This window comes from Eucalyptus grandis, chromosome 6, assembly GCF_016545825.1.
Source record: "Eucalyptus grandis isolate ANBG69807.140 chromosome 6, ASM1654582v1, whole genome shotgun sequence".
NCBI lineage: Eukaryota > Viridiplantae > Streptophyta > Magnoliopsida > Myrtales > Myrtaceae > Eucalyptus > Eucalyptus grandis.
Genome location: NC_052617.1, coordinates 48,021,347 through 48,144,132, shown reverse-complemented (window position 1 = coordinate 48,144,132; position 122,786 = coordinate 48,021,347). Strand labels below are relative to the sequence as shown.

The 122,786-nt window shown below is 40.4% G+C and overlaps 12 protein-coding genes and 1 pseudogene across 13 annotated transcripts; 9 read left to right on the top strand and 4 right to left on the bottom strand.

Moving 5' to 3' along the window:
• The first annotated feature begins 10,929 nt into the window (after positions 1-10,929).
• On the top strand, positions 10,930-13,789 carry LOC104450375 (putative 4-hydroxy-4-methyl-2-oxoglutarate aldolase 3). Its single transcript, XM_018876152.2, has 3 exons — positions 10,930-11,044; positions 11,193-11,256; positions 13,043-13,789. The coding sequence occupies exons 1-3, from the start codon at positions 11,019-11,021 to the stop codon at positions 13,550-13,552; spliced, it is 600 nt and encodes a 199-aa protein (XP_018731697.1). The 5' UTR covers positions 10,930-11,018; the 3' UTR covers positions 13,553-13,789.
• A 114-nt stretch (positions 13,790-13,903) lies between these two features.
• Positions 13,904-18,039, bottom strand: LOC104450376 (COP9 signalosome complex subunit 6a). The gene is made up of 9 exons (XM_010064901.3): positions 17,639-18,039; positions 17,376-17,464; positions 16,782-16,875; positions 16,250-16,311; positions 16,084-16,162; positions 15,757-15,849; positions 15,321-15,421; positions 15,123-15,178; positions 13,904-14,495 (listed from the first exon to the last, which is right to left on the bottom strand). Exons 1-9 carry the CDS (start codon positions 17,943-17,945, stop codon positions 14,414-14,416), a joined length of 963 nt encoding a protein of 320 aa, XP_010063203.1. The 5' UTR covers positions 17,946-18,039; the 3' UTR covers positions 13,904-14,413.
• A 2,728-nt stretch (positions 18,040-20,767) lies between these two features.
• Positions 20,768-25,210, top strand: LOC104452155 (protein ACTIVITY OF BC1 COMPLEX KINASE 3, chloroplastic). Its single transcript, XM_039314286.1, has 7 exons — positions 20,768-21,186; positions 21,340-21,567; positions 22,051-22,386; positions 22,581-23,136; positions 23,579-23,765; positions 23,851-24,217; positions 24,868-25,210. The coding sequence occupies exons 1-7, from the start codon at positions 20,866-20,868 to the stop codon at positions 24,994-24,996; spliced, it is 2,124 nt and encodes a 707-aa protein (XP_039170220.1). The 5' UTR covers positions 20,768-20,865; the 3' UTR covers positions 24,997-25,210.
• Positions 25,211-28,651: 3,441 nt separating this feature from the next.
• On the top strand, positions 28,652-32,213 carry LOC104450374 (UDP-rhamnose/UDP-galactose transporter 2). The gene is made up of 6 exons (XM_010064897.3): positions 28,652-29,328; positions 29,798-29,982; positions 30,068-30,268; positions 31,104-31,265; positions 31,361-31,714; positions 32,032-32,213. Exons 1-6 carry the CDS (start codon positions 29,199-29,201, stop codon positions 32,092-32,094), a joined length of 1,095 nt encoding a protein of 364 aa, XP_010063199.1. The 5' UTR covers positions 28,652-29,198; the 3' UTR covers positions 32,095-32,213.
• A 1,909-nt stretch (positions 32,214-34,122) lies between these two features.
• LOC104452154 (auxin-responsive protein SAUR32) lies at positions 34,123-34,567 on the bottom strand. The gene has a single exon (XM_010066665.3). It carries the CDS (start codon positions 34,544-34,546, stop codon positions 34,202-34,204), a length of 345 nt encoding a protein of 114 aa, XP_010064967.2. The 5' UTR covers positions 34,547-34,567; the 3' UTR covers positions 34,123-34,201.
• Positions 34,568-35,396: 829 nt separating this feature from the next.
• LOC104450373 (nuclear mitotic apparatus protein 1) lies at positions 35,397-39,565 on the top strand. The gene is given in 4 exon segments (XM_010064896.3): positions 35,397-36,723; positions 37,497-37,995; positions 37,998-38,179; positions 38,947-39,565. Coding segments are annotated over 4 exon segments (2,457 nt in total). The 5' UTR covers positions 35,397-35,535; the 3' UTR covers positions 39,535-39,565.
• Positions 39,566-40,677: 1,112 nt separating this feature from the next.
• Positions 40,678-46,042, bottom strand: LOC104450372 (probable cellulose synthase A catalytic subunit 5 [UDP-forming]). The gene is given in 14 exon segments (NM_001302719.1): positions 40,678-41,703; positions 41,824-42,174; positions 42,261-42,451; positions 42,706-42,991; positions 43,096-43,308; positions 43,398-43,523; positions 43,608-43,745; positions 43,831-44,176; positions 44,262-44,528; positions 44,727-44,901; positions 45,041-45,161; positions 45,282-45,499; positions 45,593-45,788; positions 45,915-46,042. Coding segments are annotated over 14 exon segments (3,294 nt in total). The 5' UTR covers positions 45,996-46,042; the 3' UTR covers positions 40,678-41,118.
• A 12,945-nt stretch (positions 46,043-58,987) lies between these two features.
• On the top strand, positions 58,988-63,664 carry LOC104450371 (uncharacterized protein At1g76660). The gene is made up of 3 exons (XM_010064893.3): positions 58,988-59,433; positions 61,062-62,246; positions 63,115-63,664. Exons 1-2 carry the CDS (start codon positions 59,377-59,379, stop codon positions 62,151-62,153), a joined length of 1,149 nt encoding a protein of 382 aa, XP_010063195.2. The 5' UTR covers positions 58,988-59,376; the 3' UTR covers positions 62,154-62,246; positions 63,115-63,664.
• A 766-nt stretch (positions 63,665-64,430) lies between these two features.
• On the bottom strand, positions 64,431-79,091 carry LOC104452153 (stromal processing peptidase, chloroplastic). Its single transcript, XM_010066664.3, has 25 exons — positions 78,829-79,091; positions 77,771-78,011; positions 76,493-76,728; positions 76,077-76,275; positions 75,584-75,631; positions 75,194-75,301; positions 74,921-75,109; positions 74,361-74,657; positions 73,737-73,838; positions 73,163-73,297; positions 72,645-72,869; positions 71,793-71,996; positions 71,530-71,700; positions 71,021-71,170; positions 69,829-69,966; positions 69,416-69,643; positions 69,178-69,330; positions 68,902-69,028; positions 67,984-68,113; positions 67,204-67,324; positions 67,038-67,118; positions 66,765-66,866; positions 66,469-66,619; positions 65,556-65,701; positions 64,431-64,753 (listed from the first exon to the last, which is right to left on the bottom strand). The coding sequence occupies exons 1-24, from the start codon at positions 79,002-79,004 to the stop codon at positions 65,610-65,612; spliced, it is 3,804 nt and encodes a 1,267-aa protein (XP_010064966.2). The 5' UTR covers positions 79,005-79,091; the 3' UTR covers positions 64,431-64,753; positions 65,556-65,609.
• A 5,414-nt stretch (positions 79,092-84,505) lies between these two features.
• Positions 84,506-85,517, top strand: LOC104450370 (putative calcium-binding protein CML19). The gene has a single exon (XM_010064892.3). It carries the CDS (start codon positions 84,640-84,642, stop codon positions 85,243-85,245), a length of 606 nt encoding a protein of 201 aa, XP_010063194.2. The 5' UTR covers positions 84,506-84,639; the 3' UTR covers positions 85,246-85,517.
• A 1,387-nt stretch (positions 85,518-86,904) lies between these two features.
• Positions 86,905-91,806, top strand: LOC104450368. Of its 2 annotated transcripts, XR_726689.3 has the most exons (10): positions 86,905-87,438; positions 87,996-88,223; positions 88,352-88,473; positions 88,666-88,726; positions 89,028-89,168; positions 89,569-89,676; positions 89,777-90,005; positions 90,094-90,345; positions 91,208-91,472; positions 91,553-91,779. XR_726689.3 is itself a non-coding variant. In XM_010064891.3 (9 exons), exons 1-9 carry the CDS (start codon positions 87,289-87,291, stop codon positions 91,288-91,290), a joined length of 1,374 nt encoding a protein of 457 aa, XP_010063193.2. In that variant the 5' UTR covers positions 86,905-87,288; the 3' UTR covers positions 91,291-91,806. The 2 variants fall into 2 exon arrangements, 1 of the variants encoding a protein (XP_010063193.2); XM_010064891.3 differs by having other exon boundaries at positions 91,208-91,806.
• A 1,289-nt stretch (positions 91,807-93,095) lies between these two features.
• Positions 93,096-95,338, top strand: LOC104452152 (annotated as a pseudogene).
• Positions 95,339-101,063: 5,725 nt separating this feature from the next.
• On the top strand, positions 101,064-103,319 carry LOC104452150 (protein LYK5). Its single transcript, XM_039315216.1, has one exon. The coding sequence runs from the start codon at positions 101,165-101,167 to the stop codon at positions 103,148-103,150; it is 1,986 nt and encodes a 661-aa protein (XP_039171150.1). The 5' UTR covers positions 101,064-101,164; the 3' UTR covers positions 103,151-103,319.
• Positions 103,320-122,786: the final 19,467 nt, after the last annotated feature.

Below are 122,786 nucleotides of genomic sequence, written 5' to 3'. Positions count from 1 at the left end.
TTTGAGGAGCGGAGTGAATGTGGACAAATTGGTGCGGGTAAGAGTGGGGGCACATTTGTCAGGACGCACACCGCACGAGCGCATCCTATTCTCTCTCTCTCCCCTCCGTTAGATTCGCACCTTTGCCTCCTCCCTCAAGCCACACACTCCACCCCATATATATTTTGCCGGAAAATAATAATAATTTAAATATACAAAAAAATGAAGAAGAAGAATTGGCCCACGATGCTTGACATATAAAAAGGGGAAAATGCGACAATCGAAGGGTCTTCCAAACGTGTTTCGTACGGCTTTGAAATTGTACTCATTTTTTTAAATCTATTTGATAAACACTTCATGATTACGAAATCATCGAAACTACCTCTCGGTATGCAACGATTTCAAACTTTCACAAATTGTCGATAACAATTTGAGGGTCTTCCGAACGTGCTTGGTACGGCTTTGAAATTGCTTTCGTTTTTTCAAATCTATTTGATGAACACCCATAGATTCTGGACCGACGAAATTGCTTCCAATAATTTCAAGACACAACGACTTCAAACGTTCACAAATCGTTGATAACAACTCTACTGTGATGTCATGGGTTCCTTTTCGGCATCACGGGTTTTCTTTTTGTCATCACGACACACGCAGTAATCTTGAAGCAATTTTTACTCAGGCACATAGTATAATCTATAGCCGCGGTGTGAACCTTCTGAAAGATATGTGCACGGCCACGACACAATTCCATTCGCACCAAACAGGGTTGGATACTCCGCGGGGTTGGTGTGAAGCTCTTCGATCCCCCAAGTAATCCTTCTTTTTTGGGGTTGGCAGCCCCTCCCTCCCTCCCTCTGGTATAGGTGCAAATAGCGTAGGTGGTGGGAGTAATTCCGCCTAAGCTTTCGCTAGGCTTGATGCGTGCCCATCGATTTGCGGAGCGCATGGATACGTTGCCTCGCTAGTCACCCGTGAAAATACGCCTGTTACTTGAACCACTTTCGATCGTTAATTTTATAATGTTTATTCGATTTATATTTGTCTTATGTTTCCTGGAAAACAGTAAGTCGGAGGATTTTATATGACAAGAGGTTTACCTCTGGGGAACAAGCCGGAATCCTCGGAAGGAAAGCAGCCCGATTTCAGGACGGACCGTCCGTCCATTCAGAAAAAAATAAGCATAAGATAACACAAAATGTTTCGTTTCGTTTCGTTTTTTTTTTTTTTTTGGGGGGCATTTATATATATATATATATATATTGCTTCATTTAATGTTTTTGGGTTGCTTTGATTTGAAAAATGTCGAAAATTAATAATGAACAAAAAGGCGTGTTCCCGCGGTGAGCCCCGCACCCGCACCCAAAAATACATTAAACATCGTGAAGTGGGGCCCCCGCTCCTTTTGGGCGCACGAGCGTCTCAAACAGTGCGTCGTCGTCACGAGTCCTCTTTTACCCCCTTTCCTTCCCCCGAATTTTCTATTCTTTTTCTTCTTCTTTTTTTGCTTTTTTTTTTAAAAAAATATTTCCGAAAAAATCGTTTTCTTAGATTTTACTGCATACAGCGAAGCTCGTGACTCGTGCGCACAGCGTGTCGCCCCCGGAATAAAAAAAAATCGGATTTCGAATTTGGGATGAGAGCGTGCGGCTTCTCCTCTTGTTGCCAAGAATATTTTCAATTTTATTCTTTCCTTTTCTCTCTCTCTCTCTTTATGTTTCTTTCTTACTATTTTCGGTGAGTATTTCCCTTTCTCTGCTTTATTTCTTTTCCTCGATTGCAGTTTGTTTCCTTTTCGATTCGGGGAAGGAGGAGTGACTTTAGGTTGATCGAAGAGATGGTCCCCTCCCTTCCCCGGGGCAGAATTCTCACGGTATTCCTCGTTTGAAGTTAACTTCCGGAATGCGTTTTCACGGGTCAACTTGAGATTCGTGTTTCATCGATGGGTTTTTGAAAAACAAATTTCGAGATTCTCTGCCTTCTATCCAATATCAAGCGTTTCTGAATTTCTTTTCCGTGATTACTACGATAGAGATTCCAAATTATAACTTACTATTGAAAACGGGTTTTATGGGCTCGGGGTGAATTTGCGTGGGGTGCTGGAATTTGGAATCGAAAATCAGACCATATTATATATATTTTTTATCTAGAAAATTATTATTTTCCAGGAGAAAATATGTAATTGTGCACATCCAATTTGTATATCCATAAGAGACTAATCGGGGGAGGGGAGACTAAAGGGCATTCTTTTTCTCCGAAAAGTGCGGGAACGGCAAGTATGAAGAGTCTAACTAGAACAGTGACGTAAAGAAAAACTCGGATGGCATGGCAACAGTGACCCTTTACCGCTATATGCGATAAATCAAAACGACTTCCGTCCGCAGTCGATAGGATTCAACTAATCATCGTTCGATATAATAGAATAAGAATAAAAGGGATAACGAGGGACGAACGTAAGACAATATAAATATCGAAATCTTCTTGATATGGTGCTGATCTTCAAAGCTCGAGTAAATTGACCGATAAAAAAAGGGGGGCGGGGGACGATTTGACCGAAGACTTTTTCGGGCGGGCGAAAACGACGGAGGAGGAGGGACGCAAGGTGCGAAGAAGAAGCAAAACATGCAAAGGCGGGCGGGGCGGGCGGGGGGCAGCTGGCGAACGGGGCCCCCACCGCCCCTCCTTCCTCCCCCACCCCGTCTCGACTTTGACTTTTGGTGGCGTTTCTCGGGTTCGGGTGTCTTTCTCTTTCGTTAGGTCTTTTTTTTTAGGTGGTGTGGTTTGGTGAGTCGAGCGCCCCTCCGGCGCACTTTCTTTTTCGAATTTGCCACGCCCTTTTTCTGGACAGTTCACGGGAAATTAGCGCCAAATTTGCTGGACGCATCGAGACTAATGCATTGAATTAATGCGGCAACTCCGTAGACAGATACCCGTGCGAGGATGTCCCTTCAACATCCGGGACTGGGGGAGTTCCCACCGTGTACGGCGTAGGAATTAGGTTTTAAGATTGATATTACAAAAATTCTAACATAACATATTTATGATAAATTTTCTAAAAAATAATTTTTAACTATAAAAAAAGACTAAATTGATATACCTTTGATAAATTTTAATAAATTTATTTTCTATGAATTTCGGTTAAATTTTAATATTGAATTGCTGAATTAGATGACATGTTATAATTGATTGATGTATTGATTTGAGATTTTACTCTCCGTTTATTACAATTATCGGTTTTTTTGTTATTAAATTAATTATTTAACACAAATTTACTAATTTGGAGTTTTTAATGGTTAAAAAATTAATTTGGATTAAATTTATGGTAAGCATATCAATTTGTATTTTTCGTAGTATTAATCATAGATTTTATGAACAATTGATAGTATTGCACATGTGCGAGCCTACTTTCGTAAATTATTGTAAGGGGTGGGATTGATTTGGGTTTCGAGAAATTGCTTTAATGAGATTTTAATGCTGATTTATTTTTATTTACATCTTAACTGGTGATTATGACTAGTCCCTGACCCGACCCCCTCCCGGTCGGGCACTGAAGATATGGCGGGCACATAGGGGGATCATTCGCGCACTGCTCCCCTGGTAAGCCACACGTGTGGTGCTGTTTTTGATTCATTGGTTATTCCAAGGCTACCTTTTTTTTTATGTTGGATTTGGGGAATTTGGAGGGCCATAAACAAACTTTTTGTAAATATAGAAAATAAATTCTAGTGCTCTCTTCGTTCCTCGAGTAGGTGACCCATAAGCACAGCGAGACCAGCAATTTTTTCTTGCTGTTTTTCTTCTTTGACCGAAATCTCTTCAACAAATTGAGTGGCTGTTTAACTTACTCTCCTCCTTTTCAAAATAATTTTACTTTTTGCCAATATGAGACGCCTTATCTCTTCAAAATACATAGATATTTCTGACTGAGAGAGCCAAGTAGTGTGTTTTGTTCATATAGAAAATTCAAATATGCATTATCAATTACTCATGAACTGAAGTAATTGATATGATCGTTATAGTGGCATTAGCCGTAATAGAGACATAAATGAACTTTTTGATGTCAATCAATACAAATCATGAGGAAGCCAAACTTCCAAATTAAGCAATATGAATGAATGATAAGTCAAGTTAATCTAAACTCCATGTCAAAATCTTGTCAAAATCTTATGTGTCCGAAATGGTATTCAACAAATTTATTAAAAGAAAAATCAATGAAAAGGGAGTATGAAGCAACATATGATAAATTGAGGTGATTATTTTCTTGACCCACCACAAGAAAAAATCAAACAATTCGATCTCACATTCAAATATACTTTCAGTTTGAAAAGAGTTTGCCCCCAAGCTGGCAGCATTTTGTTTCCCCATTATTTAACTCGTCCTGCAATAATAGCACCAAAAGTAATATTATTTTTTTAACCATCCTCAAATCATGGGAAATCTCTTTTTGTTTTCAATTGGGTCCCTGAGCTTGACTCTTATCATTTTCTTTGCTCGATACCTACCCAGCCTATTTAATGACCTTTTCTTTTTGGGGACCGAAACTATTGTAATTTTGACTTTAAGGTTTCAATTCTTTGTTTCCCTTTGACATTGCGGGCCGTCCGGTTTATGATTGATAGCAATGGATAAGAACAGTTTATATATCCAGTTGGATAGCATAGCAAGTTAGCAACAAGACGTTAAAATTAAAAAATTAAAAATCTATCTATTTACCATCCGGGTATTTATACTTCATTTTTCTGACTTATCCTTTCTCTAAGCTTACTCCACAAGTCCATAAACTTATCGTATTTACAACTGCGTCCTTCAAGGATGGTAAATACAACATAGGTTAAGTCTCATATCCTAGGAAAAAAATGCGGTGATCATGACCACGACCCAACTAATAATGGAGCAAATCCGAGCAATGATCAGCCTCACTATCATTAGTGCAGTTCACTATTTTGGAGGGGGCAATCATTGCTAAATACTAAATAATTTATCAAATTGAAGTATTCGCATATGTTGTCAAGATGTTGATTTCGTTAAAATTGGATCGTGGTCCCTTTTATGTTTAATAACTTAGGTCTCGGAGGTGTTTCTTTTCGTAAAACATGTTATAATCTTGGCAAGAACATGGATTTACTTCGTGGAGGAACATTTTGCTAATTTGCGTGATGAGTGGAGACAAGAAAAGTAAAAATAGTTTAGGAATTAATTAAATGTTTATAGGATACGTGAAACGATGATCTACGAAACTACTAAATGATGATCTCAACTATTATGAGTTATCATTCTGGTCCATCTCGTGATGATATACTACTGTGATCATCTTAATTATAGTGTAGGCTAGTTATCATTAATCATTTGACCATAAAGATCTGTTTGTTTCCCAAAAAATTGACTATCCAAAAGTATAATCCTTATTATGCATCATTCAAATCACTTCCGAAATACGACCGAACTCCGATACTTAGGCTGGGATTCCGCCCTTGCTCGAGTCCTAGGCCACCGATCCTAGATCCGTATGGTTGGGCTTGCGACTCGAAACCTAACCCTAGGTCCTTAGGGGGTGCATGACAACCTCTGATTTCTGTTTTAGAAACAATTTTTCTATTCCAGACTTGTTTCTGGAATAGAAATCCGTTTGATAAACTAAATACATTTTTCTATTTCTAAACTTATTATGTTTTTCTATTTTTGGAACAAAAATCAGAAATAGAAATTTTTCTTATTATTCGTCAACCAATCCTTCATTTGTTGCCGTCGACCACCGTCCGTCCGTCGCCAGCCGCCTGCCGGCTCCCGTCGCTGCCGCCGCCACTGCCGTCGGTCGCCAACTACCATCGCTACTAGTCATCGGCTGCCGGTCGCTGCTGCCGCCGCCGCCGCCGTCCATCATCGTTATTCGCCAGTCCGTCGCCGTCTGAAATGAATAAATTTTGTGTCATTATCAAATGAATTTCTATTTTTAGAGTAGAAATTTTGTGTCGTTATCAAATGGTTATTTTTGCTTAAAAACTCTTCTAGAAATAGAAATAGAAAAATCTATTTCTGTTCCAAAAACTATTTCTAGAATAGAATGGTTGTCATGCGCGCCCTAAGCGACCGAATCCAAGATATGGGGCTGAACTCAAAACTCTCTAAAATGCGTGTTTTATAATTCTTTTTTAACAAACTAAAAATGATGAATTTCATATTATCTACAATATACAGCCAAACATATGAATCATTGTTCTTGAAAACAAGTTCTTTTAAAATATGTTCCAGCAATTTTTTTTTCCCGGAAAACAAACAAAACCTATGTATTAAAACAAAAGATGATATTTCATTTTGCTCTATGTAATAGAGTAAGTGACGTTTTCTATTGTTTGTTGCTTGTTTGTGAATAGAAATTTCACTAGAATGGTTGGATTGGAACCGGTTTGTGTTCTAGCCAAAAATTGATTTATAGAAGAGAAATCGATTTTTCTATTTCTATTTATAAATGAGTTTCTCAGCAAAAATACCCGTTTAATAACGACACAAAATTTCTACTATAGAAATAAAAATTTGTTTGATAACAACATAAAATTTATTCCTTTCGGACGTCAGCCGGCTAGTAGACGGCAACAAGCAACCGGCGGATGGCGGGCGGCGAGCGGTAGCCGACAGGCGGCGACCAGGCGAACAATGGGCGACCCGGTCGGCGGTGACAAATGGATGGCTGGTTCATAGCAAGGACGAATGATAAGATGAATTTTTATTTCTCATTATGTTTCAAAAATGGAAAAGTATAAAATTTTTACTTATGATTTTCATTACAAATCTATTTCTTGAATAAAAAACTATTTCAGAAATAGAAAAATGAAATAATTATATCAAATAGATTTTTATTCAAAAAACAAGATTGGAATAGAAAAATTGTTTTTTGAACATAAATTGTAATTTGTCATGCACCCCTAAGAATGCAGAGTACAAGTAATGATACATAGGTTGACATAACAGCTCAAATAACGGACCATGCGCGAATTTGAGATTAATCAAGACTTTTCCCAGAATTAGTGGATAAATCTGATTTTGACGTGGCGACTTGCCATTGATGTTGAGTAACTGGGATAAAATGATATAATTTTCTTTTATTGTAAAGGGATTGGGAACGGGCGAGACTAATTCCAACGTCATGGGGCAAAGTATACGTGACCCTAATTATTGATATTTCAAGACATATATAATGCTTTTTCTTTACAAATCGAAATGTGTGAACTAACCAAATGCACATTATGTTACATGCCCGGCTCCTCGATCTCGGTTCATATTCAGCTTTATTTTACGCAAATCATTTTAATTTAATGATTACTGCGTTCTATAAGAAAAAACCACTCACCCCAATATGCTTTTTCGAGATTCTTTACATGGCTTGTAGCCTTGCGCATTAGAAATGGTGTTCAATTCAGACTTGACAACTTTTGAATTCTGAAAGTAATTAATTATGTTGGGTGCAAAGTAGGCATCGTTTATTTCGTTAAAAAAATTATTTATAAAGATAATCTCGATTTTCCAATTTTAAGAAAAATCAAGTCTCAAAAGATAAAAAGTTCCACGGATCTCCGATTCTCCAATGGGCTCTAAGTCTACGGTACTATGCTTTGGAGACTCATCTATAAATTAACCTCAGGCCTACCGGATCACGTGCGCATTTCCACACTGCACAAACGACCCGAAAGTGCGGGAAAGTCCAAAAAGCTCGAAAACCCGAACCGGATCGCACTGAACCGGCTCGAATATTCGGCGCTTGACTCTTGAGTATGACCGGGCCGGTATTCTAACGTGTGACATAATTTTCACTCAGGCCGATCCGGGTCTTAATATGCTCGGCCCCGAATTGCCCCGGCCCCTTTTTTTCAAATAAATAAAAATATATCTAGTTTGGAAAATTTTAAAGGCTAGTCATTTGTCATTTCTTCACCTTAATAAAAGTTATACAAATAATAAATTAACTATTAGACTTTGAACGAGCCACAAATATTGTGTTATTTTAAAGGTGAGGAGTGCGAATTTTATTTATTTTTATGAAATTTATACATTTTTTAAAATTGTTTTTATGTTAGCTATTCGTCGGTCATATATTAGAGTTTTGAAGTTTAATTCGGGTTAAAGCCCAAACCAAGTAATTAAGGTTTGGATTTTTCGAGCTAGGGCAACAAATTGAGCCGAGAAAGTCGAGCCTAATTTGTTAGGCCTTAGCCTACATAGTCTTCACAACCTTTCAGAAAAGTGTTTAAAAAGTTTTAAATATATTGTATTGCTGTTAATTTAATCATAAATCTTTTGACCTAATATCATTCTGGCTAATTTTGGGAAAATATTGATGACATGGACGCCCATTGGCCTACATGGTACCGTTGGTGTTGACATTGACAAATTTAATAATATCCTAGCATTTTTTTGTTTTTCATTTTTTTTTGTTTTCTTATATATATATATATATATATATATTTTTTTTTTCCCTTTATTCTTTCTTTTGCTAGTGATTGCCACCGGCCATGGTAGGGTGAGTAGGCCTCATTGGGGCGAGGGTTTCCGTCGCTTGCTATAGGCGAGGCCTAGCTAGGCGAGGGTTGGCTTTGCCATTGTCTTGGGTAAGGCCAACCAACGGCAACTCTCGCCTGACCTAGGCTAGCTCAGACTGTCATGGCCGATGCTAGGTATCGCTTGTGGTTTGTCATTGACAAAAGGAATAAGAAATGAAATAATAATAATAATAAAAGTAGAAAACATTCAAATATTCTTAGAAATTGTCCACATTAGTGCGGTGGCACGTGTTCATGTTAAAAATATATGGCTAAAATTAACTAGAATGACTAAATTGACATTAGGTCAAAAGGTTTAGAATTAAATTGGTGTAATAAAAAAGTTTATGACTAAATTGGCACCGATGTAATAGATCTAAGACATTTTCAACACTTTTCTCATAACCTTATCTTATCTTCGGAAAAAATCTTGCTTGAACTTGAATCAATATGCGTAAATCGATCTCAGTTGTTAATCAGTCAAGTCTCACATATTCTCACATGTTCTAATGGTTTTGGTTACGCGTGGTTCATGGATCCAAGTCTAAACAAGAATTACTCGTCTTTAGCCCCTGAATCATTGAAAGATTATTTTATGTTACAAATTTATCATGTGGCAGTGACATGTACAAAAATGCTATCAAGAAAAGAAAAATCTCAAATTCAAACAGGATGCAATTTTTCACGCGACCAGTATTACAGGACAGTCGCATAACTCTGACCAGTATTGTAGTGTTTTAGAATACCTACGTTTAAAGTTAGTGTCGTGCTGTGAAACGACTATAGTAACCCTTCAATAAATCAAACATATTTTACGTATTGTCGTTGATTTTATAGTGAAAAGACACCGATCATCAGCACTTTTGACATTCCAAACTTATTTTTCTTTCCTCCTTTAACGTGCCCATCAGACAACAATTGCTCTCCTCCTCTACTTCTACATTCCATAATTGCATGTATTTGCTCTATGCATGGTTTTAATGAAGTTTTGCATATCTTAACATCTTACTCTTCTAAAAATCACATAACGGTAGTCATGCACGTGTCACGGGCTGACCGAGGGTCTTTAATGTGTCACGCCCGTGGTCGAGAAACCTCTTGTACATGCTTTCTTTCGAGCCGTGACACACGCATGGTGCTCAAAAACTAATTACTAATTTGGAAAACTTATTTTGAGGAAAATTTTAAAATTAAGGAAAACATCTTTCGATAAGTCATTTTTCAGGAAAATGCTTTCATTTTTCAGGATATTTCTAACTTTAAGAATGCATATTTTCTTTGATCATAAATGGTTTTTTTCTTTTTTTATTTATCAAAATCATAAATTGTTTTCCGTTGACTAGTTATTCATCAGTATACCAAACACATGAAAGTTTAGAAAATTAATTGGTAGAATTTTTTTGCACTAAAACCGATATATCTTACTTTAGAGGAAACTTCATGATAAAATAATATATATTATTTTCCGTTAACTAATCATTTTTAGCACATCAAATGCGTGAAGGTTTAAAAGAATAATCCATGAAAAATACTTCACTTAAACAAACACACCCCTTAGACAAAAAAAAAGAAAAAACATATGCACCCTTAATATGAATTTATATTCAAAAAGGGCTCGATTAACGACTGTTCTCCCAAGATTAGTTAAAATTATTGTTGTCATATTTTGAAAATAAAAAATTAACATGTTTTGAAAGAGTGAAATGCTTTGGATAAATAGAGAAAATTCTTATAAAGGGTATGAAGTGGACCTTATTTCAAATAAGGGCCCGAAGTGCCATTATTTTCTCAAAAAATGGCTTAAAGTGGTTATATCTATTTCGAATAATAGCCTAATTTTCCGACGGTCAATGGTATTTTCTTCATTTACCATTTTCTCTTTTCTATTTCCTTTTTTCTCACCCTTTTTTCTAGTTCTTCTTCTTCACCGGTGGCTGGCCAGCCACTAGCGATACTCACAGAGGGTTGGGCGAGGGCCACCCATGTTGGTCACACCCACATCAGTCACAAGCGAGGGTTGCCTTGCTCGACTCTTGCCCTGGGGCCGCCCCTCTTGGCCATCTGCAAGGTCGGTCCTCGCCAGCCCCAAAGAAGGCTAGCCCTTTCTAGCTCTAGCGAGGGTGGCCTCATGTCGGAAAAGAAAAAAGGAAAAAACAGAAAAAGAAAAGAAATTTTGGATGAAAATGCTTTTCACCGGTTAAAATCTCTAACCAATTGTGACTGGAAATGTCGGGTCATTATTTGAAAGAACCCAAACTTTTTAGGCTTTTATTTGAAATAAGGTTTATTTCGAATCTTTATTTAAAAAAAAATGATGATATTTTTTATTTTTTTGAAATTTTTCTAGATAAATATATATAACTTTTTTTGTTTCCAAACTGTGATAAATAAAGCTTGGCAAGTGTTGTGCGACGGCACACTTATCAAGACTGTTCTTCTGGGAAAGGACCCGGAAAGGCCACCCCCCCTTGCAGCAAAACTTCCCACTCGGCGCGGATTACGTTGCAGACCATGTCAGCGGCGGCACAGAAACCATGGTCGACTCTTCTCCTTCTCCGCTGCTTCCCGCCGCCAATTTTGATAACACGAACACTCCCCCTCGCTTTGTCATCGCCTTTTTCAGCCAACTTTTTCATCCATTAAATAAGTGAATCCCAAAGGCTTATCCGCGTTCCATACTGACAGCGCCATAGCAGTCCAGACGTGCTCCACCAATTCCCCTTCTGGGTTCTCTTCACTGGCTCACCGTGTAAGCCCCCCCGTTCTTTCTTTTCTCTTTTTCTATTCTTTCTTATTCTGTATTGTTATCTCCTTAGCTTCGCTCAGCATTCGAGTTCATTAATATTTTCCGTACTCCTTCGTGGATCCTTGCTGATTTTTCGCTTTGTTAGTAGCATCGGATTCTTTGTTAGAAAGGAAGAATTTCTTTAAAATTGCGTGTGCGAGAGTTCTGTTCGGTGGAGTTTAAAACAGAGTCAAATCTTGATGGTTTTGTTTAATCGGAACCTGAGGATGGGTTAGAAGCGTTAGTTGGCCTCTCTGATATGGTATTATAAAGAACAAAAAAAAAATGTGATCTTTTGACCAGATTAATATTGCGATGGAGAGTTCCATAGAGCAAATGCATGAATCTAGTCGTTCCTTGTCGCCTTTTATTAGTTTACGGGGATGGATCGTTAAGCCTCGAATTAAACAAGTGTCTGTACTTTGTCTGTTTCATTCCTGCGTTTTCTAGTCGGGTTCACGGGTGGTCTCTTGATTTGTTTTCGTCGTGGGGAAGCACTATTTTTATTTTTTTTTTTTTTTTGGTTTTTCCAGAAGTTTTCTGTGGCGTCATGATATGATTTCAGTCTACCTCGGCTTACTGCTCAACTCCCAACTTACGTGGGACGTTGACTCCGGATAATTAAAAAACAAGATTGATACTGTTACTCGTTATCTTGTCCCGGTTTAGCTCGAGCCACTCGCCCTAAAGAAAATTAGGAGGAATTTACCGGTTGAACATGCTCACGAGAGACCGAGCGACGGTGTCATCCATGGATAGATGCCTTAGGATATACTCCCGTGGTGATGAGTTTGCAACCGCATCTGATAACGCTCATCAAACAGATGGCAAGGGATTCCAGTGTCATTATCGTTGACTTTGTAGTTCATTTATTCTGTTCTATTGATGTTAGCTAACTGCCTGATTGCTGTCTTCCAAAACTTGAATTCGATAAATCTCATTAACAAATGTGAGTATTGCGAGTTGTGGCTGTGCAGAAACTCGTGTTACTGAAAAAGTGATTCTTGAAAATTCTGACAAATGCTTCAGAGATCATATGGCAATTAGCTGTCGCGTTCTCGAGGGGTCAACATATGAACCTTACCTATTACGTGGCAAATGATGTGGGATTTACAGAAAAGGATGCAATAATTAATGAGATAGGTTTGATGGTAGTACTGAACTAGTTCAATGGCCACGACCAATAAGAAATAAAAATAAAAGTTCAATGGCTTTTGGGGTGAAATCATCCTCTAAACACTTAAAGTTGAACGAATAATCCCTTCAATGGCTCTGAAATTTCTTGATTCGTGCGGTACAATACAGATATAATAATCAAAAACGTCATCACTAGCATAAATGTACTTAGTGTTTGTTGCAGCTGCAACTTCTATGCAGATCTCATGGCGTAAGCTTAGGTGTGCATTAGCTATTTTCCTCATCTCCTCCAGGAAACATAACGTCCAATGCATTAGTCTGCAGAATGTGCAAATGTACAAGTCGTTTGAGGTCATGAACGCATCACATAGGTATTCCTATAGATTGATGCATGATGTAGGCAGTCTGGTAATGGATATTCTACTGGTGCGATAAAGAGGAACGCGACTGTTCCACCATAGGTCCATATCTTTTTGGCTTTCTGCTGAGGGAATTCAGTGAAAGCTATAGTGGATTGTTGGTGTTTTTCTCGACTATCGGCTTTCTGTTCAGGGGATTCAGTGAAATATATTTGGATCGTCGATTTCCTAGAACTAACCAACCAATAGTGCAGGATAACACAATGGCTTCTCTGGCAACAGCCGAAGTCTGCGACTCAAACGCGTCAGTCGTAGCAAGCGGCGACCTGCGCGTGCTGCATCCTGTATTCCAGATATATGGTCAGAAGAAAACGTTCTCGGGTCCTGTTGTCACTGTCAAGGTATTTGAGGACAACGTCCTGGTTCGGGAGCTGCTCGAAACCAGAGGTGAAGGGAGAGTTTTGGTCATCGATGGCGGAGGAAGCTTGAGATGTGCACTGGTGGGTGGGAACATGGGACAGTTGGCTCAGAACATGGGATGGGCTGGGATTGTTGTGAATGGCTGCATTAGAGACGTGGACGAGATCAATGAGTGCGGGATTGGCGTTAGGGCCTTGGCTTCGAATCCCCTGAAATCGAGCAAGAAAAGGGTCGGGGAAAAGCATGTCCCTGTCTACGTCGCCGGCACGCTGATCCGCGATGGCGAATGGTTGTATGCAGATAGTGATGGGGTTATCGTCGCCAAAACCGAACTGTCTGTTTGAAGCTTAAAGAGACCATTTTCAAGGGAGCATGATTCGACAAGAAATTTAACTTTGCCAATTTGTTATCTTCTCTCATTGATTCCGCATTTGGGAGTGGTCAAAGCCGATGGGCAAGAACTTCAAGTTTGTTGTTACGTGCTGAATGTTGCGAAACACTCCCAATGAGAGCTGGAATAAAACGAAAATGAAGTTTGTCCACATTTGTTTATTTGTACGAATCACACTGCTTTTGTTTTATATACAAATATCAACCAGTTGACATTCTCCAAGGCCTACAAGAATTTGACCCTTTATCCAGCAAGTTAACAAAGTTACTAAATAAAAGAGATGGAACATAGAAGCGAACGCATGAGCCGTATACAGGATCCAAGTAGACAAGTTTGGCGCCAAAGCTCAAAATCCATTAAGTTAACATATAGAATCACTACTCTTACCAAAAAAAAAAACATATAGAATCACTACAAGACGCTAAAAGCTATACCAGAACATCATCTCAAGGCAACACCAAAGGTCAAAACATGCCTGTAAATTATGAAAATCTTTTAGCAAGGTTCCCCATTTCACTATCGTTAGCCCCAGGAACTACGAAAATGCCCAGGAGGACCGAACAACCCAAGCAAATAGTGAGAGAACCTTAGTAAAGTGCAAATGTATAAAGATTTCTATCAGATTTCGATTTCATCTCCCTGATCCCATCTTCTATGCGGTATGGGCCTTGGTTGAAACATACTCGATATGCGTTAGCCATGATTGCTTGCGTCATGCACAAGCCTAGACTTTGACAGTACGCCACAAATCAAGCACAATGCCGGGACAGATGGAGAACCATAATCAATCGGTCCAAGAGAAACAAGGAATATTTCAAACGAAAGGGGTCCTTCCTCCCCTCCTACTGTGTCTGTCATAAGCGGTGTTGAATTTGTCAATTAGTTCGTTCATTGTGCTGCAAAGAGAAGAAGAATTATCTGAGTTTCTGAAATGAATCCTCACAATGTTGGGAGCAAACACACACATTGACAAGTTAATATCAATCCAATCATTATCAATTTGTCTGTGCACCTTAGAAAGCACACAAACCAGAATTAAGTAAATTCACAAAAGAAAGCTCTTAATTTTGTTACTTTCCCAAAAGCTTAGCTGACCTGTACCCAAGGTTTATCATGTTCCTAGGCTTCCTACGGACAGACTAACTTGAAACCTTGTGAAAAATGCATTGTGTTGCTAAAGGCTAAACATTGGAGAAGGTTTTCCAACACCATATCTGCTAGGAGCAATTTCTAACAAGTAGATTGCACAAAAAGTCAAATATTAGGGAGATGTCATCCACGTCAAATTGTTCCTGATGAAAATTCCAACTTATAGAATCTTCCAGATTCAGCTAATAACTTGTATCACTACATAAGCTTTCAGGCATATGACATGTATGGTTTGATTTATATACACAATCCTCCTGTCCGAACAAAGCCTTATCACCCAGAAGATGGTCCAGCACAGTATTTCCTCTGAAATCGTGACTCCCAAACATACTCATTATGAGTCCAAAGTAAGTAATTCAAAAGTTTGTTCATACCTTGAGCAGTTGGTGAGCATGGCCAGGTAAGTAATCAGCAACGTATCATTGTACTCCTGGAAGATTAGCAAATTGGAGAAGATTTTAGGGAAGAAAGTGAAAATAAAACCACTCAGCAACTAACATATAAAAAGTAATTTAAAAAGGAAAATAGAAAACCTCAACTTCAGGGCATGTTAAACTAAGCAGAAAACTTACCATCAAAAAGTCGTCCTGAAATTTCCCTGATTCAATAGCTGGCAATCTTCTGAGAAGACTAGATACTTGTCTCAGCAGAGAATTTTCACAAGGAATCTCACCTGCAAGTGCAATCAGTACATACTCTAAGCTGTACTAGTCATACCCATAGACAGTAGATACACGTCTTCTATGCAGAAATCCACTTTACATTGAAGCAACAGAAGCCACATTTCAGAGGATACATAGGATATGGAGATGGTAGCAATTGGTTCGTCTGTTTTTCCATGTGTGCAAGAAATATTCTGGTAGGGCATAAACTTGGCTAATGAGAAAGTCATTAGAATACTCGTCATCTCTTTCAAATTACATTCATTCATTCTCTTGTCACATTCAATAGTAGGTGGGCTGCAACTTTGTGGAGGGGGGCCCCTCAAACTTCTTTAACACTACATACCTTTCTGCATTGCAAGAAGGTAGTGATGAAGCACTCTAACTCGGCTATTCAGCATCTTGATGGCACTGTGAATTCCCGTGAGGTGAGCAGCCACTGCAGAAGAACACATGCCAAAAAAGATGTGGGATTTAGTTCTTTTTTCCTTCAGTGAAATAAGAGAGAAAGCGTGAGTGCTATTATCATGCTTATTTGTACTCTTATCCACAGAGAAGCCCTCTCTTTCTCCTCCGCCTTATAACTTTTGCTCTCGGTTTTTGGGAGGGAGGGGAGTCGTGGTGTGTATCGTGCAGATGATGTTAGATAATGGACCGGGCGATGAGTCCTTACACTGAGTTGCCGCTGTACCTCCATCAGATGGCTTTAGATGAGCTACATGATCGACCGATATCCTTTCTGCTTCTACCGTCTTTAAACAAAGGAACAAACAATTCAATTATCCTCGGTCAGAACAAGTAGAAAAATATCTGATGCACAACAACATAAACAGACATACCTCAATGGTGTAGCTAGCTCGGACAAATATAAGTTGTGGAATCCCATCTATGACATGCAGCTCTATGGTTGTGTAGATAACCATCCAATATACAGGAAAAATCATCTAGTGTTGTTAGTTGTGAGAAATAAATCAACTAAAAAGTTTCGGTAAACATTAGAGTAGCAAGAAATGTTCTTAGATAGTCTGCCACGAAAACAGCAGAAGCAAATGTTCCGAAAAATGGTCCTTAAGGCATGGTATCAAAACTCTCCCAGAACAATTATTATTATTTTTTTTTAAAGAAATCTAAGAATATCCTAGACTCCTGACTGTGATAAAAACCTGCCTCTTTCATGTATAAAATGCTACTAAAACACTAAATACCGAGAAGGCAAAGAGGAAATATATCCTCTGGCCAATGCACCTGAACACTCACATGGTGAGAATGGGGAATGGCAGACATTACGTTGGTGAGAAATGAGAATAGATTTCCCCTACCGATAACAAGACAATCAATGAAATTTCAGAAAAGGACATAAAAGTCACTTACCACTTTCGTAGATAGTAACAGGTAGATCCTTCTGGGCATGATTAATTGAAGGATTGAGAAGAACATAGACAGGGCTTTCATTGATATCCATTAACTGCCATATATATCTTATCAGCCTTATGAATTGACACTTGCGAAACACTAGTGAAAGTGCATCCAACCATCATCATTTTGTAATCTAGACACCCAACACACGATAAACAGAGAAACTTGAATCTGTCTGTGGAGAACATTTCCTTGGACAGGGGTTGCAGCTCGCAAGCGAGCTTCGTCTACTGACTTGAAAAGGGGTCCCACCACAAAAAATAAATAAAAGATAAAAGATGGATAAGTATCACATGAAATATCCACCATTCAGGATACCACCAAAATGCACTACATACTACGACTGGAGAATTTGAAGTCTACAACTTCAGACTCGAACCATCACTAGAAATACTCCATGACAGCGACTTTCCAACCTTATTTCCTTAAAATGCTAGAGCGAACACTGAGAAAGACACTCTCTATGTCAAACTCAAAGGCTCAAACACAAGGATCAATACAAAACGCGAAGATCACTATCAACTAGAGGACTACAAAATCATTACTCACAGCTTTGTGAATGTGCATATCGGATTCCTCGGCATCGCTCCCCGTTGAATACCATCCGAGCACATAGAAATTCGGAAAGACCTTCTTATCTGTCGCCGATTAATATACAAAAAGAAAAAAAAAATCAGAAAATACTAAGCTCGAAACCCTAACCCTTCCGTCCGCACAACCGAAGCAAACAATCCCAAACATCATCCGTCGACAATCATAAACAGATGCGGGAAACGAAAGTTAGGGAGGGGATGAGGGAGGGTGGACTCAACAGAGCTCCTGCTTCTTGTCGAGGAAGGCGCGGTCGAGCGAGTGGGTGGCGGGGTCGTAGAGGAGCTCGAAGCTGTTGAAAATCTCGACGGTGCGGCCCCGCTGGACCCCGATCACGCACCCGTACACCCTCGGGGGATCGGCCGCCGCCGGGGCCGGCGGGGCGAACGGATCGGCGGCGGCGGGGGCGCAGTGGTGCGCGGAGGGTGGCGGGTGGAGCTGGGACTTGACGCGGGTGTAGTGGTCGGAGATGTTGAGGATCACCAGCGGGTGGAGCTTGAACGTGAGGCCGCTGCTGGACGACGCCATCGGAACGGCCCCCACTCTTGCCGGCGGGAGGATGCACAGTCTCTCGGGTCGGTGCTCTTTCGGGCTGAGTGCGACGGATGCGTCGTGCTTTGTCGATTCTCCGACTGATGTTCAATGTCACGGGTGGTGGAGGTCGCTTGAGCTGGGCCCGGTTGGAACTTGGGCCTTCCGAGCTAGGTGAGCCGCGGTTTTGTTTTTGGGCCGAAAAGCCCATTGCGCGATTGCCACGCTTTCGCGATGAACGGGAAGGGGGCGAAGAGAATGAGCGAATAAAAACTTGCCGACGTGGACGCCGAACAAATCTATCCTCGAAACCGTCCAAAAAATTCATGTCGGAATTTTCCAGTCACTCAAAATAGATGAAGCTGATAGAAATACTTGGTCGCATTTTCTTGAACGAATTTTAGGTTATAATTACCCCGTTCCGAATTTTCTAAGACACATTTCTTGTTGGATAATTATCATTCCATTGTATAATACTAATTTAATTTTAAACTTTTTAATTTGAACAATTTAGTTATAAACCTTTTAACAATTTCTCACTATAGTTTGTATGGGCAATTTTTTGATATAGTCGGCGCTAACTTAAGCAATTTTTTGTATTGTTGGAATTTTTTCTGATCTTTTTTCTTCTTTCTTCCTTTGTTGACTGACAAGCCGAATTAGCACACGTACAATAGATTTATGAAGTTTTTAGTAAACTTTGCCATTTCTTTTTAACAAGTTTTCAAAGTGTCAATATATTCGTTTGTTTTCTTTGTGTGTGTGTGTGTGTGTGTGTATAAATTTGTCTTTGTGGGTGAGATTTTTTCAAAGAAAAAGATCGGCTGAGCTTTGATTTCTCTCGACCCGAAAGCGACTCCACCTCCGAGTCCCCACCACGAGTGGTAAGCACTGAGCAGTTGCACCGGAGCACCGAACTTCTTGTTGATTTTCTTTCCATTTGTCCTCTTCAAAATGGATAATTACTTTTGTCTGTTTGTTCGTCTGCGCTTGTCCCGGACTGGATTATCCGCCTGTAGTTCAAGGAAAAGAAGGAAGATCTCCTGGAAGGTAGCTCGGCCATTCCTCGCTTGTGGTGGTTCCATCGCTAGTCAAATTGGGGCCGCCGAAAAAAGAATAAGCCAGAACGGCGTTTCGTGCCGCGTTTGATCTCTTCGGCAGACAATGGCGTGGTGCTTCACGTAAGAAAATAATGAAAGTTCAACGTGTCGAATACAAACGTTTTTCTCGAGTGCCCGCGCTCGTCGGAACGTGGATTCACGACAGCCAATCCCGCCCCGAACTCATATAATAAGAGCCTATCTTAAATTCGAGATTGAATTTTAATAAAGTATATGAAAAATTACTATTCACCTGCTAATTTTGATAATGAGTGGGAAAAGAACCATCCATATTGGTTTTAATACCTGTTTTGCGATTTTCATTAGGTGCACTGCTAGTGTGTGATAAAATATAATTTCTTCCTTCTTTTCTTTTTTTGTCAGTAAATATGATTTCTTTAAAATTATTTTTTTCCAGCAACTATGGATGATTCCACTGTTTGATGGGTGTCATCGGTCCGGGTTTCCACGATAACACCCAAACTTATTGGAACATGCTTGGTGCATATGTATTTGCAACGTCAATTGTATAGTACATGTTAAATATAAAGGAACTGAGTCTTCTCAATCAGCAGTTACTATAAATTCAGCAGAGAATATTGATAAAGGAAGAGGAAGAACATGTGTGGAAAAACAAAAGACAGAGAAGCAACAAAGAGATGGTGATCAACGGTGAAGAACTCGTGATGAAGACAAACATGGATTGACATCAATGAAGAAGAAGCCTGAAATAAAGATTGACATGGATTGCCGAGTTATAACAGATCTAAACCAACACATGTACGGTCATTCAGCTGAAAGTGAGAAAACAAATGTAGAAACAATTAGTTGTATTCTGTTTTCTTTGATGAGCTTTATTCAGTTTTTCTGTTCTGTTAAGAAGTCTTCTTCTTCCTCGACAAAGAAGAAGAATACTGAGAAGATCAAGCGGAGAAAGTAAGAGTGAGAGAAATCATCCATGGATGCTCTGCACCAAATAGCAGATACATGTTGAGATAGAGAGATAGAAACAGGGGAGGAAGAACAGAGGATTTGTATTCATAGTTGTTCAATAATACACAGAAAGCTTTGTAGTACAATCTTATTGAAGTAAAGTGATTCGAGTGTTTCATTCACTGATTCTTCTGTATCTAGAGTCATTTTCTTCACCTTCATCTTCATTTCCACAGTACAAATTCAAGATTACTGCTCATTTCATTTAAAGAAAATTGGTGAATTATAAAAGGCGATGAGAATGTTTTTGAGAAGCGTTATTGAAAGAAAGACAATATATAATCAAATTGAATGGAAGCTACTTTTATGCTTGTTTTTCTATCTATTGCCTGAATTAAAAGAACTTGATTCCAAAAACTCAAAAATTTAAATTCAGGTATTTTTTTTTTTTTTTTTACATCTTCTAGCTTCGATTCTAAAGTATCTATTCTTTATTTGGGAAAAGTACGATGAGATGTCCCACGTTCGAATGGCCGTGAAAATTTGCATCCCGGTTCGTTTTTGTCCCCCTCTCCTATTTGGTCTGAGAGCAGATTGGGTCCCTGGGAGCGTGACGGAACATAAATGGAAAAAATTGCACGAAACAAGAAAAATCCGAAAAAATTCAGAGCAGAAAAATTATGAAAAAAAGGGGAAAAATTACCACCAGCCACTTAAAAATGGACACGCGTACATGCAATACCAGCCAGAATAATAGAGAAGCCTGTGTCGCTCCCCTACCCCTCTAAAATCTTCTGAAAAACCGAGGGGAGGAAGCAGAAATCTCATGGTCCAATCCTGAAATCCCGTCGTGTCGCTTCCTTCGCCATTGGACCGAACCGCCCATGTCTGCCGGTGCTTTCACCGTGTCCTCGCCGTCGTGGCGTCCGATTCCGGTCCCGAGGTCCGTCCATGGAGGCAGAGCGGCGGCGAGAGTGGCGGCTCCCAGGGCGGCCCTGGTCGAGGCGAGGCCTCGGGGTCAGCCGGAGGCCAGGGACGGCGGCGGAGGAGGAGGAGGAGGCAGGGGCGGCGCGGTCGTGCCGGTGCTGAGCGTTGACCGAGCTGAGGACATCCAAGCCGAGGCTCGAGCCATGGCCCGCGCCGCCGATGCCACCGTTTACTCTTCCGAGCTCCTCTCTCGCCGATATGGCTCTCGCCCTATCAAGGTCTCTCTCTACCGATGACTAAGCTGTAATTTATGCTGGATGTTATGTGCTTATGAGCGTATTTTGTGAGCTTACGCGCGTAGCTTTTAAGTTTCGTGGGAGAGATTAAATCCTGGTTCGTTTGGTTGATTGAGTGGAATTGAATTTCGCTAGGCGGTGGGGAGAACGCTGGAGATATTGGTCTCGCTAGGTTCTTTCGGGATTAAGCTGTTGGTGGATCAAAGCAATGGACAGATTGATCAGAATAAGAGGAAGCGAGGTGCTGAATTGAGAAGGATTTTTACGAGATTGGGGCCGACCTTCGTTAAAATAGGACAGGGGCTGTCGACGAGGCCCGATCTCTGCCCTCCCGAGTACTTGGAGGAGCTCTCTGAACTTCAGGTACTGCTTCATCTCTGGACATGTGCATCTGTGTGCTCCGAGATTGCACTTAATGTCATACAGACGTGTTACTGTGGCACTGCTCGAGTCCTTATAAGAATCGATTGACCTGAATTCTATGCGTGCATGAGTAATGCATTAATATCAATTCAGATGTGAAGATTGCATTAGAATCGAGAGGTTATACAGACGTGTTACTGTGGCACTGCTCGAGTCCTTATAAGAATCGATTGACCTGAATTCTATGCGTGCATGAGTAATGCATTAATATCAATTCAGATGTGAAGATTGCATTAGAATCGAGAGGGCATTTTTGTTTACATTGTTAGCATATTATTTTGTTGAGTTCGTACATCTCAAATCATTAAAGTGGAGTTTCTACATCTCGTTTGTTTGTATGATAATATAGGATAATAGAGGAAGACTATGGAGAGATAGAGCAAGTTTGCTAATGATTTATTGCCTTTATTTTTACCACAACAGGATGCTCTGCCCACATTCCCAGATACCGAAGCATTTGCCTGCATTGAGAAAGAGTTGGGGCTGACCCTTGATTCGATTTTCTCGTCTATATCCCCTTCTCCAATAGCTGCAGCAAGTTTAGGGCAAGTTTACAAAGCGCGGCTGCGATATTCTAATCAGTTAGTTGCTGTAAAAGTGCAAAGACCAGGTATTGAAGAAGCTATAGGACTCGACTTCTACCTGATAAGAGGTCTTGGAATTCTCATCAATAAATACGTTGACATAATTACCAGTGATGTTGTTGCTCTTATTGATGAATTTGCTCGAAGAGTTTTTCAGGAGCTCAACTACGTGCAGGTTAGCTTCCTTATGAACCTAGGGTATAGATAGATGCTCGCACTACCATTCAAATTTAGCCTTTAACTCGAAGGTGTACTTGCTTCTTAAGATGTATAGTTAGTTCAAAAGATCTCTTTGCGATTGTGTGATTTGGTAAGCCCTTCTATAAGATTTTGTTGGGCTTGATTGTTAATTTTGACAGGTGTCTGCAGGAGGGGCAGAATGCAAGGAGGTTTAAGAAGTTGTACGCTGACAAGGCAGATGTCCTTGTCCCTGATATTTTTTGGGATTATACAAGTGGCAAAGTATTAACAATGGACTGGGTGGATGGAGTGAAACTAAATGAGCAGGAAGCAATTGAGAGACAAGGTTTAAAAGTTCTGGATTTGGTGAATGCAGGCATTCAGTGCAGTCTGAGACAGCTGCTTGAGTATGGATATTTTCATGCAGATCCTCATCCTGGTAATCTTTTGGCGACACCTGATGGTAAACTTGCTTTTCTTGATTTTGGGATGATGAGTGAGACCCCGGAGGACGCAAGGTTGGCTATAATCGGTCATGTGGTTCATCTTGTTAATCGGGATTATGAAGCTATGGCTCGTGACTACTATGCTCTAGATTTTCTCGCACCTGATGTGGATGTAGCCCCAATTGTGCCGGCTCTTCGGAACTTTTTTGATGATGCGCTTAATGCAACTGTCAGTGAATTGAACTTCAAAACCTTAGTTGATGGCTTGGGCGCTGTTTTGTATCAGTATCCTTTCAATGGTGAGTTGTGCCTCTATTGATTTTTCTGCATCTGCATTCTGCTTTTAATGGACCTTGAACTCAAGCTGTGCCTCTTTCAACTACCTCGGTTACTGGTTGCTACTGTTTGAAGATTTTTCCAATTGGGGACAAATAAATCAACAATAATTCATTTAATGGATTTTGTTAATGGTTGCATAGGCACTAGTTAAGGCACTATATGGAGAAAGTTTGCAGTTTTTCAATACAGCGTTTTACTTGTATTTTGTGTGATCAGTGCTTTGGAAAACGAAACATACTTATGCTTACCAAATGCCCTGGGGGCAATCACGTTAACATAGCCCTTATTTTATATATGTCCCTTTTTTTATATTTTATAACAGCCAACAGAGAATGTCTGCTTTTCTTCTCTTTGCATGGAAGTTTGCAAGTCTGACTTTTTGACATGACCATGTCTCTGCAGTGCCTGCATATTATGCTTTGATATTGAGATCCCTTACCGTGCTAGAAGGTTTAGCACTTTATGCTGATCCTAACTTCAAGGTGCTGGCTGCTTCGTATCCTTATTTTGCTAAGAGGCTTCTCACTGATCCAAATCCGTATCTGAGGGATGCTCTTATCGAGTTGCTGTTCAAGGATGGGAGGTTTAGGCATGTAACTGCTGCTATCTTTGTTTTATGTGACAAGCGTTATTATATTTTTTGGACATTGACAAGAAATGATACTCTTTTGCAGGTGGAATAGACTTGAAAACTTACTTGAACAAGGTAGAAAAGATAGAGACTTTTCGGCAAAAGATGCTTTGCAACCAGTTTTGAAGCTGTTATTGGGCCCTGATGGGGAAGAATTGCGGGTTTTGGTGGCAAAGGAGTCTGTTTGTGTAACAGAAGCTATTGTCCTTGGTTCAGTTATTGATGGATATAATTCTGCTCCTGCATTTATGCGGAGTCTATTATTCAACGGGAATGCTAATGGACCTCTCGTGATGAATGGTGAAGAACTGAAAAGCATGATAGATCTCAGGGATCAAGTCATGAGGATATGGGGACTTCTGAGAACCTCTCAAAGTTTTGATCCGAACCTTCTACAACCTATTCTGCAAGTAAGACTTTAAGTACTACTGGTGCTAGGAATTCATCTTATCTTGTGAAATTAAACTTTCATGACAAGTCCACTACTAATGCTTTGCGTGAACAAATTACCTTGCTGATTAAGTAGTGATGTTCCTGGCCTTTGGGATTGGGAGGGTGGGTTTCCTTTTATCCTTTGTCCCCATCTTTAGTATCTGCTATAAAAGAAAGAAGCTGGGAAGTGGCTTTCACATATGGCTTTTAGTTCACTAGAGCATTCTAATATGTATATATATATAGATAGAATGTTGAATACAAATATAAAATGCTGAGATGAATTACAAAATGAAAGCCAGAGATTTCCATATTCAAAGTGTATGGCTAGCGTCAAAAGCTTAAGCCACAGTCAAACCAAACCAAAATCACGGTTGTGATGCTGTCCTCTTGGTTTAACACTGGAATTTCCCCACTTGGCCCACTGTGAGTGTCTGAAGTCATTCTCATTTAGAAGAAAGTGCTGTGACATGCCTGATATTATTCTCAGTAGAAGTGGTTAATTGGGAGTCAAAGTCAGGTTGCTGAATCATGAGTTGTAACCCATGATTTGTTGGACAGAGCTGCTGAAATGTAACTTAGGTTAGGATGAGTACGTAAGCTAATTCGTAAAGCATGTTCTGACCAGGTCCTTCAAGAGCCTGAAGCCCGCAGCTTAGGAGGGCGTGTTGCTGGTGGAATTACACAGCGTCTTGCAGCTAGAATGCTCCAGCAAGTTCTCCGGCTGCCGCCCACTGCGTCCACTACTGCACTATAGCCGCTTTAGACATTCCTGTGTAGGCTAATTGGTGCATGTTGTAAATTTTCGCTCTGGATGTGGACGCTCTCTCCATTCTTGTCATCGTTACATTGTAATTTATTTGAAGGGTGGCGAAAGATTATTTGGCAGATGACTAAAACAAAGTCACAGAATTGGGATGAATGAGCTTTATGGCAGTTTTCAGCAGCTATGAAACTTTATATTGATAGCATGTTACCCACCAACAATGCAAGCCAATATCAAGTTACAAAGATCGGTATTCGAGCGGCCCTTTAGCTCAGCTTTCTTTGTCAAATTGTCAAAGCTCGCGGTGAATGTAACAGCTAATGGAACTCTTGCGTATGACATCTGCACTGGCCATGTTTTCTTTGCGGGACAGGACATGCTTAGACGGTGCAAATCTCATACTCAAAAAGCGTGGACACTGAACGAATCGCGCGCGCACAGCACATGCCAGTCTGGTATTGCATCTGCCATGTGCTATTCCGGGTTTGGCAGGCTTCCTGGACCCATATGCTCTTGATGGCCTTGTTACTCTTGGACGGCAAAACTTCCTATTTTGTCACTCTTTTCCTATTCCGGGTTTGAATGAAATGTTGCTTTGCTCCTTCACGCGGCATTGTCATTTTCCTTTTGGAAAATTACAAAAATCGTTTCCTGTGCTATTACAGAATTCAGTTTCGATCCCTGTAAAAAATTTCGTCTCATCAATTTATCTCCAACACAACTTAAGAACAAAATTTAATTTTTGGTCAAAACACGAAAGGAATATTTTCGTCAGGCCTTTATAAATAATGTAATGTGGAGTCATTAATGAGACTATAATTTGGTGGGTTCTTATAAACTTTCTAAAATATTTTAGCAATAAAATAACGACTTAAATTTGTGGTAAAAATTTATTTATAAATGTTCTTTTCTTTTTCCCAAAAAGTAGATGAATCTGTACTAAAAATGTGGATGTTAAGATTTTTGCATTTGATGGAATTAGTTCTTATGGGGCCATCAATCAAAATCACCACTTAATAATTGGTTTCGAATGGACAGTTTCATTACATTTCTGATAAAGACGCGACAAAAGAAATCAAGTTATTATTGGAAGAACGATTTAAGTACTAGTTTTATAACTAAAATAAGGTACATGGACTTAAATAAAATATTCTTAAGAGTATGATGACCGAAAGCGTAAACGATCCGGAAGTCATTTGTGAATTTGTCGGTGTTGACTCAACATATTCCATCCGCACTTAGATGAAAAGCTGAATTTCGGTCTTAAGTTGCCGACGCAAATAAGTAGAGGGACTTAATGTATTAGAAATGTAGTTCGTGGACCAAAACCGAGTTCCTATAATAGTGCGAGGACCTGTTTTATAATTTCCCTTTATGCTACTGCCGCTGTAGGTACCCTTGCATTTTCCAAAATCTCACGATCTTTCGCTGTTACAAGAACATTGATAACGAAAGAAACATGCGACAACATCCACCTCGCTCAAAGCGATGGCGCGCGGACGTGAAAACTACTTTAGATCCGGTTAGGATGTTTCCGTTTAACCTTCGCCGTGTCTGTAGGGAAGTCATGCATCGTTAATCAGGTCCGTCCTGTGATGCATCGAGAATACCTCAGATGCATCGAATCGAGCAGCGGACCCCCACGTCTTTCCTTTTCAATCTTTTCTATGGAACATCGCAACTAATTGAAAAAGACCAACTTCCCTTCTCGAAATAAAAATATTAGGAAAAAGCACTAGCTGACGAAAGATTCTATTTCAAGCGAATGGAGAATTTTTGCTATTCTCTATCTTTTAGTCGGACGCCTGTACGTGAAAAAACTAACATAGCTCATACCACATTCGCTGTATCGACGCGTTAAAGATCAACAAGCTCTTCCTCAGCCGCGACAAATTTTCTTATTTTACCAATGGAAAGAAAATTGCACTATCGACCCCTCGAATTCATTAATTTTGCAGTTCAGTACTTGCTCTTTCTTGGCAAGGTCTTTTCAGCCTAGTTTCACCCCCATTTCTCTTGAATTTGGATCGCATTTCTTCTGCGTAATCAAATTAAATAACTAGATAACCACATAATCGCATGTAGAAACTGCAAATCACATTCATCGGGCAACTCCTAATTGACCAACAATACATTATTCGCATTTATCATAAAAAATATGTATATTACTCTCTTTAGATCGATGTGTCACCATTAATTATGTATATGGATTTTCATTAATATCCTTGCATCTCTAATTTATTATAAAAAAATCCGCCAAATAAATCTCTAATTTTGCTGAATCGGGGGGGCATGTTGCAATCAAGGATGAAATTTGGTTTGGCGGTGGAAGAAGCAGCAGGCGTGAAGGCATCGAATGGTGCCGTTTACAGCAAGGAAGGTAGATTTTGCCTTTTGGCCCCTTTTTACCCTTTTTCTGTTTTTCCCCTTTGGTCCCACGCCACGAGTCTCCTCCCAACTCCATCATTTCCTAATGCCACGTGGCTTGCACGGAGGTCGGCACCGTCGCTGCCCTCGCTTTTTAGCTTCTTTTTTTTTTTCCCTCACCCACTTAAATTAAACATAAACATTAATTCCCAAGAGAGAGGAGAAATAAAATAGAAAGGGGAAAGGGGAAAATGATTAATAAAAAGGAAAAGAGGAAAAGGCCAGATTGCACCGTTGCCGCCCGCACAGTACTACTAGAGTAAGGCACTACCCTCTTTTGCGCATTTTCGTTTTCATTTTCATTTATTTATTATTTGATTTTTATTTTTTTTGTTGGGTTGCCATAATTAAGGTGGTTCGTGGATAATAACGTAGGACGGAGGAGGAGTCAATCTGGGAAATTACGAAATGACTCACTTTAACAAGAGATTTAAAAAAAAGGAAAAAGAAAATTGCAATGACGAAAATATTCCAACGAGGCACATGGAAATGTCCGACGGAGGAGGAGGAATATTCTTGGGTGTCCATCGAAGGCGGCTTCTCCTTGTATTTTAAATTAATTGGAAATTCAGGTTTGATGTTGAATCCCGTTTGACAAATCGGGCAACAACATGTGTTTATGTTGGATTGGATCCCTCTGTTTTCTTGGTGTCCATGATCTACGGCGACAATCCCCCTTCCCCCCAATAAAAAAGAAAAGAAATACAGAAATTAGCGGAATGAAAATGAATTTCCATTTGTCTAGTGTTAGGATTTAAAAATAACTAGACCATTCTCTAATCTGATCAAAGACCCATCATCCATGCTTTGGGTGAAGGGCTTTGCAAATGGTTTCTTTCTTAATAAATTTATATCGGAGTCATAACATGACCTCATGAGATAATAGAGTAGCAATAAGATAGACATTGCCAAGTTTTGACTTTTCGATCAAAATTCAAAGCTGAGAAAAGGTAGAAAAATTTATTAATTCGAGTTCTTTCGATTCCGTTTATTTATTGAAAAATGAACGATTCAAAAAACATTTGCTCATGAATGATAAATTCTAATCACTTAAAATGATTGGTTAATAAAAAGGTATTTTTCACTATTCATAATTGTTAATATCTAAATATTTCCATAAGCAGGCGTTACGAGCCATGTTTTAATGAAACACTGCCGCAACCCTAAATTCCGTTTTGATAAAACGGAGCGGACTTGGCGAAGGAGGGACAGGGCGCACGGTGGAACACGTGCGAACGCCATTGCTAACGCGTGGGGGGAGGAGAGAGAACATCTCGGAGTCCATAAAATTGAATTGAATCGAATCTCTCTCTACTCGTCTTGGAAGACGACGCAGCGTGGGCGGGTTGATTTTGGGGATAGAAATCGAGAGAGAAAGAGAGGGGCCATTACACGAGCCAAACCAAGCCAAGCCAAGCCTCGCCTCGCCTCGCCTCGCCTCCCCCTCATTTCTCATCTCCTCTCCCTCTCTCTCTCTCTGCTCTGCTCCGATCCCAGATCTTCGAGCTCCTCCCTCCGCGGCGGAGATTCGATTCGCACGCCGCCGCCGCCGGCCGCCGCCGCCTCCCACGCGGCTTCCTCCCCGAGGCCAGCTCAGATTCCCCCCGGAGCCTCCGTCGCGTCCTCCGTCTCCGCCATTGCTTCGGCCTGTCGTCTCCGGCGCCGAGATCCGGAGCTGATCTCCGCTCGCGATCGGTTTTCGGTTCTTCCGTTGGAGTTCCGCCGCTCGGGGGTTCGTGCTTCTTGGATAGATAGAGTCGGAGGAGATGGAGAGCGAGAAGAAATCGTCGGCGGTGTCCGATGTGGGGGCGTGGGCGATGAACGTGGTCAGCTCCGTCGGCATTATCATGGCCAACAAGCAGCTCATGTCCTCCAGTGGCTACGGCTTCAGTTTTGGTGAGTGTGTTCCCCCTCATCTCTGTAACTGCCGCGCGTTATGCCACCGCTTCAAACCGCGCGCGTCGCATTTAATCCGATCGGGAGGTTAAAGAAACTGATTTCCCAGTTCGTTCGCGGATCTGATTCGAAATTGCGACTCATCTCGATGCTTCGGTTTCCGATCTGTCGCCTTTCTTGGAATTCCTTGAATTATGTGTGTGGATCTCCTCCGGCACTGTTGCCGTCCGGGCGTTTAATTTTTCTTATACACTTTTCATGCGTTCACTTAATCATCACTCTCTCCATCCTAGAAGTTCATCTACAATTTTTTGAGGGAGGAAATGTTTCGGCTTGCATGGATTACGTAAAACCCGCTTTCGCTTTGGTTCGACACGATTTGTCTCGGCAATCGGCTAGTCTAGATATTGGCAATTCTCTTGCGACTATTAAATTCGTTACTGAATTTGATTGAATTTTTTTATTTCAGCTACGACGTTGACGGGGTTCCACTTTGCCGTGACTGCCTTGGTTGGTCTGGTGTCAAATGCTGCTGGTTATTCTGCATCTAAATACGTTCCCATGTGGGAGCTTCTGTGGTTCTCTATTGTTGCCAATATGTCCATCACGGGGATGAACTTAAGCTTGATGCTTAACTCTGTCGGATTTTACCAAGTATGAGTTAATTGACAGTAATTTTACACGTCCTTCCTTCAAAAGGGGTCTTTTATAGATCGAACTGTAATTGTCTCTGTTGCAGATTTCGAAACTGAGCATGATTCCTGTTGTTTGCGTCATGGAGTGGATCCTGCACAGTAAGCATTACTCAAGGGAAGTGAAAATGGCTGTTATGGTTGTGGTAATAGGAGTTGGTGTTTGCACTGTTACGGATGTTAAAGTCAATGCCAAAGGTTTTATATGTGCTTGTGTGGCTGTCCTCTCCACATCGTTGCAGCAAATTGTGAGTAAATCTTCCAAATCTCCCATTTGCATTTCCATAGAGTTGTCTATACTGAGAACTGATGTCAATGCGTCTATAAGGTAAATCCTATTGATAGCTCCACTTGGTCTGGGGATTTTTGCACATTAGAACTGCAGATCACCACCACTGGCCTCTCTAGGACTGCATTCATTGGCAGTTGATTTTGTCAGCCTCAAAAGATTTTGTACTGTCCCATACTCTTTCATAGCTTGTTGGGTTGAAAATATTAGCAGAAAAACATAGTTTTCTTATGAATGTGTGAAACCTGGATGGTTCCATATCCTATTTTCACACCTCGAGTAGTTCCAGTTGCTCACTGGGTGTCGAAGGGAATGCTGATTAGGTCAAGGCACTTTTTTGGGGGCATTTTAGGAATCTTAAGTGAATTTGATGTGAGCTTATTGAGGCACAATTTCACTTTCTTAGATTTTTTTGTATGATGTAATGCCAGCTATAATGGATGTCAGGTTTCATAGGTAGCACAATATCGTCTCGGAAGATTTGACTTGAATGTTTTCAGACCCAGTTTAAGTGAACCTTTTTTGTTTGGTGTGATGAACCGTAGTTTAACAGTATTTATGGTCATGTGACTTATGTCTAGTCTACAACCATTTAGTCGGGTTTTGTGTATTTTTTGCTTCTTTTCACATTTCTCGTGGGAGATCTTGGCTCTGTTGTTGTTTTTATCTAAATTACAGGATTAATTTTTTTTTCTGCACAAACTCAAACAAAGCCCTATATATTTTACAAGTTTCACTACTGTGGTGTACAGTGAACTTATGAATGCTTATGGCTTCTTGTCTTCACGTAACAGTCAATAGGCTCCTTGCAAAAGAAGTATTCGATTGGATCTTTTGAATTGCTGAGCAAGACAGCTCCAATTCAAGCCGTCTCTCTCCTTGTTTTTGGTCCATTTGTTGATTACTTCCTCAATGGCAATGCGATAACAGACTATAAGATGTCTTATGGTGCCCTGGTAAGGCTAAAGGCACTCTGCATTTGGTTCCTCCGAAGAATATGTACACTTGAAATTGTGCCAGTTTATCTGATTAATGGTGTGGTCATGTGCAGTTCTTTATACTTCTCTCTTGCTCGCTAGCGGTATTCTGCAACATGAGTCAGTACCTCTGCATAGGACGATTCTCGGCCACCTCCTTCCAGGTTCTGGGCCACATGAAGACAGTGTGCGTCCTCATACTCGGGTGGGTGCTCTTCGATTCTGCGCTGACTCTGAAGAACATAATGGGGATGATCATCGCCGTTCTTGGCATGGTAGTGTACAGTTGGGCCGTGGAACTAGAGAAGCAGTCAAATGCAAAGGCCGCGCTGAATGTGAAAAACAGTCTCACGGAAGAGGAAATTAGACTTTTGAAGGAAGGTGTTGAGAACCCTCCCGCGAAAGACGTCGAACTTGGTGAATCCAAGGTATAGGTCCGGTATCTATCTTCACGTGTTTTTTCGCCTAATTTATTGTCGCTGCAGCAGTTTGCGGTCATTTGCTGCTGTCGCCCCCCTGGCGTGCGTCCTTCTTAGAATCGCCCCCCCGTCTGTTTCGCTTAGAAAATTCTTTGTTTTATTTAATTTATCACCTTTCTAAGTTATTTTTTTCCCATTTGATATTTGTTGTGAATGTTATAGGGACTGATGATCATGGAAATATAATTCCATTTTTCAAATCTAATTTCTATATAGTTCGCGTGTATTCATCGGGTAATTGTACCCCTATCCTTCTCTCCATGCAGTCGAGGAGCCATTTCTTCAGGCCTCGTTTGCCTTATTGCGGAGTCAAAGACCTCGAGGAGTGAAATTCCAATTCTTATTTCCTAATCCTTTTATGTCTGGAAAGAAATGAATATTTTGACTAGGACATCTCGTGGTATCTAATTCCTTAAATAACGTGGAATTGACCCATTCAACAAATCAATCATCAGAATTCCACGAACATCTTCTTTTTTTTTTATATTCTGAATTCTAAATGTAAATTTAATTCGAAATTTAGATAAATTCAAAATATCTGAGAATATTTTAGCAAATAAAGAAAATTGAAAAGTAAAACAAAATAGATCTGTGGTGTTTGTTCCGTCGTCACCACTGCTTTGTCTTTTCGCGCGGCCGATCTCACTAGCATAAACGTATCTCTCTCTCTCTCTCTCTGTGGAGCTTCGAAACTCATCAGTATCGGTGGAATCTAGCCCCCATCCCTACGGTGCTTGGGCGGCCCGCCTTGCATTATCGTAGACTAACGGTCACCCGAGGAGGGCAACCATCATTTGGGGAATTGTGTCCTCCATTGCTGCATGTCCTCTCTCCCTCTCCCTCTACCGCTCAAATCGAATGAAAAGACAGCACTGACCCCATCATTGCGCCCACAAGTCCGCTGGCCTTGTAAGACCCGTAGATTTGGGGTCGCGTGTGGCGCTCGGCTCGCGACCTCGGCACATGGAGAGCTAGAGACTCCAGATGAGTTGTGGGAGGAAGGGAATGTCGGTGAAAATTATCCAAATAAGCTATACATCTATTGCAACTTCACTAACCTAATCCTAATTTTTTTATTTGACCAATTAAGTCATCTATCGTTTCGCGTTTTTATCAATTGAGTTTATCCAATTAATTTTGCTAAGAAATCACTGACATAAACATCTTATATGATTTAGTCGATTCTAACCTAAATAATTTTTATTAAAGTTTTATATTTTTCTAATTTATTTTTTCCTTATTTTTTCCTTTCCTTCTTCTTCATTTAACCGGTCATCAAGCCTAGATGATTGGCTAGAAGCAAGGATTGGCGAGGTCAATCTCACCGGCCTTTGATGAAGCTTACTTCTATATCCACAAGCTAGGGCTCTAGGGGTGAGCAAGGCATCTCGCCCTTGCCAATGGCCAATGAGGGCGAGTTTCACTAGAGGCTAACAAGGTTGACTTCGCTAGCCCTAATCTTTGGCCAATCATGCCCGACAATTGGCTAGAGGAGGAAGAAAGAAAAAAAAAATGAGGGAAAAAACATTAAAATATTAATAAAAATGTATAGGTCAAACGTCGATCGTACCACGTAAGACAATCAGTATTAATGTTAACGATTTTCAGTCAATGTTCACCAGAGTGACTCAATTGGCATAAAGATATTAAGGACTCAATTAACAAAATTGATAAGTTTGTAATCAAATTAACAAATGTGTAATAGATTTAGGATTTTTTGGACAATTTTCCTCTGTGTTGCGGATGGATGGAGGCATGATAGTGAGGACTCTTGACAAGGCTAGCTCGAAAGATTTTCTTTATTGGTGATTCACTTTCCTTTACTCGGTCTCAATGAGAATAATAACAAGATATTTTTGAAGAAAATAAATAAATAAATAAATAAAAAAGGTACAAATCACATTGCGACCATCTAACTTTAATGGTCAAGACTCGTTCTTATATTCAACTTTTGAAAAATGAAAAGGAATTTAATAGTACGGAGAACGTAACTACTTACACTGAAATCCATTATGGATTCTTCGTCATTAGAACCAAAGGAGGGCTGGAAATTACTTGTTAATCAAGATCATTCGGTGCGGCCGCATTGAAGAAAATCACTCTAGTGCAGTGCTAACGCAAGCATACCCCTGGTTAATAATAATAATAATAATAACAACAGAAGAAGAACCCTTGAATTTATTTGAAAACATTATTTCATCGCCCAAAATATCGCCGATGCATAGAAACGAATTGATGGAAACATTCGGACGAAGAATTGCCGTCTAATCTTTAACAGATCTAACCATTATCCATTTGAAACCCATCTTGAAATACACGCAGGCTTCACGGATCAAACGAATTTTGTGTAGCAAGAACAAAAAGAAAATTAAAAAAAAAAACCGAAAAGCATCTGTAAAATTCACAAGAAATTTAACAGAGAGAATTGGGGTCTCGTCATCTGGAAGGCAAGGAGCACACGCTTGGATCGTCGTCCGCGCTCAGCTCGGAAGCGAGGTCCGAGAGGGCCGCGCGATCCGCCGGTGCATCCCGGCGGCTCGCGTCGAGGAGGCGGAGGAGGCGCCGGAACGCGTCGACCTCGCACGCGATCCGCAGCGCGCCATCGTAGGAGAACCCGAACTCCTCCTCGGACGACCGGAGGAGGCCCTGGAACAGCGGGTGGTTCAGGTGGCCCGCCTCCACGTCGAACCCGCGGGGGGGGTCGCCGCGCCGGCCCACGCGGACGCGGACGCGGCCTTCGCGAGCGCCGACCGTCGCCGTCGCTCCGCAGCACCGCCACATTTTCTTCACGAAGCTGCTCACCATCACGGTACGGTATAGTTTCGATGAGGCTTTGCGTCTCGCAATTCGCATGAACTTGGGGAGAAGAGATACCGTCACGTCGTCGCGTTGCGTTGCTTCACGTACTTATAGTAGCGCCAAACGTGTTTTTTTTTTTTTTTTTTTTTGGGGGGTTCTGTTTTGGCTTTTCCAGTGAATAGCATCATTGCATGGCTACTACTGGCAGTACGGACTGCGACGACGCGATATAGAGGGAAAGAATTTAAAGAAGAATTCTACAGAAAATACTTTCTCTAGATAAAGAAAGAGAACGGATTTTTTTTTTTCTTTCTATTTTCCCTTTTTTAATTCGGAGGATCAACAAGTACCACTGCCGTTGGATTTCATACGGAAGTCAAAAGCCAGCTATAAACCGCGTTCCAAGAATTATCATGTCCCATAGTACGATTGATGTTCGCTAATTTGGTGGTGGCGGTGGTGACTGAAAACTGAAAAGCACGAAGCAACATTGAAACCCATTGGAAACGCGCCTCCCCCATGTGGTGCGATTCTCGGGGCTTACTTAAAAAATTTCTTTTATATCGTCTATAAAAATATTTAAGTATAAATTATTATCAATAATATATTTTTTTTTTTTTCACAAATGGATAATTTCAAGTGATGCCGCCCGATCCAATCCGTTTGTCCTCCGGGTGTCTCTCTCTCTATGAGACTACGATCTCCGTTGGTATGCGGGCTCGAAATTTGCGGAATCCCATGGGCCCTCTCTTGGGCTTAGCCCACCAGGCCCAAATAGGGAGACCGCCGTCTCTCGCCGGCGTTTCGGACCGAGATAGCCAGCCAGCCAGCCAGCCAGCCCGCCCCATCGAAGAAGCTTCAGATCAGAAACTTTGGAACAGCATCGGCTCCGCGACCGCAGAAGCGCCACCGCCCGCTCCAGCTTCTGACGCCGGAGGACGACAAGCGGACGCGGATCGAATTGCCATTCGATGGAGGACGACATGGACTCGCTCTTCGAAGGCATGGTGCTGTTCACGCCGTCCCAGCTTTCTGACCAGCCCGAAAGGGACGGCGCGGACCAGCGCCGCCTCCCCGATCCGATCCATCGCCCTCCTTCGCCACAGCCGCCGGCGGACGCGGCGCCGGCGGCCGCCGCGTCCGAGCCGCTCGACGAGAACCTCTTCTCCGACCTCACGCTCGTCGGGCCGCTCCCGGACCTCCCCGAGAACGGCCACTCCCCTCCGCGATTGAGCCCCAGTCCTTCCCTCGAGACGGAGACGAAGACGGCGTCGGATCATGCGACGACGGCGCGGGAGATTGCTCCTTCTGTAACTCGGCAGATTTCGAGAAAGAAGAAGCGAGCTACTGGTTTGAGGATCGGGTATGGAAGGGACGCGGCGGCTGCGACTTCCGTCGATCGCGCGTCTCCTCTTCCGATCTCTCTTTCTTCTGATGCGAATTCGGTCTCTGTACCTGACGCGAGATCGGAGTCCAATATCGACAGTAGCAGTAGCGGTAGAATTGACTTCTCCAAGTCAGTATCTGCTTCTCAAGAACGTGAATCATCCGATGTTACTTCACTCGCATCACAGCCTAACGATCGTAGTCTAGAAGTTTCGGAAGATTTAGAGGAGGCCACGGAGGATCCTTCACGAGCTCCGGGGACTCGTGACATTGATATAATTCAGCACGATGCGAGACTTGTAGAGGAAGAATCAGCTCTCGCATCTGAGGATACTGAGACGACAAAACACGGCGACGATGGTGATGAGCATACGAAGATGGATGATTCAGTTGAGATCAAATTTGAGCGAATTAAAACTCAGATTGCCGAGAAACTCGACCTGGCTCGGGAATTGGCAGCTTCCTTATCTGCTGCGAAGAAGGATTGCGTGAGGAAGAGAAGAAAGGCTGCTGAGAATGTGACTTTGGCTTCTACCAAGCACAAGGAACTGGAGAAGAGCATGGAGGAAGCATGTGAGGCTGAAGATTTCGAGATGGCTGAGAAGGTCAGCGAAAGCCTTGCTGCTGCCGAAAAGGAGAGACAAGCTTTGGTGGATGCACTTAGAGCTAGTGAAGCTGAATGCGATGCTATTGATGCGAAGATGCAGGAGGTTTTGAATGCACAGATTGCTGCTGAGGATGAGTGTGTTTCTCTGTTGGAGAATTTCTCTAAGGTCAGTGACAACATCTTTTCTTTTTTTGGCTACACTAATGCTTGATCCTAGAATGAATTAAGATAGAGTGAGCTCTATAGTAAGAACTTCGCAGCACAGGGCAACACAATCATTGGCTGGAGCAGATTGATACATGTTTCTGGTTTTCTGTCTGTCTTTATAAACTTGCGAGTGTAATGGTACAAGCCTTCCTGACTGGATGTTCTTTATATTCATGCTTGTGCTTAGCTGCCCCTGTTGAGTGAAGGAAGTCGTTTGTCAATTTTCATCTTTCAATTGGCAGTCGGGTTCTCAAGGTGAACATGGAAAGACTAGTTTTGTCAAAGTGCTTCAAGGAAAATGAATGGAAAACCAGAATATCTCTTGACCATTGTTGGGTTATGGTAGATTATAGGCATGGTAGTGGGTGCACTGCATGTGTGGTGTCACTGGTGTGCCCTCGCGCACAATTGTAGCCTTAGTTTTTTATTTTGAGATAGCCATGGTTTTAATTGACTTGATGTAAGGTAAACTAAAAGCTTTCAGCAAGTCATATTGATCCCATGGTAGTCTCTGTTTTTCCAATCCAAGTAGACTTTTGGATAGTGACTGTTTTAAGGATAGCCGTGCTATCTCTCTCTGAACTTTTTCATTAACTGTTTCATCTGTCCCTACAAAACATGAGGTTGGATCATGCGTACCATGAAAAAATTTCTCGTAAGCTATTGATTTCATGTGGTAGCCAAATTTAGTTTGAAGCAGAATGACCGACATTTTTAACTCTTATCCTGCAGGATGCAACTGCTAGTGCTGACCTGATAGAGAAGAAGGCAAACTTACTGCGTGCTGAGGAAATGGACAAATGGCTTTCATCAAGTGAAGATTTGGAGGTGAGGAAGATGGAACTTGAAATTGAGTCATATCTGATAAGTGAAGCTCGTAAAGGAGTGAATGTTTCCATCGAGCATTCAATTGATGATGACAGTAGAGAGAAAGAAAAACTTCTTAAGAAGAAGGATGTGTTGTTGGATGAATTGGAGAAGCTGCTTAATTTAGTGAGAGAGAAGGAGAAGGAAATTGCTGAGAATGATGCTTCCATTGAAGCAGTAGAGAAGCGCATTGCCGGTGTGGTCTCTGGATTTCAGGACATGCAATCAGATATTGGTGCTAAATATGATAGAATGAAATCAAAGCTCTCTCAGGTTTGATGAAAGTGAAGCTTTATCTATAAAAAAGAAAATATTGATGACATACTCTCTCAGGAAGATAATAAAGGAGCAAAGATTAGGAACTTGGGAGGATTGCTGCAGATGAAGCAAAAGCATACAATGAAGCAGCAGGATTGAGAAAAGGTTTAATGCTCTGCATTTTGGAGTACAGAGAAAGTAAACTGGGGCTGATGAAGACTGAGGAGAAATTTTCTGAAGATGTCATGAGGCTCCAACAAGAAGCTTCCTCTGCAAGAGCTTCTTTACAGGTTATTTTACCTTTTAGCTATCTTACTCTTTACATGCAAACGACATAAACCTAAAAGGGGGTTAAGCTTCACATGCTTAATCTACTATAATTCTGGCCTATGGAGTCTACATGTTGCAACATTTTGGAGAATTTACTTCCAGTCTTCTGAATCAGTAACGCTTGAGGTTCATGTTTGATTATCCAACCTAGGATGAGTGTTGGTTCATGGTTGAGATATACTTGCTGAAGGAATATTCTAAAGACACAGGCAGCATGTGACTCCTACTTTCTTTCAAAAGTTTGTTTATGCGACGTATTTTTTTTTTTTTGGGTGAAAATAAGAGATGTGACGTATTTGTTAGGGAAGCCTTAATCTTAAAAGTTTAGGCAACTAGGGATATGTAGACAATGTATGTTGAGATCTACCGTTTCCCCTCACAGAAAAGCTATAGCTTGCGAGTGAGACAGTGGATGTAATCATGAAATCAAACTATTGTAGAGCTGGAGTACTGTAACAGGAGAAATAGGAAACAATAAGCAAAAGAGGGAGCAATGGGAGAGTATAAGCAAAAGCAGAATTTGATCAGATTTGAAATCTTGCAGTGAACTCCAATGTTGTGTCAGGAGACCTTTATCTGAATTTTTTGTCCAGTCTAGTGGTCATGGTATTGTGTTAAGCATGTTCTTTAGCTATAGCTTCAGGACGAAAATTCAAAAACTGAATACTCGAAATTTATTTGGCTCTTCAACGCATCATTTGATTAGATTCTTGTCTTTTGATCATAGGAACTGTCTTCAAATAAGTCCAGCCTCCAACAGGAGATAGCTTCATTTGAGCAGAGGATACTTTATGTGGACAAGAGACTTCCAGAACTAGAGACTGAGAAAAAGGTTGCTGCTGCTGCAAGAAATTTCAAAGAAGCTGCACGAATAGCTGCTGAAGCGAAGTCGTTGAGCAATGAGAAGGAAGGAACGCAAATCAAGCTTGAAAGAGCCACTATGGAGCTTGGAAAGCTTGAAGAAGAAATTAAAGAAACTGTTGATAAATTGCAGGAGGCTGAGGAGCAGATCTTATTAAGGGAGAGGGATTTGGCAGTGGCTAGATTCCAGAGGTTACTCATAACTGCCAGTGCTGTCAATGCTGAAAGAGCTGCTGCTGTGGAATTGGGTGACCATGAAGAAGCAGACACTTTACTTGCTGAGGCCAAAGCTGCTGAATATGAAGCCCAAAAGCTCCAAGAGGTATATGATTTGAAGGAGGAAGATTTTGGCAATCAACCAAAACATTTAATCCCTATGGAACTTGTTCATGATCTCAGCGGAAAACAATTAGCAGAATTAGCTGCATCTGTTCATCTCACCCCAGCATCATGATGACAAAGTGGATTTTGAGATGACTGACCTTTTGGCAGGACAGGCTTCTGAAACTCTGGTCACATGTATTCAAGGGGATTAGCCTGGAAGTTTCATCTCACCTTTGGCTAGACGCTTTCAAACCTCAGTGCCTAGAAATGACAATTGTGGCATTCTTTGGTCTTTGGCCAGTAGCAAGTTTGGTATGGGTTTTGAAGATCTCGGCGATTTCATTTTATGGTACTGGATGTGAGAATTCAGCTTCTCCAAGGCAATGGGAGGAGTAATTTTTTGTAAATCTGTTGAGTGAAAGATCAATACATGTCTCTTCTCATACAGAATAATGTCCAGCCCAATACAAAAAAGGGGTTGTGGATGGTGTGGAAAATAGCCAGAATTTTCTTTAGATTCTCTTTCGTAACTTTTTTTTTTTTTTTTTTGGGCTCCTCTCCTGTTTTTCTTACTGTTGCTGAAGAGTTGGAACATTTTGGTCACCTGCGTCTCATCATCGTTCTGGCCCATCTCACCAGCTCACCAGATGCCAAGATGAATCTCCGAGTTGATGCTGCGTTGACGCTCAAATCGTGTAAAACTTTCTGTCTAGAGATGATTTGCATTAAAACTTCCTGCATCCAACTGTTACAGAAACTCTTTTGTTCCTGAGGAGAATCTGAAAAATGGCAATGGTTTGCAATGCACTTGGAGCAATAAGATGTTAAGTCAGGTCACTTAAATATTTAACAACCAATCAAAACCGTCGCAACACCTACTGAGGCAAAAAGAAAATTGAACTTCTTCCCTCTGATCTTTCGACGAACTTTTTACAGCTCTACTGTTCTTGAGGAGAATCTAAAAAATGGCATGGTTCGCAATGCACTCGTAGTAATAAGATATACAGTCTTGTCTCTTACATATGTAAGCAATCAAAACCGTTTCTGTCGCCAAAGGAAAATTGAAAATTTTCCTTTGATCTTTCAACCGACTTTTGCAGCTCTATTGTTCTTGAGGAGAATCTAAAAAATGGCATGGTTTGCAATGCACTCGTAGTAATAAGTACAGTCAGGTCTCTTAAATATGTAAGCAATCAAAACCGTTTGTGGCCAAAGAAAATTGAACTTTTCCCTTTGATCTTTCAACAGCAAAAAGCCATGCATGGCCACATTAAGCAGCATCAACTGAGGGACGATGCCCCGTATATAATACATGCTCACAATTTCGGCTGAGTTACACTTACACAGGGGGAGAGAGAGGGAGGGAGAGAGAGAGATTATGAGATGATAATACACATTATACTGTGGTTCACGCCACCTCCTCATCCTAGAAAAGAAAAAAATTATGAACCAAATAAAGAATCAAGAAGCAGTGTCACAGTCCTTTCCGACAATCTCCCAGCTGTTGCAAAAGAGCAGCAAAGTTGGTTTTTGTAGCCCTTCAGAGTGTTGCGGTCAAATGGAGAGGCGGAGTTGCGGAAACAGTGACGTCCAAACATGCCCTTTATTTGCATTGCAGACGGCACCACACCAAATGTATTCTTTCTGTATCCTTACGATAAATAACCCATAAACAAATCCTACTGACCAAATGTTCCAGGAATCAGACACTCTGCTAATTACAGTCCAACCCGCATTCTTCCAAAAGCGGTCCGTCCGACTTGGCCAAGAATGGATCGATACGTACCCACAGAAGGGAGAAGATGGAAGCGAGCAAGATTGACCACACGATGATGATTGTAGGAGTCCTGTTTTGCCGTCCAAGCAGACCCTTTAGGAAAGGATACAAGTGGACAATCACCCAGAAGGCAAAGAATAGCTTCCCGAAGAGAGGACCCCAGGACTCGTAACCGTTGTTTATTGCATTTGATACGCCAGCTACAACACCAATCAGGTTTATTATAAGCAATGTGGTTGGCGGAATGAGCAAGGTGGTCCATTTGAACGCATAAAGTTCAGAGAACTCCTTGTCATCCCCACCCTTTGATGTCACAGTGAAGTTCGTGTCAACACCAGCCAGAACCTTCAAAAGCCCCTGAAAAACTGCAAAGAGATGTGCTGAAACTCCTCCGATGACCCAGAACTGTTCGTTCCTCCACCATTCCTCTATTCCGACCCCACTCCATCGCATTTCCAGGATACTTGTCGCGAAAATGCAAATGAAAAGTGACAGAAACCACAGACTAGCCACATTGCTCAGCTGCAACAGGGACAAGAAACAAAGACAATATAAGATCTTTTGCCTGGAACATCATCAATTGTACGATATAAAAGCAATAATTGAAAAAAAGAAAAGAAAAAGGAAAATCTAATAGCCTACCTCTGGCGTGATGAATTTCCCAGTAAGCAAGCACACAGCAGGCAAAGTACAGTATGCCAACAGAGGGATTGATGTCCAGGGGTATACTGTGGCGTTTATGTAAGATAATCGCTCTAACCATTTCAAACCACCTCCATAACCATACCAAAGGGGACAATGCCTGCTTAAGAAGATCTCAATGGAACCAAGAGCCCAACGAAGGACCTGGTGGAGACGGTCGGAAAGATTAATGGGAGCAGATCCTTTAAAAGCGGGTCTTGCAGGGATGCAGTAGATGGAACGCCATCCATGGCAGTGCATTTTAAAGCCTGTCAATATATCTTCTGTAACTGAACCATATATCCATCCGACCTGTATATGATGAAAGTTCAGCCAACTCTGAGAGACAATAATTGTTTCAGAGAATCACATGAAGAGAGCATTTACACTACACTTACCTCTTTTCCCCACTCAGTTTTATCTTCGTAGCCGCAGCTGATGACATGGATAGCTTCTTTTAGCAAAGATGCAGGGCTCGTGCCTTTCAGTGTTCCTCCATCCTCTAGCAATGTCGATGCGACGAAGACTGAGGATTGCCCAAACTTCTTTTCAAGCTTATGCTGAGGCGTGGGATTTTCAGATTCAATTACTGCATAAGAAAACATGAATGTTTTGATGACTAAGTAAAAGAACTAGTCTTAAAAATGACATAGGAAGCAAAATTGGTTAAGTCCGAATTGGAACAGATGTTAACTGGGAAGCAACCCAATAGAAAACAAGCTTTTGGAAGAATAAAAAGATTTCACCGATTGATGCCAAAATTGAGAGGCACATTTAAAGATAGAAAAAGGTAGACCGACAGTAGACAATTAAGTGGGACTTCATGCAAAAGCAGAATCTCACCTTCAATGCCCTCTTCGATACCTTCCAAAGGTGGTGGAGTACCTGCATCTTTTTTTTTAAAAAATCTCTTCTTCAGTTCGGTCTTAGGCTTGGTAGTCTTCTTCTTCTTCTTCGTCCCAGAGCAACAGCACCCACAACAGCACCACTTTGGCAAGCAGTTGCAAGTTCTGGTCGGTGGCTTCTTTGCTTTCGGAGCATCATAACCATAGAGTGCCAGCCTTCTGAATACACAACCAGTCCCAACATAAATAGGACCTTGAATGCCATCCAGACCTTTCATGTTAATCTGAAAGAGAGAAATTTCTCCGTCAAATCTTCTTGCACAGAAGTAATGATAGGGTATGTGCAATGGACATAAGGCAATTCAATGGCTGATAATTGCATGCTTACATCGAAAAACACGGTGTTCCGATTGGCATATCGATCGTGCCTATCTATACCGTCGAATCTTTGAGGGAACTGGACGTAGCACACTCTTTTTCCAATAAGTGGGTCCATCATGAAGCACATTGCCTCCCTAATAGCCTTACTATTATTGAAGTAGTGATCACAATCCAGATTCAAAAGATAAGGCGCATTTGTAAGCACAGCGGAGACCCTGACCTGTTAGACAAACAAAAGTTCACAGAAAGGTCAATGGAGAGAGCAGAAAAGGGGGTTTACCAACTAAGGTGGATTCTTATGACACTTACCAAAGCATTCATGGCTCCTGCCTTTTTGTGGTGATTATAGCCAGGCCTCTTCTCTCTGGAAACATAGACAAGGCGAGGTAATTCATTCCCGTCAGAGTCATGTCCTCCACTTTGGCCAAGAAAAACCTATTAAAGATAGCAGAAATAAGCAGTCAATCTCATCTCACATCAACAAAGAGTTCTAAAACTGAAAATGACAACTTTGCATACCTGAATCATGCCAGGATGATCACGGACGTTATTTCCAGGCCATGGCGTTCCGTCCTGCATCGTCCACCCTTCTTCAGGAACCTTCTGGGCTTTGGCCACCAAAGCATTTATACGAACCTTAAACTCCTCATACTCTCTCTGCAAACACAGCAAGAACAGAATTAAGACTTTGACTATCATCTGCAAAGAGCAATTGATAAATTAAATTTGGCACTTCTACTACCTTCATTGCTCTTCGCTCCTTCACAAAAGATGCCTCAACCTTATCTTTGAGATAATCTATCTTCTGAGCAAAATAAAACTCAGGTGCCCGTGGCTCAATGTTGAATTTCTTACAGAAAGGGACCCATTTTCTTGCAAATTCTGATGTTTCTGAGAGTGCTTCGAATGTCAGCATAGCAGCACCGTCATCAGAAACATAACAGGACACCTTATCAACAGGGTAGTCCACAGCGAGAATCGATAAGACAGTATTTGCCGTCACCAGGGGGGGTTCCTTCAGCGGGTCAACAGTACTCACAAATATATCTACTGGAGCAAGTTGAGAAGGTTGGCCTTCCTTCTCATACCTAAAGAACAATGCCAAATTCATAATTTTACAAATCCACATAAAGATCAGGCAAATAGCATGAAATGGAAGTCAAAATCTATTACCTCAGGGACAGTCTGTCGAGGTATGTCTCCCGGTCAATAGGGAGCCATTTCGGGAATTGATCCAGAATCCACGAGAGACCAAACCAGATCTCACAGATAACAGATATGAGCCACAATGCGTATGCATCGTTCACAGGATGCATTACTCTGTAATGGAAAAAGAATCCAAGCACTACAAGCCGGATGACAATGATCATTCTGTAGGGATTGATTTGGCTGGAGGATATAGGCAACTTTCTTGACAGCGGCTGTCTCGCCTCATCCATTCTGATTCACATTGCAGATGAAAAAGTCACGGCATTAGAGACCCCCGATTCCCAATCTCAACATATTCGGAAACTATGCAAGAACTAAACCATACATAATTGACTTCTCAAACAGGAATTGGCATATAATCTTCATGATAAAAGAGAAGACTGGTTTAGCAACACCACTCATCAAATTTGACAAGAGAACAGAACTTACAGTGGTAGATCTGGGTTGTCCCCATCATCGTCCCATTCCTTGCCACCTTTCTCGTTCTTCATCGTCTGTAGTTTCTCTTGCCTTTGTTTCCAACTCTCCATCCTCTCTTTCCAAGCAACGCTTCCATATCCATAAGCAGCCAAGTCCTTTGAAGGATCCATGGATCGAGGTTGCACTACAGAAAGGAGTTCACAGAACAACCATCTGTTATACTTGCAATTCTAACTGCAGCAGACTCAGATTCTCAGAGAAATTAAATCACTCAAATCTAAAAAGCTTAAGAAAAGGAACGAGGAAAAATAAAATCGAAGTACCTGGAAGACCAGAATCAGTGAAAGGAAGTGGGTGAATCCTTTTGCCACCTCCGCCACCGCCGCCTCCAGCTCCCATGTAGGCTGGCACCAAAGCATGGTGCTCCGGAGGAATATCATCAACCTATACCCATAATTCCATTTTCACTCACTGATTTACTTAGAGAAATGTCAATTAAGAAAGTGCTAAAGAGAAGAGGGAAGCTGTGAAGCAAATAAACAGAGAACAGACGGTAGTAAGTACCATTTGACCATTGGTGAGGAGTGGGACTTGGGGCAGTGGATGAACGTGAGACAGATCCAAATCCGAGCCACGGCCATAGCTCATATGGCCATGAAGCATTGCCTCTGCACCATATCCCTGGCGATCCATCTCTTGCCTATGCCTCCCATCAAAGTTGAACTCGTTCTCCAAGTCATCCACACCATCCTCTTCCTCATCTCCATCCACTCTTGCACACCCTGCGTCATCACACAAGTACAAAGTCCCTTAACTCACTGAATCGTTCATACAATTCTCTCATGAATTTCCAAGAAAACGCCAAATTCAAATACCCCTTAAGCGCTTGAATCTGGTTTTGCACTGAGGACAAATTTGGCTTCCCTCGCGCCGTTCGTACTCATAGCAAGTCCTGCAAATGGGGAACGCACACTCATTGCAGGCGACGAATAGCTCGCCGTCCACGGTCAATCCAACGTCGTCGCCGCAAATCTGGCAAATTTGCCCGCTCAACTTCTGCAACGGCTTTTGCTGCAATCCGAAAAACAAGAAGAATTGAGCAATTAAAAAGGCCAAGAACATAAATTGTCTTGAAATATGGAAAAAAAGAAAAAAAAGACACCATGGTAATTGCCGTTTGAGCAGAGTGAGACTTACTCCGAGTTCATTCTCGCGGCGGATGACAACCAGCTCGTTCCTGTTGTGAGAGCCCGCTACTAAACCAGAACTCACCTCCATTTCTCTTTGCTCTTACTACCGTTCTTGATTTTCAGCCCTTCTTAGCGAAAGAACAAAGAATACGAAAGAAAGCAACAGAATTGCGGTTCAGATCTAAGTGGCAAAGAGACTGAGGATAGTCACACAGAGAGATCTCATGTTAACTGTGAACTCGGAAGAAAGCAATGTGTCGAGGGAGAGAGAAGAAACGAAGCATGAGTGCTCTCTCTCTCTCCGTCTGTGAGAAATGAAAGCTGCTTCCTTTTCTCTCACTTATCATTCCTTGCTTCTTCCTCCATCAACCACAGCAAACAAATTAAAAGGGGAACTATTAATAATCATTATAATCCCAATCTCTCTCCCCTTCACCAACACCTACCAGTTGAAATAAAATAAAGAACACATTTTTTATTCTGCATTGCTAAAAATAAAAAGACCCGAATAATTGCTCTGCTCTTGGAACACCCCTTTCCTTATCTTGTTTACTGCAAGAAAACAAACCCCCTCGCCATTTTTTATTCTTGCATCGGGAAGACTCTTCCAAAAAAAGACCACCTTTTTCTATGCCCTTTATGAGTATGACCGGGTACAGTAGAAAGTGAAAAAATGAAAATTTCACTGTGTGCGAAGAAGACAGAGACTCATCAAGAGCGCTCCTTCCAGCTCCGCACCACCCATTTTGCTTTATTTATTCATTTGTTTTCCCTTTTCTTTATTTGCTTTTTTGGTTTGTGTGTCTGCTCATCAACTTCTCCGCCGACACTGCTGATGCGGCACTAGACGTTAACCTTAAACTCTAACAACAAGTAATCATCCAAAAGGCAAGAACGCCTCTCTCTCTCTCTCATGTTTCCACGTCAGCAGCGAGACGTTAACGTTCGACCACCTTAGAGTTAATGATCTCAACTGTTGAAAACTACCTACAGAAAGTTATCTCCCGGGACGGCATTTCACAGAGTTTTGGAGAAAAATGGAAAATTTGGGAAAAAGAAAAGCCGAAAAGAATGGAAGAAACCAATGAGCGCAGCGCTGTTGCAGAGTCTTGCCGATTCGGACAGCAAGAGATCCGATACACTAGCTAATCAAGATTACTTAATTAATCGAATAATCAAAAGGAAAAGAGAGAGAGGGAGAGAGCACATGTGGATATTAGGCGGTCACGTCGCTGAACGGTCTGCTAGCTGTATTTTTATGCTCCTGATTTCCTTTCTTAATGTCTCCCTCCACTTCGACCCCACCTACCCACATGATGTTTGTACGTTGTTTTCTATACCTCCCATCTCTCTCTCTCTCTCTCTCTCTCTCTCTCTCTCTCGCTAGCTCAAATTCATTGACTTTCTTCTCTCTCTTCGGCTTTTCTTTTCTTCTTTTTTTGACTTTTACTTTCTCTCGTGTTCCTTTCCTTTTTTTTTAATCCCTGCTTCATCTCGAACAAGAAGACGAGTGCTTATTCTAAGCAGATACAAGCTCGACCCAATGATTGGCCTCTGTAAATAAGCAGACGTAGATTTCTACGATGCCAACCGAGAAAAGGTTGCTTCAGCATTTCCCGTGAAAAACGTATAGAGAGAGAGAGAGAGATGTACTTTCGTTTTATTTTATTATCCGTGATTTCCTTGGTTTCAGGGTCCTGCAAATTCTACCCACGAGCTGCAGATTAGTAGTAGGGGTAAAATAATATATTTTTATATTGCTTTTTCTGTCTTTATTCCAGGGAAGAATTGTTCTTGGTTTCTTGTCTGATGTCATTTGACTTCTGCGGGAATTACCCACGTCCAATTTTTCCAAGGGCGTCGTTCCTCGAAGTCTCCTCGGTGAAACTTAGGACGACCCAGAGACTCCATGCAGTTCACATCAATGTCTACATTGGATCCCGTCGGTTTGTAAAACAGGCCAAAAGAAAATTCATAAAAAAAAAAAAAAAGGTGCTTTGTTTATAAAATGATAGAAACCATTTATTTCTTAACCAGAATATCAATCAAGCGCAGGTATGTCTGTATATTTAAAACCTCATTGGATACAATTATAACTCATTTGAATTTCCAAAGATTTTCGACATCGTTTTTGCTGAGTTTTCTCTTTACTCTTTACAGCATTCGACTTCTTCAATAAAATTTCCATTTTTTTACTTCTTGTTTCCTACTCAAAATTACGTACATATGAAAATACGGTCAGATCTCCAACCAAGTCGATGAATTTTATTTTTTTTTCCCTCTTTTCTTCGCATTCAAGATGGTATTATTGACTGGGCGCATTTAGTGCTCTGAGAATTGCGCTGCTGCGGGCCTCATGGACTGAGAGAACATTAAAAAAAGGTCAACAGATCGAGATTAGTAGTTGCGACGAGAGGTCACCTTCAACGGCACCATCCGATGGAAATAAATTGAATAAACGATCCAATAAAAACTTATGCAAAAAGTCATGACTCCAGATGAGGTTAAGTGCTGGAGACGAAGCTTCGACGGATTTCGCGACCTTGGAACGCTGTGCGAGTTTGTGTAAAAGATGGAGTGGGTGAGAGGTGTTGGCTGATTGATGGCCCCATCAGATTACTCCATTGGACATAACCACCAAAGTCCAACCCTAGGACGCACGCACGCATTAGGACAGCAACATCTGTGTTTCGAGATTGACTTAGTTACATACGCTCTCGGTTCTTCGTCGATGGGGAAAGATGGTTGGAGTTTTCGTTTTGAATCGAGCGACCCGAGATGTGATCGACCACCTTGCATCCTGTAATAATGCGCGCCTTCTTCCAAATTACTGACTCTGCGTCGTGCCATCCGTCCGTGCTCGATCCGGCATATCTTTTTCGTCATCTTGCCCGAATTATCCCGAGGAATCGAGACAAGAAATTATACCCGTACAGTCTCGGGCGCATTAATTTCTCGGAAGTAACAGCTTTGCTTTTATCGACATAGTTGTGTGGACTCGCCATTGCCATTACTAGAAACATGGATAGATCCGGGAATCGCATGGAACATGCTCTCCAGAACTCAAACCGACGGTGTTCTAGTTTTCGGCACATGCCCATTTGGACGGATCCACGTTTCGCCAGAAGAAGTAACCGACACGCTCGCGAGAAGATCATTTGCCGCCCCGACATTTTTAACATGTAAGAGCCAAGAGCAGGACCCTCGTAATTGCAAAAAAAAAAAATAATAATAATAATAATATAAATGGAATAAAAGCAAGAAATCAAATATATGATAAAACGTAAATGAATGCAACTGGCGGCGAGGGGGAAAGGAGAGATGATTAGGAATCCAGCTAAGGTGGTAGGAGTCGGTAGAGAAAGGACAAAGAGATCGGCTGTTGGCACGTCTCTGCAGCTGGAAATCTGACCATTTCATTTTCTCTCTTCTTCGACATAATAATTAGGGCTCCCCTTTTATTTTCTTTAATCTGGGCTTTCTTTTCTTAATTAATATTTTATATTTCTTATTGGGATATTGGCGTACCCACATAGAAAGCAACAGTTTATACGGCCTCCTTGTCCGCTTGTCAAATGTATGTTCCTAGTGAAATTAATACCGGCGTTCGATAACATTTTTGTTCTCAATAACAATTTCTGATAAAAAATGATTTTTTTTTATTCCATTCTTCGAAATAATTTTTAAATATTTTAAGTCATTTGCAGAATGTCAAAATTTCAATTCCTAAAATAAAATTGTGTTTGGCATTGTTCTAAAAAATTTTACTTCAAATCATTTTCCTTTAAATTTTTAAATATTTTATTTTATTTTTTTTTTTCTTTCCTTTCTCCTCTTCTTCTTCAAGGGTTGCCGGTCGTCGGCCTTGGGATGACCAACGACCGGCTAGACAAGGGCCGACAACCAACAACCCTTGAAGAAGAAGAGGAGAAATGAAAGAAAAAAAGAAAAGAAGAAAAAAGTGATAAAATTATTTAAAAATTAACCCTTGAGTGTCGCTAGCCCTCGCCGAGGCCGAGCCTTGGCTAGGCAAGGCCAAGCTCACCCAGTTGTCGGCAGCACTGGACCTCGCCCGATCAAGCGAGCCTCGCCAATGGCTAAGGGAGGTTTGGGGAGCCTCCACAAAGTTCGTCGGACCTCGCCAAACTAGTCGTTGGCGACCTGTGGCGGTGGGCGGCAGCAACAGCAACAATGGCGGTTGAAGAAGAGAAGAGTGGGAAGAAGAACAAGAAGAAAAAAAGATAAAAGAGAACAAATGAGTTGGCTTGATTATGAAATTGTTCATAGGAACAAAGAATCAACCTTTTTATACTTCTTGATTTTGTTCAAATTCTACTTTTAAGAATAAAAAAATAGAAATTTGTTATGGGGAATAAGAATTTTACTAAACGAATTTCTATTACAAATCTACTTCCGAGAATAAAAAAATAAAAATTGTTACTGTTTGGCAAGTTGTCAAACAGAGCCTAGATGATCGACCTCCAATCCAATGTCATTTTTTCCATTTTTATTTCTCTTTTCATTATCATCATCGTTCAAATGTCCTATAAAAAAGTTTGGGATATTTCAATGTCCTCTCTTCCATGCAAGTCGACTTAGAAATAACATGTGAGGTATGATTAACAAGGTAAACAGGCGCGAAAAGGGATGATGTCCGGCTTTGATATCGTCCAACCCGAAAGCTAGCTAGCAAAAGATGGAATGATTCTTAAATGATTATTCTCGCGTACAAAAGCCCAGTCGATCGAGGCTTTTTAATATGCTGATGCGTTATTACCTAACTTTTACATAAGGGAGGTCTAAATAAAATCATAGGCTATAATTGGAGGATGATGTCGACCCCGGACCGGTTGACGCTGATCGATAGCTGGAGTCAACTTAGTGGTTAAAGAAGAGTCAAATCTCCACTCCTATTATTATTGCCCTTCATAGCCGACAAAGCGGGTGATTAACGAAGAGTTAATTGTTCACCAGGGCTGCTGGCTTTTTCATCATGAGATGGCATGCATGCATACCAGCTAAACAAAGGAAAAATCACCTTCTGGATAAGGAAGCCAACCGGTGTAAAAATCTTCATAATTCCGCCAGAAAAAAAGAAGTCAAAATCTTCATAAGGTAGCTGTATTCATCATAAGCCCAAATCTGGCACAGACCTGGCTTTTAATTTTCATAGAAACTTACTTGTAATTAGTCTCTCCCCTTTTCTTCTCTTCCAAACAAATCGTGTGCAATAATTGCTGAATTTGAGAAAATGGGGCGAAATGCCCGCTTCTAAGGTCGGTTTCCTCGTAGTTAGAAAGGGCGTTAAAAATCTTCCAAAATGAAAATATTTTACGGGTTATTTTTCAATAAAAAATTTCAGAAAGAATCATCGCCGTTGCGCCATCATCAACAACCGCTTAGATTCACGTGTTCCATCTCCTTCCAACCTAGGTTAAATTAGAGAAAGAGGACGATTTGCCGAATAGAACGTTGTAATCATGCTCTTTAATTAATTAAAACAAACTTTGGGGGGCCTAAGGAACAGTGGAGTCATCACTTTCGAGCAGTACCGCGGAACCGACAGCCGAGACCGAGCTCTGCGAAAGAGATTGGGATTCCCTTTTTCCGAATTCCTACATTTTCTCGGAATTCAGAAATGAATAAAATTAAAGGCGGGGGGCCGTCTTTTGCCCTTTTCTTTATTTTTATTTTTGGCAATAAGTAATGATATGCCAAAGAGCATCGTGGACTGACCCGAGGAAAATTGACTCGGCAACGAGCTTAAGATGCTCTCCCTCGCTGCCGACACTTTCGCTTTGGCCTCGTGATTGCATCGTGGGTTTTGGTCGCGTGCGCATGAGCCCCACAGTGTGTTCCTGTCCCCTCCTCCGCTGTCGCTGTTGCCCGCCCGCCCCCACCGCAAGCAAGCATCCACCCGATTTGTCCCGGCACGAACCTCGAAATTTTGATCGAGCGGGTTACGGGATTTAAAATCGATTAGACATCTCGAGTTCGACTCGCATTTTTGATGTGATTCCGGATAATAGGGAGAGTTGCTCTCCTTGAATCGCAGCATCTTCTTTGCGAATGGAAGTCGGGCTTTTACAAGCGAATTAAAAAAAAAAATGTAGATGTAAAGCCCTACGATCCAAACTTATGTCGTAATTTAAATTGTGAAGAAATGGGTTGAGAATATATTTTCATAATTATAACGTAATCAAATTGATCGGGAAAAGAGAGGGGGAGAAAAGAAAGAGAATATGGGAGAGCCCACCACTTCGTTGCCATGTGCAAATTAAATTGTGCGTGCATTACATGGACATTAGCAAGCGCTTTTTTCCCTTCATAAATAAATCCGGACGGGGTACAAAAAGAGGGAAAAGGAGGATTTTCCCTTTGATTTTCTCTTTCTTTTTGTTTGGGTTTGTATTAGAAGTACACTCGGTGACAAAACGAAGGACACGCATGATTGAGATAGAGGAAGGAGATGAGCGATGGACCATCCTTTGCTCATGGCTGGATCATGATGGTGGGTGGTACATACAATACAACCGACAAGAGAACACAGAACTTCCACATGTAGGATGCAGGATTAAAGGGCGGTTTGAATTCGCATTTTGACATGAGTAACGGGGGATTAAAAGGGTGCGAGGATATCGGATCGAAACTCTTGTGCCGTGTTAAGAAACTCTAGCACATTCGACGTGGGAATTTAGCTTCCTGAGACACTTAACCATTTTAACTTATAAAAACATCTTGCTACGTTGAAAATTGGATGATCAACTATGTATTGAATTAAAAAGATCGAGTAAAGCTAAACATGTGAGACTTTATTTTGCTTTTCTATTTGTTATGTGATGCGGCTATCTCACGTGGGGCACATTCAACAATGTATTTTTAATTAAATGATTTTTTATATGTCAAATTTTAATTTGTTGGATTTAAGTTTCAGAAAATAAGTAATGACAAGGTATACGACATTTATCTCTTGTTGAATTTAAACTTAAAAAGAGAGGGTAAAATAGAGAAAACATTTTCAATTATATTGAATCATCGCTAGATTTCTATGTTATATCTATATCAAGTATAAATGTGTGAAACTGGATAAAAAGAAAGTCTATGGAGGATTTTACTTCTTGTTAAGTTCAAACTTTAAAAAAAAAAAAAAAATAGCGAGTATTTTACATTATAGTTTCATCGCTTATTTTCCATGTGGTTCCTTACAAGTATCTGCAAACAGCAAAAAATTTGAGCCAAGTAGAAAATTCGGCTTTATTGGCAAGCATAATTGTCCAATCAAATTACGACATGAAATCATGGTACAACAATAAAATTTGAACGAAGATATTGGTCGATTGCAGGAGCAAAATCAAATCTAACATTTATCCACAACAAATATAAAATGGGGTTGTTATTTAATTAAATCAAAGTATATGGATCAAAATTCCAATTGTCAATATACAATCTTGATTTGATCGATCAAGAGCAATCACTTGGATCAAAAACTCCTCTCGTCATCTCTATAAATAGGAGAGCTCTCCATAAAGGGAGACTTTTAAAATATGTGAAGTTGCTTCAAGAAGTTCTTGAATATTAAAGATCTTCAATGACACGACACCATGTTGGACCTTACCAGATGTTTGGATCATCAAAATCTCAACTATCTTATATTTGATATCGAGCCTTTGGGTCCTTTAAATCCAGTTTGTGGAAGGGAATGGACAATTGCGTTATCTAATTTGAGGCCAAGCCACTGAGGCCTTGAATTGTGCTAATAACAAAAATGAAGATAGCAAGCGCAATTTAATTTGAGATCAAGCCATTATGGCTCTTGAATTGCATTCAAAGAAGAATTAAAGTTCGTCCTGTTCGATGAGAAATTGAGTCATCTAAGCCCTTGAATTCTCTTAAATAACCATGTGGGTTCTTTGTTTCATTTGGAAATTAGATATTGCACCCATGTATTTAATTAATGTAAATTTGGTACATTGCTTTTTGTTCTTCAATTTGTAGATTTATTTTGTGCAATATTGAATGGTATAACTTTTTTCATTCAACAAATATCTAACCAAGAAAAGAAAAATATAAATTAAATAAAAACACATAAATTAAAATAAAGTAAACCGCTTAACAAGGAAAAAAAGGCAAAAATGGAACGAATGATATACATTTGTTCTTGACAAGTAAACTACTATTATTTTAATTATAACTTATTTTGTTCGAATAATTCAACATAATATGCAATGAAATTTACATTGAATAGAGAAATTCTTTAGCTTAACATTTTAATAATACAGTCACCAGTTTAATAAGTGAAAGATATTTGAGAGTGACAAACCATTAAACTAATGTTGCTAGGGGTAATTTATTTTTGGATGAGTCATTTCCCAAGAACCTCGATTCCAAGAGATTAGAACGAGAACCGAATTGGTTAGTTTTGATATCACTAGTTTTTGAACTTGTGAGTTTCGATGTAGATCCTGGTTCTACATGGGAATTGGCCCATTTCATGTTTTGGTTATAAACCAAATTCGTGTAATAAAATTTAAAAGTCACACCATTACCACAAATACTTTTGTTAGTTCAGTGGTTATGTTGTTGTCTTTTAATGTTAAATTTTTATGGGCGCAAAAGTAATTTTCCCTTTTTTATTTTTAAAGAGGCTTCGAAAGTGGTTAAACCTAAAGAACCGAATTGGTCCTAAGATGATCTAGGTTCACGGAACCAGGGACCTAATTGGTTCTCCCTAAAATAAGCATTGAATAGGTAAGTCTAGGCCAAATTGGTTTGATGCCCGGGTTAAACTAGATCCGGTGCTCACCCTTATACTAAATGGTTGAATATTGGTCATGTAACACAATTAAACCATGTGGACACAATTAAACCATGTGGCTTGCCACTAGATCAAATAACTTTCAAAGATGCATAATTTAGTGCCATATGACAAGAATAGACAAAACTTCTTTTAACTTTGATTCTAACTATATATTAGTTCTTTCGTCGGAAACTTTACACTACTTATCTAGCTCTCAATTTGCACTAGCATATCCATATGCATATATTCTAATCATTAGCAATAAATTACCATAAGATGTGATGTAAGATAAAAATATGAAGATTTTCGAGTAGTTTATTTTCTAGTTTTATAGAAAAGTATCATACTTTAAAAAGAATGAACCCAATTGCACGCTAGTAAATGGTTTTGTGGTTCTTATGGGCCTCGACTAACACTAATGGACCCAAACACCATCTCTTTGGGCCAACAATGCCATTAGTTTACATCCTTCGGTTATGTAAGGAATGGGCTCCATAAGGCCCACAAGCTCCTCTTTGTAGTCGGCTTTAGGGCTCACTAGTTTTATAGCCTCTTAGATTTCGCGGTGCTTTTCCTTTTCTTTTGGCCTACTTTTCCTTGTTGGAAAGAAAAATGGAGAGAAAATGATACAAATAGTTAAGGGTTAATATCCTGAAAAACCCCAAACTGGTACACCTGTGATAAATTTACCCAAAACGATTTTTTTGATCATAAAAAACCTCAAGCTGGTACACTTGTGACAAATTTACCTCGACTAATTATAAAAAACCATAAACTGGTACATTTATGACAAATTTACCCCAAACTAATTTATTCGGCCGCAAAAAACTCAAAACTGGTAAATTTGTGACAAATATACCCCCCAGTAAATTAGATTAATACCACAAAAAAATCACAAAAATTGTAAACTGTGATAAACAGTATAAAATCTTAAATTGGTATATCAATTAATTATTACGTGTAATTTAACTTAATAATTTAATAGTAAAATTTAACGAAAACTAACAGAGGGTAAATTTGTCACAAGTGTACCAGTTTGGGGTAAATTTGTCAAAAGTATACCAGTTTTGGATTTTTGGTGGTCAAAAAAATAGTTTGGGGTAAATTTGTCACAAGTGTACCAGTTTGGGGTTTTTCAAGGTATTAACCCAATAGTTAATGAACTTTGATCCAATATACAATACAGTCTCTAAACTTTAAATTTGTTTATTATGATTCATGGATCTTTGGTACATGTTTAACTTAGTTTCTCAACTATATAAAAATATTTAATATTGTTCGTGAATTTGAATTAATAGAATGACGATATTAAATATTTTTATATAATTCAAAAGTAAGCTAAATATGTACTGAAAGTCCAGGGATCACAACGAGTGTATTAAAAGTTCAAGTGTTACATTACACAATTGGCTGAAGTTCAAGAATTACGTTGAATAAAAGTTTATGAACCATGTTTCACATTAAGCCAAAATTCATGAATTATTTGAGCCAAAGTTAAGAAATGAAATATTGGTATAGCTCATTGGACTTTACTAGAAGAAGAAATCATATTCCTAATCCATACTTACTTTATTCGCTTAGAATCTAAAGGTTCAAAATTGACGAGTTCGTAACCGCTGCCCCACCGATAATGTCAAAAGTTAGGAAGTCCCTCTGACATACTCAAAGCATAAAATGATCAGATATCTGCCAATGCCATGGCTCGAACTTGTATTTGTGCGTCCGTGTTCGACGAGGCAGCCAAGTGGTCATGGATATTTTTTTCTTTTCTTTGTTTTTCTTTGACGATATTGGTTCTGATTTCAACTTTTTTCAAAAGATAAAAAGTAAAAAGTCAAATGCCCTATCGGTCTAGATAAGCTTAGGTGCATTCAATGATAGATCTGATACGGCCGACTTCATCGTACTATATTGCTTGCTATGGTACCGTGACTTTTTTATGCGCAAGTATATGGAAATATCGTGACCGATATGTGATGGGTTTGCTGCGACTTTTATGGAAAGATCAGCAGATCCATCATGACCTTGGTTCTTTTTAGCTTTAGCTGCGACTTTTATGGCGGCTCCTGGGAGTTCTAAGTTTTGGGTTCATTTGCTAAGTAAAGAAGCATTATACGAAGTTGAAATTACACATCTAAAAAAGTGAAAGTTAGGGAGGGAAACTTTTGCTATGTGCATGGATCGACCGCTGTAGGATGACGAGAGATCCAATCATGGGTTTATACCCTATTATGCTATAAAGCACCTAATCGTACCCGTGTCTATATTCTCGTGCATATGAACCACGAAATCAAGCCATATTCCGACATCAGGTCTAAGATTCAACGCTGGGGCCTGAGACCACTCATCCTAGACCAAGGGGACCATAGGAAAGACACCTACTTACTTCATGTTTCTCTATGCTTATATCAGGATGTAGCCCACCGTTCTAGTTCTGTTCTTTCAAACGGATAAAGGAGACAGAAATTAAGTAGTGAATACAAGCATGACGTGGTGATTTACAACAATCTACATAGGCATCGTTCAGTTAGGAGATTAATTACTGTATGATAACGTTAATGATTGTTGTTTTTTGGTGAACAAGTTCATATTCTTGATTGTGCTTGTCACCAAAACTTTCCAGATATCGAAAATTTAACAGTTTGATTGGTGCGATGTACTTAGAATAGTATGATTCTCACTTCCTTGCAGGGCCAATCATGCATAGAAAAACTTGGTAGGCTTCATTCGAGGGACAAATGTAGAAATTGCTTTCCTAACGATAGGTTTGATGTGATTATGTATAATTGATTTTCATTGCTACTTATTATATGTAGTGTTTAGAACTTATCACTTTAAGTCGTTGCCTTTTATGGCTTTAATAAGCATTTTGTGTCAATACTTAAAGCGTAAAATTAGAATTTCTAATGTATATTGCCACTTAAGAGCGCAAGTTATATAATTTTTTTCGAAAACAATAGAGCAAGAATATTATTAAAAAAAAATAGTTCTTTAGGCAATTACTTTAGTAAAGCGTGAAGTAACTCTATAGAAGGTAATGATAATATTTAAGTGCTTATTGATTTTAAAATTAGTAAGTTAATCAAGGTAACTACCTTTTTCAAAAGTCATGTTGCACTCTAAACTCATAATGAGAGCGCAATAATCTTGTAATATTTTTAAGCAAAACAAGGCGAACATTATCAATTATAAGTTCTATATTAGGAAGATTAGTGAAAGTCAATCTCAATAATGATCTTATAAAAATTAAGTTGTTTTGTGAAGTCGATCTTAGCCACAAAGTCCAAAGTTTTGTTTGCGTCAGCAAACATATTCCTATAATGCGGCAAAACCACCACTCTAGTCACCTCCTTTATTTCTAAATAAATCCCTTGCACTAGCAACTTCTGGGTTGCCTTAGAGGCCCCATCTGTATTGAATTTAATCCACCCAAAAGGTGGAGGATTCCATTTGACCAAAGTTAAAGAAGTGCCTGATTCACTTAGTATCGTGTTGTGCATAGTCAGAACTTTAATGATCTCCTTTATGTAAAACTGAATTACTTATACAGGATTTGAAGGGAAAATAAAGTCGTTCAAGAAAAGTGATGTGTTTATCCATTACCGAAAAAATCACACACCCACTTCAATAGTTATGCTCCAATTATGATGAAAATCCGATAGCACTTTACCAATGATATTTGAATTCAACAATCGCAATAAAGTCATTGACAAAAATTCTCCCAAATACTGTGATGGGATAACTCAAGTCATATCATGCTGACAATTGGACAATCCTTTTGAATATTCAATATCATTTCAACACGGGAGTCACATTTTGAGCAATATGTATTTCCTCGTAAGTTGCGAGACTAATGTTTTGACCAAGTCAATCGGAAGGAATAGATAGAGAATTAGTCCGATGCTTTGGCTAAGTATAAAAAAAGACGATTCATCTTTTTTTGACTCTTTCTTCTTGGTTCCACCATAATTATATTAATCTAAATACGCATTAAAAAGACCAAAAAAAAGAGAGAAAAAGAAGAAGAAGAAGAAAAGAGAGAGAGAGAGAGAGAGAGAGAGAGAGAAGAAAAGGAGGGGGGGAATGAAGAAGGAAAGGGAAAGATTGTTGAGAGAAAACTAAAACGTGACAAGAGAAAAATCTCTCCACCCGTCTTGTGCTTTCCCCATCGCACACTTCGAGTCCCTTTCGCTTTTGTCTTTTGATGTTGTGTGAGTTCCCATCGGTCTTTTCCTTCCGCGACGCTCCCTGTTTTTATTTTATTTATTTATTTTATCATCATCTTCACAACAACAACAACATCGTCGTACTCTAGTCAATGCTTTCTCTCTCTATCTCTCGTTTTACTCTTCGCGACAAAATCCACTCCACGTCCGCTTCCGCTTCCGCTTCCCTTCGAGCCTCTTAAGCGGAGGATCTCGAGCGTATGTAATCCATTCCCAAAACCCACGAAGCGATTCTCGAGCTGAGCTCTCGACTCCACGAGAAGCTCGAAGGTGGCTTCGTTGTTGGCGGTGGCAAGCACCTGCCGCGAGCCAAAGCAAGTGCCTTTCCTTCCTTCCTTCCTTCCTTTCTTTTTTCTGGGTGCCGTTGAACGGTTAAACGGGACGCGTTGGGATTGCACTTCGATCGAGCGAGTCGGTGAGTCGAGTTACCGCGTGGGACTGAGTGAATGAGCGGGATGGGTTCCGAGCAGATTAGAATTCCTCAGCCGCAGCAGCAAGAACGGGTACGTGCGTTTGAGAATTCTTCTTCTTTTTGAGAAAGTTGGTGTCTTTTTTGTTCGTTTGTTGTTGTGGCATTGCATTGGCTATCTGGGTCAGATCTGGGGTTGGGTTTTTCTTTGGGTGTTCAATTTTGTTCATTGTTTTACGGGTCCAATCATCTGCGATTGTCCTTTAGATCTAGTTCTCACACTATTGAGTAGTGGTTCAGAGAATCGCTAAGAAGTGATTGAACGACGGATTTTACGGCTGCTAGAAGTGAAGTTGAGACGAAATGCAGGCTTAGTTTTCTTTACTCGCCCGTCCTTTCTTTTTCATGAAGGAATTGCTTTGTGTATATAACATGGGTATGCCTCTTAGTCTTGATGAAGAAGGAGTGTCGTCGTATAAATCGGATATTGACTCCTGTTGTCGAGTTATCATCTTCAGATCCAGTAGAATAGGCCAGTTGGGTAAGAAATTGGAGTTGGGCACTGCTGTTTTTACAGAACGCAAGGCACGAGTAGTCAGTGTTCCTTGATCTTATCTAATTGCAAGTTTTTTTATTTTTTTTTTTATTTTGAAATTGTTGAGTATATACATATTCTTAGATAGCAACACCTTCGCCGTCAAGGCTTATGTTGAATTTATTCCTTTTTTTGGGCAACGAATGGGTTTTGTCTGTAAAAGTCAACTGAAGATACGAATTCTATGGACCCCTCAAGGAGTTAAAACATATTGTCGTTCAGCTTCAATACAGCCTCTGGTTTTTTTATTTTTAGAAATGAAGGTTACTTCAAACCATAGGTGTGGTCGGTAGAAAAGCTGCTTCTTGTTGTTATGTGAAGCTTCATATAAAACCCTTCGCAAGAGCTGAGAATCTAAAAGAGAAGTCCTGACTACCTCTAGTTAAAATTGTGCATTATTAAACAGCAAGACTAGCAACATTTTTTCAATATTGAATGGAGTGTCATTACTAATTTTGTTACTATATGGACTTCTGATTCCTCTACAGGATATATTTGTATGTAATGTTTACAGATGAGGATATCGCATTGAGAACAAAATTTCTAATAGAATGTGTCATTCAAGATATTTTGGAAAATAATTAATTTTCTAATTCCTCAAAGTTCATTGAGAAAATCTTCAGCGCCTATCTCACTACAAACTATACATATTCAGATTTGTCATAAATTTATTTGATAAATGCTCTTGTTTTCACGATGACGGTTTTAATGTCAATCAAACAGAGAGCAGCCTGTGCGTATTATCTTTCTTTTCGTGAGGTTGTCTCTGAAATCTTAGTTTTATGTACCCTTTTTCTTTTGACATGTCACTTTTGACGTGGCATGGCAATAGTCATATCATTCTAGTACTGCCTGTGGCAGCAGCACCTTTTCACACGTTAAAGAAACTTTCAAGGCCATCGCTGCTCATGTTCTTGAAGTATACTAACAAAAAGGTTCTTGTCAATTTACAAGACAAACCTCGTCAGGTCGGATACTTAAAGCAGAGCCTACTTTAGTAACTGGAAGGGAACTTTTCAGAGTTGGCCCGTCTTTCCTCTGCATTGCTCTCTGTTTTCTTTAATTCGGAATATATTGATGTCGAGAAATCTGAGATACTTAATTTCTGACATATTGAACTGCGAAAGAGATGGGGAGGATGCCTTGGTGCTTTTCCTTGTTTTGGTTCTCAGAAAGGTGGAAAGCGTATAGTTCCTGCATCTCGTATTCCAGAGGGAAATGCTGCAGCAAACCAGCCAAACAGACCTCAAGCCATTGGGTTGGCTAACCCAGGGACAGCACTAGTTCCCTCTCTTCTTGCACCTCCTTCTTCACCAGCATCCTTTACAAACTCTGCTCTCCCTTCAACGGCTCAATCACCTAGTTGTTTCCTATCTTTATCAGCCAACTCACCCGGTGGCCCTTCATCCACAATGTATGCCACGGGGCCCTATGCTCATGAAACACAACTTGTTTCTCCTCCAGTTTTCTCAACCTTCACAACTGAGCCATCAACTGCCCCTCTCACTCCTCCACCAGAGTTGGCCCATTTAACTACACCGTCCTCACCGGATGTTCCTTATGCACAGTTCCTTTCATCTTCAAGGGGCCTCAAGGGTGCCGATAGGAGCAGTTACCTTGCCGGGAATGATCTTCAGGCGAATTATCCACTTTACCCTGGAAGCCCTTCCAGTAGTCTGCGATCACCTGTTTCGAGGATATCCAGTGGTGGGTTATCATCGTCTTTTCCAGAAAGGGAGTTCCATTCGCAATGGGATCCATCGGCTTCTCCTCAAAGTGGGAAGTATCATGGAAGTGGTACTGACCGGTTATATGGGCAAGACAATGCAAGCTCCTCTGCAGCCGCTCACGATACTAATTTCTTCTGCCCGGCTACATTTGCTGAATTTTATCTTGATCATAATCCTCCATTCCCTCAAACTGGTGGCAGATTAAGTGTTTCTAAGGATTCAGATGTTGCTTATAATGGTAGCAGTGGATACCAGAATCGGCAAAACAATAGAAGTCCCATGCAGGATGCCGACGAAATAGAAGCTTATAGAGCATCCTTTGGGTTCAGTGCAGATGAAATAATTGTCACTAACCATTATGTGGAGATCTCTGATCCGATGGACGATTCCTTCAGCATGACTCCTTTGCCTCCAATAACTCTTCTACTGGGGAGACCCTACAGCCTGTTTTTGGAGGTGAAGAACAAAAAGCAGAGAAAACGCACATAACGTTGCTAACATCAAGAAGTCTTGGAGTTGAACCAGATCCCCTTACCAGACATGCACGCTTTGAAGTGTCATCGTCTTGCAATAATCATAGAGGTAAAGTCACTTTTCTTATGTCACGATATCCATCCTTTCTCCTGTGTCAGCTAAAGTTCGGCCAGTAAGGCATAGTCTCAGAAAGGGCCACTCTTCCATACCGTTTGGTTTGGAGAATCTTAATGAAAGAATTCTCCAAATTTCTGGTAAACATAAGTAAAATTGAATTGTTTTCATTTTTCTGTGGGCCATGGGTTTACCTACCCAAAAGCTTCCTTGTCATCTGTATCAGTATGAATGTACTGTACAAGTGTTTACAACTCATCGTTCTTCCAGTAACGCATATAGTCTTAGATGGGGCTGCTCTTCCATTCCATTTGTTTGGAAAATCTTTGTAATCGAAGTTTTCCAATTTTGTTGAAAAAAGTAAAGCTGAGCTGTATTCATTTTCTATGGGCCATGTGTTTAAGTACCCAAAGGCGTCCTCATCATCTGTATCAGTGTGGATATACTGTAAAGGTGTTACCATCTCATCTAGAATGGGTAGGAAGCCAATATTTTATGATCTGGCTGCTACACTCTGTAAGAAGGCGACAACCTCCATTTATCTGTATACCATTGAAGGAATCCTTGCTTACGAGTTAATGGCATGCATTAGGTGAGCAAGGATAGTTATAAGTCATGTTGTATTTTTAACTTAACAAATGCAAAGAAATGTTGCTTCTGGACATGAAAGCAACAGTGTCCAATTCATGATGTCCTTTGTAATTTCAGTTGAACTTTGGTGAGAGTCCAACTCATTACGAGAATCCATGTTATTTATATTCCTTTGCCTATGTAACAATCTTCATGTAACATTTGCTCTGATGTTCTTCTTGTAACCATACATACACCTGCAATTTTAACGCCTTTCCCTCAATTCTCTCAGAACGGAAACCGTGGAGGCCAAGTTCAGATGCACCTGGATTGAGTACTCCCATTAACCACACAGATGATGAGAATATTCTTTGGAGGATGCGATCATCCAGAAGTTGTCGAAAGTACCATTCAGGTTTGTCCAGCTCGGATGCTGAGATTGAGTATAGGAGAGGAAGAAGCTTAAGAGAAGGAAGAAGAGATTTTGCATGGCGTCGTTGATGACTGAGCTTGAAGATATTTGCTGCCCATGGTTAACTAGTTTCAAGATTTTAGGCCTCTTTTGTTACTTGATACTCTTTGGGATTATTTTCATATTGGTAGGTGGAATGCTCCGACCTCTCTGTCCCTTGTGCTTGATCATATTTCTGTGCTCGCGCTCTGTATGATTCGCTAGTTTATCTTCTGTACAAGTTACATAGGGATGCATCGGATGATACATATTTGTCAAGTTGTGTTGTAAGGTGCACAAAAGCATTTAATTTGCATCTCTTGGCTCAAATCTTAGTGATAGTCTGGCTGAGAGCAAAGATCATCTGCTCGAATAACCATTTCTTTCTTTATTTGTGCCTCTTAGATCCTGTAATCAATCTCTTTTTACTATATCTCGTATTTGACCATCTGAAAGCACTCCTCTGATGAGTACTTGTTTCTTCTGTTTCTTGGGGGCTTTGTGACAAAAACTCCCATGATATAAGTATTGGGAAATTAATACGTACTCTTCCGGATGAGCCCATGACTATCTGCATTCTAGTTATTGGTTACTGCCCATTTTTTATCTCAACATAAAGTCCTGTTTTTTGTGTTTCTGTTCGTGGGAACATGCAGACTGTCATCATGATCAAACTGGCTCGATCCTGAGTCAGTTTCTGTGCCGAAACCTTTTCCACCGGTTGATCAACAGAGTTCTGCCAGAGGCTCTGGCTCGAATGTCCCTAGCATTGAACATGCTGGGCATATGCAATTAGACTATCAACTTTAGGGTTCATTTGTTTAACAAAAAGATTGATACTACTAGAAGACTGAGTTTTTTTTCTGCTACAAACCAACCCATCTCCAAACATCAGGGCCTAGGTGCTTGCTCAGGGGCCGGGTGTGCCGTCAGGGTAATGAGTGTGGTCATTGAGGTCTTTGTTTCGTCTACCACTTTCCAATGGCTCAACCTACATGTGCGAAACCAGATGACATGATGGAGCTAGTTGAAATAAGAATAGCAGCATTCTCCTTGGGAAGGGGCGAGACTTGAGGATTGCAATTGAGAAAACTCACATTAAGCACACGAACGATACGCCAAAAGAGCCGGACATGATCTTCATTCTCCAGAAGAGATAAAAAGGAAAAAAGAATTGCATTGCTCAGCCAGAACGATCTTCCTATTGTTTATAAATTATACATCGTCTGACAAAATCAAATACGAGCTTTTTCTATAAAACTGCTAAGAATGGTGAGGGACCAACATGATTGAAGAAAACTAGATATACTAATCTAAATCCACCTTATTGCATGTTGCTTTACACTTAAAACTCAGCCACGTCCAAATGGGGAGCACAGGGCATTTATGAACACTAGCAAGGGGCAAAATTTTGGCTATTGCGCCTTCAAATTAACCCATCTCGATATCATCTTTTCTTCCTCCTGGCAGCTGTGCTCATCTGTGAGGGAAGAAGTATATTATTGCAGACGCAAACATCTGAATGCAGTACGGTGGTGGCAGGGAAAAAAAGACTAGAGTAGCAACAATGGAGATCTCATATAAAGAAGACACATCATTGACTGAGCCATTTTCCATTTAATGATCCTCACAAAATGAATCCAGTAAGACATTTGCTAGTGAAAACACAAGTACTCATACTGAGAGAATGTTCAGGAGGGAATTTTTTGATCAGGTTATGGCAGCAGATACTCGAACTTAAGGGGTCAGATTACATCTCACATTGTGCAAACTGTGAGTAAACAGTCCCAGGCAGTCATTGTAAAATAATGAAGGTTTAGTTTCAATCCTTCAAACAGCAAGCTTTGTAATATTAAACTTCAAAGGTCAGGGAATTTTAAACCCCTACAACAGTTGCCATCAAACATCTAAATTACAAAGATTTTACATCTCTAATCAGTGAGAGAAGCAACATCCTAGCAGTTGACAGAAAAAAGTTACCTTCCGGTTCATCTTCTAAAAGAATTCCGGATGGTAATTTCAGTAGTGATCTGAAAAAAGGTAGCGAGAGGTAAAGATTGGCACAGGAGTAGTTGTTTTTAAGGTCATCTTTGGCCACCCTTAGTTTAATAATAGACCCTGAAGCCCCTATATGTGACAGAGACTGAGACTGGCTGAATTTGAGTCTCTGTTAATGAGGTCAAACTTTCAAGGTCAAAATATATAATACTTACTAAAAAAGAATCTTCATCCATAAAACCCGTTAAAAATGACTCTAGGCATGCATTTCCCAAGCAAAATACCTGTCAATTCCATATGCACTGGTACACAACAAGAACACGTGTGGCGCAAGGTCATCATGTCGTCGGTCGTGTCATTGTAGATAAACCACGCCCCATGGGAATGACTCCGGGATACTCTTCCTGAGATTCTCCCTCTTCCAATGAAGCTGCAAAAAAGCAACATCAGTTCATCTCACAGACTAAATAAAATGCTAAAAGAAACATAGACAATTCAATGACTCTTAATCAGGCCAATGGAGAAGTGAACCTATGGCCATATAAGATGATCCACCACAAGGTCTTCTTTCTCTCAACGTCCACCAGATCAAATCAAATCCCCTCCCATCGACACCCCCGCTAAGGGGAAAAACAGAGAGACACGAGTGCCCAGTACAAAGTCTCCAGCAAGGATTACCACTGGGGGAAAAGGAGACAATAACTCCTCTTCTCTGCTATAAGATTGTTCCAGAAAGTTACACTCCCTTTCAAGTCAATGAGCAATTTCTTGTATTCATTTGAACAACTAAGGTCACATTTCTCGTTTTCTAGAAATCCAGGAAGCTGTACAAGGGTCTTGTGGAGCCTGCTCATTTAACACCTAATCATATGGTATCTCAAACGAATTGCATAATTCTATTATACCAGTGCAATCTCAGGTATCTTTGGTTTGACTAGGACCATAGTTCCTGAATTTATATGTGAATTAAGATCGAGAAAAGAAACTTTTTCAATTGTTGACTTGAACTCATGGTCAAATCCTACTCTTATTTGAAACTGTTCACTCTGTGGATAGCTACTAACCAGATATCTGTATCCATGAATAGCATTAAAACAGCACACAAACAAATGAATACCTGCCTAAGATCTTCATCAAGGAAATGCTAAAACAAATAAAAGGGAAAGGAAAGGCACAATCTAAAACAAGACTGCTTACCAATAATTTCTTCCCCAGCCTGTGCCCCGGCAATCCCAATGCATGAGTACAATGAACTATCATCAATTTTCAATTGATCATATGCAAGGTATATGTCTTCTATAGTCGCAGCTTCATATAGTGAAGTAAGATCTTTGATGCATGATATGTCCTGGACCATGTGACCAAGGGCAAATATATCAAATCATTGTTCACCATCTTAGTTAGCTTAATGTGAATAAATCAGCACATTGGTAATAATAAAAGCCAACCATTTGAAGATGTTGGGACAGAAAATAATGATACAAAATGCCTACCTTCCTTGAAACAGAAGAAGCTTGCAAGTGAGCCAACAATCCAAGCCAATAGGCATTGGACTTGATTTCCGCTTCATGTCTCATTAAAAGGGTCCGTTTTGCCTGCATCAGAAGCACAAATTGGATGAGGCAACATGCCTTTACACTTGGACATCAATCTTACACTTTGAGAAATAAACATCTGCCTCACTGATGTCTTCATGTACAACTACTATCTAATGACAATCATTTTTCTAAAATGCTAAGGGAATTCCCCTGGCCATGGAAACTCACCCTATCCAACTCCCTCTGGGCAATCTTGTTGCTATGTAAACCTCTGAGTACATTCTTGCAAGCATCCACGGCTTTATGCACCTGATGTAGCGATCAGTCACGGCTGTAACAGCAATAAAGCAGCTCCAAAGCATCGTATTTAGACAAATGTTAGTGATCCCCATACCTTGGCCGGAGTTGATGTTACAGAGATAACATACCATCCAAGCTCAAGCCTATCAAACAGGTTTAATTCAAATGATACATCATATGTCAATCCAAGGGAATCTCTGACAGTTGTGAACAGCCTGCATGAAGCAAAAGAAGCATTTCAAATCATCCACAGATGTGTTCAATATCATCAGCATAAAAAATTGTAATAATAAACAACAGTAACATACAAGAAACATGAGATCATAGTCCACAAGGATGGTTTTAACAATTACAAATGCACAAAAGTGGCCCAGAATAAGCCAAACATACCTACATTTGCATATACAGATTTCCAGTAAAGATAACAATTTTTGCCTCCACAACAACCAAACTAAGTTCCTAAAAATGAGGTTGGCTACATCCATTCTATTACATCATTGGGCTCAATTAACACTAGATCCTCCCTATTATCGAAGTACTCCAATCTTTCTTCTAAAACAAGAGCAACCAAACTTGTGTTTTTCCACTTAGTGGTGTGGGCTACTTTTGTTCCGCCATCATACTTTGGCCAATACCAAATTCACTTAAGTACCCCAGTTCTCGAAATATTTTTTGAAGTGACAAATCTAGCATTTTTAGGTCTTTGACCATCCTTTTACCATCATCTTCATCATAGGGTTGCATCTTGTTATCAAATCATATTTAAGCTATCTTTTCATCTGTCAAATCATGTCAAAAGAATTTCTCTCATTGTAAGTTCAGTAAGAGCCAAACTATTTTTCAAATAGACCCATAGTGGCTTGGAAAGACTTACCTTGAATTAATTATCTCGGCCAATAGACCCATGGTGATGCCGAAGAAAAGCCGGTGACTCCTAAGTTTCCTCTGCATATTGTTAGCAACATCTTTGTCTGCAGATTCTTCCTCTGGATGAGATTGGGCATCTGTGAAGAGCCACATCCAATTTCAGTTAATGTCATTAACACGTAACAAGCTCCTCACTGAAGTTCCAAAGAAAAACATGAGAAATTTACTACTTTGTTGCAAGCAACTATAGAAGGGCAATACGCCAGTAACATTGTCAGAAAGAGAATACAATACATATCTTAATAAATTATTCTAGAAGACTCAATAGCCAATTATATAATCCCCAAAATTGAGACTATTCTAATGCATAAGAACCCACTATACTTGTGCAGCTCCTTGTGAAGCTAACAAGCAAAAATATTTCTCCGCAGATTGAATATTGGCACAATCTGTTATTTGGAATATTTTTGGAAGTGTCGTTACGCCCACTTCTTAACTAAAGGTTGGTTAGTAGAGGACAGGATGACTAACATATACTTCAAATACTACAATACAATGGGAGCACGACACACAACTTCTTCCAATAGAATATCAAATAGAACAATGGCCAATGCATATTCAGTCACCATCTTCTCAGCTCTGCTTTGGACAGGCATTTTGTCATGAGGACGATCCAGTAAGGTTTTATAATACAAAATATCCAATGACACTTACTTTGGCTTTAGATGACAGGTTTTGTGTTTTTACCATGTCTCCAGTCAACTCTTTGCAAACACTCGACAATGTAGTCCAGACCTGGTCTAATTGTTCCACTTCAATATTCCGTAAGTTTCCAAATAAAGTTCAAGCATGTTTTCTTTATCCTGTTTGATCTAGATGCTTGAGACTAACATGTCTATACAAATATTTACACACAAGATCTTACCACTGCCAACTGAAATTTCAGTAATCGACTTAAAAAGGTCTTTGCCTTCGACAGTGAAACCCCAGCGATTAGGTGCTGGGCCAGCAATATATGCACATGCTCTCTCATCAGTATCCTTTAAGAAAACCTGATAAAAAGACGAAACATTTAGAGGATAAACTATTAGCATATTTTAGAGTAAAATACTTTAAAGGCATTTCAAAATATTGCAGATCATTCGAACAAAACATCCCATATCCATCAATGAAATGAAAGTACATAAGCTTTGATGCTCACTTGCTGGGACTGTAAATCAGATGTAGATGGCCGAAACAGTACAGGTTCAAATTGCTTCTCTCTTCCAGATTCTCTGGCTGATCTGACTGTTCCAAGGTAATTAAGAATACAAGACTCAATCTCTTCCTCAGAGAAGTCCCCAACAATACTAACCTGCACAAGTAATAGGAATTCTATATGGAGACCCGTTCATTGCAAACCTCATATGAAAAAAATTTAACAGGTAATAACTACAAACCTCCATGTTATCACCGACAAACTGATCCATGACTGCATCTCTTACAGTTTCCAAGGTCAAATTTTGTAATGACATGGGTGTTGGCTCAACAAATCGCTCATCTCCATTCAGCATGGCCAGCATTAGTTTGTGAGCAGTTGAGCGCTCTAAACTTTTAGGGATAGACCGATAATAGGATAAATATAGTTGTCTGGCTCTATCAAATGCATCTTCCAGCCAGACACTGTGCTGCAATTCAGCAACCCCAATTACACGTGTGAATAGAAGGAAACGACATCACATGGTAACTAAATATTGTGAGTCATAATAAATTATGGTGGCAGCCACACATGCAGATATCCACTAAATCTAAGATGTAGAAGAAAGAACCAACAACTTCGCATGAGACAGTAAAAGGGTCACAGCTAATTTACCTCAAGTACCATATGAAGCAACTGGAAAGCACCTTGCATGCCATTGTCTCTGAGAGTAAAACGGAACTCCATTGAGATAAATTCCTCTGTTGACTCCAAGGAGCAATTTATCAAGTGATTCACACAGAAAAGCTCCACCTGAAGTAAGAGTAGTAAGAGTATTAAATTAGGCAGAGCTAAAGAACAATCAAATGGTCGATTTAAGCCTAAATAGATTTTGCAGGATAGAAATAACTGGATTTCCATTGGAAAATGATGAAAAGAGTATATTCTCCACCTGATGTTTGAATTCTTAGAATAATCATCTCCAGTGGAACTTATCAAAGTTCCTTCCATCTCTTCTAAAAAATTCCTATAACTGGTACACCAAATTAGACTGCCCTTTCTTATTTTCCTCTTCTTTTAAATTAAGATGATAATATTTCTTTGATAGGTTACACTTCTAACTCCTTGTATGGGGCTGTAAATAGAATGCATTCTGTACTTATAATGCAAGTTCATTTATCAAAACAACACAGGATGCGTCACATGAAGCACCCTTCTTGCTCCATTTTTTGTCCCACAGCTAAGTTGGGATGTTTTGCGCTAAGTATTTAATCATCTCCCTAAGTGGGGAAATGAAAACTTTAAGACATTAACCTGTATAAATGATTATACAAGAATACTAACATGTCCCCAAATCTGTGTGTGCATGTGTAAAAGAACATTTCAAAGTAGTTGCAATAAAAGTTAATTACAGGTTGGACAACCTGAGAATAGGTCAAAAGGCTAATTCAAGCAGTAAGTACGACATATTTGCAAGAAATGAGCAAAACCCACCGTGGAGCATTGAAAATGAAAAAACAAGCAATATTTAATCTTGCATTGTAGTAAATCTCCAAGGAAGAAAAATGAAAAAACTACATGTTGCAGCTGGATCAAGAACAGTTTCTCTAGAATGATCAAATTTGCCAATTAATTTGAAGTTTTGCAGGCACAACCAAACTTTTTATCGAGATATATCCAAAATATGGAGTCAACAGTCATACTTAAAAGTGTGTGCCAAAGAGAAGGTATAAATCATTTCCCAAGCACTTTACAACCAGTCAATTTCATTCAGGGATTGGAATAAATTCAACACAACCTATGTCTTCACCAACCACCTCACAGAACTGCCAGAGGCTGAGGAAGGTTTGCTGTATTTAATACACACCTGCTCCCTTGAAAAGTTGCCGACACGACCTCCCTCGCTCAAAGTCCGCACACCCACAATGACTGCTCCTCTTGAATCAGAATTTTCAACCGCTCTTCCACCACCAACAATGAGTCGCATCACACCTCCTCGGGATTCACTTTGTGAAATCTGTATCCAAGTGAGGAAGTGAGTATAACAGGTAAAACCACCAGGATAGTGTTTGGCAGAGATGATATTTGATCATATTATACCCATTAGAAAGATTTCAGAATTATGAATGAAAAGTCAAGGGGGTACAGTTATATGTAGGAGGAAAACTCCAAGCGTTCTACCACAAGTCTAATTTTGTGCACCACTGATCTTTTATCATATCTTTCAACCATTACAAGAGGTAGTAGAAGAAAATGAACTGAGAAAATTTGGTTTTGAAGTTACAAATAATAAAATAAAAATATGAACACCACATTTTTCAAGAATTCATGGGACAGAGGAAATGTAACCACAATAACCCAAGGAACCAAGTTTACCTTGTAATTTATACGAATACCATTGGAAAGACGGCACTGGGTGATCCCAGTTTCTTTGTCATGGATTTTCAAAATGCCTGCAAGTGGAGTTAAAGGAACAAAGGATGGCTTTCTCTGCACCTTCAACTCCTGCAACTGGGATGAAGAAATCAGTTCTTTTGGTACCTCAAGCTGCAAAAATAGAGATCAAGTAAGGGATATAATACCTCGAAAATCAACCGACATTTGAAAGAACAGAATAAAAGTTCTCTGATAATAGATACCTCTGGTTCAGGTTCAATAGGTTGCTCCATACCAGTTTTCATAGCATCAATAATCTCACTTGGTGATATTCTGAATTCGGCTTCACCGACTCCGTCTATGTGCACTTTGTTGGGGACACATGCAACAATTGCCGCAGGTTTAGGTGCAGTAGGCTTTCCAAAATCAGCAATATACTCTAGCACCTTTGCACCCACAGCATTGACCTACATCCCACAATTTTATGAAAGAAACATATTTAAAAAAATGAGAAAATAATGTAGATTAAAATTTCCTTTTGCTGATTGACATGCACAATGCATACATGGAGATACTCAAAAACAGAGTGCTTAGGATGAGTGGGTGGTAATTTATAATCAACATGACTACGTGCAGTGAACTGTCAGTCTACATGTCATTCAAATCAGATGAGCTATTCAGGCAGAAAAAGGTCCACTATTGACAGAAAGCCAGTGCATTGTCAATTGTGCACATTTGCAGAGGAAAGGAGAACAATTTTTCTGTCCATAAAAGCACCCAGCAGATCAGCTCATAAGATAAGCATTATCAAAACACCACTTCCAATGTTTAACACAGACAAAGTGAAACCATCAAATTGATCCAACGAAAATGTGGTGCCTTAAAGTGGCTGACAAAAGAATCTCCTTTTGTGTGTGTGACAACACCGGTCGATGGCCTTGGAGAAGGGAGACTGCAAAATATCATAAGTTCCTACATCGTAATATATTATAAGTCCCTATGTCCTCACTGCACCGAAAAATTGCAGACGAACTTCCCTTCTAGTAGACCAAAAATCCACCTCTTAAAGCATGAGAATAGTCATTGATGTTACAGATAGATCTGAAAGAAATTACCTCTTCAAGCGTAACTGTTCCAGCAACAGCAACCAGACTCTCATGCCCTTGCCTCTGATCCATTACAGTATGGCCCAATGCATCACTCTCCATAATAAAATCCAAATTGTCTACTGATGACACATTATCAATCATTGCTGCCAGCTGTTCACTATCTTTCAATAGTGCATCCATATATCGAGTTAGTTCACCTTTCGTGACACCAAATTCCTTCAACCGTCGAACCTAAACCAAAAAAGTTATATCACATGCTACAGCCAGGAAAGGCAGAGGAGAGAAAATGCAGTAAAAACATTGTCGTGATCAAAAGGAGTTATTATCATCGCCATCAAGAGAGTATTAAAGTTCGTCTTCACAGAAGCTTTGAAGAAATGCACGACCAAAAGAAGAATCATGTAAAAGCATTAGAATGTCAAATCATGTCATCAAACCAAAAGAATGGTAATTTCTGTTCCAAATTCCTAGAATCCCTGGTCAATGCCACTAGTAAATAGATTGAGAATGACATAATAACAAACCTCTTGAACAGCAACTGTAATGGCACTCTGCCAATTCTTGGGTTCTGCAGTCACAGTAAGAGTGGTGACTGTGCATCCTTCTCTCCCAGAATCACTGTGATCCAGTTCAACTGACGTGAAGGGTGGATTAGAACTCTGAAGAAAAAACAAGAGTCAGTTAAAAAACTTTTCAGTGCATAGAGTTTCTAGAAACATGCCGCAAGTATACATAGTGTAGCTATTATAAGATCTACCATCAAGTGTTCTAATCCAAGAAGCTAGAAGGAAAAAATTGTAAACTAAAAGGAAAAGAACATCCATTGGCAAAACAGCTTTAATCAAAAGCTGCACATTGACCTTAAGAATGCCAACTGTTCAGTAAAAAGCAAAATATAAAAACAAATCCATTTGGTGAAAAACAAAACATCCAAAGATATAGGTCCTCAATGCAGTTAAAGATTCAATATGTTTTACGTCATAAAATCCAGAGATCCTCTACTTGATAAATTGAAGGAAAGAGCAAAAGCAAAACTGCAGTGGATATATAACTCTATACCAAACTCAAATGGTAAAGGATGCAAGAGAAGAAGACAACCTTGTATCTAGTGTTAATCCGAAAATGCAGCGCAGATAGAAATATCCTTTTCATCAAAACATTTCGCAAGTCGCCATATGTCTGAACTTTGCTCACAGGAATCTGCAGTAAATCATTAATAGAAGTGCTTAAAATAGGTAGCCAAGTCCATCTACCTAACCCAAAAACTGCGATGGACACGGTAAGAGTTAAGTCCAAGAAGAAATTGATCAAGAAGAGACCAAGATATTATCTTTGCAATACATCAATTCTAAAGTGAATGTATTGGTCCATAACCAACAATGCAATTCTTCCATCTCCTCTAGTTAAGTAACTAGACCTCCTAGAAAATTTGACACTGCAAGTGACTCCTTACGTCACCTTTCATCAACAATCAATGTCGGTACACTCAATAGGACAGTGTTCTCCCTTCATCAGAAAAAGTTATAACAGGCAGCCACTGACAAAATAACATTGACGACTGAATTCATGCACCCAGCGGGCCCAAGACATCCCATTAGATTTGACCAAAAATGAATCAAAATCTAGCAACAGAGAGAATGTGATTTGTTGAGAAAAAGGAGATGTTGAAATTATGGTGGATGCAAGATGATTAGGAGCCAGGTGTATGATAGAATTCCAAACCTTACAGAACATGTTAATTGAAAAATTTTGGAGCAGCTCATGCTGAAATATCTGCGGAGCCTTCATATCAGTAAGGTTTCCCGGAAGTGACCAATTGTGCTCCACTGGAGGACGAATCGAATGCCTTTCCTTTTTAGTGACCTTAGCCTGCTCTAAAGTACTTGGTTTATCATGAGATGAACTTCCAGAGAGACCAACAGGGAGCTTTGGTACAAGAAAACTAGCCATTGCACCAAACGCACTTGGTGTTGGTGCAGGTGGTGTCTCACTTTCCAGAGCTGTTTGTCCAAAGACGGCCTATATCGAAGCAACTAATACAAGTTAGCAGATCTAACATAGAACTAATGCTCAAATTTCCACTAAAAGGTAATAATCATCAGAGTCAAGTGGGTGAAAAGCCTGACAGAGAATTGCCATAGCGAAATGAGCATGGGTTTTAGAGGGGAAGTACCAAAATGAAAGATACCGATGCAAAGAAAGGAACAGATACAATAATCAAAACCCCTAATGCCAATAGGAAAGGAAAAATTAATGGCATATTGGGTATATCTGAAGCATACTTCTATCTGCGATACTGTCTTTGAGATGTTATCAATGTCACCAACAATGTACAAGGTTGCATTCGCGGGGAAGTACCACCGTTCATGGAACTTCCTAATTTTGTCAGCATCCCATTTCTTAATCTGCTCTTCCAATCCAATTGGAAACCTTTGGCTCAGCTTGTTCTCGGAATGAAGATGTTGTAACAACTGTAATCCAATGAACAAAGAAAATATCAAGGGGGAATAGAGATTCTTCATAAGTTCTGAACATCTTTGATGAAGTTGACATACCTGACAATCAACACGATACTCTATCGTATTCATCATCTGTAACTCCGAAAGTATAGCACGACGCTCTTTCTCGACCCTTGAAGAAAGGAATTTAGGGTGGAAAGCTATCTGTATGCATATAGAGGTTGACCGAAAAATGAGAAAAGTCTCAACTGACATCAGTATAAACTTATCATTCTCAACTAGGCTGGGATAATAAACTAGATTGCTCGTGCATTCTTTCCCTACCTTCCATTACCTTTTCTCTTCCCTACTTAGGAAGAGTAGAGGTTGGAGAGTATAATAGATGCCATGCTGATATCACAAAGATATTAAGTAACAGAAAACGTGTTTGCTAAAGAGATGCAGATTGGTGAAGATGTCACATAAAGCATACACTAATTTTCACACCTCATTCAAAGCATCCAACACAGACGGAAGCAAATCTTCACCAGAGTCCTGGAAAACATAAGCCATTGACATTTAGTATATGCAAAAAAGCTCGATAGCGAAAAGTACCAAATAATATGTTGCAAGCAGCAAATAAGGCAACATAATCTTATTGGGACGATTGCACAAATCAAACATGAAGAGCACAATCTGAAAGATCATAGCCAAGCTCAGTAAAGTTTTTCTTTAAGTAATTTGGACTAAAACAGGTATACCAACTCAAGAGAAGAAATTGACATATGCAAGAAAAGTGAAAGCATAAGCCCAAGAGTTAGCACATGCATAAAAAGAGTGGATGACAGAATCTCAGTACTAGTGAGAAATAACATTTCAGAAACGTGAAAACTTATATTCGAAAGACAAGCAAAGAAATGAGAACCTACATAGTTGAACCACCCTTGGAGCATATATACATATATCAAATCAAGAGGAAATGGATGTGAAACAAACAAACCTTTGCACTAGTTGGTGAATGGATGTGAAACACTGTATGATGAAAATCAGTATAGGCATTAGATCGAGCCCCTGTCCCAAGAAGTTTTTCACGCTTCTTACTTCCAAGAAATGCGACATGTTCAATCATGTGTGCAATTCCTTGTTCATCATCTTCCTCATCAATGGATCCTGCGTGAACTTCCATGTGTGCTTCAAACCTAAAATACCAAAACATTTTGTTTACCTAGATGTAAACATGCAGATCTCCGACATCAAGGATGTCACAATGGATATAATACAGGCAAAGCCCTCTTGATTATCATATAGCCAAGTTATGATACCATAATAAATGATTGTAAATTGGTGAAGAATTCTAGGACTTGAATCGAATGAACAATCAGATGCATAAGCATTGCGATAGAAGAGGAACTATACCTATTCAGAGGAACTTTATTCGGTAAAATAAGATAGCGGAGGCCATTTTTCAATTGTCCTCGGTACAACTTTGGGTGAGGTGGAAGTTTGGAACCCAAAAATGCCTCTAACTCTGTTCTTTCACTTTCAAAATTCAGCAAATCCAAATCTTGTTTCTCAAGTATACCATCTGGCCATGTTGTACTAGCGGCATGCGGCTCCTCCGGACCCACAGTTGCACAAGGAACACAAACATGCTTTACAGGGTAACCATATGAAACACAATCAGTATGCCCGAATAAGGGCAAGAGAACATCACAAGTAAACTTATTTTAAAAAATCACTGAAAATTAATAAATCAAGCCTAGACCATCAGCCATATATTCTGAGCACTCAAGTTAAATACACAGCTCCTCAAAATATCCAAACAAGTTAATAATATGACCATCCTCCATGCTAGACCCTTCAGGAATTACTCCACAAAGATCGCCAGTTTCATAAGTAAGGGACTCCATCTAGCATGCATTCAAAATGGACTAATGAGGGAAAACATGAACATATGGCCCCTGGCTAACTCTGGCTTCTCCGATATCCTACTATAAATCAAAAGGATTGTGGAAAATAATAAAGGCAAAAGTGTACAAAAATATGAAGGGATAAAGAAAGAATCAAACATCAAAGGGATACTGAATGGAGCCAGATTTGCACATACGATCACATCACAAATCAAGCCTACACACTGATCCCAAAATTGTCACAATGCTTGCCACCACAGTTGCTATGACCAGATTAAGAGTAGCCATAACAAGTTTCTTACAAAAAGCTAAAAAGAATTAACTGCTAGATGTAATATATTCATTAAAATTCCTTGCACAGTTATTAGGCTCAACGTGTATAAAGGCTAAGGATGCTCAAAAAGCACAGTCAACTCTTTGCTGATCAACGAAGTACCACAACAAATTGGATAATCATGTTAATCTGAGAACTCCAAAAATTCTCAAACAGAACTCATGCAAAGACCACCAAAAAGGCCGCATCTCTCAGCTAAATTTGAACTGCTTAACTTGCAAGGCTATATTCATGATGTTAAGGTCAATGCATCACAAGAGAGATCAGTCATAGTGGATCCCACATAACTAGAAACTCAAGTATATTCTGCAAGGTCCTCTTTATTTGGTAACTAATCAAGGAATTTATGATAGGTATATGCACATGTGCGCGTATGAATGGTACAACCAATACATTCATAAAGGAAGCAAATGCAGGATACTCAAGCTTGGAATAGTAAGAGCAACTTACTGAGGCACTGTTGGAGGATAGTTTAGACAAGTGAAAAGCAGATTTGTCTGTGAATGCTCTCGGTATAGATCTTTGGCTATTGAGGCGACCTTTCCGCTGACTAAGAGAACATGAAATACAATTGTGCAGTTGTGTAAAATGTAGATCGGTGACTCGTCTACTAAACACGGAAGACCTCCTTCTCCAAGTATCATTCTTTCTTTGATAAGTTGAACATCTATGTACAACATCAAATGGCCATCTATATCCAAAACAACCACAAATGAAGAACAAAAGGGTCAAGTTTGGAAGTATGGTATGCTAGTACAAAAAAAAGCCGCATTTTGCAGCGCAAACATACAATAGGAAAAAACTCTTACCAAAAAAAAAACATACAATAGGAAAAAAAAATGACATGGCTATACACAATAAGAATCAAGAATATGCACACACGATCAAAGAAAACAATCTTTTCATCCTCTTCCATGCCAGATATTTAAGGTCATTCTTGTTCATCGATTCTTCTCCTCTAAACTTCATACTGAGTAGATTCTCAAAGTATCATCCCAGAATAAGACTAAGCCAGGCAATGATTTCTTTAACTCCAAATATTAGTTTATCCAAAGTAGTGCAGTTTCAATTTCAGCATCACATCTTATCTCTTCCTTTACTATATCTAATTACTCACAACTTTCCGCTTCGCACACACAGTGTATCATAAAAGTATTTACATAACAAGTGAATAATGGAAAGGAAGAGGAACATATATAAGCAGAGAAAAAGGAAAACTTCGTAGGACTTACAGGATGACAAGATATGCATAAACAGAAAATAAAGAGCATACGAGAAACACCAAAACACACTGCGAAACTCAATCCTACTTCCTTTCCGCTCAATTCAGCTAGTAAAGCAATAGAATAACACCAGCTGGATAGATAACCAACGAATGGATTTAAAGAACAGATCACCACTCCAGCTTCACGCTCGGCCATTCCAGTTTCGACACCGACGAGCAACTCGAAGCAAAAGAAGGCATTCGAAGTCGGCAATTAAAAGAAAAGGGGTTGAAAGACGAGCACCTCTTGGACGCGTAGATGGATTGGCAGAGCGAATTCGGGCGGGCCAAGGAGGCGGAGGCGGCCAAGCGGGACGCCGACAGCGACGGCGGCGGGTGGAGCCCCGACGCCGAGAATCGGTCGCCTCTGGAAGGGCGAATCTGAGGGAGGCCGGCGACGACGGAGGTCGAGGCGGCCATTGCTCGTTTGCGACGGCAAGCTCGGCTCCGATGGTCCGGCCTTGGCCTGGTTTTTTTCTTGGTTGGTTATGCTCTTTGTGAAGGGGAAGCTCGCAATGGCCCAAGGCAAAGCCTTTCTGATTTTTCTTTTCTTTTCTTTTCTTTTCTTTTTTTGCAGCCGCTGGATATTCCTGTTTTTTTTTTTTTTTTTTTTTTTTGGTATGTCTGTTGAAGATTTATGAAATTTCTGTTTTTCTGTTTTTAACATAAGATGGGTTCGGATACAACGTTCGCCGTAGAAACTTTTTGCACTCTATTTTTGGGTAAAAAGAGATTGACTTAATGGTACTTGAGGGCCACCATCCTTATAATCGTTGGATTTGAAATGTAACAGATCTCAACCGTTTAATTAATCTCAACGTAAATGGTTGTGAGATTTTACTTTCTGATGTTATTATGGACTTACTAAAAGAAAAATGCATTACTTGCGTTTAATTATGTATTACGAAATTTGAGAGTGGCTAAATATACTTTTGATTTTGTTTGCTTAAAATTTTCAATGGATGAATTTTGATTTTTTTCCTTGATTCAAAATTCTCTAAACTTTCATATTATACCGATATCGACACGTAAATTACATGCAATTTTTTGAATCCACCACAAACAATAATACATGGTGGTGGGTAGTGCTCATCAGTCCCTTAAGCAAGCCATTCAATAGCTATCGAGGCCTTTTAAACAATGTCCATAGAATGAAAGTGATTTATCCACTTAGTTTTTTTTTTTTTGGTAAAGGTAAGTAAATTTATCCACTTAGTTATTCATTTACATTGTTATTGTAGTAACTAGAAATAGTGACAATTTTTTAAGGGTTAATATCATGAAAATCCCCAAACTGATACACGAATGATAAATTTACCCAAAATTATTATTTTTATCATGAAAACCTTCAAACCAATACACTCGTAATAAATTTATTCTGATTGATCGTAAAAAACTCTAAACTTATATATTTATGACAAATTTACTTCAAACTAATTTATTCAATCACCAAAAATCCCAAACTAGTATATTTGTAACAAGTATACCCCATGTTAAATTGAATTAATACCACGAAAAAAAATCACAAAAATTGTAAACTGCGACAAACGGAGAGTAAAATCCCAAATTGATATACCAGTCAACTATCACGTGTCATTTAACTTAATAATTTGATAGTAAAATTTAACGAAAACTAACATAAGATAAATTTGTCACAAGTATACTAGTTTTTGGTAAATTTATTAAATGTGTACTAGTTTTGGATTTTTGGTGATAAAAAAATTAGTTTGGGGATTTGTCACAAATATACTAGTTTTGGGTTTTTCAGGATAATAACCCATTTTTTAATAAAAATGGATGAAGAGTTAAAGTGCATCAAGTTATATCCATTTTGAATAAATATTGTCAAATTTGATATTCTTAATAAGTTCTAACTATAAGGAATTCATAACTTTATAGAGACTTAGGTCACTTTTGGTTCGGTTTTGTGGAAATTATTTTGAGAAAATATAAATACTTTTGAGTTAAAGGGGTTTTCCAAAATATTATAATGTTTGGCAAATTGTAATTCTAAAGTGCATTAGAAAATAGCTTTGGCTTAAATGCCATTTGGTAAAACCTACATTAAAAAATGGCTTTTATTAAATTAAAAAAAGAAATCAAAATTAATCCGACGGAGCTTAGTCGCCGCCAACCAAATTTAGTTGCTAGGTAGCCTCGCCTGAGATTAGGCGACCTTGAGCACTACTTGGGTCACACGAGCCAAGCGCCGCCGATTCTTGTTAAGGTAAAGCGACCTAGGTGACCCCTCGAGCAGTAGTCACAAAGGACGATCAACCCCTTAGGCGGTGGTCACTGAGGACACGCAACCCCTCAACAACGGTTGTTGGCCTCCGACAACTCTCCGATACAAATTGGGAAAGTTGAACAATAACGGTGAAGAAATGAACAGTAAATATGGACTTGCATTCCCAAAATATTAAAAGTCAAAGCACCTTAGGATTTGCTTTGGACTTTCAATCTTCTCAGCATTTGGATAGTGAGGTCCCAAAAATACCTAACAAATATTTTATGTGTTTCAGCCCTCGAGAAAGTTGAACCAAATGAGGGCTTACATCCTTTCGGTTTGGCGTATGTGAAGTAATATATCCCCCACAAAGACCAAGACACATCTTATAATTCAATATATCTACGCGTGGAAATATATTTCATCAGAGATTTTTCTTTCTAGTAGAGAGGAAAAAAGAGACCACACGGGGAAAAAAGGGGTGGCTTTAGATTGCACCACGTTGTGCGCACCTATGCCGTGCGCCAAGATAGCGCCAAACATATCTTGGCGCACGCTGCTACCCATCGCCAGAGGGAACGAGAAGTCCTTTGACTCTGGAATCGGGCTTGGCTCGGGCCTAGAATACAGATTCAACTATCCGAATCCAGCCCAGCACCACTGGAAATATCTTCTTCAAGACAGCAACTTGCCCAAACAGTTGCCGGAGAGTACTCTTACTTCTGTAAAGGTCATGTCGCGGGCACATTTCCCATGAACGATTGACTAGATAACGTTTTATTATCACGGCCCACGGGGACGTTGTTTCTCTCGTTCTTCATTTTTCGCGGCTTTTTTTAGTGGATTAAATCATCTTCATTACATGCCAAGTCCAATTTTACCGCCCATCTCAAGCCTAATCAAAGATCCCATTTTGCTCTCTCTTTCCTCTTCCTCTTTCTCTTCCTCTTCCTCCGACCGAAGTAGACTTCATTTCTCCGAAATTTATTAAGTCCTTTATTTTTTCACGTGGAAAGCCAAATCAATTTGACTTGCTGGGCGCATCCGCAGTACAGTCAAAACGCTTCCTTCCAGAGAGTACAGGAAACCCGCGTGTAATGCGAGGCGGGCTGCTGGCTCATGAAAATCGGATGATGATGGGGGCCTCGACGTCAACTCGCCGACGTGGACGAGCCCACAGACACGGTGCGAAAACCGTGGCCCTCGGGAAAAAAGAAAAAAGGACAAAAAAGAAAAAAAGCCCGTCCGATCCCCATCCGTTGAGGAGTCAAGGTCCGAGAAGATAAGATGAGGACACGCATTTTCCCGTGGCGGTTTTTGACCGTTAAAAAAAAATCTCCCCCACCCTCACCTTCCGCTCACTTCAGCAATGACTATCCCCTCCAGCGATGACACACGTAAGTGCAAGTGTCGCAATTTGGCGCTCCCACCGGCGACCGACATGTCTTGGTCTCCCCTTTTTTTTTTTTTTCTTATTCCGATCCCCTGGGCTCGTCGGTCGGTACCAACTTGTACGAACTTGCCAGTTTCACCCGTCCCACGTGGCAGCGAAACCCGTTTCTTCTTTTTCTTCTTTTCTTTAATCTGAATAATTAATAGTGAGAGTTTGTCACGTGGGGATAAAGACGGACTTCAACAGAAAAGGGCACTTTCGGAGAGATTACTTACGGATTTCGATGTTAATTAATCAAAAGCTCAGTTCGTATCGGTAAGGGCAAAAGACCGAGGACCGCAGAACAAGTTGCATAAAAATGAATAGGAAGTAACACGATGTGAGGTGGGAATTACCATTGATTGATTGCCTGTCATGAAAGGTGGAGAAGACACGGATAAGACTGACAAAGGCGAAGAATTTTTGGGCAAGTTGATCCTGCACGAACCCTACTTGTCATGAGTTCGGTGTAGCGACCATAATAATTTCCACTTTTATGAATGCCAAAGTTGGGTGATCACCGCAACTGGTCAGCTTGACCATGAGGGTTTGACTCCAGCAATATTGGGGAGGGGGAAAAACCACTCCATTCCAGCAATAAACATTGAAAAATCTTGATATGCGCTAACTAACCCAGGAGACGAGTGTTGATGTTTTTGCACTGATTTTTTGCCGGGCCCACGTTGACATCACTTCTGTTCTTTTTTTTTCGGCCCTAAAGAATAAAGGAGGATTCATATCAAGAAGCCCCATAATTACGTGGCGGCCATATCGGTTCTCCATGAGCGGCGAGACGAGATAATTTAAGATTCGTAGTTGGTGACAACATACATATAGATACATGGCTATGTGATTGAGTCAGCACTTCATAAAACAGACACCTATGGTTACAAAGGATTTTAGCCTTATCGTATTGGAGTGCCTAGAGGTGATTATTTGAGAGCTAAGCCGAGCCGGATCTAAATTACTATCTCTGTCTAAATAGTATGGAGAAGTTATGTATATGTATAAACTAGTCGAACCGCGCTCTACTAGCTCGAGCTAGCCTTTGCATTAAGTATAGGTTCGCTTGACTTACTCAAAAATGCTATTAAGGTTCATTAGTCTCAAAAGAGATATAATGAGTTTATCAACTAATGAGCGCATTATCAAGTTGAAGAGCGTGTGAGGGTTTTATCCCGTTATAACTTTCATATTGAATTGAATGTACCCCTCTTTCCTCCCTTATCAAAGCAAGTTTCATAGTGACAGCTATTGAAATCATAAGTGCAATTACCACAACAAGACCCGTCTCAATGTCGACCTCATCCACCCTTGATGGTTTTCAGATTGTTACCCCCACTACGACCAGATGTAGCCAAACGAGACAACGGCATACCAACATCCTCCTTGCTCATTGGTAATAGTACATTAAAATGTTTAAATTATACTTATATTTAACAGCTTAGCACATCAAAACTATTGATAATGATATTCACAAAATTTCACGTGATATTAGAGTAAAAATTATGAAGTTTTAATCTTTCCAAATTTCTATTTCTCTCCTAATGAAATATTCTTATGCTTGGCATTAGATATAAAAACTAAACTCGATGTGATGGGGAGTGATAAAATATTAAAAATATTAAATTATATGTTCATCAAACAGAATACGATTTTAAAATAGTTGATAATGATCCTATAAAATCTAAAATTTCCTCTATGATTGCTGAAAAAACACTTAAAGATGCAACGATTTTTAATTCCAATGGAATTATACAGATAAGCAAGATGTTTGTGTTGAATATGAAATCCGCTATCTGCACACGTGGATCAATGCAAAAATGATGCTTGAAGTGCGTAGTTTGAAACAATTGAATCAACAAGCAAAAATTGATTTTTAGATTTTTTCGGAGCATCCCAAATTATCCACCTAATGAATCATAAAATACGAAACAAATTACGAATTTTCTCGTTTTCCTGAAACAATAATTACGACGGAAGCGTGCGGATGCCTCGGGACAATTCCAGCACTCCCTAGGAGCCGGGCCTTCTCCGAGCGGCGTCCAGCAGCCGCGGAGAAACTTCGCCACCTGACGTGCGGTACGAGACGTGCCGCCTCGCCAAAAAACAACTGGCGGGACGGCCGGTTCCCACAGAACCCAAAAAAAACGCGTACGACCAACACGGTCCTTTCCCAACGGGAATCTTTTAACCGATAACCTACCCACGTCTTCCACACACACACCGCTTCTTTTTCCCTCTCCTCTCCTCTCCTTATATATATATACTCGTCGCTACTTCTGGCAGTCTCATCCAAAAACTTGTCAGCTACATCTGCAACTGACGCTCAATTTCTCAGCTTACTTCACTCGAATCAACTCACCAATCACTCAACCGATCAATCCTCCATCGCCATGATGAAGTTCGGTCCATCGTCCCGCTCCAGCTCAAGCAACAGCTCTTCTTCGCCCGACAGAGATCCCGGCACCAAGCGGGAATCCGCCTTCGGGAGGCTGCGCCGCAGGCTGTCCCCGAGAAGGAGGAGCAGTGCTGCCGACCAAAGCGCTGCCCCCGTCGTAGAAATCGCTGCCGAGGACTGCGGGAAGTCCGGCGAGCTCCGGCGGGTGTTCGACTACTTCGACGAGAACGGGGACGGGAAGATATCCCCCGCGGAGCTGCGGAGCTGCGTGAGTAGCCTGGGCGGGGACCTGTCGAGCGAGGAGGCGGAGATGGCGGTGCGGGCGTCGGACCTCGACGGGGACGGGATGCTGGGGTTCGAGGAGTTCCAGAGGCTGGTGGAGAGCGGCGGGGAGGAGGAGAAGAGGAAGGACCTGGAGGAGGCGTTCGGGATGTACGAGATGGAGGGGTCCGGGTGCATCACGGCCGGCAGCCTGCGGCGGATGCTGAGCCGGCTGGGGGAGGCGAGGTCCGTGGAGGACTGCAAGGCCATGATCAGGGCGTTCGACCTCAACGGCGACGGCGTGCTCAGCTTCGACGAGTTCAGCGTCATGATGCACTGATTCCCCGCCGCGTTCCACCGACCGTTGAAATCATTCTTTGCTTCTTTTTTTCTTGGAAATCTTCATTCATTCGGCAGCACGATACAGTTGTAAATTCAGCGGTGAATAATTGGACGATTTATGTCGCAATTGTACGGCGTCGCCTCTTCTCGACTGGCATCCAGCGAGACGCGCATTGGTTGTATCATCTGATTCGATTTCAGACGGAGATCCTCCGCATTTTCGTTGATTATTTTAGAGCGCATCCATTCAAGAAAAGCTCGAAATTTAAAGATGTTTTTGAGGAATGATCAATTAATTATGTTGCTAACAAAAATGAGAAGATGAAAAATATTTTCATCAGAGATATAAATTATTATCAATAATGAAAATATTTAAAATTATTTTAAATTTCTACTATATAATTAATTAATTTTTGAAAAATATTTTTAAATTTTAAGTTTTCTGTGAAATAAATGCACTTAATCTTAATTTCCCTTCTCGAAGTCGAGACCACGTTCATGAATACTATTATATAAAATATCGCGCGAGAATTACCAGAGGGAGATATCAGGTTGAGGCAAAACAAAAGAGGGGAAAGTGACGTCTTCACTTCTACAATTTGTCCCCTCCAATTGGTGCTCGGTTTGTCTACCATCGTGGAGGCACAGTGCCGAGAGTGGTAAATAACCATGGAGCCCCCCGTTGTCAGATCTATTTTAAAACAATTATTTAGATGGGTCCAATCACGTGGCTCGCGTGATCTCAAAGTTCCCATGAACTTGACATATATTATTAAAGTCCTAAATGTGTTTACATGAAAACGAATTTCGCATCAATCACAATGAAAATAACATGTTTTATCACTTTTCGATCAGCGTGTATGGACAGATGTCACGTGATCCAAACGTTCAAATGAACTCGACTTACAAAAATCAACGTCGTAAACGCGTTCACAAAAAAACGAAAAGGTGATTCATTGTATTTCGCATCAACGACAACGAAAATAATATACTTTTATCACTTTCGGCGAAGGCGTGTTGATAGACAAGTCCTAACCAAACTCCTCATTTTAAATTTGTTTAAAGAAATATCATCTATACAATTTAACATTACTCGGTATCATGATGAGTCGTCATTATGCAATACATATTTAGGAGTTGTACACATCTCGCAAATGAAAAGAAGCCATTTTGATTCCCTCGGTCGACGACATAGAGAATAGATGGAATCTAGACTTTACTGAAGTCTCCCATTGAAATATTTAATTACACTTTAAGAAATTTGTTCATGAGTCACGCATAATCTTTGTTTTGAAAATTAAGAATTCCTCAGTAGGATCGGGCCACTTATTAACAAGATTCGTATCTTATGTGCAAGCGAGAGTGTCCACATGATTGCATTTTGCAATAGATGAGTTCGCTAGAGGGAGGACTTTGACATATCGTGCTGAATTTACTAAAAAAGCACGACTTAGCCTCTAGCTGTAAACAGTTGGGTCGATATTTCGATGCATTTTAAGCACGTTCTTCACGTGCTCCCGTCACCGAAACGTGTCGAACCGGTGACGAATTGGATGAGCAAATAATGCTTTTGCCGGACGTCCATTTAATTCGATCTTTTTTGCAAAGTCGCAACCACCGCGAATTAAAAAGCAGCTCGCAATTCACCGACCCCGGCGAGAAAAAGGGGACCCGCATCTCTTTAAAGCTCGCGCCGCTGCCACCTGTACGGCCGCGATTGTACGCCTTCCTCACAGCGTCCAATCGGAGAGCTGCTCTTGCGCGGCTAACCACTGGGGTCGCCGCTCGACCTTTCCCGTAAAGAACAGGAAAGAGAGGAGAGCATCCGGGCGTCTGGGATTCGCACCTTTCTGCTTTGGCGGCCCTACTTTTGTTTTTGTTTTTTTTTTTTCTTTTGCGCGACCGCGCTGTCGCATTCCCGTTTTCCATGGTGTACTTCGATCGCCGCCGCGTGCTGTTTCGTGCTCCCGAGCTTCGCCGGCGACTGGAGAGCGATCGATCGGCCTCGACCTGAGATCGCGCTTGCCTCGATGAAGCCCCGATGAGCGAGCGGCGGTGGGCGCGGTGGGCCTGGGGGTGGGCGGTGGTCGGGTCGCTGATCTCGCTCGGCGCTTCCGTCGCCGGGGCCGGAGATGAGAGGGTGGTGTCTCGGATCGCCTTCGGGTCGTGCGCGAACCAAAGCGCGCCCCAGGTTCGTCGGCTCTTCCCCTCGCTCCCTCTCTTCTTAGCACGTTCTTCCTGTTTCAGTGGACTGGGCAAGTTTCGTTCGTTGTTCCTTTTGTGAAATTCCTCATTTTTAACGGCTCTGATTCAAGCCGAGCATGAAACTTGGTTTCGCTGGGCTCCTCTTCTATTGAAGATAAGACGTGAACCATGAAGATTGCTAAGTTGGAATCTGTCGGGTAGTTGGTCCTGGTCCTGTTTCATTTAACTGGATAGTAGTTGGTGGGTCCGGTGGATCGTGTTCGTTGATTGAATTAAAAACGTGCACTTTAGCTGTTATATCTTCCTTAATCAGGATTATTGATGCAAATTAAGGGCGGCCGTGGCAATTTTTTTTTATTGAATTTGATTCGTGTTTTATGCCTTTTCCTTGGGACATGGGTGGCCTCGGTGAAACGTACCTCCATCAGTTAATTTCAGTGATGAGATGCAGTGCTGATGCCGCCTTAAGCTAACCTGCGTTAGAACTGTGATGAAGGGCAATGATAACGCCGTGTGATTGTTGAGGGGTTTCATGTTTTGCAGCCTATCTGGGATGCGATCGTCAAGTTTGATCCTCAGGTATTCATCTGGCTGGGCGACAATATATATGGAGACATAAGGCGCCCTTTACAACTGTTCGGCAAAGAAAGGACGACAGGACCCTGGAAGAATGTCCCAAGATTTGTTCCTTCATCTGAGCAGGAGATGGAGTCCAGATACACGAGAGCTAAGACGAATCCTGGATATTCTCTTCTTCGACAGAATGCTAAGGTTCTCTCTTTTGAAAATTTTATCAGCAGAGTTGACACACCAACATGCAGCACAGAAGTGTTAAGTGTTGAGAAATTGGAGCTATCCTTCCTTTCCCGTTTTTGAGTCTTAAGCATTCTTGTGTCTAGGTAATTGGCACTTGGGATGACCATGATTATGGACTGAATGACGCAGGAAAGGAGTTTGGTGGGAAAATCACCAACCAAAGGCTTCTCCTCGACTTCTTAGATGAACCTAAGGATAGTCCCAGGTGAGGATATCACACAGTCTATGCTGACACACCAATTTTAATGTTTTATATAACCCGGGCTTTGTTAATTGTTGGATTTCATAATGGCCATGCAAGCATTTAGTCATGAGGAAATATCAATCTATTCTTTGGCTTGTTCTTTGCCTTTGCCCGAGGGCTTGTGACAATTCTTGAGAGAGCTGGAAATTGCAGGCGAAAGCAAGCAGGCGTTTATGCATCATATACATTTGGTCCTGTGGGTAAGCAAGTAAAGGTATTCATTTGAATGCGCTTTAATATTAGATGGATATTTGCATTATTGTGATGTCAATATATGTTGGTTTTAATTCAACGTAATATTTTTCTTTTCAAGTTAATTATTCTTACTCGAGCTGCTCCAATGCTAATTTGGGCTGTCTTGCAGCAAGACATGCACAATTTTCACTATATCCTTGCCTTACGCACTAGTTTTTCCCTATCTTGTTTCAAATTCTATGAGCTGACCAACTTTAGTAAAAACTGTAAATCTGTTCAGCGATTTTATACCATATGTTGCTGGTGGATTCCCCTTTCAGGTTATTCTCCTAGATACGAGGTATCATCGAGATCCTTTGTTTAGTGATGGAAGCATCTTGGGGTCGGAACAATGGACGTGGTTAGAGAAAGAGTTGATGGGGCCAGCAACAGAGTTAACTATATTTGGATCTTCCATTCAGGTAATTTACAAAATACTCTTCAACATTACTGGAATGTGCCTGTGCCCTCCCTCAAATCTAGACAAATAAAGTTGATAAGTCTTTTGGAGCTGCCTGATGTGTTAACTGTTTGTTTCGCAATCTAAACTCGAAGCTTCTTGTCCTGGGTTGTCGTGACATTTATAGGTTAGTAGAACTTTATCGTGAAATGATTATATCTGCATGAATAGGATGGTCATCCAGTAAAATGCAACTTCCTCATATGATGACGTTGGTATGAGAGAAACCCCATACACGAGCCATTGCAAGGATTGTTCAAGCAAAAACTGTTTGAGTATTATATAGTAGTTGTTTAGTTTGAATTTGCTAATTGGGTAACCATTGCTATCTTTGCGCATGTCAATCACTTAAAAATATTCAGGTCGTATCAAATCATTCGGCTGCAACTGGCCCCATGTTTTACCTGGAAGCTTGGGGACGTTTTCCAAAGGAGATGGACCGGCTATTTAAATTAATTGCGGAGAGTAAGGTGACAAATTTCCAATCTGATGTTCTAGTATACTGAAGTTTAATAAACGATTTTCCTGTCAAGGGGGTTGGCTTATCTCTTTTTATTTGTATTAAAATAGAGAGATGGTGTGTTCTTCATAAGTGGAGATGTTCATTTTGGAGAAATTGCAAGATATGACTGCGGGGTTGGTTATCCATTGTTTGACATTACTTCTAGTGGGCTTACGCAATCTGTGGAGAAGGCTGTCCCACCTCCATTAAACATGGTTTTGAGATTTGTGGCATGGTTGACGCCAAGTACTATGAGGGTGATGAGCCGTAACTGCAGATTCAGGTCATGCACTTATGGTATGCCTTAATACTTTTCTTGTCTTTTAAACTCTGTGGTGGACACTTTCTTGGTTGTGGTGTATCATTGCTAGTTTGTTTCGTGTAGGTCTACCTAATTTTGGCGCAATTGAGATACAATGGGGTGAAAACCCAGTGAAATTGATAATTCAAGTGAGAGATACAGATGGACATCCTGTAACAAGTGCCAATGTTTCGTTGTCTGAACTGAGAGCATACAACGGGAAACTTGTGGCTGCCGACACCGCTGGAGGGTATAAAAGGCACTGTTCTCTGGAAGTTACCTTACCATGGATTATCAGATATCGTTTGGCGATCTTGTTTTATTGCGCCGTAGCTGGTAAGAACATCATAATGCTTCGACGGTCTTCTACTCGAATTGAATTTTGTTGCTGACTTAATGCTATTTCGGATTTTTAGCTGTGCAAAAGAATTTCAGCGATTAACTAGAGATTCATTGGCAAAAGTGTTTGACGTAGCCAATAAGATAGGTGCATGGCGTTAAAGCAATTTAACGGTATTAATGATATGCAAGGTTTTTTGTCATTCATCTCCTCATCTTTTTCGTGACTTCATGGATGGATTTTAGTGAGAGGATACTACCCTCTCTCTCTCTCTCTCTCCCTCCCTCATGCTGATTACTCATTTCTTCTTTGACCGGACCACTCCCTCAAACTCTCTACATCATACTCAATATCCAGCATTTCTAGCGTAGTCCATATCTTTGGTAGCCTCCAAGTCACCGTTGTCGTATAAGGTACCTACTGGAGAGTTAAAAAAAAAAAAACATTTTAACTCCAAACATATTTAGTATGGACTTATGTAGAGTGAAAAAAAAAAAAAAAAAAAAATTGATCCAGAGCTTAGAGTGTCAAGTAGGTGAGATCTCGTTTTCCGTGAAGTGTCCAATTGAGGGAGAGTGACTTGTGCCCTGAAGTTTGGAGGCAAGGTGGCGAGCATTCAATATTTTCATGTTGTGAGGCATTGGTAGTAGATTCAGGAGGATAAATTTGTGTGAGAGTGCAAAGAATGTGACTAAGTGTGGTTACAGGGTTTTTATTACGACAAAATTGAGTTCCCTACTTTATTATCCAGCTCCTCCTTTCTGTGAGGCATATATAGCTTTTGAAATTTGCATCGCGTGTGGGATCCTTCTGGCCTTTTCCTTTACTTCTTCTCAGTGTGATTTTCACTTGCTGCAGTTTGTTTTCTTGCTTTTCTTGGAATTGCCTATGGAGTTGGATCATTCTGCTGGAAGTATCTCCGGAAGTGCAAGCTCGATTGATGGTTACCAGGGCCATCTTCGTCGAGTGCTGGGGCTCGGGCTTGGGCTTCTACAGCTGTGAAACCCAGTTTACAGCTTTCTGTTAGCTTCGTCTATAGTTACAGATGCCTCCATTACTTCTGGCCGTCCTCTATGAAGTGCTTGGGCTTCTATAGCTGTTAAGCCCAGTTTATAGCTTTCTGGTAGCATCATCTACCGTTACAGATGCCTCCGTCATTTGTCATCTTCGATACTTTCTGACAATTCTTAATGTTTGTTGTAGAAGATAAGCTACATGCACAGTCCCAGACTGCAGGCTTGGACATTGACAGCGCAGGAAAATCGCATTGTCCTGCGAAAACAAGATGTAGTTTTAGTTTCTAGGTTATAAAATTCATGCTAACCTACGTTCCAATGGGAAATGAGACGTCTTTTAATTGGAGTGAACGTCACTCTTGGTTTCTGAATATTATTCTGCTAATTTCTTAAGTAATTCCTATCTATCTTGTACTTTTCCTTGTGAAGTTACTTCCAATAGAGAGACGGGTCTTATTTTTTTGGAAACGACCGAAAGTAATGATGCTGGCCAAGACACTAATCCGGCATTGATCCCTCGCTAGTGCCGAGAGAGAAAATCTTTCTTGTTGAAGTGGCAACTAAAACGTCATTGATCACGTGCAAGTGCACACGGAGAGGAGGAGTTACAAGAGTTAAAAGAGTATCTTTCTGGGTGAAGAGGCATCTTATTTAATTCCTTCACACGGTAGCCTGAACTTACGAAGACGGTAACCTGAACTTACGAAGAGATTATGTGGTATTTAAGCCAAAGATAAGTTTTTGAAATAATGTTGTGCCTCTAAGATTGTTCTCGTTGATGGATTTTAAGATCCTTGACCTCGCCAACTTAATCTCTTTCATTAACAAAGTTGGAATTTGGATAGTTCGATAACCTATTGCCACGTCAATCCATTCGGTTGAACTTGAGGTGGTTCAACTTGAGGCGGCTGAGTTAGATTCTTCATCAATAGGGAAATATGCTAACCTTAAAAAGGGCTAGTGCAACTGTTGTCCCTGCATCTTTTTTAGTGTTTTTCTCTAATATAAATTTTGTGGATGCCAACACCTTCAGAATTCATTTCTGCAACCGATGAAGGCTGAAGTTCTAGGAGTTGCATTCCATGCCGTCACTTCAGAGGTTAGCGATTGTCTTCGCGACGGTGGTTCTCGTTTTGTTTGTCATGATGCTATTGCTTTTCTGATTGCCAAAATGAATTGTCCTGAGAAATGTGGCAATGTCCCGAGATCACCTGCAATAATGGCTCTTCTGTGGACGCTCCGGTCCCTATACTTTCCGTCTACCAGTTAAAACTTTCCAAATTATCCTTCCATAAGGTGCGTGTGTTGCATGAGTGGGAGTTTCCCAATTGTCATCCTAATGAGTCTGGAATGGAGCTCCTAATAAAGCCGATGAATTATGATTGCGGAATGTACAATCCCTTCTCCTTCTCACCTAACCGCAACACACTGATCGGTGACGGGTGCGGCATCTTCGCCTATGTAAGCAACATTCGCTTTTCAAAGGAGGATGCTTCTCTCTCTGTCAACACCCAACAAGCTTCGGCCTTCCTACCGATGTCGACCATGCTCGCAAGTGCTTGGGATTCGAATGCTGTTAGGCAGCTGTTCCGGCAGGGCTTATATCCCTCTCCGTGAGAATGTTCAGTATCAACAACTAGAGTGATCACCAGAATCCACCCCGCTGCGGCCGTGCTTTCGTTGCGGAGAAGAAATTCCCTCGTGTTAAATATGAGGACCCCGAGATTCCGATGGTATTGAGTTGGGTTGCTGGGAATGTGACATGCGAACCAGATCCTAGAACAGGCAACACCTCCTTCAGCAGTGACTGTGGCCCGAATGCTCATTGTGTCGACTTTGTTGGCCGAGGACATCGCTGCGAATGTAACGCGGGTTTTGAAGGAAATCCATACCTTCTGCAAGTGAGCCAAGGTATGATCTCGGTTCTGAACTGTCTCGAGCTAAAAGTACCATCGCCCCATTTTATATATATCTCGAATCGAAAGAATGAACAATCAAATGGTCTCTCTCGCGAATCTTGTAACTACTCTCTAACATTGCTTTCGTGTCAGATATTAACGATTGCAATGGGACTAGAAACAGGTGCGCCAATGTACAAAACTCTGTACGCATCAACACCGGGGGATACTGTGGCGATCGATTTGCAAACGGTTCTGATGAAAACCATTGCATCCGCGAAGCGACAACTACGGACATTGTTCTACGAGGTACTCTGTCTTTTGCATTGAGCCATAAATGTGATTTCATTTTCATAGACTAATTATTATTTGATGTGTGTAGGCGTCGCGATAGGATTGATTGTAATAGTCGCTTGGCCATCAAAATCTGGCTTGCTTGGTTGCTTAGGGCACACATGACAACATTTCAATTTCTCGATTTCTTTGTTTTTCTATTCCCCGAAATAGGTTTGGAATAGAAATTTGTTTGTTAACGCAATTTAATTCGTTTATTTCTGAAACAGATTTCTATTTCACAAATAGATTTGGAGTAGAAACGAGAAGTTAAAATTTTTAGATTTTCTATTTCTGAAATAATAATGAGAAATTAATTTTTTTTTCATCGTTCACTCTTGTCACTGCATATTGCTCACCAGCCGCCCGTGGGATGTTGGACGCCCGTCACTTGCCGACACTCCCGACCCACCGCCATGAGCTGCCGGTTGGACTCCGGCTGATCGTCGGATGCTTGTTGATCATTGGTCGCTCATTGCCAATTGTTGGATGCCGGAGGTCCACCGCCGACCACCGAACGTTTGCCGCCGACCGCCCATCACTTGCCATTGGCCGTTGGATGTCGGCCGCCTACCGTCGCTTGTTGGACTTGATCGTTGGCCCCCGACCATCGGCTATCGAACTCTGGACATTGAACGCCGGACTCGGATGTTGGGCATCGGTCGTCGGCTAATTAGGCTTATTTGGAGGCCGAACCGGACGTCGGATGCCGAATGCTGGCCGCCGACCGTTGAACGTCGGATGCTGAACTCCGGACGTCGGACGCCAAACGTTGGACTTCGGCCGCTTGCTGCCGGTTGCGGATGTTGGACTCCGGCCATTAGACGCTAGTCATCGCTGCTCTTAGAAATAGAAATTTTATTCTTTTACCAAACGAATTTTTATTCTAGAAATATAAATTTTGAATCGTTATCAAACATGTTTATTTGCTCAGAAACTCTTCTATGGAATATAAATTGAGAAATTAATTTCTGGCCAGAAATTGATTTATGTTCTAGAAATTTTGTCATGCACCCTGAGAAGGGCATGGCAGGCCAAACTCAAGAAGCCGTTCTTCAAGCGGAATGGCGGTTTGTTATTCCAGCAGATAGCTTCGCAGGAAGGCGCAATTGTAAAGACCGAAATTTTCACGTCGGAGGTGCTGGAGTGAGCGACGGACGACTTCAGCGAGAGCAGAATGTGTGGCAAGGGAGGTTTTAGTACAGTTTACAAAGGAATGCTGTCCGACGGAAGGATAGTGGCCAAAAAGAAGTCCCATATGATGCACGAGAAACAAGTCAGATCAATTCATCAACGAGGTCGTCATCCTATCCGAGATAAACCACCGGAATGTGGTGAAGCTGTTAGGATGTTGTCTCAAGACGGAGGTCCCTCTACTACTTTATGAGTTTGTCGGCAACGGGACTCTCTCCCAACACCTCCACGGTGAGGATCGCTCTTCGTGCATATCTTGGAAAGTCCGCATGAACATTGCTCTAGAAATTGCCGGAGCGCTGGCTTATCTGCAATCAGCCACATCAATGCCGATCTTCCATCGGGATATCAAGTCAAGCAACATACTCCTGGACAACAACTATGGCACAAAGATATCGAACTTTGGGATTTCCAAGACGATCTCGCTAGAGAAAACTCATCTGGCTATGGGATTGCAAGGGACGTTCGGCTATCTAGACCCGGAGTACTTCCACTCGAGACAGTTCACAGACAAGAGGGACGTCTACAGCATCGGGTGGTTCTGCTAGAGCTCTTGACAGGAGAGAGGGCCGTATCCAGAAGTAAAGTCGAAGTAGAAAAGAAAAGCCTAGTGCTGAATTTCATCCTGGCGATGAAGGAGAACCGTCCGTATGATATCCTGGACGACCGGGTCCGGCACGAAGTCGCTGACGAGGAGGTCTTGCGACGCTTGCGAAGACGTGTCTCAAATTGACCGGGAGGAAGCAGTCGACGATGAAAGAAGTCGCCATCGATCTAGAGAAGATTAGCAGACTATCATCTCTTTGTAGCCATCGACTCTGAAACGTTTCTTAATTAAAAGCAACGTCTGGTTACGCATATGTTTTTAATTACATAATGTTTAGAACCTAAATGAATTTATATATCACAATACACTTATTCGCTTACAAGACAAGAGAATTACCAAAAAATTCATAAATCTATTGTAATTGTGCCAATTCAGTCCTAAACTTTTTTTTTTAGTCAATTTAGTCCTAAACTTTTTATAATTGTGCCAGTTTAGTCCATCCGGCCAAAATTGGCCGGCCGGCGCTAACGTGGACACCGGCCGTCCGGCGAAGCTGACATGGAAATTTTTATTTTATTTTATTTTTATTTTTTTTCAAATTTTTAAATATTTTTTTGATTTTTGAATTTTTTTTTTTTTTTTTCAGCTTCTCCTTCCTGTGCCGGCCAAGGGTGAGGGCCAATGAGGTCGACCTTGCCGGCCAATGGCGAGGCCGGCCTTGCCCATGGACGGTGAGGTCAACTGTCGCCTTGGCTGGGCGAGGCCGACCCTCGCCTTGGATCTGGCGGGGCCTCGCCTAGCGACGGCGAGGCTGGCCTTGCCAGCGACTTTCGTGAGCACGGCCGGCGCCCATTCGCTGCCTCCATTGTCGGAGCTTGCCGAGGACCCGAGGGTTTTTCGGCCATTTTGCAGAGGGTGGATTGGAGAAGACGACGACCCAACTCGGCTTCCAAAGAACGAACCGTGGAGGCCGGAGCCGCCGGAAACGCGGAGTAGTGGGCGGGACCGTCGCCTTGGCCGGGTGAGGCCGACCCTTGCCTTGGATCGCGAGGCTCGGCCTCGCCCAGCCATGGCGAGGGTCGATCTCACCGATCTTGGCGAGCTTGGCCCTTGCCATGGGGGCGAGGTCGGCCACGCCGGATCCGGCGGGGCCTCGCCATTGGCCGGCGAGGGCGGCCTCGTCGGCGCCTCCCTCCGGCGCCGGCCAACCAGAGGAGGAGAAGCTGAAAAAAAATTCAAAAATTCAAAAAAATACTTAAAAATTCAAAAAAAAAAATTTTTTTTTTTTTCCATGTCGGCTTTTGCCGAAACGTTGTGTCCACATCGGCGCCGGCTGACCAATTTTGACTGGATGGACTAAACTGGCACAATTATAAAAAGGTTTAGAACTACATTGGCTAAAAAAAAAGTTTAGAACTGAATTGGTACAATTGCAATAGGTTTGAGACTTTTTTGGTAATTCTCCCCTTACAAGACGGGCTTTCAATTAAAAAAGAGAAAATAGAACTTCCAAACAATTTGTTTTCTTGAGCAATCTTGAAGATACTTTTAAGAAATCTCTATCAAAACAATTGTGAGGATGAAAAAATAAAATAAAATAAAAAATGTGCGCCACTCAAATTCAAGAGATTTGTGATTTTTCGAAATCAAGATTTTGCCTTAATTAAACTGAAATTATAGATACCATCACCCCTCGCTATGGAAAAGAAAATTTTTCTGTTTTTAGTACAATAAACTACTCTTTTTTCATGCTCTTTAGTTTTGCTTGTCACACGGAGAATGGATGATTTGGCCTAAAAAGAATCGGCCGTATTGCTTACAAAGAAAAGAATGGATGAATTTTTTTTTCATTGTTTGCGAAAATATTTAGATAAAAAATTATTATCGATAATGAAACATTTTTCATTAATTAAATATTTCAAGTAATATAACCGATTTTTTTAAAATAATTATCTTCTAAATAATTTATTTTTGGGATAAGTGTATTATAAGTTTTAAAACTTATCATGAGAGCGTAATTAAGTCGTAAAACTTTGAAAAAATGCAATCAAGTTCTAAAATGTATCACAAAAGTGCAATTGAGTTCTAAAATTTTCAAAAATTGTAATTAATGGAAGAACTCGATTGGATCAATTTGACAATTTTTAGGATTCAATTAGTTTTAGAATTTGATTGCACTTTTGCCTGTTGATGGTATTTGTAATGGTGTGAGATTCTGCATAATCTCCTTAAGTTCAGCGACTGCTTTGGTTTGGACTTTTCCCCAAGGTGGGGAATTCTTCTTCAGCATGAATTGCAAAGGAATTAGAAGCTTTGCAATGTTTGGGACAAAAACCCTGGGATAATTAATTATCCCAAGAAATTGCTGAACTTGCTTTGTTGTGAAGTTGTCTTGAGGAAACTTCAATAATTCTTGAGCGATATGTGGCCCTGGGTAGTATGTACCTTTGTTAAGGTGCATACCAAGAAATTCGATTTCTGTCTGGGCAATATTCATATTCTTTTGAGAAAGCATAATACCATGCTTTTTTACAATTTCTGCAAACTGCTCAAGGAGTTGACAGTGTGACTGCTCATAAGGACTGTAGAGTAGAATATCATCAATGTAGACGGCTGCACTTGATAAGATCGGTTGGAAGATACGACACATGGCCTTTTGAAAGAGGGATGGTGCTACCTTTAAGCCAAAAGGAAAAACTTTCCATTGGAAGTGTTGGTTCGGGATACAGAATCATGTTTTGGATCTGTCTTCAGGATGAATGCCCAATTGCCAAAATCCGGCTTTGAGGTCGAATTTGGAATAGATGTGGGCCTTGGTTAAACCACTAAAGAGAGAATCTCTAGATGGTAAAGGGAACTTATCATCTTGGAGGAAAAGATTGAGAGGTTGATAGTTGATTATCAATCTCATTTTTCCTCTATTTTGCTCAGCGCGCTTTTTGACATAAAAGGTTTCACAAGCCCATTGTGAATCGGAGATTTCAATAAGGCCTTGTTGCAATAGTTCCGAGCATTCCCTTTGAGCTAAAACCAGATGTTACGGCTTCATTCCCATGTGGCTCGCCCTAGTTGGGTTTATGTCTTCATTTTTCTCGAAAGGAAGGCGAACAAAGAACTCTGGATTTTCCCATAAAGGATGGGAACACTTTTGAGTGAATTCTGCATGGGATTCTGAACAAGATTCTAGCAACTTTTGCATAATTGGATCTAGTAGACTCATCTGAATGGAAAAGAGTCTCTGAATATTGATGAACTCAGAGAATTGATCTTTATATCTAAGACATTTTCTAGGAATGATGCGAAATTGAGAGATTTGAGTCATGATGTCCCACCCAATTATCAGATCTTTATTGGGAAGGTTTGATCCAAAATTTTTTGCAGTTATAGAGCACTGAGGGAAGAACTGGACGATTCTGTGAGTAGTTCTGACATTTGTGGAGAAAGTATCTCTTGAAGCAGAATTGAAGTATCGGATGTAAGGAGTCCAGAATTCTTTAGGAAGAACTTTGGTATCTAATATTGAACAACTTGCTCCTGTGTCAATGAGAGCAATAACAGTGATGGGTTTGGCAAACTTCGAAGTAAGGATTTTTACAGGGAAATGGGGACAGTGAGTTTGACTTGAAAATATGTCAAGGTTTGGTTCTGGGGATGATGGTGATATATGGAAAATATCTTCAGATTCTGAGTTTGACTCAGTCTCATTGGAAGTTTGGTAAAAGGGAATAACACAAAGAGTTTGTTCAGTTGGTTCTTCATCAGCAGAGAATAAGGATTCAATATCATCATTTTTAAGAGAAATACCTGTTTCATTCTCAATGTGATGAATTAGGTGATTCTGACCTTTTCTCGCTTGAGGACAGTTTTTGGCAAAATGTCCTTTCTGATTGCAAACGTAGCAACGGTTTGATTTTTTGTGGCTTGTGCAATCCTTCCTTTTGCGTAGGTATCGCCATTTCTTCTTTTTCCAAAAATGCTTGGAGCCATGTTTGGATTTCTTTATCCAAAACTTTTTGTAGTGTTTTTTCTTCCGGGAATACTTGCCACATGTACCGTCACAGTCTTTCTTAGAACATTTGATTTTTAACTTCTAGCTAGAATAAGCTGATTCAAGGCGCTTGTCGTCTGTGATGTAAGTACGGACCATCTGGCGCTTTAAGCACAGTTCTTCAAGACATAAATGAACTTCTTGCTGTATTTCGCCTAAGGGAACATCTTGTATTCTCATTTGTTTTCCGAAGAAAGATCTTTCAACCATCTGGGACAGTTCTTTAGGGATGGAAGTAAGGAAAACATGCTTCAGATTTGGATCTGCTCCGACTTGATAAAAAAGCTGAAGCATTATTCGGTAATGCTTATCAAGGTGTTTTTCTTGGAGGGAGCAGCATCTTCTCTCAAAAAACTATCTTCTTTTTATCTCTATGAGATCAGCGGGTTTTCCCACAAAGACATGATATAAGAGAGTGATGGCATGGCTGAAATTTGGTGACATCAGAAAATGGATCTGGTCTTGTTTTGAAATTGATTGCCACTAGAGTTTTAAGCTTCCTGTGAACCTTGTAGCAAAGTTATACAGGACGTCATTCATATCATGGTTAGTGATAGACTGGGTATTCAACCAAGTATGAAATTCTTCAAGCCTTATCGGCCATTTGTGATAAGGAATATCGTCAATGGTGAAGAATTGTTTTGATGCTATGGACACATGTTGAGCAGGATTGCTTGTCTGACCAATTTCTGGGTCAGAATAATTTGATTCCATATCAGACTTAATTGTACTTTTATGATAAATTTAGGGCTTTCAGTACATATATTTCTTTATTTTTAATTTTATCTCATTCTAAATTTCTTGCAGACAGTGTGGACAACCAAGTCAGGATTCCCTTTATTTGTAATTTTATCTTGTTCGAAAATTCTTTCGGACAGTGCGGAGGAATTCATCATCTCTATCGGTGGAAATATTGGGACCAAAGGATAATGAAACATTTTTCATTAATTAAATATTTCAAGTGATATAACCAATTTTATTAAAGAATTATCTTTTAAATAATTTATTTTTGGAATAAGTGTATTAGAAGTTTTAAAACTTATCATGAGAGTATAAATGAGTCGTAAAATTTAAAAAAAAAATGCAATCAAGTTTTAAAACATATTACAAAAGTGCAATTGAGTTTTAAAATTTTCAAAAATTGTAATTGATGAGAGAATTCAATCAGATTAATATGACAACTTTTAAGACTCAATTAGTTTTAGAATTCGATTACACTTTCGTAATAAATTTTAAGATTTAATTGTACTTTTTTGATAAGTTTTAGGGCTTTCAATGCATATATTTCTTTATTTTCAATTTTATCTCCTTCTAAATTTCTTCCGGATGACCAAGTTAGGATTTCCTTATTATTAATTTTGTCTCGTTCGAAATTTCTTCCGGACATTGCGGACGAATTCGTCGTATCTCCATCGGAGAAAATATTGGGACCAAAAGATATTTCCAAAACCAGCACGAACACGGGATATCATTCGATGGCAGGTCCCAAAAGTCAACAAGTCAACGCCACTACGACGCCTTGCTCCGTCCACTCCCTCCACCTCCACCGCACCAGCTGTCGGCTCCTCTCGGTCAGTCTCCATATTGGAGTGGGAAGACTCCACTGCAGGACGTCTCTTTCTCCTTCTTCTTCTTCTTATTCTTCCTCCCCAAAACCATTTCTCATCTCTCCAGCAGCGACGCATCACTCCTCTCTCCATCTCTCCATCTCTCCATCTCTCTCTCCCTCTCTCTCTCTCTGGGCGAAACCCATTTCGAAGCGCAACGCTGAGGAATCCCATGGAGTTCGCCATCTCGCTCCCCTTCTTCTCCTTCCTCCTCTTCCTCCTCTTCCTCCTCCTCCACCAACCCCGCCTCCTCCTCTCCCAGCAAGTCTACGTCGACAACAAGCAGCTCGACTGCGACGACCCCTCCAACAACAACATCACCCAGGGCTTCGCCTGCAACGGCCCCCGCACCTGCCGCGCCTACGTCACTTTCCGCTCCACCGCCGTCTATTCCTCTCTCGTCTCCGTCGCCTACCTCCTCAACTCCCAGCCTTACATCGCCGAGATGACCTCCATCAACAACCTCACCGACATCGAGCCCCTCGCTCCCGACACCCTCATCATCTCCCCCGTCGACTGCGCTTGCACCTCCTCCTCCCCTTCCTATTACCAGCACAACGCCTCGTACGTGCTCAAATCGGAATCCGACACGTACTACCTCCTCGCCAACGACACCTACCAGGGGCTCAGCACCTGCCAGGCTCTCGTGGCGGAGAATCCGTACGACTTTGAGAACCTGTCTGCGGGGATGAACCTGACCGTCCCGGTGCGGTGCGCATGCCCGACAGCGAACCAGAGCTCTGCCGGAGCCAAGTATTTGCTCGCCTACCTGGTGGGTTGGGACGATTCGCCCACTTCCATCGCGGAGATGTTTGGGGTTAGCGAGAAGAGCGTGCTGGACGCGAACGAGTTGACGGAGGAGAGCGTGATTTATCCTTTCACGCCGATTTTGGTACCGCTGTCCACGGAGCCTATGAAGATCGTGACGGCGGCGCCGCCCGCCAGTGCGCCGGAGGCTCCCCCGGTGGTGGTGGGCGGTAATTCAGGATCTTCGAAGAAGTGGGTATTCGTCAGTGTCGGCGTCGGAGGCGGTGGGCTCGCGGTTGCTCTCGTTGCTGTCGCGCTTTGGTTCTTCTGCTACAACTCTCGGAAGCGCAAGCAATCGAAATCGTCTGGCCTAGCGCCCAAGAAGTACTCAGAAACCTCCACGACGGATCACGCTTCTCTGCCAGTGAAGGGCGGTTCCTTCTCTGGCTTCTCTTCTGGCATTCGAGAAGCCATCGACACTCTGACCGTGTATACCTTCCCGGACCTGCAAATCGCCACCGGGTTCTTCAGCAAGGACAACAAGATCAAGGGCTCGGTCTACCGTGGCAAGTTCAAGAACGACGATGCTGCGGTGAAGGTCCTGAAGGGCGACGTCTCGGGCGAGATCAACATCCTGAAGCAGATCAACCATGCGAACATAGTCAGGCTTTCCGGGTTCTGCGTCCATAAGGGGAACACTTACCTCGTTTATGAGTATGCTGAGAACGGGTCTCTCAGCGACTGGCTCCACTACAAGAAGTTGGAAAGTCACTCTGTTCTGTCATGGAAGCAGAGGGTTCAGGTCGCATACCACATCGCCGACGCGCTAAATTATCTGCACAACTACATGAATCCCCCCTACGTCCACAAGAATCTGAAGAGCAGCAATATTCTCTTAGATGCCAATTTCAGAGCAATGGTGGCGAATTTCGGGCTGGCGAGGGCCATGGAAGATGTCGACGAAGAAGACGGACTTCAGATGACCAGGCATGTTGTCGGGACTCAAGGTTACATGGCCCCAGAGTACATAGAGAATGGTGTGATCACGCCGCAGTTAGACATTTTTGCCTTCGGGGTTGTGATGTTGGAGCTCTTGTCCGGAAGGGAAGCTGCCGGAGACACCAAGAATGGAGAGGAGTTGCTGTCTGCAGCCATCAAGAGGGTGCTCGATGGAGACAGTGCGAGGGCGAATCTACGAGGCTTCATAGATCCTTCGTTTAGGGACGAGTATCCTTTGGACTTGGCATTTTCGATGGCAGGGCTTGCGAAGAGATGCGTCGCCGATGATCTGAATGCTCGCCCTGAGATGACCGAAGTTTTCATGACTCTTTCCAAGATCCTCTCTTCCTCGTTGGACTGGGATCCATCCGATGAGCTTGATCGATCCCATTCAATGAGTCATGGTCGGTAAAGTAGGCCAAATCCAATGGACAAATTTACTAGTCGAAGCGTCACTCTCCGGTATCCGTATAAATAATCTGGTGAAATAGTAAGTTCTGGGATGGATTGATTCAAGGGCCATCTCACTGTGAAATGCTTGTATGATGTATGTAGGCGTAACAAAGAGAGAGTGAACAGAATCTGGGTTTTTTGTATTGACTCGCTTGTCGTCATTACATGTATAAGCCACTATTTATAATACAATGTATGGACAACTTAAGAAAAAAAGTAAAAATATGATACATTAAATCAAATCTAATCTTGGATTGATTCAATCATTCAAAATGATCAATCACAATCAATAAATGATTATGCATATCTCTAACACTCCATCTCAAGCTGGTAACTGGCATATGTCCAAGATGCCAAGGTTGTTCAATAGATATGCATGCTGTCTTTGGCACAGTGGCTTAGTAAACATAAATGTTGGTTGTTCATTGGTTCCAACCCCAAATGTCTTGATTATTACTTCTTGAATTTTGTCTCGAGTGAAGTGATAATCAACTTCTATATATTTCGTTCTTTCATGAACTATGGGAATTGCTGCAAGCTTGAGTGTTGTGTCATTATCGTATAACAAATTGGTTGGCCCTTTAACTTGCATGCCAAGATCTGAAAGTAGACCTTGCATCCAAACTATTTCACATATAGTTTTAGCCATGGCTTGATATTTGGCTTCGGCTAACTATAATGATACGATAGAGCTTCTTTGTTTTCCATGAAAGTAAAGACTTCTTGAGCTTAATACATAATCTAGTGATGGATCTTCAACTCATGGGACGTGTGGCATAATCCGTATCGCAATAAGTAGTCATCTCTAAATTGCAAACCCAAAGGAGAAGTATGCCAAGCCTTGGACATTTCTTCAAATACTTCATGACCTTCAAAGCTGCGTTCATGTAAGATTCCTTTGGATTATGCATAAATTGACTAAGTATCCGTACTTCATAACATATGTCTAGTGTAATGACCCTAGCTCCATCTCCAAGGTCTCCAGCAACAACGATTATTTTCGTGACGTCCCAGGCATGTCGTCGTCTCGTTTCCTTTTAATCTTTGATTTAAGCACATACGGCAGCATACATACAATACCCAAATAATAACAAACAACTAGGAAAACAACCACTTGCGAATACACAATTATATCAGTTATATTTATAAGCGTTTTTGTCACAGGCCATTATATTTACAACCACTATATGTTCTATGCTCAAAAGGCTAGGGTAAATCTTGGCTCCTTTAGCGAGACTGTAGCTCCTTCATACCTACAATTCTGAAAAATAACGGGGTGAGTCATAGACTCAATAAGTAAAATCACTAATTCTCTACTAGGAGAATATCTCAACATCAAAATCTAGCAAGTACAATACTCATAATACAATATTTATGGTAGATCAATGGCAAACTTATTGTTACACCTCGACTATATGTAGATGTTCATTATTGCATACTTCAATGCATGCTTACCTTCGGCATGTCAATAAACACATCAACATATCATGCTTATGCATATACCGGCATTCATAACATGATTCTTTTATCGTCGTCCTAGCTCGACTAGGTCCTTTTGGCTTGATCAAGGCTTCCAACTTCATGTTGGGCTTCTCGGCTCAACTGTGGCATCTCAGCTTAATCGAGGCATTCTGGCGCTAGCTCACCAAAGCATCCGGGCTCAACTAGGGCATCCCGAGGTTAGCTTACCCGAGGCATCTTGGCTCAAACCCAAGCATCCTGACTCAACCAGAGTATCTCGTTCAATGAATGAGGTATCGCCACCAACATTATGTGGCGATAGACGCTTTTTTCCCCTTAAAGTGTATCATAAAGTGCATCACACAAGCCAATTTTTACTTTTCTTCTTAGTTGACTCATACGTAACCCAAATGCGTGCTTATTCAAGTGAGTGTGCCATGGCTCTTAATATCATACTATATAATAGGCGGGGCATGATTCTTGGTTCGTGGCTTGAGCCGTATGCCTAGGTTGATGTTCGCACCAAGCAAGACTTGGAATCGGCACGCTTCAATACTAATCTAAACCCCCACAGCTTAGGCTATTATGACTTGAAGTCGATTCTAAGCCGATCGAACCTCAACCTCGTCCTGAGGCGTGAACATAATCAAACATACAAACATGAGCAAACTATACAAAAGAACATTACAACATACACTCGACTTACAAGAGTGAGTACACTACTAAACTCAACAACGCAGGCTATCGCCCTAGCCAAGAGTTAGATATTCTACTTACCTTCCATGAATCTCGATAAATTGTAGGTGGTTTTACTAAGAGAGGGCCATCTTGTGAGGCAGTGGGTGAGTAAGGCCGAGAGAGGGAGAGGGGACGATGGTGAGAGGGCGTGAGAGAAAAAGAGAGAGCAAGTGAGGGAGAAGAGATGGGGTGGCGTGTGTGGTGTAGAATTAAGAGGGGAAATGCCTATTTATAGGCAAACCCCTCATAATTTCCTTTCCAATTGGACCAATCATATTTCTTTAAGTGTACAAACTAGGATAAAGAGGTGGCGAGCTAAAGAGATGGGTGGCAAGTCTAGTTCCTACGGGGACACTTGCTCATTTTTTCATTGGTTAATCTAAGGGATTGAGTCATGATGGAATAATTACATGTAATAATTGTGAGGATACTTGAACTAATGACTAAGCCTCTCTCCATTAATGTTTGGATTTTGAGTTATCATTAGGCTAGATATGTTTATAATATAAACTTGCTCTTCGAGTTTTAAGTTATGTGTCATTATGGCCTTTTTTTTAGGGGACACCTCAACTTGGCATTGAATGACTAGAGTCTACAGGTATTTAATGTATCTTTATCCTAATCCAAGAAAACTCTAGATTGGCTTTCTCTTCAAGTTGGGTGTGTAGCTCATTCCCTTCCAAGTTTGGGCATGTCGCTCTCTTGTCCAGGGGTGAGAAATAATTTTAGTAGTTTTTGAAATCGGTGTTGTTACCTTATCAAATGGGCTCGAAAAATTATGAAATTTCAATATGTTGTAGAAAAGATCTTAAACAACACATGCTGTGGAAAAAATAACGACTCACTAAATATAACCCAATAATTCTTCAATTGAGTAAATCCAACAACTGTAGGGAAAGACTCATTTTGAAATCCAAATCTTCATAAAAACACATTGAAATTTTAATATGTTATAGGAATGAATGTCCTCTAAAACTTTTATGAAGGAAGCCTGTCCAAATTCGAAAGGAAATTTTTTATCAAAATTCAAAAAGATAATCTGGTCACTATTTTTATTACTCCGGGCAGATTCCAGATGGTAAATGATTGGGCTTCATCTTGACCATTTCTTCTTAGTAAATATGAAATTCAAGTATGTTGTAGATTAAGATGTTTTGAACAATTACATGAAGAAAGTTTTGCCAGGTTCAAGTCACAAAAAGCTTTAGAAAATTGGAAAATAGTGAAGGTCCAAGCAGTTTTGAGAAAAGATTGGAAATCAAAGTCAAAACCTAGGAAGCCCAAAGGTGGCAAATCTATGAAGGAGAGGTGGCGCCGTGTAAGATTACTTGCCATCATTCTCTTAGGTCATGAGTCACATTCCCTTCATTAATTACTTGGGATACATAAGTCTCCACACTTAATATCCTCATTTAATTACATTCACACTTGTTCACACTCGTTTACAATCATTTTCTTGGAAGATTTGGCTAATCCAAGGTTTAGGTGTCTCCTTCATTAATGGTTTCAAGTCCAAGTCTAAGTCCAAACTTATCTTTTAAGGCAAAGGCCCAACATGCCAGGTGTCCATGCTTAGTCCACACTCCTTAAATTACTACATGATGAAGGCATTAAATGTAACTTGGAAAATATCTAAGTTGGAAGGTCATCTCATTGGGCGGGAGTTAATTGAGTCTAACCACGACTGACTACCTTACTTGGCCTGAGGTTCGTGGCTAAGCCAAGATGGGATGAAGCCGGACATAGCCGGGCTCTAGTCAGTCTAGTGGCCAGTCGTTTGGTCAGCCCTATGACTAGTCTTTAGTCCCTAACCAATCGTTAGGTCGATTTTTGGCATATTCCCACCATTGGCATACCGATCCTTAGCCTACTAATCGGGATCAAAATAACGGTTGAAATCGAAGATATTACATATGGTTTGGTCATAGTCAGGAGTATAAGTTTCCCTCACGAGCCTTTGATAACTAGATGGATCCTTGAAAAGTGGTTCATCTATTTTAGATGACGATCTCTCGTCATATTCAACCATGGTTAATTTTGTATTTTGCTCAATAGGAATAACAACTGGCTTACATCCCAACAATTTTGCTTCAGATATGATCTCTAGCACACATTTTCATTGATTGTGGGAAATTCCTATGTTTGAATGAGCGATCTCAATCCCAAGAAAGTATTTGGGAGGACCCAGATCCTTAGCATGGAAAGCAAAATGCAAGGATTTTTTAAGACTTAATGGCTAATTCATCATTTTCCATAATAAGTATAGTATATCATTAACATATATCATTATATAGATTGATGACATACCTTTATTTTGTGAATGCTAGTATGAGCACTTAGAGGGGGTGAATAGGTGCGAAACCAAACTTTTGCAAAGTACAGTGTAAAACCTTACGTTTAACCTGAGTCTGTTTAACAGTAGACTTTAAAATAGAAACGAGACTCTAACAATTAAACAAAGTTACGAGTAAAGTAAAAGAGTTTAGGGAAGATGATAAGAACACAAGGTTTATAGTGGTTCGACTTATTTCAAGCCTACGTCCACTCTCCCGTACTGACAGCCTACCGGCTTGATTTCACTATGAATCAAAAGTCATTATAGTATCACGTCCTTGATTCCACAGTGTAGAGACTCTGTTACACTTCCTCAAAGTCTCACAAATGTATGAACTCTCTTTTGAGTACAAGTTTACGCTCAACAATTGAATTGACAAAGAACAAGGAGTTTCAGACTTTGGAATTTATCTATCGCACACACACTTGAATAACTGGAACATCTTCCTTATATATTCCTTCATGCCTTTATAAACGTTGGCACTTTCCAAAGGAGCTTTTCCAATCTACCCGTTGGACATAATCAATTAGGGAGATCTTGAGTTATTTAAGGAATATGATGATAGCCCACCAATTCTACTCGCCCATACAATCAGAATCTAGGTTTCCATAAGTAAAACTTTCCAAGTATGCTTCGCCAATCAACGGATCTAAATTACCCGAATTGAAACCAAAACGAATAAAAGATTTCGAGATGCTATATCCAGCCGAGAGATCTTCTTTCGTCGATAGAATCAAATCCTTAAAGAAAAACTCAATTCTGGATAAGTCTTCTTCAACGGTCTAGAAACTGTCAATGATGGTAGACTTTAAATCTTGAGTCTGGTGGTCTGGCGATCTTTAGACTTTGACGAAAGAGTCTGCAAGTTTTCAGATTAGACTGATGGAAACGTTTTGTCAGCTTCAAAATAAATATGGAAGTTTTCTCCAACATATTCCATGTGAACAAGGTGTAATCGTGCTTGGATTGTGTGAAACCAATGGCTGTGAGAGCTATAGTAAATTTCGTATACCATTGTCGAGATGCCTATTGGAGACCATAAAGAGAATTACGGAGATGCCATACTTTAGATTCCCCTTGTCGCCATAATGCTTGTGGAAGATCCATGTATATTTCCTCATCCAGATTGTCATGAAGAAAAGCGGTGTGAACATCCATTTGATGTGATTGCCAATTTCGAAATGCAGTAATAGATAAAAAAAAAAGAGAGGCTTGAATAGTGATGCCATTGGCTATCGGAGATAATGTTTTGTATTAGTCAGGACCTTCTTGCTGTGTGAATCCCTTAGCTACTAATCAAGCTTTGTACCATTCAATAGATCCATCAGCCCTGTACTTGATTTTATATACCCACTTGCATCCAATAGGTTTACGATGGGGAGGCAATAGCACTATTTCCCAAGTTTGATTTTCTACTAAGGCATTTAGTTTTGCCTCCATGGTCTTCTGCCAACGTGGATCACAAATAGCTTCATTATAAGAAGAGGGCTCTCCTTCCTTGGATGTACAACTAATGTAGCACATATTTTCGAAAGGTAGTCTCCCAAATGAAATATAAGAGGAAACGGGATATGGAGTACCCAACGAGTCGAGAGAAGTGCATACATAATCCTTAGTCCATGTAAGTGAATGAGCAAAACGGCCTAAACGTCATGGATGGACATACTCAGATATAAGAGGCGATGGCTCGTTGGCTACAAATTATGGAGATAATGTCCCTAGAGATTATGTTCTCGAGGATGGAGTAGAATTCTCCTCTAATGGTGGGATTGAGTCCTCGACCGAATGTCCTATAGGTGATGTATTATCTGCACTATTCCTTATTATTAGAGGATATATTGGTACATTTGGATGTGTAATAGGCATGTATTCGGAGCAGTTGATGAGGCTTCTTCAAATAAAAATGGTTCATGATGATGATTGGAACTAGAGTGCTCGACCGAAGATAATTTATCTTCAAATGGAAATACGTCTTCATGAAAAACCACATCTCTACTCACAAAGAAGTTACCTGTTGATGGCTTGTAGACACGATATCCCTTTTGTAGAGTTGGCTATCCCATAAAAATGCATCGCCGAGCACGAGAACTCATTTTGTCCTGAGATCTCACCATGGTAACATAATACTAACAGCAAAAAATTCTAAGATGATCTAATTTGGGTTTCTTCTAGAAAAGTACTTCAAAGGGGGTTCGTCCGCCAATAACTCTAGTCAGCATGTGATTGATCAGGTAAGCTACCTTGACCACACAATCTCCCCAAAAGGTTCTAGGAATGGATGCTTGAAATTTAAGGACATGTGCAACTTCTAAAAGATGACGGTGCTTACGCTCAACTATCTCATTTTGTTGAGTTGTATATGTGCACGAACTTTCATGAAGAATTCCATGGGAAGAGAAAATATTTTTAGATTCATGATTAAAGAATTCTTTCCATTGTTTGTTCGAATGCATTGAACAGATTTTCCAAATTGATATAGCGATAAGGTGAAAAAATCCTTTAAGTGAGAAAGAACTTGGCCCTTTGAATGCATAAAGAAGACCCATGTGGCACGAGAATGATCATCCACAATTGTAAAAAAGAATCTTGATCCATCACGATGTGAGGTATGATAAGGACCCCAAATATTGACATGGATTAATGAGAAAATATCTGTTGCTTGGGATTTACTTGTGGAAAATGGCAAACATGATTGTTTTGTTAAAGGACAAATTTGACACTGAGGATGTAGATAAGACGCACCATGACCTAAATGTTGATGAGAGAGAATAATTTTGTAATTGGTAGCAATGTTACACAATGAATTTTTATTCATGAAAAAACATGATAAATGAAATTTTTTGGGAAACTTGGTTTAGAAATATAACCTTGGGAAAGTCTACCGAAACCAATTAGTTTGCTAGTTGAAAGGGTCTGAAACATACAATTATTAGAACTAAAAATGATACGGCAGGAATTGTCCACACAGACTTTTGAGACTAAAATAAGATTGAATTGAAATTGAGGCACATAAAGAACATTATGTAGCATAATTGACGGACTAAGATTCATGATCCCAACACTCGTAACATTTGTTGTAATTCCATTTGGAAGGCGCACAAACATGGGTGAGTGAATATTTTTGAGTATGGGAAAAGAAACATTTATCACATATAATGTGATCACCGACATCAATTATTCATGCATCGTGTGAATAGGTTGAAGTAATAAGAAGTACTTGAAAAAATTGCTTTCTTGTCAGAAAATTCCAGCTGCTTCAAGGCCTTCATAAGCTATTGGTATTGATCATGAGAAATGGGTTGATTTGAATTATCAATGCCTTGTCCAGTGACCTGATAAGCCAAATATTCCATTTCCTTTTGTTTTTTCTCCTCGGGCCTTCCATGCAATTTTCAACAGGTGTCTATTGTATGAGTAGACGCTTCCAATAATTGCAGTACATTTTACTCCTCCCCTTTGGTTCATTTCCTTTATGTGAAGGACCGTTGCATTTGAATATTGGAGCTGATGTGGCATTATTTTGAGCGTCCGATCCGGATGTTGAAGAGAATCCGCGTGGGCTATTTGATCTAGATGCTATGAAGATCACGCGTGAGTTGTTCAATCCAAATGCTGTGATGGTTGCACATCAGCTGTTCAATTCGGACATTAGGTAGATCACACGTGAGTCGTTCGATCTCATCTTGAAATATGGATCGTCCAATCTCTTTTTTCCAAAGCTTTTTAGGTTTTCTTCGGAAAGCCCTAAGTCTTCTTATCGCTTTCTCACTTTTGTTCAAGGTCGTCTTTGAGAATAGCTTGCTACAGTGGTATGAAGCAATCCTTCCTTGACCTTTGCATGCTTCGGCGAGACGAGCTGTTGGCTTTCTTTCTGAACGGTGAGTTGATATATGCGCCCAAGCGATGGCATTAGATGCATGGCAAGGATCTGTGATCTAAAAGGTAAGTAGGTCTCGTTCAATATCAAAAGAAAACGAGTTACCTTCTCGCGTTCCCTGATCAACTTGTATTGCTGCAATGTGTGGTTGGGTCATTTAAGTTTTTCTTTAGTCGCCTCTAGTTCGTTGTAGAGGCTTGAAAGTTTGTCAAAGCAAGCTTTGATAGATAAATTTCCTGGTTTAAATTTTGTTAAAGTGAGTGAGACCAAAAATCTTCGCCCGATCTATATCTTACCTTTACCAAAAAAAAAAAAGTCTTCGCCCGATCTAATTTCCAATACATATTTTTCATGTTTTCCCACAGGATCTCAAATCTTCCATTGGAGGAAGCCTAGCTGTGACCTCTGGAGAGATGCAATTGGCAATCTACATTCGGATAAGTTTACTTCATTTCTTCTAGAGTTGCACCAGGCGTTCATTTGTTGAAATATGGACAATTCCATTAAGGAACCCATCCTTGTCTTTTATTACTAATGCCTGATAAAATTCTTGAGATCATATTCTGTACTTTTCCACTTTGATGAGTTACTAGGTGATTAGATGGAGGTCTGGACCGTCGGGCATGGAGGTGTACAGCAGATTGCTGGCTTCGAGCGACCGTTCATGGCAAAATATGAGTATGACCTAAATCCTGGTTGAGGAAACGGGTAAGGATTCATTTCCGGACCCATAGCACTCGGATTGGATCCTTGACCCAAATGGAGCCACCCTGGCTTGAAGGATGGGCTTGCCCCATTATTGGTTGGTGGGCTCTCATTGGCTGGGTGTCATCGTGTGCTTGATTTACTAGACCTTGAGGAATAAACCATGAATTGGACTGGGGCAGTCCATATGTTCACGCATTGGGGGCAATTTGAATAGGTAGTCGTTGAATGGGCTGACCCAAAATGGGCTGCCCTTGGTTCGGTTGGGCCTGAATAGAAACCCATTGGATGGATTAAGTTTGAGCACCTAATCTCTAGTCCTGCACCATTTCAGTTTGGTGCTCTGATTGTGCAGGTGAGTGAGGTAGGTCCTCCAGATTTGACTTTTCTGGAGTATTATCTTCCGATGGAGACTAGTCTTTTTGCATGGTATCGATGAAGAAAAAAGTGTTAATGCTATTTCTGACGTTGGAGTGTTAACCTCGTTTTGCAGGTTAGTGTTTTTTGCAACAACAAAACTAGGAAGAGAAGAACCAGAGGCAATCGGTAAAGGAATCGAGGCTAGATCAGAAAACGAGAGAAAAGAAATAGAATTTGGGTTTTTTGTATTGACTTAGCTTGTCTTCATTACATTACATGTATAAGCCATTATTTATAATACAATGTATGGACAACTTGAGGAAAAAATAAAAATATGATACATTAAATCAAATCCAATCCAAGATTGATTCAATCAATTAAAATGATCAATCACGATCAATAAATGATCCTACATATCTCCAACAGTAAGCAAGGAGTTGAGATAAGTTATTAACCGCGCATTCCTAGTTCAACTATAAAAAATATACATTAATATAAAAGGCAGTAACAACAATTTTTATTGATGTTGTTTTTTTTGCCAAAATGAGTGCGCCGAATCCCATAAACAATACAAATCAGATATGTCATCCCCCTTTTGGATGAGTCGATAATAATGTCATGTCCTCTTTCAGAAACAACAAGTAGAAAGTGTCATGCCCTGATCCTCGAGCGTGCGTCCATCCCTCACTGGTCGATTAAATAGCGATGTCCCATGATGCATCGCCGACCCTTTTCATTTTGATACGCATGCGGAAGCATAATAAAATCCCCAAACAATAAAACAATATGATAGGAAAGTAGGACCAAATCTCAAACTTTAAAAACAACCGCACTTATATACAATGCAAACCATAATGCATATATATACAAGACGAACTACTAAGTCAGGTCTTATACAACAAATTCACAAAACAAGGTCTATAGACAAGAGTGGGGTTTCAATCCTTATCAGGATCCTCCTCTGGGTTCTCCTCCGGGTCCTCTTCGTCCTTGACGATCTCTCCTTCTATGCTCCAGTTGGAGCCCACTGCTGAGCACTCCGGAGAGTTAGGATCATCACCAAGCTTGGGATCCTTCGCATTCACCACCGATTCACCCTTAGGATCTGTTGTCCCCTTCCTGAACGCTACCTCTAAAACGTATAGAGGCACATGAAATTCCGATACCGAGCCCACCCTTCGTCCATCATTGTAATGGTGATACCATGACCGGTATTTATGGGGCACTTTTTGGGATTCACCCACATTAACCCAGACAGTGGATTTCACTAGTACATATTCCAAACCTTTAGGATGATGGTGTATCGGAATATGATAACCTATCTCAGTGATTTCCTCCGGTATACCAAAATGCTCGAGAGGAGGTGGAGGTGTTACCATTTATGGACTTGAAATTGTTGTCCCACAACAAGGTGAAACTACGTCTCAGCAAGTTTTACTCTCCTAAGACTCGATTAGGAAGTAAATACGCCATGAGGGTTGCCTAAGCACAACATAGGTCGGATGACTTACCTTGGCCTCAGTCTTTTCCTGCAAGTCAATTGAATTAATAAATATTGACAAACTACACCATCCAATCAAAACAGATTGAATCATCGATCAATCGACTTAGTCGATTACATGTCACCGCCACCTTCCCCTGGTCGGTACATTCAATACTATCTATAAGGTCCTATTAATTCAAGACTGCTCACCCAAAGCTGAAATAGATAATATAGCTCGCCCAAAGCTGATAATATGGTATAATGTATAAATGCTCGCCCAAAGCTGATAGATTAGGGCCCTCAGGCCAACTTAGTATATTATCTATGCTCGCCCAAAGCTGATAATAAATTACTCGCCTAAAGCTGATACTATGGTATATTATTTATATGCTCACCAAAAGCTGATACTACAATATACTATTTATATGCTCGCCAAATACTGATAAATTAGGGCCCGAATGCCAATATAGTATACCACTCACACTACACAACAAATTTCTCATTTTTATCATACCCGATAAAATTAGCCGTGTGTGGGTACATGATCGGTCTTAGCCAAAATACCATAATTTCACTTCCATAAATCTCACCATTTTATATGGTCCACCAAAATATTTTTGGCGTTGTAAACCGATGCTCGATTATTTTCCAAACAATTACCACAATAATTAATTTATGAATAAAATCCTAAAATCACCATTAAATCAATTCATCACAAATTAGAGCTCAAATAAATAAACGAATTGCACTACAATAACCAGCATAAAATTTCGGTCACCAGTTATCCCAGTTTAATTTCTGAAAAATAATTAATTAATGAAATAATTACGAAAAATATTAAAATAAATCCAACTTAGGCCCATAATGACTAATTGGATGCCGAAATGGACTCGGAAAAATTCCAAGGTTCGTTAAATAAATACTAGAACATTTTTACTCGCTAATTGCACTAATTAACCACTTAACATGCATCGACAAGTAATTAAATTCACTAATCTAATCTAATCTAACCACCTAATCCATCTTAGCCTAAACTAATTAACCCCTAAGTGTGATTAACCGACTAAGAGAGGATTAATAAGTTAAACTCATTTGTTTAGTGATTCGAGCGATTCAAAACATCGGGGATGCGACGGGGAACAATTTACTCCAAAGCGGGCCTAACTTTCGGGGTCCGGAACAACCACAAAACGGGCTCGACAGCAGCCTCAAAACCCATTGGAACCGGTTTTGTTTGGGGCTGAATGGAGTGGCTTTAGTGGGTTGAATGGCGAGACATGGTTGGTGGAGGCAGCAAGGGCTGGTCACAGGTCCAGGCGAGGCTTGGCAGCTCCACAGCGGCTTTGGCAACGGCACACGATGGCCAAGATAGCTTCGGTAGCTTGCTGGGCTCGAATAGAAGGCGAAGCTGGCGTAGGTGCAGGCGGACGGCGCATGCACGGGCAGGCGGCGTCACGGGGAGAGGGAGGATTGAAGCGGTGGCGAGCGGTGGCTACGACGGCTCCGATGGCTTGCTTGTTCTGCTCTCTAGTTTTCTGGGCTTCACACGACGCAATGGAGAGGAAGGAAGGGGTGGTCGACGGTGGCTGAGGAGGGAGAGAGAGATGGGGAAAAGGAGTTCACTTGGCTTAATTCTCTTTTCCATGGTTCCCTTGACCATCCACCACCACCACCAGCATCCCTTGGCTGGAAATCAGCCACCACCACCCTTGTAGAAGCTAATTTGAAGTGGTCCAATAGTCATGGATGGGGGCATACGAATTTCAAGCATTTTCCCCCAAATTGAATTTCATGTCTTTCTTAAATCAACACGAACCGGCCTCTAGAAATTCAATCAACCCACCATCGATCATCTTGGCATTTTTCCTCACTAATATAACTCACTTAATTCTCAAATTTGTGATTAACAACAATCCCCGTCATTTTCTGGACAAAGACGGCCCTAGGACAACTTTTTCCCAAAAAGTCTCGGTTTGCAGAAAAATCTTATGAGACTGAATCGATACTTCTAGAATTAATTGTGACATGACATAACTTTCAATTTATGAAATCAGACTCAAATTTATGATTAATTTCACTCATGTGCATTTTTAGCGTAACCTAAGCTACCGGATAGGTTTCGGAAATTTTTAGTGCAAATGACCCATGGTCGATTTTTTTCGAGCCACAATAAACCCACTCGACACATTGGCGACTCTCGATTGTCGTGAAAATCTCGAGGATTCAGTTACAGACACAGGGTACCAAAACAATAGAAAAATCAGTCTAGTACCAGCCGACGAGAATTTTCTAATTTAGTGGTGTTACTCACGATTAGCCACACATCTCAGTCAAACCGACCTATTTTTGATCTCAAATCGATTTACAAATGTGCCGTAATGGCCTCTAAAGATGAGCACGATCGAATAGCTGATTTCTGGTCAAATTCTCAGCTCTATCTCATTAAAATTCCTTAATGGCTTCCATGTATAGTCTAGTTATCTCAAGAGTGATCAGCTTTGAGAACAACCCTATAGGCACGTTGATGAAATGTCCGATTTATTCAATCGCATTAAAATTCCCTAATGGCTTCCATGTATAGTCTAGTTATCTCAAGAGTTATCAGCTTTGAGAACAGCCCTATAGGCGCGTTGATGAAATGTCTGATTTATTCAATGGAAAATAGAATTGAAAATTTGGGATGTTATAGAAAGAACAAAGCCTGAAAGACGAGTTTGCTTATCACTTTTGTACCAAAAGGAAACATTAAATTGTGTATTGCCATAGATGAAACTCACTAGCCATTGAATTTCTTTTCCCTTTTTTTTAGGCTCACGAAAGGGGGGAGGTGGGGGGAGAACTATACATGTGAATTGGTGTATAGACAATGTGGCTAATCTACAACAAATGGAACTAAGACTGCATCCAATAATACATCCGGCTTTTGCACAAGCTAGAACTAAGTTAGTTTCTAGGGATAAGTGTAGCAGAAGTCCTAAAACTTGTCACGAAAATGCAATTGAATCCTAAAATTTGCAAAAAGTGCAATTAAGTTCTAAAACTTGTCAAAATGTTTCAATTGAGTCCTAAAATCGACGCTGTTAGCTTTTTCCGTTAAAAATGCGACGTGGCATTTAATTCAACTTTTTATTTTTCGCGTGGATTTTTTAATTATTTTTACATTTAAAAAAATTAGATTTAAAAACAAAAAAATTAGATTTATTCATTTTATCTTATTTTCACAAAAATTAAAAAAAAAAAAAAAAATTATTTATAAAAATTGTTTTTAAAAAAAAAATGGCTCCTCTCCCCCGCCGCCGCCATTGTCGCCATCGCCACCGCCCATTGCCGGAGGGGCCGGGCGACGGTCGCTAGCCCTAGGCCGGGGGTGGCTGGCCTTTGCCGGCCCTAAGCAAGGGCTAATGACCGTCGCCCACCCTATGTGAGGCCTTGTCGTCCCCCTTGTGAGGGCCGGCGACGACTTGCCCGCAGCGGGTGACGACCGCTAGCCCCTCGTGAGGGCCGACGGGCCAGATCTGGGCACCCTCCTCACTGGCCCCAAGCGAGGGCCGATGAGGCATCGCTTAGGCTGGCGACGGTTTTCGGCCCTCGCCTGGGGCCGGCGAGGGCCGGCTACCCCGCCTAGGGCCAACGATAGTCGCTCGGTCCCTCCGACGATGGGCGAGCAACGGCGGGGAGATGAGCCATTTTTTAAAAATAATTTTTAAAAATAATTTTTTTCTTTTTTTCTTTTTTAGTTTTTGGTGAAAATAAGATAAAATAAATAAATCTATTTTTTGTTTTAAATCTAATTTTTTAAGAAATGAATAAAAAATAATTAAAAATCCATGCGGAAAATAAAAATTGAATTAAAATGCCACGTTAGCATTTTTAATGGAAAAAGCTAACAGCGTCGATTTTAGGACTCGATTGAAACATTTTGACATGTTTTATGACTTAATTGCATTTTTTGCAAGTTTTAGGACTCAATTGTATTTTCGTAACAAGTTTTAGGACTTTTATAGCACTTATCCCTAGTTTCTAATGAGCGTTCAATTTGTCTCCATGAGCCTTTGCAACACCTTCCAGTACAAGAGTGAAAGAGTATCTCTTCGGGTGAAGTGGCATCTTATTTAATTCCTTCACACGGTAACCTGGGCTTACAAAGAGATTATGCGGCATTTAAGCCAAAGATAAAATTTTGAAATAATATCGTGTCTTTGAGATTGTTCCCGTTGATAGATTTTAAGATACTCAACTTGGCCAATCTTAATCTCCTTCATTAACGAAATTGTAATTTGGACAGTTCGACGACCTATTACCATGTCAATCCATTCGGTTCAACTTGAGGTGGCCACATTAGACTCTTTATCAAGGAGGAAGAATGTCAACCTTAAAAAGGACGAGTGCAACTGTTTATATGTCTGCATCTTTTAAGCGTTGTTCTCTGTCTTTAGATACCAACAACTTTGAAATTCATTTCTGCAACCGATGAAGGCTGAAGCTCTAAAAGTTCCATTCCATGCCGTCAGTTCAGAGGTTAGTGACTGTCTTTGCAACGATGGTTCTTGGTTTTGTTTGCAGTGATGCTATCGCTTATCTGATTGCCAAAATGAATTGTCCTAAGAAATGCAGCAATGCTAGCATTCCTTACCCATTCAACATCGGAGAAGGCTGTTGCAAAGATAAATGGCTCGAGATCACCTACAATAATGGCTCTTTTGCAGACGCTCCGGTCCTTATACTTTCCGTCTACAAGTCAATAGTTTCTAAATTATCATTCCATAAGGTGCGTGTTGCATGAGTGGGAATTTCCTAATAGTGATCCTAATGAATCTGGAATGGAGCTCTTATAAAGTCGACGTATTATGATTGTGGAACGTACAATCCCGTCTTCTTCTCCCCTAACTGCAACACACTGATCGGTGGGGTGCAACATCTTCACCTATGTAAGCAACATTGAGGCCTCGCTTTTTAAAGGAGGATGCTTCTCCCTCTACCAACACCCAACAAGCTTCGGCCTTCCTCCCAATGTCGACCATGCTCACAAGTGCTTGGAATTCGAATGTTGTGAGGCAGGTGTGTTATGGTTAGAACTATCACCTAGAAGGGGATGACTAGGTGATTTTGTGAAAATAAAAGAATTTAAACTAATATTGTAGCGAAACAACTACCGGTGACTGAAAATGATACGGTCAAATCTTACTGGTGTGCAATTTTATCACAATTAATAATAGAGTAAGGGATAGAGAATTGCACACAAAAGATTATAGTAATTCGGCTTTTGCAAGCCTATGTCCATTCTCCCACATTAACAGTCTATTGGTTGGATTCCATTATGAAGAATTGATCGGAGGTTATAAAATCTGAGCAGTAAATACTCAAGCTCGTGCAAACGACTCCTCACACACTCTCAACCTTTAAATCGTTACACAATGTCACTCACAGAGACGAATGTATATGATCAAAAAAATACTCTTTAGACTTTGGAATTAAAAACTTCGATTCTTGTCAATGCAATTGATCCTTTCAACTTTGAGACCTCCTAAAGTTGACTGTTGGACATGTCTCTAGGAGGATTATCCAACCAATCTACTCGTTGGCTTGGATCTCACTTAAAAGGTCTGATTGCTTTAATATTGTTGAGGATGATACTTTCCATTGATTATGCCGTCTATACAGCAGTTCGGGTTTCCAAAAGTCGAGTGTTTCATCTTAGAAAGAATGTTTCATCTCTAGTCTATTATTTCAGGAAAGTCAAATCTCCAAGAGATATTCGAAAAACTTTCCTTTTGGAAGTCATTGTTTATAAGGCAGGAAATCCAACCAATTGCCACTAGCTGTTGCACGAGTATATTGCCTTCCTCTTAGCCGTTTCAAAGAACAAATAAGGAAGGAAATAATTAAGCCGCAACTCTGATTCTGATTGATATTGTTTGATTATTTCCCATTAGACTTTCCATCTGAAAAATATTTATCATCAGAATCAGAAACTTAACTGGGGATAAGTTTTGTCGTACTTCAAAATTGCCTTAGGGAATATTATCTCAATAATCTCCCCCTATTTATTATGACAAAAATTTTCAAGCAAAAATTTAAAATATTTTGAGATTGAATAGCTCTTAATTAAAGCCAAATTTAAAATGAGGCACAAATGGTCTATAAAAACGTTTATATTGTTTTTTTTTTTTTGCAAGATTCTTATAGCTAATGCTCTAAAATTAAAAAGATAAGGGATAAGAAAATTTATGATCAATCTTGTCAGCTTTTGTGATTTTCAGAAACTTAGAATATCTTGCAGAAACAATGGTAGCGCATTACAATCCGCAAGTTCTGCTACCAATTCTGCTAACCACCTTCTCCCCCATATTGTCAACAAGCAAAAAAAGACTGATAACCCATAATATTGTAGTCCAAATCTAGTATGAAATTTAGTTCAACATGTTCAATCATAAAGGCAATTCAAAAACATTACAAACTAAATTGAAAAACAATCCAAACTTTCGAGAAATAATGTAAACACAAAAAGTTATTTAGAGGAAGATGGTTGGTTTAGTTGGGGTTTAGAATGGGAAAAGAAAATCTGGCTACGGGAGGCAGTTGGATAAGAACATAATATTCTATGTTTTTAAGAGTGTGCTTCATATTCTTCATTCTCAAGTCCAACTCTTCAACTTGAGTTCTAAGGAATAATTGTAAACTCTTCAGCTCTTTCTCCATAGTATCTTAGTTCTCCTTCATGTTGAGTAAAGTCTAAAGGAACAACTTGTCTTCAGTACTATCAATCACAAGAATGTTTGTAGGGTTTTACCTCAACTTCAAGTTTCATCACCATGCTGGTATCCTCTTGTCTCTGTCTATTAGTTTCAGACTCCCCCTTAGTACTTGCAATTCTTTTCCCTTTTTCTTGCATATCTTTGTCAATAGAAAGGTTAGAGGCAGCGACATGTTAGGTTTGCTCACCAGTCATGTCAACAATTCCAATGGGAATATAAGGAATATCATTGGCAGAGACATCATCATCAGTGGTTTCTAGAGCTATGGGAAGGTCAATAGCAACATCCTCATGAATTTCTGGAGCTTTTGAAAGATTGGTAGTATCACCAGCTACTTATTTAGGAACTTCTAGAGTGTTTGGAACTTCATCAACACCATCAACTAAATCTTCAGAGACATTTGGACCTTTGGAATGCCATAACCACTATTACTAGTGTCTATAGGTATGTTCTCAGCTAAAGTTTTTCAACATCTACATAATCGTGCTCCCCTTGAATGGATTCTCCAATTTGAAAGGTATCAACATTAGCAGTGTTCATTTCGACAGCAGTGTCCATTTCGACAGCAGTGTCTTGGTCCTTAGTAGTCTCCTGATGCTCAGCAAAGTCCTAGTCCTCAACAGTTTCCCAGTCCTCAGTTAGATCCACATCATCTCCGCTAACTTGATGTGGTTGACCAAGAGAAACATCAATAGAACTAATTGTTTCTTTTTCAGCAACATCTTCTCAGTTGTTTTTAGCATTAGTTGGTTTCGCCCGCCTATCTTTGTTTCTCCCTCAGCTTCATTTCCTTCATCAACATCATCATCACATTCAAACTGATATGCATCTATTATGTTATCCAGGTCATCAGTGTCCTCATCCAACTCGTCTAGGAATTCTTCATTAAGTCTCTATAAGAAGACATGAGAACTATGTCTTTGAACAACAATCTTTCTTCTCTTAGTGGCATGAGAAGAAGGATTTGGCACATTATCATGTATATCCACCTTCAGAAGTTTGCCTTTTGTATTTTTCCACCCTTCAATGGTGTATCGGAAACTCATTTTCCCTGTCATTTGTTTGCCCACTTTCATCAGAGGCAATTGTATTTTGCTCAACTTCCTTGAGATTTCGATATCTAAATGATAGAAAATTTTTGTGATCAGAGAGCTATAGGGTAATTGGCCTTTATTCGTTAGGACAATTCTATACGTATGAAGTAAGACAAGATGAGCAACAAAATACGAATGACCATTCAAAATTGCCCATATCAGCTTGACCTCATAATGAGAGACATCAGTCTTTGAAGATTCCTTCGATCTCAAACAATTTGCTTCAAAGGAAATAAATGATGAGAAACATGAGACTTATCATCTCTGGAAAAGTGAGGGATCCTAGAGAGAAGTCTATAAGCAACATATGGATCAACATCTATTGCCTCAAAGTCTAAATACGCAACTCCTAAGATTTCTGCCAAATCCCAAGCTTGGAGCAGATAAGACTTATCAAACACTATGAACTCAATAGTATCAATTGAGTAGAAATAAGCAGTTGGTGTAAGATAAGTGGGATTTCAGTAACACAAAGATTGGCAGAAGTACAGCCCAAGTGCCATAACTTGGCACCGAGGGACACTTAAGTGTCATAACTTTAAAATGGTACACTTGAGTGCTAGTTTTGAAGTTAAATGGGACACTTAAGTGCCACTGGGTGAAAATCCGGCCAAATGGCTTACGTGGTGACTTTCCCGCGAGCTTGGTCCAAAACGGCATCGTTTTGCACGCCGACGTGGCAGAGAAAATGCAAAAACGACGTAGTTTCGTGTCTACGTGTAAATAATAATAATAAAATTAATTAAATTAAATTTAAAATATTCAAAAAAATTTAAAAAATTAAGAA

Bases quoted from the DNA above. Each gene is read 5' to 3' on its own strand.
- LOC104450375 (XM_018876152.2), top strand. From the start codon at position 11,019: ATGTCAGCGGCGGCACAGAAACCATG. The intron at 11,045-11,192 runs GTCGACTCTTCT...CCATACTGACAG, and splicing joins GCGGCGGCACAGAAACCATG to CGCCATAGCAGTCCAGACGT. The intron at 11,257-13,042 runs GTAAGCCCCCCC...CCAATAGTGCAG, and splicing joins TCTCTTCACTGGCTCACCGT to GATAACACAATGGCTTCTCT.
- LOC104450370 (XM_010064892.3), top strand. From the start codon at position 84,640: ATGATGAAGTTCGGTCCATCGTCCCGCTCCAGCTCAAGCAACAGCTCT.
- LOC104450376 (XM_010064901.3), bottom strand. From the start codon at position 17,945: ATGGCGTCGTCCAGCAGCGGCCTCACGTTCAAGCTCCACCCGCTGGTG. The intron at 15,422-15,756 runs GTATGTAGTGTT...TTGCACTTGCAG, and splicing joins CCTTCTTGCAATGCAGAAAG to GTGAGATTCCTTGTGAAAAT. The intron at 15,179-15,320 runs GTAAGTTTTCTG...CTAATCTTCCAG, and splicing joins TTCAGGACGACTTTTTGATG to GAGTACAATGATACGTTGCT.
- LOC104450374 (XM_010064897.3), top strand. From the start codon at position 29,199: ATGGAGAGCGAGAAGAAATCGTCGGCGGTGTCCGATGTGGGGGCGTGG. The intron at 30,269-31,103 runs GTGAGTAAATCT...TTCACGTAACAG, and splicing joins CCACATCGTTGCAGCAAATT to TCAATAGGCTCCTTGCAAAA. The intron at 31,715-32,031 runs GTATAGGTCCGG...CTCTCCATGCAG, and splicing joins TCGAACTTGGTGAATCCAAG to TCGAGGAGCCATTTCTTCAG.
- LOC104450368 (XM_010064891.3), top strand. From the start codon at position 87,289: ATGAGCGAGCGGCGGTGGGCGCGGTGGGCCTGGGGGTGGGCGGTGGTC. The intron at 87,439-87,995 runs GTTCGTCGGCTC...CATGTTTTGCAG, and splicing joins CGAACCAAAGCGCGCCCCAG to CCTATCTGGGATGCGATCGT. The intron at 90,346-91,207 runs GTAAGAACATCA...CACTTGCTGCAG, and splicing joins GTTTTATTGCGCCGTAGCTG to TTTGTTTTCTTGCTTTTCTT.
- LOC104452155 (XM_039314286.1), top strand. From the start codon at position 20,866: ATGTCTGCCGGTGCTTTCACCGTGTCCTCGCCGTCGTGGCGTCCGATT. The intron at 23,766-23,850 runs GCATGTAACTGC...ACTCTTTTGCAG, and splicing joins TTCAAGGATGGGAGGTTTAG to GTGGAATAGACTTGAAAACT. The intron at 24,218-24,867 runs GTAAGACTTTAA...TGTTCTGACCAG, and splicing joins TTCTACAACCTATTCTGCAA to GTCCTTCAAGAGCCTGAAGC.
- LOC104450371 (XM_010064893.3), top strand. From the start codon at position 59,377: ATGAGCGGGATGGGTTCCGAGCAGATTAGAATTCCTCAGCCGCAGCAG. The intron at 59,434-61,061 runs GTACGTGCGTTT...GAACTGCGAAAG, and splicing joins AGCCGCAGCAGCAAGAACGG to AGATGGGGAGGATGCCTTGG.
- LOC104452150 (XM_039315216.1), top strand. From the start codon at position 101,165: ATGGAGTTCGCCATCTCGCTCCCCTTCTTCTCCTTCCTCCTCTTCCTC.
- LOC104452153 (XM_010066664.3), bottom strand. From the start codon at position 79,004: ATGGCCGCCTCGACCTCCGTCGTCGCCGGCCTCCCTCAGATTCGCCCT. The intron at 69,644-69,828 runs GTAAATTAGCTG...GCTGAATTGCAG, and splicing joins TGCTTCATATGGTACTTGAG to CACAGTGTCTGGCTGGAAGA. The intron at 68,114-68,901 runs GTAAGATCTTGT...GGCTCTTCACAG, and splicing joins TGAAATTTCAGTTGGCAGTG to ATGCCCAATCTCATCCAGAG.
- LOC104452154 (XM_010066665.3), bottom strand. From the start codon at position 34,546: ATGTGGCGGTGCTGCGGAGCGACGGCGACGGTCGGCGCTCGCGAAGGC.